This window comes from Gordionus sp. m RMFG-2023, chromosome 1 (assembly GCF_954871325.1).
Source record: "Gordionus sp. m RMFG-2023 chromosome 1, tfGorSpeb1-WG-v2, whole genome shotgun sequence".
Classification (NCBI taxonomy): Eukaryota; Metazoa; Nematomorpha; class Gordioida; order Chordodea; family Parachordodidae; genus Gordionus; species Gordionus sp. m RMFG-2023.
The window spans coordinates 24,812,610-24,934,505 of record NC_088775.1 but is presented as its reverse complement, the minus strand read 5'-3'; the positions used below and the strand labels follow the sequence as shown (position 1 = coordinate 24,934,505).

General features: G+C 27.5%; 2 protein-coding genes across 4 annotated transcripts; one reads left to right on the top strand and one right to left on the bottom strand.

The window, feature by feature from the left end:
- The first annotated feature begins 4,541 nt into the window (after window positions 1-4,541).
- On the top strand, window positions 4,542-91,169 carry LOC135924462 (short transient receptor potential channel 4-like). Of its 3 annotated transcripts, XM_065459542.1 has the most exons (20): window positions 4,542-4,657; window positions 18,863-19,447; window positions 46,249-46,366; window positions 50,565-50,829; window positions 55,637-55,924; window positions 59,228-59,448; window positions 60,823-61,018; window positions 62,892-63,287; window positions 70,394-70,628; window positions 70,739-70,873; window positions 75,247-75,386; window positions 75,463-75,578; window positions 77,843-77,957; window positions 82,017-82,138; window positions 82,414-82,609; window positions 83,632-83,829; window positions 84,593-84,634; window positions 85,415-85,640; window positions 86,866-87,042; window positions 90,347-91,169. In XM_065459542.1, exons 2-20 carry the CDS (start codon window positions 19,042-19,044, stop codon window positions 91,108-91,110), a joined length of 4,356 nt encoding a protein of 1,451 aa, XP_065315614.1. In that variant the 5' UTR covers window positions 4,542-4,657; window positions 18,863-19,041; the 3' UTR covers window positions 91,111-91,169. The 3 variants fall into 3 exon arrangements, with proteins under 3 accessions (XP_065315614.1, XP_065315717.1, XP_065315664.1); XM_065459645.1 differs by lacking the exon at window positions 18,863-19,447 and having other exon boundaries at window positions 4,640-4,657; XM_065459592.1 differs by lacking the exons at window positions 4,542-4,657; window positions 18,863-19,447 and adding an exon at window positions 39,827-39,957.
- A 5,113-nt stretch (window positions 91,170-96,282) lies between these two features.
- LOC135924799 (mitochondrial inner membrane protein OXA1L-like) lies at window positions 96,283-116,163 on the bottom strand. The gene is made up of 9 exons (XM_065459945.1): window positions 116,097-116,163; window positions 116,006-116,051; window positions 115,643-115,964; window positions 102,974-103,117; window positions 98,533-98,618; window positions 97,967-98,131; window positions 97,182-97,286; window positions 96,811-96,964; window positions 96,283-96,656 (listed from the first exon to the last, which is right to left on the bottom strand). The coding sequence occupies exons 1-9, from the start codon at window positions 116,159-116,161 to the stop codon at window positions 96,373-96,375; spliced, it is 1,371 nt and encodes a 456-aa protein (XP_065316017.1). The 5' UTR covers window positions 116,162-116,163; the 3' UTR covers window positions 96,283-96,372.
- Between the last annotated feature and the right edge of the window lie 5,733 nt (window positions 116,164-121,896).

Below are 121,896 nucleotides of genomic sequence, written 5' to 3'. Positions count from 1 at the left end.
CAATTGCTATCCCTATAAGACACGTGAGATCTCTATTTCATATATGCATGTTAATATTTTTATCTCTCTCCAACATATGTAATGTTAAATACAAATGGATATTATAAAGGTTCCTTTTGCTAGGACAGTTATAACATTTCCAAGGGTCTAAAGAGATTTGTTTATTTTCTTGACCCACGTACCTTTCTGCTCCGGGTTTACTAACCTAATTTCATTTCTAAAAGTAAATTATAAATGCATGTCGTGTGAGAGGAGGTGAGAAAGTGCTAATAATTATGACGATTTCATCGGTGTGTATATTAACAGCCCACATTGCTAGCAATAGCAAAACGTCAAATTATATTAAATTATAAACTGATTAAATGTTTTCCAAAATAAGATTTGTATTTTCTAGAATTTAATATTTTCTTAATGGTTTTATAAGGTTTTCATCATCATCAAACATAATTATTGTTAGTGTTGTTAAAAGTTGTACTAATTACAGTTATATTTTAAAATAACTAGTTACATTTTATAAATCATTTATAAAAAAATTTCCGGTCTACAAATTTTAATCAAAAAAGTTTAAAATAAAATATACAATTTATTTAGATAAAAAAATAATTACACTTAAAAAAGAACTGGAGGACAGAATATATAATCACAATATCATATATATTTTACCATGAATATTTTTTATAAAAAATCGGGCTAATAAATTTTCATTTGCCTTTAGATATAAATTATTTTTTAAATTTCTCTCTAAAAGACATGCTCTTTTCTCTCCAAAAATAAACTCCCTAGATTGAACAAACGTTCTACGGTAGCACTTGATATAAGGATAACATTATATTTATCAGAGCCCCTTGAGGCATTTAATGGTTTATTATTTGTAAAATTTCCATCTTCTTGCTAAATTTCTTTGCCTTATCCACGGCCAGTCATATCTAAATAATGGACGGGGATTCGCAGCAATAATGTTTGCGTCATCATAAAGATCACTAAACTTATAATAACATTTTATTTTTATATTATAAATTTATAAATAATTATATAATTTAACTTATACTACCCTTCCTAACATTACCAGATTCTTAACATAATTTTAATTTTTGCACATCTTCCAGGCATATAACTATATGTGTTATTAATGCGGGCATGTATAATATTTACCCCGAAGTCATTCAATAGCTTCAGCCATTGATTGCATAAATCTTTCTTAAATAATAACCTTTTTTTAAACATTTGTTTAAATACAATATTCTTTTGTAAAATCACGATCATGTATTATTTTATGCCAGAAAAAATAAGTGTTCAAATAAAATATTATTGTAGTACTAACATGTTTCATTTATTTGTTAAAAAAAAGGATAAAGTTGGGTACTTACTGAATGAAAAACACAAAAGATTCAAAAAGCTCCAAGATCTGCAAAAGTAGGCCCGGCTCATACCCGCCGAGCTCAGGCCTAATTTTTTTTATAAAAATCGGGTTTGGGCTAGGTCGGGCCTAATATTTTTTAAAAAAATTTGAGCCGGGTCTGGTGGGTCTTTGGAAATTTTTTTAAATATATCTAAATTTATCAATTTTACATTAAATTTTTTATTTAAAAAAAAATATTTGATTTTATTCATAGAAACTAGATGCCATATAACATATGCCTTTTATTTTGAGTAATTATAAAAATTAATTTCTATATTTAAATAAATTCGGGTCGGGTCAGGCCGGTAAATTTTTTTAAAAAAAATTTCGGGTTCGGACCGGGCCGGCAAAACTTTTAAAAAAATATCGGGTTTGGGCCGGGCCGGCAAAACTTTTGTAAAAAATTTCGGGCTGGGCTGGGTTTGAAAAATTAGGCCCGATGCAGATCACTACTCCATATGGTTTATCTCGCTATAAAGATTGCTTTCGATAGAATCCCAAGAAAGCATATTCGATAGTCGCTTACGCCACAAAAAGGTATCGGAAAAATATATAAGAATAATACAAGACATGTATATATGACAATGATCCAAAGTACAGCGGGCTCATAAATCGGTTTCCAAATAGTCAAGGGAGTTTATCAAAGGTCGGCTCTCAGTCCACTGCTGTTTATAACAGTAATGAATGCCCTATTACATAATAACTCGGGAAAACCCTATAGAATATGATATTCGCAGGTGATATTGCTATACTTGCTGAAACAAAGGCTGAAATGAAGGAAAGATTTTGGGTTCCACTTTACAAAGTAATGGCACAACAGAAAGAGAAATAAAAAATAAAATGAACCAAGGTGAGATGGAGAAATTTATCAAATAAGCTCTTTAACAAAAGTCTCCTAACAAATTGAAAGGGAAAATATGCGTTCTCGTAATACCAAATATCCTATATAGCTCTGAAACATGGCCAAGCAAGGAATCAGATGAACAGACAATGGAGATCAGATGCCGAGAATGATATCAGGATTATCTAAAAAGTATAAGATACGAAACATAAATATAGTGGGAAGTTTTTAAAATAACCCATTAAGACATAGATCATGGTCAACAGACTTAGATGGTATGGACTCTAAAAGTGATGGGTAAACGAAAGAGAGGAAGAATAAGACTCCAATGGGCCCACAAGTTAAAACCAATAACACTAAATATAAACTGAATAACATGGAAATGTAAAATCGAAAGAGATTTCGAAGAAGCTTACCCCGAAACATGAAAACCAAAAAGGAAAAAAATTATAATGCAAAAGTAATACAACAAATTAACAATTAAAATTTTATTTAAATTATTTTGATAGAAATGTTGAAGTGAAAATAATTTTCCTATGAAAAGTACTTATTATTATATATTAAAAAATTAATTTAGCATCAGAAAAAAATAGTTTAAATAAATTGTTCATACTAATGTAAATCTTCCCTTATTTCATATTTTAAATAATTTATTGATTTTTGTCAATAAATTGTGAATCAATTTGGATAATTTTTTTAAATAATATTATTACTATATCGTTGGGAGATTTCCCCTGAGAATAAATTTTTTCAAACTAAAAAAAAAAATTATATTAATGAAACTGTATAATATTTAAAATTAAAATGTGAATGCACATGTTATAATATGAGTGCCATATTCAAGGGGGGGGGGGGGGGGGTGTTAGGAAGTCTCCTTCGTAAAAATGCTTGTTTTCAAAAAATTTTCTAATAAAAAGTATTCCTATATTCCCTTATCCCCTTTTTCCAAAATTTATACAATATGGCAATAAAACCCCCAATAAAATTTACGGGCAGAAAGGCCACATAGAATTACCCTCCCTCTTAGTAAAGTCGTGGTTACGCCTATGACTAGGGGTCTAATAACTGCATTCCTATAGCTTTATATTTAAAATTAGTACCCCCCCCCCAATCGTAATGAATGTTAAACTAACACTCTACTACAATATTTTCCAGCCTAATTTAATTGATTACTAAACAATTATTTTAAATTGGCCTCGCCCGGGTTTTTTTAAAAATATTTTTACTGTAAACTTTTAGCTAGCCGGGTTAAAAAATATTATAAAAGGAGTATTTAATTAATTATTATGTATTTTTTTTTTGGGGTGGGGGGGGGGGCTTCTGTTTTTTATTTTACTTTTTTTTCACTTAGTTATTAATTTTTGTTTTTATAATTGAAATGAAAAATAAAATTAGATATGAATTAATTTTCACATTAAATACGCATCTAATATTTGTAATATTCGTATTCAATTTGTATTTCAGAACGGGATAATTTCTTATTTCCAATTGTTGTACAAATATTAAAATACATACGTTGGTCTAAATAACCGATTCGATAATTAAATTCTTTTAAAAATGAAAAAATGGATAATTAAAATTTAAATAATTTCATATATTTATAGATAATTTTGAATATTTACAAAAAATTTAGTATATACAAATAATTTTAAATTATATAATTCTATCTAATTGATAAAAAATAATCGATCGTATTAATCGAATAATTTTATTATTCATATTCAAACAATCGAATCGAATCACGAATAATTCTAATTATTAGTCTTGTAGTAATGATTGATAATTTGAACATTCTTGCTCTGCTGGAACAGTCTCATTTATTTTACTCCACCAGAGAGATATTTAATATAAATAGATAATAATTTATAATATAAGCACAAACAGATTAGTTTATATTTAGTTACATTATGTAGTACTACTTTAGAATCTTAATTTCATTTCATTATTTTGTTACAAAATATAGAAATATAATAATTTCAAATGATTTATTATCTAACTCAAAATAAAGAAATAATATTCACATTAATATATTTATTCAGATTTACTTTGCTCCTCCCCATGTAAGTAAATAATATTTAAAAATATTTTTATTGATTGAAATAAATAGGAATAAATAAAATGATATAATAGTTTTTGGTTTTAAATGATTAGAAAATAATAAACAGAAGTCGGAAAGAATTAAAATATTTTAACTTTTTTGGTCTTAGTGGTAATAACGTAATTTGAAGAATAATTTTGTATTTTTTATAAAGAAAAATGACCAACAATTAAATATTTATTTAAATCAAAAATTGTTTGTGACCTTTTCTCAAAATAAATAAATTCATTTTTTACCTGAGATGATTCAAAATTTATTAGATCTGAAAGATTTCAGGATGAATAAATGAAGATGGCATCTAGGACATTCAACCTGTAAGGTTACTTCATTTTATTGATTTATCATAATTATCTAATGTTAATATTACTAAAGAGAAGAGAAAAAAGTTTACATTGTTTGGATGATTTGCTAGACTTTTAATTCATGATTTTTATATTTTAATTTAAGAAAATTCATGTGCACTAATATATTATATTGTAATGGGCAGGCGCGTAACTAATTGAGAGGAGGGGAGTATTCACCCCCCCCCTATCGAAAATTTGCCTGTTCTCGTAAATATCATTTTAAGCTAATAAAAATTTTCCTCCTACACCCCTTTTTCCCCCAAAATTGCATTATAAGGAAGAATTTGAAAGGAAAATTAGTAAAAGTTAATAACTTTTTAAAATAACGAGTATAATTCAAAAAAAAATTTCAAAAATAAGTTTTAATATAAAAAAAGTGAAAACCAATATTATACATAAAAATCTAATATAGCCAAAGATCTACAATAAGTGAACCAAAAGATCTCCAGTAAAATTCATGGGGAAAAAATTTATCTAATAGTGCTTCCCCCCTTTCCTCTTACCAAATCCTGGATACGCCTATGGTTATGGTAATTGGATTTGGAATCCATGAGGATTCAATCCATTTTCAGCATGGTTAGAGTATTTGCAAAAATTTTATTATTAGTTTTATATGCTAAGCATTATTATACTCTTTCCTGTAAAAATAATATCATTTTTTGTAACCATATTATTTCATAATTATGCCTGAATGATTTGGTGATTAAGGGAAGAAAACGTAAATTAAAGGGTTAAGGAAGCGGGCAGAGAAATAGAAAGCTAGATGAAGGGAAACGTAATAAGAGGGAATAGGTTCGGGTAAAACGAGCTGGAAAAACGAAGCAACCGTATAAGTCCCAAAAATAATACATATCCTATAAATTTCAAACAATTTTTGCCATATATTTTTGTCTTTAATTTATATGAAATATATATGTATATATATAAACTGAAGTATTCAACAGTCCTAGACAAAAATGTTTGACATTCATAGTGCGCGTATTCTATATACATATTGGAAATTATTCCCATCCAATCATATTTTTCAAATTCAAAAATCAGTAAGATTCTGAAGTCCAATGAAATCTTAATATAGGATATATTACTTATTTTATTTATTATATCGTATAGAATTTTAACTAATGACTACGTTTCTTTATTAATATTTTTGAAGATATTCTTATTTATCAGTCATTAATTTGCATTGATTTTATATTTTAAAAAGTTTTAATTGTTTCCAATATTAAATTCTAGGGGTTACTGGACTTTTCAATTTACCTGGATACTTTAAATCTAACATTTCAATTCGTAATTTTGACTGGACTCAAACTGCCATTAATATACCCACCCTCCTTCTTTAATGAGACTACGGATTAAATTAGTCATATTTTGGCTAGTTTAGCTCAATATTTTAGAGAGTATAATTTATTTATTTTTATTTGTAAGTGCTTACAAATTAGCATTTAGTTTTGCGTTAGAACCAATTGAAGCATTTAGTTTTGCGTTAGATTTCAAATAATGATGATAGAAGTTTTATTTTGATTTAAAATTTACTAAAAATATATTTTGTTGTTTTGCCTTTTTATTAAAAATACCATGACAGTTTAGCTTCTGCTCAATTTGCATTTATTATTCTTCTTTACAGTGCCAATCCCCACCTTACCCCTTTTATTTCCTTCCATATTTCAACTCTTCGTTTAAATTTAAAAAAAGTAAATTTAATTTTGTTATACACCAGAGAATGGCTGATTCGGACCAAAACCTTAAGAAATGAGCATGTAATAATTCTTAGCCTACTTCTAATGTAATAAAATCTACTAACTTTTCCTATTCATTCTTAATTCATATAATTGTCTAAACAATGAGGTTCATTTATATTCATCCTGTGTTGTTTCCTTTAGTAATGGTAAAACGCTGTCATTTTGTTATCTTAGCCCAGAGAAAGTCAATTCCTTATCTCTTCGGTAAAGTGATGACGACTCGGGTTTTGATGAATCATTCCACTAAAGAGATGCAAAAAGCTACTTTTTTCGACCCGACCCGTTGGAATAAAAATTTTTTCCAAACCCAACTTAACCCGACAATTATTTTCAATAAATTCCCCACCAAATTCAATGGGAAAATTAAAATATATAAAAAAATTTACGTTAAAATTAATTTATTTTTAATGTATTATAACTTATTAAAAATCTGCAAAAAAATAATATACAATCAAACCATTGATCAAAGATTTAACAAAAACATTTCCAAGCTCACCAAGAAAAATTTCCGACTTGACATAAAATAATCACAGTTAACTGGCTAACGGGGTCGGTGAATTAGTTTTTTGGGTTATGCCGAGTTTTGCAGACATCCACACATTACCTATTCGGAAATAGTAATGTTGTAAACGAACGCGTTCATTGTGAACGAAGTTCGTTTTTTTGAGAAAAATGATGAACGGGTTCCTTTTATTTTTGACGAACTTTGAACGTGAACGCGTTCCTTTTTTATGACGAACGCGTTCGAATTTAACGTTAGTTCAATTTTAAAAATATTTTTATTTTTATTTATTTGAAAAATTAAATATTTCCGAATTTTTTTAAAAAATGTTTTATTTATATTTTTTCCTTTTCACATTTCAATTTTTTTAACACATAGTTTATTAATTTGAATATTATTGTTTATATTTTAATTTAATAGATTAGCATAAGCATGGATATTATTATTTAATCCTCATCATCTGATTCTGAAAATCCAAAATCAGATGAATAATCATTACTATGGCCAAATATGATAAATGTTTTACATTAACATCCTATGGAACTAATTCAATGCTTACCAAGTGTAAAATGTGGCCAAAAAGTAAAATCTTCAGGTTCTAATTTAAAACGACTTTTGATTTTAATATTAATTATTTGATTTTATATGATATAACTAAGTTAAAGCATTAAATTTGAAGAAATAATGCATTTGGGATATTTGACCCCAACAATAACGATAGTTATTTTAAAATTAAAAAAATTTATGGCCTCAAATATGGTCAACCATTGATAGAATAAAAGGTATTAAACCTATCACTCAATTAATTACATATATTTTATTTTTTTAAAGATTTGAACATATATATAAGGATCAATATGTTCTTTGTGCAATTATACATCCAGTCTTCAAACTTCAATGGCCATAGATAAAACTTCCACAGAACGAACCTATTATAAATAAATTTATAGCGTTATTATAAAAAATGCATTGAAAACCCTAGAGAACTGTTAATTTCGAGATATCCTTTTTTTTGTCGAGAGTAGAGAATGGATTGGAGGAGGATAACTTATCACAATTTTTTGCAAATAACAAAACAATAAGTTTTTAATTAATTCTCCACGTTAAAAGAGCTGTTTATTAAGTATAATACCGCAATCCCCTCATCTGCCCCTGTAGAGCGCGTTTTTAGGCTAATGCCGTACTATCAGATAAATATTTTGAAAACAATTGTTATTAAAATTTAAAGAAAAATTTTTTATAAATAAAAATATCTTTTTATTCGCTATATTATATTATATTTTATTTATAATTATATTATCAAAATAAAACTATATTATCAAAATATAACTATATTATCAAAATAAAACTATATTATTTTTTAACATGGCTAAAATATATTGTATTAAAAAATATAAGTTTATTTATATTAAATTAAACTTAAAAAAAATTTATCATAAAATTGAACGGTTTTATGAACGTGAACGCGTTCCTCTTTTTTGAACATGAACTTGAACGTGAACGCGTTCGATTTTTGTCCATGAACGTTGAACGCAAACGCGTTCGATTTTTTTAGAAATGTTTACAGCGAAATAGACATTTCTAATGATAAATTTCATTTATTTTATGATTGTTATACTTATGTTAGGTTATTCTAAGATAATGAAGGACTTGTTCTCTATAATCTACATTTTTGATCGTTTACCGTAATTTTATTTAATGATAATCTTTTCTTGTAATAATAAACTCATCAATTTATAAGGGACATATAACGAACGTTCTGGGCTAGTTCCGGGAAGAGGAACTTGGGGAAAATTATGGAACGAGGATCTTGTGATGAACAAATGATATAAAAATTTTAATTTATTACATAACCATAAATATTTGTAACTACGGCCTTGCGAAAACTTTAAGCGACCCAGGGCGAAAGTGAATGCTGCCAAACTAAACTTTAAAAAATAATAAATTAACGAAAATTATTAGCACCTGTTTTTAATTGGTATAGACGTTAATATTTAAAAAATACAACTTTAATCAGACGGAACATTTTAACCGTTTTATCCATAACAACTTTACCCTATTGCGTGACTTCTAGTTATGCTATAAACTTCCGATAAATTTTATTTATAACTATGACTTTAAGTAACATGTATACAAATTTTAAATTATGCGCCTTAATATATTTTGCTAAAAGCTTTATAATTTTTGTCAAAATATGTCAAATTGGGAAAGTTTTTTAAAAGATGAAAAGAGTAAGAAATTTGATATAAAAATACATCTTCACACTAAATTTAAAGTCTTCATGCTAAAGGGTTAAGAAGTTATTCGCGTTAACATTGATACTCTGTCAATCGCTTTACCCCGGCCTCCCCTATAAAGCCGTTCGATGTAAGGTAGTTTTAGCGAAAATTTTCCAGAAATCAGATGAGCAGAATGTATAAATATGTATTTAGGAGTAAATGTATTTCGTATATATTGATCATGTATTATCAATCACCCCCTACACTCGATTGTATTTAGAACTTTGTGCATTTTTTTATGTATACCGTATTTTGATGAAATAATTTAACTGTATTAATTTCGAAAGAACTGATTAATTATTCCTCTATAACTTTATATCTGTGTTACAAGGTTTGTTGGTATCCCTGAAAAAGTAATCGGCATAATTATATGGAAGGTCTTCTTAAAATTCACATTCGCTCATTTTGGGAAGGTCTGTGAGTAACGTGCTAGAAAAGATAAGATAAGATTATTACATTTAAAAATTGTAATGATTTTTTAATTTGTAAAGTTTTTTGTTTTACTTTTTTTTTATAGAATAAAAAGAATAGAAAAAGAATACATTGTCTTCATAGGACATCGCCATCAGTGGCGATACTTCTAAACAATTTCAATAATTTTTTATATATTTGGAATTCCTTACCATCCCAACTTTTGTTTCTTCGATAAAATTCCTTTTTTCTAAATTTTGAGAAACTAGGAAAATAGAATATAAGGAGGCATGGAAGATTATTCCATGGAAGAAATAAAACTTAGGTAGATTACGGTTAGCAAGGGTGATTTTCCGGGGTTTGCCAATGGCGAGAGCATCGACGTTGTAGTTGGTTGGTGCATTTCGATCAATGCAGGTGAAGTCCCAAACCAGAAGCTGACCCCTTTGACCAAGGAATTGAGGACATTCCATCTGGACGTTTCCCATTAATTCTAAAAATGCAGGTTAGTTCAAGACTAGAGGGAATGCCTGCGGATTTAAATGCTCGCAAAATAATGTCATTGCATTTGGTATGCAGTGGGAAACGGCTTTGACAAAAGCGGTAATAGAGGCAAATGTCTACCCTTGCTATCTATACTGGCTTCACAATGTTTACATTGGTAATATAGAACAATTTCGCAGTGGAGCCGTAATCCAATAATAGATCTTAGCTCATCTGCGGTAGTAAAATTCTAAAAATGAATTTAATAATTTTGTTTTCATAAAAAGCAGTTTTTTTTAATTTTCCTTAATCAAAAAAACTTTAAATAGATTGTGTGCATATATAACAATTTCAAATGGAATTAATAAGGATCTAATCCTCCTGCATACAGATTTGAATCATCTCATTTCAATCTTGATTAAAGAAATTAAATAAAAGTTCACTTCATGATAAAATTTAAAAATGATTAGATTTTGTTACGTTAGAGATTGATTAAAAGAAATATTCGATATTTTCCATGATAATTGGTTATTTTCAGATTTATAAAAAAAACATTAAATTACTAAAAGGCCACAAATGATAAATTTAAAAACATATTTTTTAGTGTGTATTATCTCCGATTTTTTTAAAACCAATATTTTTTCAACAAAAAAATAAATTGATTGATTAAATTTTTGCAAAGTTATAGAGCTCTTTTTATTTTAGAAATATTTTAATCCTAGGAATATTTACATTCATTTCATATGTTATAGCTACGGAGGTCAAATCTTATCTCTGACAGAATTCTTTTTGTTGTTACATGCTCTAATTAGATCCTTTATTTTTCAGTCGAGGTGAATCGATATCGGACCGAGCCGGTATCAGGTGTTACTTTCAATTTTTACCCTACTTTAAAAATAATACAAAATTGTCAATTTAAATACTTAAATTTATAAATCTCACTAGGTTATCAACTTTTATAAATTTCATAAATTAATTATATATATATATATATATATATATATATATGATAATATATTCGTTATTACTATCTTGGCTTTAATACATTCCATCATTTTTCTGGTATCAATAGTAAAGCATTTGATATTGTGTTTGGTAATGCTTTGGTGTCTCGGTATTTACCGATATTGGCTAGTATCGGTAATATCAGTTAGTATCGGTGATATCAGTTAGTATCGGCGATATATTGGTTTTGGCATTTTTATCGTCTAAAAATGGTGTTTCAGATCATCAATTTTTACCTTATTTTAGTTTTATTTTTAGTTAATAAGATGTGTAATAATTGTTTCACTTGGAAATAAATTAATTTTTTGTTAAATTTAATTTTTTCATATTAATGAATATTATTAATTTTGGTCTAATGGTGATAACAAATTGAAGCATTTTCATTCTTAGGAATTTTGCAAAAAATTCATTTTTGATGTTATCATCCATATTGGTAAACATTTTATTGTACATTAAAAAAACGCAAAATATATTTTGGAGAAATTGACTGCACTACTACAAATAACTTGGCTCAATTTGTAAACACTATATTAGATTAAAATATTGTGAAAAATAATTTTAGATGTAGTTTTTGACAAGTTGCGTAAACATAACTTAAAAAAAAACACTCTGATTGATTGATCTGAAAAAGATCCGATGAATAAATTCTTTATCGCTTATATATTATAAAAAAAATGGGGTGTGCAATGATTGTTACAGGTTTATATATTAAAATATTACTATAAAAAATATCCCATCAAAGGAGCGGGGTAAAGTTTCCCAAACAATTGGTTATGTATCAACATGCAATTTTAAATAAGCATTTGCCAAAGCTCTGGAATTTGTACTAGGAAATTAACCTCACAATGATAAAATTATGGAATTGGAAACAATAATATTAATTCTTGATATATTTTTTAAATTTGACATATCTATATAAGAGGCATCTTATTCCAATAAATTTATCCTCTGTCAGACATATGTTATTATTAATGTTATCGCTGGATTGTCATGTAAGTTTTGTATTAATATTGTATTAAATTTATTATCACAAAATAAAGTCCATATTTAGGTGAAAGAAGAAATCCTAATTCATATAGATTAAATTTCTGAGAGCATGAACCGGTTTGAACATAAGTGCAGCTAGTTTTAAAATTTTGTGTGATTCAATTTAAAGAGTCTATTTATAAATTTTTTCATTGCTTATTAATAAAGTTAGAAACCGTAACAATTGAAATGGATTGTGATCTAAAAATAGGACCACATCCTATTTTTTTAATTTGTAGGTATCTTAATTTACACCCAAAATCCTCTTATTAAAAAAATGATACCACTCGCCCAATTTATCATTATTTTCTTTGCCCCTTGAAGAATTTCTTAATATATTAGATAATTTGCGATAATCTATGTCCTACTTGACTATGAATGGGAAAAATAATTGACTCTTTTGCCATCATTTCACCAAATTATCTTTATTTTTTTTTAAAGTGGTCCTTTTTTCAGAGGAGGTGTTGCAGCACTTAAAACACTTATCTAACGACGCGTCTGATGTAATACGTTAAATTCAAAGTTCGTATCCACACCTTCGATTCGATATTATTGTTATAAAATCACTTCTTTTTATAATGTTGCTCGGAACTTGATTAATTTTTCCTTTAACAGCGGTCAGCTTAAATTAAAAGCATTCCCCTATCTGTATTATTTACCTAGGCCGGTGCGATCGTCATAAAAATGATTATATTTCAAGGGGTACCAATTTTTTTTAATACATTTAAATCGAATTGTAATTTTAAAAGAGTATAATATTAAATAAATTTTAATATTACCTAATTTAATTATTTATGACAAATTACATATATTTTATATAATATATTGCCCAAATATTGCCTATTTATATTCTAAGCTAGAGGTCGAATGCAACCCAGCCCAAAGTTTCAGAAGGTGGACCAGATCGGGCCGAGTTGTTACAACTTTTCGAGCCTGGCCAGAAATTATTCAAAATATTTTGACGGGTCGAACTGAAGTTTTGAAAATATTTAAAGTATTTATTTGGGCAAATTATTATTCTTTTTCATCATGAAAAACAATTAGAGGCGGGGCAGGATATTTTGCACAAAATACATTTCACTGGATAAGTGGAAAATAATTTCCCAGATTATTTTCGATAATTTTATAATAAAATTATTAGGAAAATTTTTTTCCTGGTAATTATTTTCCGCGATTCATTTTATTGGGTAATAATAATTGCTTGCCGAACCGTAAGATACGATGGAAAGTTTTCAGAAGGCTCCCGGGCTTTGCTGACCTCTGTTAATTATTCACGAATCCCATTTTAATGTAATTGTTTTTTTAATGCTTAGGCAAATAGAAATTCCCCCGCCCGCATAGGTTTTAGTATGGCGCCCTTTAATAAAATGTTAGCCACACTTATTATTACTCGAAATATATCATTAAAACGATAAATGTAAAATATACAAAATTATAAACCATTTTTTTAAAAAAATATGAATTCCCTAGATGTTTAAAGATTAGTAATCATATCGCCATGAAAAAGCTGCTTAATTAAATAAATATTTTTTTCATTTAAATTGACTATAATTTAATTACGACAAACAGAAACACGACGATCTTTCTTTCATACCATTATCGCTAATTGTAAACATTTTTATAATTTCGCACAATTCTTATTTATTCTTCAAATAGTTCAACAAAAGTTATTACAAATACTTATAAATTTCGATTTCATTTCATAATTTTCGCACAATTCTTAATCATCAAATAGCTCAAAAGAATAATTTTAATTAATAAATACATAGTTCTATTAGTTCTATGTAAATTTTCAAAATGTTTCCATAAATTCTCATTCATCAATCATCAAGCGCTAAATAGATTATTTTTAATCAAGTATTATAAATATATAAAAGTTGATATTACTTATAAATTTGGTTTTTTATGATTAATTGATAACAAAAGTCAAAATTTTCGATTTGCACAAATTTTTTTTTTTATCCCAACTCACATTCTTAACCTCGATTTAGCCGATTTAAAAAAAAAGGTCTATATTCCAAAAAATATTATCTTAGCCTCAAGATCACCAAAAGAGAGCTCATCTTTTGACGGAATTTTAAGACTTGGTAATATTTTTGGGCTAAAATTTTGATCTAGCTGTGTTTAAAATTGGGTCATAACCACATTTTGTGAGCTTTTAGAAAGCATATAAAAAAATTGTCTGAAAATTTTTCCAGAAATAGGGATTTTTTTTGAAGCTGGCTAAAAAATCTTTTATACTACCCTTCCTCGGCATTTATAGAAGTTTGAAGATTTGAGATTTTAGGTGAAAGGAAAGAACAAAATTAGTAAGATTTAAAAAAAATTTTCTAAAATTGAATAAAAAAAATTCATTAATTAGGATTCTAAATAGGCTCAATTTATTATCATTATGGGATATTAAATTTAACCTAGGAGGGGGTATGTTGAGATTTTTGAAAATATATACTGAGATATCGGAAACCTACAAGCCCTGAACAGGCTGTTTTAATGAAAAGAAAGAAAGTAAGAAAGAAATGTTTTATACATTTTTTCTTTTCTTCTGGTATATGTTTGTTTAATCTAAAAAACAAGCTATACAACTCTAATCATAGATGAATTTATTTATTTATATTAAGTATAAAAATTTTAAAAAACTAATGAGTTCTAAAAAGTGTCCGAAATAACGGCTTTATAAAATATTTTTAGGATTGTTTGTCCGATCCACCCGAAAATCAATTCCATAAAACAAATTTAAATTTAATCACAGTTAATTTGAGATCCGGTGAATTTGTCGATAGACCAAAAAACCACAATTTTTCTATAATATTTAAATAATGAACTAGGTTTGTCATTTTCAAAATGAGATTCATGAACAGGGTTGCCAGGTCAAAATTTTTAAATTGCGGGAGAAATTTGGTATTTTGCGGGTGAAATATGAAAATTGCGGTAGAAATACAAAAATTGCTGGCCTTCGGTCGGGAATGTGTAATTTAGTTATCCCCATAATTAGTTTATATGTATATTAACAAAGTCGGTAACGTTTTATAATTTCAAAATAGGTAATATTTTTCAACATAATATCAAAAATATTATTTAAATATTAAAGACGTTAATATGCTTAAAAAAAATTGTGCGGGAAATTGATGTTTGCGTGTAAACTAAAAAATTAAAGAGTCTCCCTCTGATGGGGACAGACCTAGCAACCCTGTGCATGAATAAGTAGCTTAGAAAAATGATTCAATATTTACGCAATATACTGACTAATATAAAAACTAGGCATTATTTAGGTAGTATTAATACTTTTAAAATTTTGAAATCACTTTTTAATTCATAAGAAAAAAAATTATGTGTGCCACCGCCTTGACCACAAATTTATTTGGTGTTGGGAGCTGTAAATGTGGCTCAGCAAGTAAGATATTGATTCTATAGAATTTCTTCTTTTAATTGGAGTTTATATGTTTTTTTAATATTTATTCTAGCATTTAAAAATAAAATATAAATGTTTATAAATAAATATCAAGCCAAAGCGTTTAATATTATGGGTTTAATGTTATTGATTTATTTTCACTCCTTAAAATTCATATATTATTTTTAAAATCAAAATAACTATTTTTAAACTTTGCCCGTAATTAAGTATCGGCTCGGTTGAAAATTTAATATCTCAATCGTTTTCCTAATTTTCTAATTACTATAATTATCGAACGCCCTACCCTAATTTATGTATTATTTATAAATATTTTAAAATATTTTTTATAAGTGAATAGAAAACATTTAAATCACTAGTAATAATTAAATAATCATGAATTTTTTTAAAAAATGTTAATATAGGCTTGCGCAGAAAATTTTTCCTATTTTTTGAACTAGAGTATTGCGAATTCGAAATTATATTTGTAAATTATTTTGATTTCTTATATCAGGGCAGAAAAGAACTCATGGTAAAATATTTTTCTTTTTATAATTTTTTTAATATCATTTTTATAAACAAAGATTTATATATCTAATTTGGTAATGATTGACTTGATTCACAATTCAGGTTAAAGCCTTAAAGTTGCTCCTAAGAGCGGTAGGTAAAAATTCGGGTCGGACCTAAAAAAAATAAGCATAAAAATTCATTGTAAAATTGTCAGAAATTTATGCTTTAAGTATTTTAAAATTGAAAAAATATGTAATATAGATTTAATTTTTGAAAATTTACCGTAAACCTGAGTTAAGCATTCTTATAAATTCTACTATGACATTGATCCCAATTCCAATAAAAAAATGACCCCCTTTCATTTCGTGATTTGCATCATTTTTTTAATTTAAATTACAGAGGGATTTTTTTTTAAATGGAAACTTTACATTTCACTTAACTATTGCATATATAAAAAACTTAAAATTAGAAATGTTAAAACTTTCACGTGATTTCTAATTTTATTAAGCCGCTGTTTATCTAAATAGGCGTCTTAGATATTCTTATCTGTTAACAATTCTGATTCCATGATATATCATATCTGTAAACAGCCTTTTTACAAAAGTAAAAGTATTCTTTTGTAACCTCACTCTTTTATTCTCCATATAGTTCCGATTCGAGACTTGAAAACTATATCAATTAGAAATATGAAAAACCCGGCCTAACTTAAGAGCCCACCCCCTCCCACCAACCAAACCTGTGGTTCGGGTTGAGAAATTATGATTATTATTTATTTCGATCTGAGTCGGGTTTAGAAATAATTTTGTTAAAATTTTGAATTTAATCAATGATATCATCAATAAATCATGGTTGAATATAAATTATAACATAATTTTCTACATTTTAATTTATTTTATTTTAATTATAATTTTTTATTATACACCTTCCTAGTTCACTGAGATTAGCTACGAATTTTCTAGCCGACTTGTGAATTAGTGTTATTTAAGTAAATTGGTTAATAATTTTAGTAATGTGCATTCGGCCAGAAAACTTGTTTGTACCTAATTTCATTTAACTTGATGGGGGATTTACTTCAAATATAAATAATAAGCTATTTTATGATTAAAATAAAATTGAATAGTGCCAAAAAGGCAATTTTATATATATTTAACAAAATTAATAGTAGTCATCCTCCTCAGATGATGGCCAGGAATATTTAAATAATTTAAAATTGTAGGGGAGACCGGGGATGGTTGGGACACTTTTCGTTCAAACATTAATAATTCTAATATTAATAGACTAATCTGAATAATTAAAACATCTTCTGAATCCCAGAAGTATAGGCTATTTGAAATAATTAATATCTATTTTATGAAGATTATATTTTTTTAGAAAATTTAATTTAAAAAAAAAATTTTTTTGTCCCAACTATGACAGACTCTGTGTACGTTGGGACACACATATGTGATAGTTGGGACACATGTGAAATAGAGGTCTAAATAAATTAAAAAACTTAAAATCAGTAATCCAGTAAGACTAGAGACTATGACACATATGATTTTATTGATAATATTGTAATTCATAATCAATAACTATAATTTAGCAAAATTTAGGAAATTTATTTTGGGGAAAATAAAATTGTAAAGAAAAAAATGTAAAAAAATTTTTTTTTAATCATAAACATAGTGAAAGATAAGTATTTAATTATTCATTATTCACAATACTAAATTAATAATAAAATTATGAAATTGTTTATAAAATGAGCTAAAATGGCGTGTCCCAACTATACTATGACCAACTATGACCGAGCCCACTAACTTTTAAATATCATCCAAAATCATATTAATTCATGTTTATTGATTTTGAAAGTTTGCCAGATTGGAAAATAGTTTAGGCTTTCCTAAAATCTATTTATTATGATTTTTGAAGCTTTATTTATAAATATAAACGATAAAGTTTGCAAATATTTTTTATTATTCATGGTATGCCAAAACACATTTTCTTCTGTAAAAATTAAAATACTAAATATTTTTCTTTAGCCAATCATGTATGACAAAATTATCTATGTTAGGCTCAAATTTCCAGTCTTATAAAATAATAGATCAAATTATAATTAGAATGTCCTAACGTTCCCCTGTACTCAATGTACCCCGGTCTCCCCTAGTGTATAAGCTATTTTTTTGATCAAAAATGCCATAGAAATTATTGTTTTAAGGCCCTTCTGGCTGATAAGTCTGATTAAGGATTTTTCCACTTTTCCTAATTATTAGAGAAGGTTACCTATAAAAATACAAATGGTCTATTTAAAATATGTTTATCAGGCTGCAAATTGTTCATAACTGAAGTGTCTCGTGGTTCTAGATGTGTGAAACATAAACTTTAAATATAAATTTTTAATGATTATAATCTTTTCGTGACTATATTTCTATCTATAGACAAAATATTGGACTGGCTAACCATAAATCCCCTTCTGATTATCCCAACCTCTACTAATAAGCAATAATTTAGAAAATAAACCTTCTGAAATAATTCACAATTACAAGATTCAGTTTTCTAGGAAAATTAGCTTGACCAATTAGGTGAAGTTCAGGTTCCTTGGATTTAAAGTTTTAGTTCTAAGAGAAGGTTTTGGTATCGGTTCTTAGTTTTGAACTAGTTCCTAGAGTTCTACCTAATAATCTGATTATAATATGATAGATATATATATATATATAGTAAATTTAAAATAACATCTTACAATGATAAATGCATATTGGAAATCTTAAAATAGCATATCATTAAATTAAATTTCCTAATGTAAATATTTATCATGATTTGTTTTATATTTATATTGAATTTTAAAAAAAATATCTATTATGCAGACGCCTGATCGACAACTTAAACAATACATCATCTTTTTATAGCCATCGCCTCATTACCGTTTCAACATTCGAGAAACACATTTTATAATGTTGGGAAGTTTACTAAACAATTTATCTAAAATATCCCAAGAAATATAGAAAGATTACAATTTTTTTGGTGGTATGAAAAATAAAATAGAATGAAATTTCGAAGATTTAAAGGTAGGCGGAGAGTGAGCGCCAGCAGCATCCAAATAGATGATCAGAATATGACCAATCTAATCGGCTCCCGCTTGTCTTCATGGAACATAGAGAACGACCTGTACTTTAATGACCCAGCTAACCGCGATATAGTTATAACTAACGCGGAAAGTTATAAAGGTGACGAAAAAGTCGAAAATGGGGAGGATAATATTACCAAAAAAGTGAAAGTAAAACTGAAAGAAAGAGGAAAAGATAAAAATTTTGAATTGAATTCCGCTAATGACCCAAATATAACATACAGGAGTGACAGATCTTCCAAAAATCACACTATGAGTGATTCCGATACGGACAAACACGTCGGTAGCATGGACGATGAGACTCACACGGCGACCTTCTCTTCGCGTAATTAAATTTCATTTCAGGAAGTAAGAAAGAGGTTTAGAAATAAAGGGATAGAAAGTGGGAAAATGGACATTTAAAAAAATGCATTACTTTATTTCATTACCAACATTTAGTGGTTACACATCATTTCGGAGCACGTCAATTCGGCATATTAATTTGGCCCATAGATTTTGACATATGCCAATTCTGCGCACCGACAATTTAATTTGGTTAATCGGTGCAACTCAGTTACGATTGGACCTATATCAATTCGGTGCAAATTAGGCGAAAGAAAGTATCCAAAATTTTCTTAATTGGATATCAAGGATAAAAGACGTAAGACCAAACTTTAGTGAATATATCTAGCAATTTACAGATTATATCTTTCTCAGTTATGTCAACTTATGACAAATCAGTGCAACAAAGCAATTTGTGCTATTCATTAAATTAATTATTTTTCATTATATTTAATTTTTTTAAAATAAGATTTTGATTATTTTGGTCAATATTCCTTACTTTTAAGGTTGTGACCATTTAAATTTTTTAGGTGTTTTGTAAGATTTAATTAAAAACTACTAATTTGCCTATTATTTTTATACCATATATATGCGCGCTGAATTATGTATTGTGCGCTCAATTCACCTACCCCAAATTTTCCGCATTTAATTGACTTGACACCGAATATCAGATTTAATACGCTGACTATTAGCATGTCAACCATTTTGCTGCTGCGCCGAATCCACACGGAATTATTGCAGCTAAGCCGAATTATATCTGCGCCCAAATAATCACTCCGAATTAGTGCCGAATTAACCTGCGCTGAATTGACACGCGCTGAATCCTATGCCAGATCATTTCTGAATCGAAATGAATGCATATAATTTTTCGCACCGAATTTACGTGATGGACATTTTCTTTTTACCATTACTATTACTAAATCTAGAGTGTTGCCAAGTCTTTTTATAGGTTTTTAAAAAAGCAAATTTTATTTGGTATAACTTACATTTAATAAATATAATTTTTATGTATTTGTTACTTTTTTTGGTAAAGCGTTACGTTACTACTTAGATTTAATCTAGCTATTTTATTAATATTGGAAGGCGCTACGTTATGTCAATTTAAAAAAAAATTAATTTCGCGTAAGGGGTCACGAATAAACAATTATACTAGAATTTCGATATAAGAAAAAGATCAATTTTATTCAAACACGTCATCTTCTGGTAAAAGTCTATAAACAGCTTCAGAAGATTATTTAAAAATTATTTATATATTAAATTACTTTTTCTTTCTTTTTATTAAAAAAATATCGCTTTCTCAAGATGTTGCCTTTATCCAGAACACTTATTAATTATTAGTGACAATGCATTCAATGCATTCAATGCATTATAAACTTTAAGAATAGTTTTATCAATCAATTTTTCGCAAAAGATTTGTAAGGAATTGTCTTGAATTTTAAGTAAAGGTTTCGTCCATACTTAATTTTTTTCTTTTTACTAACAATATAATAAAGCAACTAACTGAGATTTTTCAAATTTTTTAAGATAAAAATAAAAGAGCTATAGAAAGTTACATTACTTTATTATTACAAATATCCTATCCTCATTCTATTCGATTGATATTTTGCATAATTTATTAGCATTTTTTTTTATAAGGAATGAAGTTTGGGCGTAGTTTTAAAATCAAACACGTCACAAATATATTGTCATAAATTAGATTTTTTTGAATTCAATTCATATCTTATATAAAAATTTTTGTTGTTATGATGGTATATGGTACTAGCATAAATATGTAATATTTATATATTTATCCATTTTTAAATTTTAATTACTTTTAAATGCGAGAAAAAACAGCATTTGGCGGCCCCTAAAAATGTCTAATTAGCAGGCTAGACTCCTCCGTTAGCACAGGCCTGATCATTATCAATTATAATTTTGGATAAGAATAAGGTTAAGGTAATAATTTTTTAAATAATTACAAATTAACTATAAAAAAGCGGTGTAAAAATAAATAATTTTTTTTTAAAAAGTGGCCTTAGAGCTTTTTAACAAAATTTTTGGAAGAAATTCAGCCAAAATTTTTGGTCTATTAGAAAAATCGCTTCGCCTATGTTTGTTCATTGTTGAAATATTAAATATTTTTATAATTCTTTCCAGATGCTGAAATTGAAATGTGGAAGGGTAACTTGAAATTTTTGCCGTCTAAACTAATTTAACACTATACATATAAGAGACCTACAGGCCCAGTTTAGAACATGAATAAATTAGTATTATTTTAAAAAATCTAGGCATGCTGGGCCGGTTATGAAAAAAATTCAAACTGGGAATAGAAGGGCTGAGATTTATAGTTTATATAAATTAACTAACTGAAAAATCACACGAAGGGATCATTAAACTGTCATTCTCCTCTCGTATTTTAATAATTCACCCTTGAAACCATTTACAAAATGTAGCCCAAAATTATTTCTAACAAAACTGAGGTCGAGTCAGGTTGGAAAATTGAACATAAAGTTCGGGTAAGTTTTGCATAAATTTGTAGCACTGTAACTTTGATTAAATTGTTTGACTAGTTATTTAGATAGAAGGAATAAAAAATTTATAAGAAATAAATAAAGTTTTTTAATTCAATATTTTTTAACATTAATTTTCCCATATAATATCATAAACATAAATGGATAAAGAAATCGTAATTAAATTTTGCTTTTGTCACTAAGATAACATCTATATCAGATATTTTTTAAACTACATGGTTAATAACATTTATTTTCGTCCGAAATCTGTGCAAACTATGTGACTAGAATACTATTAAAATCTAATTACTTTTTTAAAACTAAAAACATATTATAATATTGTTAACTGTCGTATTTATATTTCAAAAATTATTTTAAAATCTAGCTTTATATAGTTTTTTGATCGATATATTCTTTGGGTCTCCTTTCTTCTCCATTTCCCTTTTTTTCCATCCCTTCCTTCTATTCCCATCTTTCCTTATAAAAACTTTTATCAAGAAATGCAGGTATAATTATTAACACTAGCATTATTAATTGAAGTATTATCCAATTTAACATAAGAATATGGATTACATATGCTTGATCTAACTGAGACATTATTTTCTTAATTTTTGGATGGGGATCCAAACCAAACCTGAACCGAACTATTAAACCACTAAAAACCGCTAAAAATGTTTTTAGCTGAACCTGAACCGAACCTCTATAGTGCCTCTGAACCGGTTGGAGACTCATGATCTTATGCTTATATAATAATTTGTAAGTTATTATTAGTATATTGCAAAAATTTTAATTATATTAGAATTGTTTTAAAGATTTTTATCAATTACATTAGATTGATAAATGTCATCATAATTTTTATAAACTTAAGTATATTGCCATTTAACAACATTTTTAAAATAATTTAAGCTTATAAATTATAAAGAAAGCCTAGAGAAAAATTAAATCCAATATATAAATTATTTACATATATAGTATTATAAATGACACATCAAAATGAATTACTGATTGTCGAATAAATATGAAAGGCCATCATGGAGCAAATCTTAGGCGTCACATAAAGAAACCACCCTCTAGAATTCGATAAAATTAACAAAATACCACAAAAAAGCCTAATATAATAAAAAAAGTTTAAGATGCCATCAAGCCAACAGACGATAGAAGATGCATTAAAAGAATAAACAATATCAGTAAAACTAAATAAAAAAATAATAATCGTTGCTTGTACTGAGTTGGCCACTTTTAATGACAGACCATTCAAATTAATCGATGATAGCTATTTTAAAAAAGTTAGAAGGCATGGGTAATATTAAAATTATTTCTCAAAATATTCAATCTAATGTTGCAGAATTAGCCTTAAGTATTCGACAAAATATAATCAAAGATATAAATGGTAAGTTATTATCTCTAAAAATTTACTGTGTTACTCGTCTAGACGGATCCATTATTGGGATTAATCTTCAGTATATTCAAAAAGCAAAAATTGTTTTGAGTACATTAGCAATGAAAGAAATTTTTGAACCGCAACTGCAGAAAATTTAAAACTCCTTTTAATAAAAGTACCCTGCATCCCAAGGTATATTTTGAGTTTCGGAAGTTTAGGGGGGTAGGTTTTATCCCCAATTATGTACGATAAAACTAACACAACTCGATTCCACAAAAACGTTCTTTTTTTCACTTTGCGCCAATTTAATTTTAATTTATAACTGTGCCTTTTATTTTCCCTATAAAAGGGACGAATTTTTTATAGTTTAGATATACTTTATTTTTTCCTGTAAAATAATTTTGAAAATCTTTGATTATGAAATCAAAATATCATAAATATACAGTATAACAACTACAATGGGGGCAAATTTAAGATGGTAAAAATATTTATGGAGGATAGTGATGATGACAATCAAATGTCTGAAAATGATGAAGAAGAAAAAATACAATATAGATAATTTGAATGATGTTTCTACTAGTTTCACAACCGTACCTCATGAATTAACAATTAATCTTAGTGATTCTCAATATAATATTATAAATATAAAATGTGCTTCTCATCCCTTACAACTTGTGGTAGATCATGCATTGAAAAATTGCTCAGTTTCATATTATTAAAGCTAGTAGTGCCTACAGGAGCTAAGGACAAAGTCGATATCATTAAAAAGACATATATTGGATTGTCACCGATGGTTATCAACCTATAATGCTAGAGAGATAAAATAAATTAAAAGATATGTGTGAGGAATTATCAGTATCATACAGTGAACTTTACAGCTTTGGAATGGCAAGCAATTATAGGGTTGATAAATATCCTAAAACCAATTAAAATAGCTATAGAACTTACAGCTTGTGCAGCTAATAGGGGATTTTTATGGCATATGGCTAAAACAAAATTAGAAATTTCTATTTTTACTTCACCCTTTTCTGGTTCAATAATAGATGCTATGAATTTTAGAATGAAACAACTTTTAAACAACAATGCCTTTTTGTCATGCCTATAACTAGATTTAAGGTATGTTTTAAAAATATTATATTATATATACTTATATAAATTTAATTAATAATTTTATTTTACTTTATATATTTTTATCTATTCATAAAAAATAATAAGATTTTTTTATAGATATCAAGTGCTTCCGACTGAAGGAAAAAACCAAGGCTAGAAAGCATATTATTAAAATATGGCATAACATGGAATTAAACCTTGTTATAAGAGTGGAGGATTCTAGTGAAGGTGAATCAACGCCGGTTAATGTATCTTAATCTGAAGAGGATTTAGTAGAAAGTCTTCTTAAAAGATGGTAACATACAAAATCTGTTACAGAAATCGAAGAATATTAGAAATATTTTAGTTAATTTTTCTAAAGAACCTAGGTTAAATAAAAATATGAATATTCTAGACTATTGGAGAAATCAGAGTAATCGATACCCAGTATTATGTAAATTGTCTTATATCATAATGGCAGTGACGGCTACCCAGTTTTTCAACAATTAAATTTATACTATCTCCATATAGCTGTAATTTGAGTGAGACGAATCTTAAAAATATATTAATTGTGCGGCTTAATAAAAAAATTTCAGTAATAAAGTTAAATATTGTTCATATTAAAATTAATCATTGTTATTTATTTGTTGTATTTATAAATTAAATATTATTTTATAATGTGCAATTAATAAAAATGAAGGTTTTATGTATGTATTTTTTATTTTAATGATGAAATAAATAAAAAATATTCTTCCCTAGACATAATTCGAATGTAGGTTTGATACAGAAGTGTTCAAACCGGTTTTTAGAGTTCAAACCGAACCAATGTTTTTATTATGTACGAACCGAACCTTAAACGGTTATTTATCCGAGCCTGAACCGAACCGATATTTGTTTCGGTTAGTCCCTGGTTTTGGACTTCCTACAAAAACATAATTGGAGATATTTCCTTTTTATGTCGCATTTTGTTCTATTCTTTTGTTAAAATGAGGATGAAACACTGAGTAAACTAAAATGGCCCATCTATATTCATAATCTCATCACATTCTTATATTGGACTTAGATCATTTATACATCGCAGTCTCAATAGCAAAACCCCATGACTTACAGTAATGTGAATCAGAAACCAATATTTTGATCATATTATTCTTTATGAGTGAACTAAAATTTCATTATAATAACAATTATTTTGACCTTGTAATTTGAGAGTTGCTATTGTCTAACGGATGCCTCACTTTATACTATACTTCGAAAATATATCTAATTATATTCTAATGTTGGAATATGCAATTTCTCCCATAAAAATTGGAATAAGGTATAAGCCAACATTTAACAGATATTCTAGACTATCTGTAAACTTTTTCATTTTGTTATACGTGAAAAAATAGTTAATCATTTGCTCTTTCAGCCATCTTAGGCTGTCCACAGACATTATACATTTTGTCATGGAATTATGCGCAATAACTGGTGTATCCCGGACGATTCGGTTAACATCAGATGTTGCTACAAATTTTATTTATTCCTAAGAGATTTTTATTCAAGGTTTAACCAAGTCCTGCCTTGTCCGGAATTTTTGATTAAAAAATATAAGTTTGATATATTTTTATAAAGCAAAATGAAGCAAGAAAAATAACATACATTGTTATTGTTTTGTGTAAATGTCGCAGATTCTAATTATCATTTATTTTGGTAAAATAAGAGAAAACATCATTTTTGATATTTATTTTTTTTAATTTACTCTATTTTAAAAATTTTTATACCTAACCTGGCTTTGGGGCCTACTTTCAGAGCCCTACCTCATGAGGCTTTCTGCATAAGTAATTGCGAGAGGGTTCTCGCCATTGCAGTACCCCAACAAAAAGATAAAAATATTAAGTCCTATTTAATAAGTAAACGAGACCAGGGTAGATCACTTTTTGTTCAAACCTCAATAAATTTAATAATATTTAGCTATATGAACAAATAAAACATATTTAGTCTATTCGAAATAAATAATATATTTTATTGAAACAAAACATTTTTAGAAAATTTAATTTATAAAATAAATTTTTTTTGCCCAACATTGCCTTACGGTAAGTGGTCCAATAATGTGTAATAGTTAGTCACCAAAGAATTGAGGATCTAAATATAATAATAAAATTTTCATATTGAGTATATTCAAAATATTGGTGCTGTAAACATTTCTAAAAAAATCGAACGCGTTCACGTTCGTTCAAAATTTTATGATAAATTTTTATTCAAATTTAATTTAATATAAATAAATGACATATTTAACACATTATATTATCCATGTCAAAAAATAATATAGTTTTATTTTGATAATATATTTATAAATACAATATAATATAGCGAATAAAAAGATATTTTTATTTATAAAAAAATTTTCTCTATGCACGTTTGAAAAACTTTGTATGTATCCCGATCTAACTAACCTTCAACTGCTCAGAAACGCAAAAAAACTCTAACGGCCATGAATGGCTAGACGCGATTCCGAGTGGTAAAAAGGAAACGTTATTCACAGACGATGAGTTTCAAACTGCCATAGGCTTGGTTGTCTTATCCCTTCTGTGGACACCTGTGCTGCCTGTCACAAACAGGTTGATCCCTTCTCTAGACATTGTTTTTCGTGTCTCAAAGTCAGTGGCCGTTTCCTGAGGCACGACAACCTTAATACTTTAATCGGCAAAGCCTTGATTTCGGCCGGTTTCCCCAATAGTTTGGAGCCATTAGGTCTCCTAAATGCGGACGGTAAGCGTCCCGACGGCATGTCTTTAACGTCTTGGCACAGCGGCAAGAGGAAGCTTGAATATTGGATGTATAATTGCAGAGAATAATTGATCTTCTTATATATGTTCAAATCTTTAAAAAAATATAATATATGTTATTAATTTGATATTGATAGGTTTAGTACTTACTTTTTTATTAATCCCATTTAATAATGCGTCTATCAGTAGTTGACCATAATTTAGGTCACTAATTTTTTTGAACTTTAAACTATCGTTATTGTTGGGGTCAAATAACCTAAATACATTTTTTCAAATTAATGATTTTACTCAGCTATAAAAATAATTAATATTACAATCAAATATCGTTTTAAATTAGAACTTGACAATTTTGAAACTGATATAATATTTTTTGGGCTATTTTCATTTGATAAGTATTGAATTAGTTCCTTCAATATAGGGTGTTACTGTAAAATATTTATCATATTTGGGCCATGGTGATGTTAATTCATGATTTTGAATTTTAATCATATAATGATGATGAAATAATAATATCCATGTTTATGCTAATCTATTAAATTAAAATATAAAAAAATATAAATTAATAAACTATAATAATTGTGTGTTAAAAAAATTGAAATGTGAAAAGGAAAAACAGTTGATTATAAAATATAAGACTTTTTCTTAAAAAATTCGAATTAATATTAAATTTTTCAAATAAATAAAAATAAAAGGTGTTTTTAAAATTGAAGGAACTTTAGTTTAGAACGCGTTCGTCATAAAAAAGGAACGCATTCAGGTTCAAAGATTTTTTCCAAAAAAACGAACTTCGTTCAAGAACGCGTTCATACACTACAAAATATTGATAATATCTTGATACACAATAATTAAGTAAAAAAAATTTAACTTATTTTTAGAAATTTTTGTTTAATTAGAATGAAATATAGTATATTATTATAGAAATTAATATTTTAGATTTATAAATATTCATTTTAAATTATTTACATTTGTTTTAATCAAAATAAAAAATAAATTTGTAATAATTTATAGGACCAATGTACTCTGACTAACCATCATCTAATTTTATGTGCCATTTAAAATTGTATTAATTTATTTTTACAATTCTGAAATATTGTCAGATTAAGCTCATTTTTTTCTTTGGGATTAATTCTTATACAAGATTGAGATTTATATTTAATCGCCTTGCTTGTAGATTGATTAGAAATAATGGAATCAAATTCTCATGAGTCACAAGACAAAATATTGTTCATAGGGTATAATCTCTTCTATAATCTATTTATTAATAATATTAAAGCTTTATTTATAAATCTAAACAGTAAAGTTTACAATTATATGATGTTGCTTTTGGTATACTAAAACACATTTTCATCTGTAAAATAAAAATATTAAATTAATTTCACATATTACCGGTCTTTAGTTATGTTACATTTTTAAAATAATTTTGGCTTTTCACTTTTTTTTATAAAATGATTTTTTCTTAAAAATAGACCCTGCCCACGGACTGGGCTAGCTCAGTATGACTACAATCCTTATTAATTAACATTTATATAATAAATTTTTTATCATTTAAAAAATATCGAACAATTTTCATATGAAATAATAAAATGACGATATTGATATTTTTTTAATAGTGTTTTAAAATTTCAATATTTTTTATAAGAAATAAATTTATTAAATATTTATTTTTAATTAAAAAAATAATAAATAAATCTCATTCGCTTTTTTGTTGCATGGAATTAAATCGTAAAGGTGAGAGAAGAAAAAATAATTTTATCATCTATTTAGATTAGAATAGGATTGAAAAAATCAGAGTAAATTTTTATAATCATCGCCATACCTTGTCCTACAACCTTCAATTTGATTTACTTTGTTCCGCTTGTATATTCAAAAAATTTTTTATGGCGAATTTTCAATAACTTGAGTTTTTTAGTAATTTTTGAAATTTTTAACATGCGTTATTTAATTAATTGTTATTTTAAAAGTTATTAACTTTTACTAGTGTTATTAAAAAACTCGATTAGGGTCGATTTTTTAAAAACCGCTCTATTAAGATTTTAGCCAAATTAATATTATGTAAGCCTTGAGATTTGGAAAATAGACGTCCAAACCTTTCTGCCTCTTATGGGCAAGATCTCCAGTCTTACATACTATTATTTTGAATAAAATCCAAATCGGGCAGTTTTTATAAATCGACACAAATAGGGCTTTTTAACTTTCAAAATTGTAAAAAAAAACAAACGAATATTTTATTTTAAACTTAGGAGTATCGCCGCTGATGGCAATAGCCCTAATTAATTTGCAACGATATTCTTTTTATTTTTTCAAATAAATTAAAACATAAAAAATCCATGAATATGAAAAAGTGATCTTTGCAATTTCTTTTAAATATAATCAATCGCTCTTGCCAAATTAATACATCTGTTAAAATAAATCTTTTATCAAATAAAATACTTTTAAAAAAGTGTAATAAACAAAATTAACAACGCTACTTATACTAATTTTTCTCAAAATTTTTTAATGATATATTGCATTTATATTTGGGGGAGAGGGGGGGGGGGTGTAGGGGGAAAATTTTTATTAGTTTAAAATTATATTAACGAGAACAGGCAAATTCAATCATTTGTAGAGTTAAACTACCCTGTAAATTTTAGAAAATTTAAAATTTATATGGAAAATCGAAAAAAAGGATGATAAATTGAGTGTAGTTCAAAGATTAATGGCGAGATTGTCAGAAATTCACAGTGTTAGTACTCTATATGTTCCGGAATACATTTCCGGTCATATCTGATTTTCGAAATTTAAAAATCTCTATCAGAAAGGGGAAAATTTCCCCTTTTCCCTCTCTACATGGCTACGCCTATGATGTGGATAATTGCGATATCATTTGTTGATGAAATATTATTTCCTTATTGGCATTATGATCTGGTATTGAAAAAAACACTTTATTATTTCGGTGGAATATCATCGAAATATTTACTACTGTTGTTGAAGTGGGTAGAGTTAGAGGTCAATGGGCGGTTTTTAGCGAAAAATCCTGCCCACTCGTTGTTTTGAAATTTATAACCAGCCCATCCGTTCACTTATAATTTTTTTAAAAAAATTTACCCGCCCGCCCATTTATCTATAAATTTTATTTAACCCGCCCACTTAATGTTTAAAAATTATTTTAATGGTTTGGCTCTTTATTTATTTATTTAAATGTAATTTTAATTAAACATACAAAAATAAAACTATTATTTTTAATAAAATGAAGTCGGTTCTGCTCATTTCGCCTGAAAAATATCAAAAATTTACCCGCCCTCGCCAGTCCATTACTTTAAAAAAAATTTCAGCCCGTCCGCCACCCGCCAAATGTTGAAAATATTTTTAAAAACTCGACCATGCCCATTCAAAGTATGGGCGGGCGAAAAACCCGCCCAATGCAGACCTCTAGATAGAGTCCTGCAAATTCAATTTTTTAGTTCCGAACCTGGTCCAGCACGAAATCTTAAAGGCCGAAAATTTTATTTTTTGGCCAAAATTCAGGGATCTTTACACACCACTTAAGCCAATGTTGATGACCCCCTTCAAAATTTAACTCCTTATCCTTCCTATCAAATCTAAACTAGAAAAAAGGGAAATTCATATCTAACGAAAGGAAATCAAAATCAGAAATAAGAAATCACTAACCCCCCCCCTCCTCTAAATTTATTCAACGATAGCGTCTTCATAACTATCTACCACCTTCAATAATGGGGCGATATTGAGTAATATCCACCCCCCCCCCCCACACTCCCACCCCAGATTAGAGGTAAAATTTTTATTTTAGACGCGAGCCTGGCCCGGTTCAAAATTAGTCCTTTAAAATATTAATTTTTAAAAGAACGCTAGAACTTTCGTGGAGTTAATATGGACCCAAAAAATTTAAACTGCTTTATCTCAGTCTTTAATATACCTACAAAAATACGAATCGAATCGAATAATTTATTATTCGTATAAGTATGAATAATAAAATGATTATTCGATTCGATTCGATAATTTTATTTACCATGAATTAAAAAAGATCTATTATAAAATTTATTTTGTAAAATTTAACTAAGGATAAAGACAAACAAATTTTATTAGACAAAATAGAAGCATACATATATAATATATTTATATACAATGTGGAAAAATCAATATAATATTCATATCTATAATGTAGAAGATAAATCTGACAACAGCCAATTTTTCAAATATAAAGTTTTTCGGATTTTTTCCTCCTTTAACGACATTCTATATTTTGTAACCATATGAGCTCCAACAGAAAAGAGTCGCTCACATGGGGTTGAAGATCCCTGTATCGACAATATGTCCCTCGCCATTTTAGATAACACGGGAAAACGGTCTCCATGTAGTTTCCACCATTCTAGTGGGTTTTTATTTGACGTTATTCTCACTTCTTTTAAATATGTGTCAATTTCAGAAATTGGCATAACATTCTGTTTAAAAATGACATCCATATTTTATTGTATTAAAGGTTTACTTTTTGATACATCATATTTAATTTTATATTCATCAAACATTTTCTCAAAATTATTAAATATAGTTGTAAAGTTTATATTATAAGATATAGGTAGGCACTCAAAAAATTCCAGTTTAAGTTTTGGATCTAATATTGCAGATATAATTGTTTGGAAATCTGTTAAAATATGATACTATTTTTTGTTGCGCATTAATTGCGTTTATAAGCGTATTATCAAAGAGACTTAGGTGCTCAATGATATATAAAAGGGGATGACCAGATTAAGTGTAGGATAAGTTTCTCCTGATATGGCAACAGTAAAATCATAAAATGTTTTTAAGTTTAATGTATTCTTTCTAAGGCGGTCCATTCATCCTATATTAAAAATAAAAATTAGATTTAAATATAAATAAATACTTCACATATATCATAACTATTAATAACGGCATGATCTATAGCTTTTCTCATTTGTATTGCTCGTTCTATCATGGAATATGAGCTGTTCCATCTGATAGGTGTATCTAATTTTAACTTCAAATATGTAATAGATGGAATTAGTGAATTACAAAATTCTTTCATCATAGTAGTTTTCTTATAAGAATTTCGAATTAGTGCCTCTTAATTTTATTAATTGCTCATCAATTTGTTTTATTATTTCTTGAACAACAAGATTTAAAACATGTGCAAAACAGCGAATATGTGGAATTTATGATCTTGGATTTTTAATTTTAAGGGTATTTATAAAGGTAGTGTTTGATGCGGCATTCGTATGTAAAAGCCGTTGACTTTATATCTATGCTATAATTGTTAATGATTCTATAAAATGTCTTATATATGTTTTCCCCAGAATGGGAATTTGTAAAAGGAACAATGTCTAATAATATAGATTTTAGTACCCATTCATCATCAATGTAATGGCAGGTTAATCCCAAGAATGGGACATTTGTTGGACTTGACCAAATATCTATTGTAAAATTTATTTGTGTATTAGATTTGTTTATTATCAATTTAATTTTTTGGAATTCATTATCAAAAGATTCATTAATGTATTGTTTTAATGTAGGAATTGAACATATTTTAATGCTTTAACAAAACCTTTAAATTCATTTGTTGCAAGAATTTTAAATGGGATATTAGATTTGATCAAAAATTTTAATAAATGGTGTTTGATATCATTATTGTTGTACAATGATTTTTATTTATATCATTATCAAAATATGATTCAATAAATTTATTATTATAAGTTTTTTGATAGAATCGTTTGTAATGATTAATCAAAGCTGAAGTAGTTTTTTTTTTACACTTAATTTCAACCCGACAAATCTTACATCTTGCAGTTTCTGTTGATGCTTGATAAATATAATGTTTCCAAATATCTGCATTTTTACGTCCTCCCGAGCCTGACTGTATTGAAATGGATGATGAATATTGGCTTTGTTCTCCAATGCTTTCTGATTCAGAAATATCTATTATACCAATAGGTTGAATATCTATTTAATAAATTAAATATTATTATAATATTTATAGCATAGCCAGCCAACCCAATATGGCAATCAATAAGTTAGTCAGTAATATATATATGTCAAAATCATCAGATCCTATAATCATCATATCAGAATTTTCTTATAAAATATTTTTTACAAACTGCTCATACAATTGATAAATTATCCAAAAATGTAGATGAGATGATAACTTATAAAAAATTTATCACAAAATTATTATATATTTTAGTGAATTTGGATATAAATGAAAAATAAAGTTTTAAGTTTAAAAATACTATTACATGTAAATTTTATATAGATTTACTTATAAAATATTTTTTACAAAAATGATTTGGATTTATAGGTTATAATTCCAAACACTGTTCATAAAATTTAATTATATTGGGAAAAGAATCAAGAATATAATTTTATAAAGATAATATAAATTTTTGTGAATTTTCCATCATCAAATGAAAGAGAAATATCAGGTTTGCCCATCATTCTTGATGTGATGGGATTAACAGTTTATTATAATTGTAAATGTTATGTGTTATATTAATTACCTTCTTCGTCCATCTCTATCATAAAAGAAATTTCTAAAGTAATGGTCTATTATGAGATAAATTAAAATGGAGTTTCAAAATTTGGCGCAATTTTCATTATTCCACTAGGAGATTTTATTAAATTGAAATAATTTCAAATAATTCCTAATAATAATATATGATTTATATATGATTATTTTCCAATATATATTAATACTATAAATTATTTTAGTCGAATAATCTCGTAATATATTTTCCTTATTCGAATTCGATTCGAATTTTCGAATCGAATAATTGTGTTATTCGTATTCGTAAAATATGAATCGAATCGAATAACATAATTCGTTTTAGGTATAGTCTTTAATTCATTTTTCTTTATTTTTTTAAATATATTTAAATTAAAACATTCATCAATCTATTTAACAATTGATCCAATAATAATAAATTATAAGAGTTATTATAAAATTTCAAGTTAAAATATTATTTTAACCTAAAATAAATATTAATCTTTATTTTAACCATAAATAACAAATTTAAAAGGATTTATAGGCTAAATATCATCTAATATAGCATGTTTAAAAATTTTGAGCTCATCAAAATTGATTAAAAATCTTTAATATCTCAAAAACATTGATCAAAAGGGATACTAAATTTTGCATACATGTATTCAGGGTTTGGTAAATTATCAGAAAATTGTATCCTGGTACAGACAGATACCATTAAAATTTTGATATTTGTATCTTATTATTTTTAAAGTATCTATTATAAGATACTTTTTTAAAAACTCAAAATTTATCAAGCTTTATTTATTAAGTAAAATATGCTATAATATAATTATAAAAAATATCGTAGTCCACTACAAGAGAATAGTTTCAATAAATTGACAAGTAGGAAGTTAAAGATAAGAGAAAACTATAAAATTAAATTTACCATCCATCCTTTTTACAAATTCTTTTTAATGGATGCATCCCTTTAACAACAACCAAAGTTAATAGATTATTAAATTTTTCCTGAGATGTTTTCTTTTTATTATTTGAAAACTAGGGTTTTTTGAGTTAATGTTTTTGTAGTTTTCACAATTTCTTTTTGTTTTTTCTGTTTGTATAAACTTTATGATGATTAATTTAATTTTTATATGTTTTTAGTTTAATAAAAAAAAAATATTCTTAATTAGAGTTTTTTTTAACTATTATTCTTTTATTTTTAATATATTTTGTCATTATTTTTTCCTTACTTTTTAATTCTTGATGATTTTTTATATATTATTTTCATTTCATTATCCATCTATAATAAATAAATTTAATTTAAAAAACTTCTAAATTTAGCTAATGAAAATCATATGATATTGAATATGAAATGAATATATTATAAATGCAGGGCAGTAGCCAGGAATTTTCACTTAGGGGGGCCAAGTGCTTACTTGGGGGGGGGGGCACTATTTTTTTAAAATCAAACAAATAATTACGCATTCATAGAAATTTTTTCCTATTTTTATTAAAAATTTAATAATAAAATAATACTATAATATGAATATACAAAACAAAATAATACTTTAATATGCATATACAAAACAAATTATTACTATAATAGAATACGGCGATTTTTATTTTTAAATTTTAATATAAATGAACTAAAAGATAAATTCTGCGTTATTCTTTTTTCATACGCCATTAATACTAAATTTTGTTTACGTTTATCCTTCATAGACTCTCTACTGCTCGATAAAACTCTCTTTAATGTAGAGAACGAGGCCTCACAAGAAGCCATTGATATCCCAATGATTATCGCTGCTGAGTAGCATTTATATAATTCTTTAAATGCATGATTATATTTTTTTTATACATAATATGTAAGATATTTTCAAAATTATGAATTTCTTTAGCTTCCGATCCTTTTGCTATCTTCATTTTATGATGCAGTGTTTCCATATTTAAGTTTAACAGGGATTTTAATAGGGCCATTTTATCTGATAAAAAAAATCAGGGTCAAGGGGAGACAATGTATTAAAAGATGAAAAAAGATTAAAAACATCTTCTGTAAATCGGTCTAAAAAACGATCCACAAAGTTATCTATAATTTCATAATATATCCTTTTTAAAGAACTCCAATTGGAGTCTTTTTCACAATCGAATTCTAGTTTGCTATCAACTAAAAAATCTTGGAAATTTTTAGGCGTTTTACGTACCCGTGATGATTTTTGGGGAGTAAGATTAAATTTTGATAAAAGTTTTTCAGCCTTAATCATAATCAAAGCAAAAGAATTATCACTTCTTTTATTTTTTAATATATTGATAGTAGAATCAATACAATTTTTAGCATCCACTAGATTAGTACCTACTGATTGTAGATACTTATTATTTTATTGGATCTATTGTAATTAATATCTCATAAATTATGATGGCTAATATAATGTAATTTATATTAATACATTGAGATAAAAGACCAGAGGCTTCGACTGAATCATGAATTGAAACCTCTGAATTAAGAGTTCTATTAGAAATGTAAAATAATACTTCACCAATAGCCTCAAAATTCTCATAAATAATGCGAGATGTTTCCAAATGACCAGTCCACCTCTGGTCTAAAAGTTTCTTAAGGGTGTGGCCTGTATATTAACAGGATACGTTAAAACACCTGAAAAAATTATACAATGCATTTGATAAATTAAAAAAATTGAAATAATAACAATATTATTATACCAATTTTGAACCACAAGATGCAACTTGTGGTTGTAGCAATGTATAAAAGGAACATTTTTATTAATTTATTTTTGAAGAAGTGTTTGCACTCCTCCATTTCGGCCAGACATAACGTTTGCACCATCATATGCCTGGCTTATTATATTAGCTGAATTAATATTTAGATCATTAAGTTGCTTTAAAATGCAATCTGTAATGCTTTCAGCAGAAAGACACTCTAAATTAATGATTCCTATTAAATTTTCTTGGATTTCTCCAGAAAAAATATAGCGAATTATTATGCTCAGGTTTTCAGAACCTGAAGCATCTTTTGTCTCATCAGCCTTAAGACAAAAAAAAGGCATCTCGGTTTTATTATATTTGTCTGAAATATGTTCAAGCACCATATCTGCCATAATGGATATTACTTCGTTTTGAATCTGTGGTGATGTCTGGGCATTTTGGGGTATAAATTTCATAATTTTATTTAATTCAGTGTCTTTTTGGATGGTGTAGGAAAACATTGCTATAAATAGCCCAGAAGAATAAATTATGTTTTCATCTTTTGCAGCATCCGTAATATTTGTTGAACCAGTCCCACGGAAAGGTAGCTCTTGTATCCTAAGAAATAGCATCAAATCAAATATTGATTTAATATAATATTGATTACGATTAATTTGATCACCTCCCAACATTTTAGTTATTTCTGTACCTTTGTTTATATTTTGATTTTTATCATGCCATATTGTAATTGTATTTAAATGAGCTTTTGAGCTCCCGTGTTTTAGCAGTCCCTTCTTGGCAGCTAACGCATTTTTACAATTTCTGAATCCCGTTTGTCCAAATTCATCACTTGGATTACACAAGTATTTTCTACATGGAAAACAAAAGGCAGCGTCAGCTTCTACACTATATTCCAACCTGTCTCGGCTTCTATACCATGATTTTTAATGATATTTGCCTTCCATGGATATCTTTTTCCGCGTAATTGTTTAATTTGATTTGATTTGGTTTATTCTGGCCAAGGTCTCCTGGGATTTGAATTGAACCATTAGAGGACTTTTTTGACACTAAAAATATTATAATTAATAAATTGTAATGAGGGAAAGGGTCATAAATAATAATGGTCATCAGGATGGGCGAAGGAAGGGCATGAAAATGAACAAACACAAAATTTATCTTGTATTTAAGATACAAGTATTTGCTATACTGTAGTGCCCAACCCTGATGAAGATTATCAGTAAAGTTGATCAGTAAAATTATAGATATTCAGTATTAAAAACTAGAAAAAGGTCATAAACATTATATCTTTAAAGATTAGCAAAAAAATATAATATTTTTATATTTATAAATCAATTACTAGTTGCCTCTTGACAATGAGAGACTGAGCGGCTAGATAAAGATGATTGAGTCTCTTCTTCGTCTATATTTGTTTTAAAATCAAAATGTAATAATGAAACACCATATTCTCCTACTTCTATTGATATTGTCAAAAATATATAAATAGAAAAATTTGGGTTAAATTTTAAACTATTTACCATCTTTCTCCTCCTGAGTGTAGTGAGGATCATTTTCTAAATTATTGGCTTCATTCATATCTTGAAATATGAGTGAATATATTTTAATAATTAAAATTATTATACAAAAATGATAATATTAATAATAAATGTCTATCTCTTATCTTATATAAAATAAATATATATGAAATAATAATATATAGGTATTGCCCTATATCAATATCATATAAGTCATGAAATAATAATATAAATTTATACTAACTATGAGAAGAATCAGTTTCTGAAATTTCTGATGTAGTATTACTAGTAGTTTGTAGAGGTGATGTTGCTTGACATTTGTTTAACTTTAACTTAAAATAAGAGTTAATAACTGATTGTTTCTTCATAATTTTAAAATAAACGCTGTAAAATAAAATAACTGGTTATATATTATAATATAAATGTGATACCTATAGAGAATGTTATACACAACAAAAACAATGAAAAAAAAATGAATGAATGATAATAATATTGGGTAAAAATAAAAATAAAACAGGATAGAAAAAAATTTACAAACTAGACATGTTTGTAGAATAAATATTCAAAATTTATTTTAAAAATATAAAAATAATCAATTCTAAATAGACATGTTTTTTGAATATTTTTGAATAAATATTCAAAATTTATATTATAATATAAAAATAATCAATTCTAAAAAAAAATTTCAAATTGGGGGGGGGGGGGGGCAGAAAAATTTTTGGGGGCCACTTTTGGGGGGCCAAAGATTTTTTCGGGAGTCAGGTTTGGGGGCCAAAAATTTTTTACGGCCCTGTATTAATGTGATTTTTAATATAATTATAAAATATGCTTTTAGATGCTTGACGAACTTAGATGACTAGCCTGCAGAGATTCTTTAAAATTTGGGCATTCTTTATTCACTGCAGCAATTTTATTATAGGTATTGGATTGTTTGTGATGGGTGGATTCAAAATATTTCCCATTTGATATGCTTATTTGTAATTGTATTCTCCCTGTGTAGCATCATGCTCTTATTTTCCGATTCTATAATTATATAATCAAAAACTTTTTCATAATTTTTGGACTAATGATGGGTGTATGGTGATTTTAATACAACCCCTTCTCTGTATATTTTTCAAAAAATTTAAAAAGGGGAAAGAAATTTTGTCAACACTTAATCAATGGAAGGATAGACAAATCACATATAATTTTATCACTTTAAATTATCTTCTAAAATTTTTCCCGAAATGGAAACTCTTCTCATTTTATTTTTAGAGATGGCGGGAGGGGGTTATTTTCGATATTTAAAAAAATAAAATTTTAGGAGAAGAATTAATTTCCAGTTCGGTTTGATGAGATCAGAGTTAATTTTTTTAGCCGCTTTTGCACACCTAATTTATTAATTTAATATCAATAGGAGAATCACTAGATTTTTAGCAAAAACACAACAAAAAATGTGTTATAAATTTATATTAAACGTCTACAATGGGTGGTCGCGGATTTTTATCTAACATCTAGACATGCAATATTTCATTTTTAGGTCGATCCGCCTAATCATATTTAATCGGAAAGGGTACGAAAAAGACTTATTGCAATTCAACCATACACAAAAGGATCTATATTTATTAAACATTATTTATTACCATTTGATATTTTTATTTTCTTAATCCAATCAATAGATAGATGATCAGTGAAAAAATCATTCATAAAAAAAGAAGTATATTATAAAATTTTAATATAAAAAAATGATTATATAACTTAATATAAAGAATTTATTGGAGAAAAGGAAAGCGGGGAAGGGGGGGGGAGGGTATATATAAAAATAAACAATATTTAAAAAATATTTAAAAAAATATTCGATCTATAAACATCTGTTATTAGCATAGCAATGTAAATATTAATATTAATAATATTTAAAAAAAAAATTTTTTCATTAATCATCGATCAGCCCTATTCCATACTTTTTTTAACTACTATAATAAATGTATTCTATGGATGTTCGATAAAATCTTTCTTTCTAAATAATAATAAATAAACTCGCACTGAGTATTCATATTTAAATATCAAGAAAATGTTTAAAATTCGAGGTTCTGTTATGCCAGGTTGTAAACAGGTATTTTTAGAGATTTAATATAGTTTTTTTCTTTTCAATTTTAATTTGCAATTTAAATACAATTATAAATTAGCATCTATATATTTCAGGCGCGTACGCAGGAATTTGGTCTGGGGGGGGGGGGGGGGATAATAAAATTTTTTAAGAAATATTGTTTTTTAAAAATATCAAGCATAAATTTATTAGGACTAATAAGTATTTCTAATACACAATTTTAAATTAATGTGAATTATAAAAAAATTATATGTAAAGAATCACTTAAATGACCCAAAATAGAAATTTGAATTTTTTGAGCTTTTAAATTTATATATAAAGTATAAAAAATTTAAATGTTAGAAATATAAATTAATACACAAAGCTTAGGGAATAATTGTATTTTGTATGTTATATATTTACAATGTAAAATCCAATCTTCGTTGGGATTGAGCTAATTTTTCAATTATCTCATCCTTGCTTGTTGTCAAATGCCTATGAATATTCAAAAGATCCAAACCTTTCAATCTACTTTCAAAAGTTGTACTTCTTGGTATGTTTTTCAGAGACCTGCAGGCCCGACCCCCGGGCCGAATTTTTTTAAAAAAACACCCGGACTGAGCCTGAATTTTTAAAAAAACATCTAGGCCGGGCCTGAAAATTTTTTTAAAAAAAATATCCGGGCCGGACTGTATATTTTAAAACAGCCTATATTTGAAATCGTTATTAGTAGCTATAAAAATCAAAAATAAATATAATTTATTTTAAAAAAATCCGGGTCGGGCCTGAAAATTTTATTTTAAAAAAGGCCGGGCCGGGCCTGAAAATTGAGCTTAGCCGTAAAAATCCGGGTCGTGCCCTGCAGGCTCTGTTATTCTTCTTAAAAAAGAGAATGTTCTCTCATTAGTTTACTATTGGGAAGAGTTGCTAATATATATAAACCCTTTTAATACATTGGGAATATAATCTAAAATGTGTTTGAAATAAGGAAGAGCATCCATAGAATTTTTTGGGACTGTATCAACCATAGTTAATCTTATAAACATAGTTATTCAGCTAATAAGGCATCATAAGATACTTTAACATCTTCATGATAAAAATCCAACAAATATTTTTTTTTCTATCACCATCTAAAAAAGGTTGGGAAGGCTTTTATGGAAATAATATTTGCAGATTGGTAAATGCTGGTTTATAAATGTATTTGTATCTAAGATATACTCTTCTACTGATCCTATATTAATGTTTTAACTATGAGCTTGCCTTGCTGCAAGTCGAGTGAGACAAATATTAAACACGTATAGCTCTGCTTTTGATTTAACAATAACATATAAAATATGAAATTCTTCATAAACATTAGCCCTAATTTCCCTGAATTCTAATAAAATGCTCTCCGCTATTCTCATCTTCTTAATCAAGTCATCATGTTTATGAAAAGTAATACATAAAATAGTTGTACATTCTAATGAGAAAAAAAATTTGGAATAAGCATTGAATCCAATAATTTTCTTGCTTCTAAGAAAAAATTTCTTCCAGGCCATTGTGATATGTCAGTAATATCAAATAATCGGCTCTTCTAACTCCATAAAAGCTGTTACTGCTTGATGGCGGAGACTCTATCTCGTAGGACAAGGTTGCAATTTCTTTCTCCCTGTTGGACAATTTCAGAATAATTATTATTTGACTAGAAATTTAAAAATGGTAGATAAATATTACGCCACTAAAAATTTGAAAATAATAAGATAATATTACGCCGGAAAACTTGAAATCGAAATTAATTGATAAACTTAGCGATGAATGTGATAATAAATGTAATTAAATATATATTTAATATGAGATAGGAATAAATATTAACAAATATAAATTAATATAGTACTGTGTAAATTTAATTCAAAACACTTTAATATTTATTAATTTATTTGAAAATAAAATTATTTGACTTGTAAAAAGTTGTTAAAATAACATATTTATATATTCTTATCAATTTTTACAAGTTAAAATTTTTATTTACAAACGAATTAAAAAATATGGATATGTTTTAAATTAAATCTTCACAACACTCTAAACAAAAATATTTTTGAAAAATATATCCGGCATCTGCATTTTTTGGCTTTGGGGGGGGGGGGGGGGGATTTGTCCCCCTGCCCCCCCCCCGCTGCGTACGCCAATGATATATTTTCATTAAGTGGTTTACTACAGAAATACGAATCAACCAATTTGGTATTCGTACAAATATACAAATATTTACTAATAAATTATGAATAATTTCGAATAAATAATAAAATTTCGAATAATGAATAAGTTATTTTATTAAAGGAATATTTTTTGCACTATTCATAGTCAATTTTCGAATTGGATAATTGTGCTATTCTATTCGTATTCGTATTCGTATTCGAAAATGAAAATACTATTCTTTTTCATTTATAAGTAAATTTGACAAGAGAATATTTTAATTGGTATATACGACTCGATATTATTTTTTAGAGAATAATGATAAATTTAAAAAATGGGCATTTCTTTATTTAATTATAATATGCTTATCAAACTAGAAACGGGGTTTAAAGGTTCAAACCTAATCTATATTATTATTTTTCACGAACCGAACCTGAACTATAAACCGCTATTTTTATCTAACCGAAAACCAACCGATATTCGGTACACTTTGGATCTCTGAATATACCATAACATAGAAACGGCCCGATTAAAATCTTCGCCAAAATATTATGTAAGCTTGTTTGCTTATAGATGGCAGAAGGGTTTGGACTTCTATTTGCCAAATTTCGAGGCTTACTTAATATAATTTTGGCTAAAATCTTGATCGGCCGTTTGTAAAAATTGATAACAAAACTAACATAGAGGTCAGCATCTAGCATGCTATTTTTTTCAGTAGCGGTAAAAAAATATCGGCTGCTTTGCGCCACTAATTTAGAGCGCTACCTCTGTACTTTTAATTTAATATAATAGATAATAAAATTATTAATAAAAAAATTTATAATTTTATAATCAATTCTAAAATCATAATCTTTTTTAATTTTGAAAGAAATTTATATTATAAATTATGCATTATAAATCTAGTTTTCAAAATAATTAAATTTTAAATGCCGAGAATTCAATGATATATTTTATAATTTATTATCTGTATGTTACATAGCTGCTATTGTTCACCCTGGTTTCGAATTGAATTGATTGTTTTTAAATAGCACCCGATTAAAATTTTAGTCAAAATAATATTATGCAAGCCTCGAGATGTGGCAAATAGGGATCCAAACTTTTCTGACATCTATTAGCAATCTCCAGTGTACATAATATTATTTTGGCTAAAATCTTGATCTAGCCGTTTTTAAAAATACACTGGATCTTGCTCACCAACGTTTTTGTACTTCCCATCAAAAGACGTCAATGATATTAATTTGACTCAAAGAAAATAAATTGTAATGTTAAATAATACTATACCAACCAGGATACCCTTTCCAGATCAAAAACACTACTTATTATCGATGATTTTTTTTGAAATAAATTTAAATGATAATGCTATTGAAAATCCTCTAGACGCATTTTATAATATAAAAATAAAATACTCAAATGAATATTTTTTATATAAAATTTTGTATTTATTTTATAATTTTAAAATTATAACTAATATACTAAATTTAATACTGTATACTCAAGTTCTAGTATTGAACGATTATTTAGTACGGTAAAGCTTATACTTTCCTAGACTTGAGGATGACAGTATAGAAATGTTATTATCCAATAAAAAATAAATAAATTATTAGTCAAATTTTTATATCAATATTTTTTAATTATGAGCGTGAAAAATATTTTTAAAAATTCCAAAATAGCTTAAAAAGTAACTAAAGCGCGCTACTTTTTTTTGTAAAATAGCAATAGCATGCTACTTTTAAAAGTAGCTTTTAACAACACTGGTCCAAACATGCTCATCAAATAATTTTAGAAAGTTTTTTAGCCCGGATCATAAAAATATTTTGCGCAAGTTTCCCTCCTCCATATTTTTTGAGGGCCTTTTACATCTCTGGATAATAATTATGGTCGCTTATGCCATAATGACAAAATTAATAATTTAAATTAAGAGGTATCTTCCCTTTCAAGGAGATTTTCACACCTACCATTTCTCTAACTTGTGATGTAAAATACGACATTCGCTGCCCTTTTATTTTTAAGAACGAATAAACGCGCACGCGTTGCAAAAAATATATAAATAAAAAAAAAATTCAATATAAATTTTTTATAAATTTTTTTTACTCATTAAACTTTTTTTTTAATTTCGCAATTGAATTGTCTTTTATAATATTCATTACTAAATCTCACTATTACAAAATCGGTTAAGTTCCACCTATTTTAGTTAAATTACAATTGGGTACAAGGTTTGTTGGTATCCTTGAGAAAAAAAATAGGCGATAAGAATTGTGGGTTAATGATATAAAGGATTATATATTTTTTCTGAAGGCAACTGGTAGTTCCGTCTCGATAAGAAGTCGTATCCGATGGTTTTGTTCGAATCCAGCAAGGACCATATCTTTTTATGAGGAAAACTTGGTAGTTCTGTCCTTAGGGGAATGATATATTGTATATATGACACGACCATGTTATTCCGTATATAAGTGGGTCTTATTGAAAAATATATAATTGGCAGTCCCTATCAACGCCTAAATTGTAAAATACCGATTCGCTAGATACTGCTTTTGAATTCGAATCAAGAGCCATAAGATTGGCAAGCAACGCTCTTATTGACTAAGCCACAGACACTTTACGAAAATTAAGATCCTTTAATATGTATTATAAACTAATTTGGCAGTCTCTATCTAAATGAAAAATAAAACCAAATACCAATTCACTCGGTACTGCCATTAAATATTGGTATGGTATACATATTTTTTTTAACTAAACGAAATTGAATAACTGCAAAATTTGAATACTAATTTAACCGTTGATAGCATTCGTTGAAAAATAAAGCGAGAATTTCTCTGGATCAATATATATAATGGCGTCTTTTATAACTTCAAGATGACTCATTTTTTTCAAAATTAGCAAAACAAGAAATAATAATATTTTAAATGGTGCTCTTAAGTTTGCTGGTGGCTTGTGCTGCTGTATTTCCCATACCCCGTAACACCCTCATTGATCAATACAGACCTAATTAGAAACTCCTAATATCACAGTCATTATATTTTTCGCCATGACATTAATAAAATATAATTACAAAACATTCAACGGTATGACGCAACACCATCGCGTAAATTGGAAAGGATTAAGTAGATATATGACAACGCTATTATCATTTGAATAAAATCGGAGAGCGGGGGGCAGTTTTGATTTGTATTTCCTTTTTTGCTAATTTGATTTGGTAATAGAGGGGAGTGGATAAAATATAGAACGAAGGGGGGGGGGGTTGTTAAATTGTCACCAGCTTAAGGAGGGTGTAAAAGTCCCTTTACTATTTTTAGTAAGTAAACCAAGTGTTAATGTAAAATATGGAATTATATGAGTCCAACATAATAAACTTGAAGAAAATTGTCATTAGAGATGTGCAACTGGCCCAAACCTGGCATACTTAGCCACGGGCCTGACATAAGATGTTAAAATATAATATGATATGATTTCATTTTATGTTTAAATTTTTGGCAAGAAGCAAGGAATTTTTTTTAGTTTTAAATATAAAAAACATAATCATTAAAAATTGATATTATGGATAAAAAATTTTTTAAAAACCATTTAAAGAGGGGGACATATAAAAGCGGAGGAGTAATAACTATTTTGAAAATATATTTGATGATTCTGTTAGATTCAGTGTTATATAAAACTATATTGATAAAAAATTAATTTCTATATTTAAATAAATTCTGACCGGGAGGACGGAGACAAATAAAAATTCTTCCGGTCCTGGCTTAAAATATAGGCCTACTGATACCGTTACCAAGGCTGATTGATTATTTACGTTAGTCTGCCTATGATGATAAGGCCTGTCAGATTTGACATATTATCAATAAAAATGATTATATTTTAACCACTGATTCATATTATCAAGGATGATCAAATTGGTCAACCTTCAATTACTCCCGTTTTAATAACATATCATTTACACTAAAATTTTAAAAGATTTTATACTTTCCTCTCACACGTGTACTTCGGTCATTTTAATTTAAAAATAAAAGATGTCTCAAAATAATACATTACCACCGCACCCCCACTCTAAAATAATATATATATTACAATTTCCTGATTCGAATGATCCAATCAACTATAGTTTTAATCATTGTGTAAAAAGCTCATTATTATTATTTTTTTAATCAACGAATTAAGTCGACAAAACTCCCTCTAATCGGCAGGACCCTTTCGAAAATCTCAATTCCAGCTACACTTACTACCATAAAAACAAGAGGAAAAAACTTTTTTTCGACATGATGAATCCCTCTAACAGGTAAACATGTTTTGTTTCAAATACAGTAAATCATAAATTAGAAAAGACAATTTAATAAAGTTTATGTAGTTTGAGATTAATTTATTATAAAAAACTTTTTAAGAAAAATATATAATTTAACAATTCTAGAAATTTTAAGAAATTTAACAACCAACGACTTCATTATACAAGGTATAATAATGGGAATATAATTAGTGCAAATGATAATACGAGGAGGAAGGGGGGGGGGGGGGTAATTTTTAAAAAAAAAAGGGAAGAAGAAAAAAATCTAGATTAATCGGGCTCCTCGGGGAATGATCCTATGAAGCATGTGAAATTAGATTTTATAATCTGAATTCCTATGCGTTGACGTAAGTAGACGCCTTCTTTTGGGTCTCCTGATTTTGTTCTTAAGGTTCTGCCAATCTTTTTAATTAGGCTAAGAGCCTGACTTCCAAGAGATGTTAAGGTTGTCGTGACAACTGGTACGAATTTATACTCATCTGGAATATCCACATATTTATTTGTTTTAAAATCTTCGGTGTATTTTAAAATGTCTTTATTGATGTTGGAGGGTGAGAGGGGGTCAACGCAGGAGAAATCCCAGGCTAGAAATCGGCCATTCTCCCAGGGAATTTGTGTAATTCCATCGGGTCGTCTCCCATCCGTAAAGAGACCTGAGGGTTCTAAAGTGGCAGGAAAGCCTGCTGACTGTAAAGCTCGTTTTATGAGAGCATTACACCTGTTATGCCGGATCGAGCGTCCACTGCTAAAAATGCATTGGAGGCAATGACGACCAGTTTGACTAACTGGCCTTTTGCACTTGGCGCACTTATATGAAACTGAGGTTGTTGTATTTAATCGAATGGCTACAGCAAAACTGAATTCTTGATTTGAAAGTTCGAGATCAAGATTTTTAGAGGGGATGGCATCCAAGTATTCATGTCCTGAACCTTGGTTGAGGGAAGCTAATAGGGCATGATCTTCAGATTGCAGTGTCGAAAAGAGGCATATTTAAAATACTAAATATTACCTAAAGCTGAAAGTCAATATACAATTCACTTGGAAAAATAGAACACTTTGTTTAATTTTGGTTGTCCACATTTTTGCAATTAAAATTTCTCCCTGCACCCCTCTCTCCCAAAAATGTTTATGCAAATGTAAAGCTTGCATCAATGTGTTTTTTCAGTCAATTTGTTATTTTTTCAACTTTAAATCATTTTTTGCGAGCGCTTTACTTAAAAGATATATGCTGGAAATATATTCCAGCATGTGAAAACCTGCTCTATGATTTTTGGAAATTTTTGCCATGAACCTTTGAATTTAATAAAATCTTTCCATATATTTTTTACAGGGGCGGGCTGGCGACGCTACGGCCTCGTGGGCATTTTTTATAGCGGCCTCATTTATATGGGGGCTTCGCACCCATACCCCCATTTTGCCAGGTCTTCGACCGGGTTCCTTTAAATGGCTTTTTTGATTTACATGATTTTTGTTACTTCTTATTTTTTGAAAATAAGTTCAAAAGTTTTACATTTTTAGTAAAAAAAGAATAGAATTATTATACGATAATCATAAATTTTATTTTAAAAAAATGCACATCTAAAATCATATTCATTACCTATATAAAATAATATCCATTGAAAAATATATTTTATATTAGATTTACAACGATATTGCACTATAGAATCAAATTATACATCACATGTTAAATATAAAAAAAATGCATACTCAATATATTAAATCAATTAATTATAAATATATATTGCAGTTATACATTATTACAGAGTATAAAATTGCTGCACTTTTATAAAATCAGGCACCGATCATATTGTAAATAATATTAATAAGATTCTAATATAATTTTTACGTTAATAAATCTCTCATTAACTTTGAACCTTTGCGCAAATATACAGGAATATCTTCTAGTTCAATCTACGCTAATAGTTCTAATTCAACTGACATTATTAAAAATGCTTCTAATTTTTCTTGCTCAATATTAGCTCTCAGCTTATTTATATAATTTTTAATTTACTATATGCTTTCTCGCAATTAACCTGCGTGAATGATAAAGTTAAAATGTATTCATATGCCAAAAATAAATTAGTCACTTGTATGTATACTGTATCTTTTAAGAATTTCATACACGCATATCAAACACTTGTTACATTTATTATTATCACACTCAGATTTATTATCATATTGTAATATTCCATCTTCTTCATTTGACTCCTCACTTGTACATGCGATATCATCGTCCGTTTTATTTAATTCTGTTACCAAATCTTTGAATACACGACAAATGAACATAATTCGTTATGAAATTTAACAGTCAATATATATGCCAATTGTGCCAGTTTTTCCAAGGCCTTTTCAGAAATATTTTTACTATTTATTTCATCAAAATGTCTTGGATGCAAATATTGCACATTCAAGATAAGCTCTCAATTCGCAGAAAGTAGTTCCTACAAGCTATTTATAATTTGATCAATTATAGGACGAAATAGTTCGAACCTATAGGTGTCAATCCATTCTTGAGGACGTTCATCTTGTCAGTATATATTCTCTTTGCTCTTCCTATTCGATCTTTTTACAGAGAATTTTGTACTCAGATGCTCTCCGGGAGCTATAAATATGAAAATATTTCATTTAAATTAGCTTTCTTTATTTTGAATCGATGTAATAATCGATGATACAGAAGATTTAGCATCTTCTTTTATTTTCCATGCTGACAAAGTACCTAATTTTTTAGTTTGAAGATATAGTGGCCCCATTATTTTAAAAATTTCCAAATATATTATAGCTGTACTTAGAATCTTAAATTTATATAAATTATCAAGTTTTTGTCTCAAATTATTTATTATCTATTATAAATTGAAGTGCCTTTATCGTTATTGGGAGCAAGCTCTCTTTACCATAAATCCATCTAAGGGCTTTTTCACGTGCCCACCACCTTATCTCACCTATTTTTTGCAGCCTTCTCAACTTACTTTGGCCAGATAAATTATTGTGTTTCACCCAAGCATCTATCCTTTGATCTGATTCACTAACCTGGATTTTATTTGATTTCATTGAATTAAGAAAAAGAAATGTTGGCTATATTATTTCTACAATAAATCAATGTATAAAAATATAATATAATATAATAAATTAATCAAAACTTAGACTCTACTCAAACGGAAGCATTTTCACTTCGTTTGAAAAAAAAAACAAAGAAAAGAACGTGATAATGATGTGTAGCATCAAGCGACGTTATTGATATATTATGCATTAAAATATAGTAAACTACATGACAATTCTCAAGGAATGTGATATTCGAATCATAGAGATATCATTAAAAATAAATAAATGATAAGAGAAAAAAAATGTGATCATAATAATAATTTTTTTCTAATCGGTTTCTATTTTGATATTTTATTTTCCTCTGATCGGCCTCAAAAATCGACATTTTCTCGCGGTTTCGTGGTCAAAATGCCCACCGATGGCCAGTCCGCCCCTGATTATATAAGTAAAATGATGATGGACAAAGGGGACAAAATATGACAAACAATATGGGGAGACTTTGAAAGAAGTATTATTACAAAGATTTTTAAGTGAAGAAAATTTCATAACAAGATGTTGCAAAGTGGTATATAAAAAAATAAAAGTATATATATATGTAATACGAAACTTCAAAATACAACTATTAATAAATTGGTTAAATCTCGATTACTTCCTAACAAATTCTAGTGCACATAAATTTTAAATGGCTTGAGTGAACGGAAAGGGCTAAAATTTTTAGGGTAGTTATGTTGAAAATGAGAGAATTCATTTTGGATAAAATTATATTAAACCCTCATAAAATGATTTAACGTTGAAAAAATAACCCATTGAACATTGAGGCTAACATTACTAAGACTTATATTGTGTGGACTTAAAGACCTTCAATAAAATTTATGGGGGAAAACCAAACTTCTTGTCCCCCTCCCCCTTAGCAAAATTTGGCAACTACGGAGCATTATTATAATTTTTATTCTTCATCCTTATATCTATTATTTTTAGAATTTTCCACCACAAGCTCTCCCTCATCGACCTATTTTATCATTTCCTAGTCATTTCCATTCCACTTTGTTCACATTTTTTTGTAATTAAATGTTAGTCAACAACTTCTCATAATTTGTCCGGTGATGTTTTTATAATTTTATTTATTTCCCAATCTATTAAAATGATTCCCACACAGGGTGAACACGACCAATACCATCCCGGCCACCTTAAGCAATCCTCCATCCTCCACGGGAGCCAGTCGGGGAATCGCACTCCGTAAAAATATAGACACGCCTCCAAATAAAGGAGGTCCCCCCGATAAAACCGGCTCTAGGGGCAGGCCTGATGCTGGCGGAATCAATATGGAGTACGTGGAGGGACTCATGCCCGAACCCAAACACGAGCTCACCTTCAAAGAAAAACAGTATCTCATAGCCGTTGAAAAAGGGGACGTTCCAACTGTGAGTAATTTTTTCCTTTATTATTTTTATAATAGTATGGGGTGAGAATCAGACCCGGTCCGGAAATTTTTTTGCCCGGTCAGGTTTTGTTTCAATTTTTCACTAAGATTGCCCGATAATCTCGGGGAGTGGTTAAATTAAAAACATTTTACTTTATGGACTATCACCTTTATGAAATATTAGAATTCATCAAATAAATATACAAAAAATATTGCCTGGCCACTTTAATTTTTTGCCTAGCCCAATGGGAATATAAAAATGGTAAACCAATATCAGCCGATATTTGAAAACTATTTTTTGGAATTTTAACTTGATATTTTTCTTTTTTTAAAATATTTTCCCTATTTTTTGGGTATTTTTAATTTAATTTTACTTTTGTATTTTTACCCATTAGTTTGTTTATAGCTAATAATAATTTTCATTTTATATACTTTATTCTATTTTTGATTTTCCTTTAATAATAAATTCAATTCTATGTTTTAAATAAAAGAGAGTAAAAGTTAACATGAAATTCTTGCATAATATTAATAGAACCATATAAAACAGCTGAATAAATTTTACAATTTTATTTATTTTATTTTTTCAACAAAAAATTTTTATTTGGTTGGTTTGGTTTATTAAATATTCATATTAATTGTATCTGTATGTATGGCATAAAAAATGTTAATGTTTTGTAATTGCAAAAGTGTTACATTATAAAAATATAAAAGTGACAATTGATATATGAAAAAAATTTCCTTACAATCCCAGAGGAGTGAAAAAATAAAAAAATATTTTAAAATTTTGAGAAACGGGAATATACAATTAATTTGTATAATAATTCCAATAAGCTAAAAAATAATTTAGGTAATTAATTTAGTGTCCTGCAAATTTTATTTTTTTAAGTTTGAGACAAGTCTAAAATTTTTGGTTATTTATTTGCTAGACTGAATTTTTAAAATGAGAGAGTATTCACATATTAAGGTATCCTTCCCGTGTAATCTTTTCGCATAATATATGAGAAAATAATATGGAGATAGCATGGGAAATTTACTCCCCCCCCCTCCCCCTTCAGAATAAAATAATAGCACCCTTCCCTTCTATTTAAGAGTGCTTTATTTAACAATCACAAGTTTTAGGTCACTACTACAGTACGAATACGATAGGGATGGTTGTTTTAAGTTAGACCCAAAAAATTATTTGTTAAAAATAGTGTTCATCACTTCCAGGATTTTCGTAAATATTTTTCTATAATCACTTAATCTATTCATTTTTGGAAGAGATAGGATAGGAGGGTAATATAGAGAGTGGGATTTTCTCCTAAAATTATACTCAAGTGAAAATCTTACTCTTGGTTTCACCTATAAGTATATTTTATTTTTGAATTATCGTGGAATCGATATTTATTTTATAAATAATAGTTTAAAAAAAGGGGTTGAGTGTGAAAAATTCAGGTTCGGGTTCAGGGTTCGGAAAAATGAGGACTTAAAAATTTAATAAAAATAACGGAAAAGTTTTTTTAAAATTTATTTTATTATTCTATTTAGTAACCAATTATAATTAGTACAATAAAATTTAGTAAAGAATATTCTTTTTTTAATTTTATTTAGGCAAATTATTGTATGATTAATTTTTTCTATTCTATGAATATTTTTTTAAACCTATATTTTTGATCATAGGCCTTCTTTCCTTCCTTATTTTATCGAATTCAAAGATTTTACCTATTAATTTTCTTCTCTTTTTCTCATAGAATGTGGGCAATTTTAAAAATTCTGGCTTGACTTAAAAATTTTAAAAATATGATTTGTCCGGTCATAATTTTTAAAATTAAAAATCCGGACATGGCTGATTTAAAAAAATTTATTTTAATTTTATCAATTAATCAGCTGGGAAATCTTATAATGAAGCGTTTTATATTAATTTACTGCTCATATTTTTAATTTCCCGTTGAAACAATTAGCATCAAAATAACAAAATTTAGAATATTTATGACTGGGCCATAAATAATCAAAGAAAATCCTGAACGGACCAAGAAAACTTGGAAAGGAAAACCTGGGTCGGCTTGAAAATATATATTTTTTTTCTTATTCGGGACCTAAAATTTGAATTTCTATTGGTTGCTTTATTCTATTAATAAAAAGTAAACCAATAAATATTATATTAAATATTAATTTTTAAAAAAAAACCTTACTGAATTTTTTTTTCAATATAAAAGAATAACTTATAAGAAATTCAGTGTTTTTTTGTGGCATTATCACAGAAATTTAATATAAATTAATTAGAAAATATAAAATATATTACTTTTTATTAAAAAATATTAGATATGAAAAGATAATTAATATGACAAGAAAGTATGGTTTAGAAAAGCTATAATTTTGTAGTATACTAATAAATAATAAGTTATTTATATTATATCTCCTTATCTTTTTTACGAAATAGATATAATCATATTAATATGTTTACCTCTCTATCTTGAAAGTTAAAATAATAATAGTTCCCCTTACATGGTCACTTTAAGAAGGTTTTATTTTTTCCCATTTTCTTTTATTAAAATTTTTTAAGTATGAAAAAAAAATTTTGACCATAAAAAATAAATCGTTTCTGGGAATTGAAAAGAGATAAGTGGAAATAATATATTTTTTGTGCGAAGCAGTAAATGTTTTTTTTTAAATGTTAAAGTACATTAATCGGATATGAAAATGGGGATATATGAATGCAGTAAGAGTGATCAATTATATTCTTTGTTTATTATAATTGACTTTCATGATCCTGAACAATATTATCTACATTTTTTTTTAATTCTTAAAATTCTGGCTAGGCTGGCATTTGTTTTTAAAATTATTAACTCACGTCTGGTTGGATTCATTTTTAAAATAAATTTTAATTTATATGGTTTTGATTCCATTCTCATGTGATTCCCCTTTGAAACCATTTACATAATAAAGCCAGAATTATTTAAAATAATAAATTTAAAAACCTGTCTAGGACGTAAATAAAAAACCGCGGAAAATTTTTCAATCGGATGAAGGATAAAAATTTTCGATTGAGCTAGACCAAAAATGGGTATTTTTTTATATGCAAGCTCAGAATACTCCTTTAGATTCCTTACCCCCCCTCCCCCTCCACTTAAAAAAAATTATATAGAGGCGAGTCGATGGTCCTTTTTATTTAGACATTGCACAAATTTAGCTAAATTTCTTCACATTTTATAAATATTGTCAAACCGATTCTTCAAATCTAATATTTCGGTATGTACCCATCTAACATAGTTTCATCAGAACATACAATATTATTAATTAAATTTTTTCTTAAAATAATATCTTTTTAGAGAAATTTTAATGTTTTTATTATTAGTAATAAAATGCGGTGGGGATTTGATTCCTTTGATTTTATCTTTTTCTTCTTTTTTTCAATCTTATCTTAATATACATTTTTTTTTATTTAATAAGTTGACTTTATGTCTTTTAAATCTTGGTTTAATATTTTTAATATTAACAGGTTATCTATTTTTTGTAAATTATTTTATATTTTCAATTGCTCATTTTTTGAATATTATTAAAAACTTAACCGCAAATGTCAAATGTCCGTTCAGATAAGAGCAAACGGTACAAGGTAATTTTCGGTTCGTAAAAAAACTACTAATTAGAATTATGTATTAAGAATCACATTTTAAAAAAAATTTATCGCCATAACCCACAAAAGCAATAAAAGTTTATTTTATTATTATTATTGCAACAAATATTAATTGTCAAATTGTATTCTCAAATGCAATTGAGTTATTGAATATTTCCAAGAGTCTTTGGGCAAATTATATCCATAAGGAAAAGGAATAAAGTTTATAGTTGAAAACACTTTTATATGTTAACTTGGTTAACTGGCATAGTCAGATAGCAATAAATGAAATTATATAAAAATAGTTAAAATAGTTAAGATCTAAAGGTTCAATATTCAAGACACTCGCAGGGATCGGGTAACAAATGTTTTGACGGTTCAGATTCGGGTTATCTGTAAATAATAACGAATCATACAAGTTTAACATGCCGACTTTGTTTGGATCCCTGTAGAGACTAGCCGTCTCAGAGTCTTTCCTCCGGTAGTAACTTAAACGATTCATTAGGTTTTAACGCCAATTTTGATAATTCAGACTGAAGTGGAGGCTAGTAGTGTTAATGTTGTAACTTTTAAAGTGTCGAAGACGACTTTTGGTAATAAGAAAGAAAAATTAAATGATTTATTACTCCATCTAGGGATTAGTGGTGAGCGTAAAATTTGACAAACCCTAAATTTTTCCCAATTATTTTACATAAGATTTTGATGGTGTGAAATTTCAAAATCTCACGGTTCTGTCTGGGCTTTCGAATGATCCGGAACTTTCCTAAAAAAATACATAATATTTAATTATTATTTTTTAATCAGCACGATTTTATTCATTAATCTATTTAACTATTAATATGAAACAATTATATCATCGACTCGTTTAAGATGTCTTAATAAATTGCCATTATTTTATAAGAAAAATTTCAAAAATGAATTTTTTCACGTTCCTCATTAAGAGAATTTTTTTTGGTATTAGTTCTGGTCAGAATAAATTTTGACTTCCAATCTTTGTTCGTAAGATTCTGGCTGACTCTCACAGAATTATAACGATTTGAGTTCTTTCAAACTTTAGCCGATCTTTGCATGGTTTGACTCAATTATAATAGTATAAAAAGGGCTTTTAAAATGTAGTAAATTCGCCTTGTCATCCATTTTTGACACGATAAACTACAAATCTGCCTACCCATTGTTATTTTTTAAAAATGTTTACAAATATTTTTTGGTTTAAAAGGTAGGTAAGATCCTAGAAGAAGCTCAACTTTACTTTCACATCAACATAAACTGCGTCGATCCGCTCAACCGTTCTGCCCTATTGATAGCCATAGAAAATGACAATTTGGAAATGTTAGAACTGCTACTCAAGTATCATGTGGACACTAAGGACGCCATCTTGTACGCCATTTCAGAGGAAATGGTCGAAGCCGTAGAGCACCTTCTCAACTATGAGGATGGGCAACGGGTCAAACAATATGAAGCGGCTAAGGGAGCTCTAGGAGGACAGGGGTCTATTAAGTACACGGTATATCTTTTTAGTTTTTTAAAAAAATCGTATTTTGTGTTTCCTTTCCATTTCCTTTCTTTTCCATGCTATGGTGCCAGGGTTGAGAAAATATTTATAAAATAATATTTTATTACTTAGAAATGGAGTCTGTGATTTACCGATTAAATATTGTCTAAATAAGGCTTGCTGCTGATGTGGGATTCGGAGTTAGACCTTACCTAAAACGAATTATCCATATTCGATTCTTGCTACGAATTAAAAAATTATATGATTCGAAATTATCATTCTATCGAATTATTCTTAAATATTCAAAATTATTGATAAATTTTGCTTTTTATTTTATTTTCACATTTATAGATCACTTTTTTAAATTTTAACATTTTATTTATTTCATTTTTGAAAATCTTTTTATAGAATTTATTATCGAATATAATTATTTTTATTATTCACATTAATACGAATATGAGCATATCTTATCTAGATATAAAAGTTCATAAAGATTTAAGTATTTAAAACAAGAGTATGTTGAAAAGTTTATTAAATATTTTTAGGCTTTAAATTTATGAAATTTATTTCGGAATTCAAAGGAATTTAAACATACTTTTGTACCTAACAACAAAGAGATTTATATTTTATTCCCCTTTATATCAAAGTTGTAAAGGGACAAAAATTTGATTAATTCAGACTAACGAACCACTTTTATTATAGAACAGTTATAGTCACGTGCCCTTACCCACCTTTACCGAACCATTAAGCTTCGTAATAATTCCCTATAGGTAGAATAATGATGAATTATAAAGGTGTACAGGGATGACCATGAGGAAGCTGGGGAATTTCATTTTAAAAATTTGCAAATTATAGGATTTTAATCCCCAAAGTTTGAATATTATGCCATTATTATGAACAGGTCCGAATCATAACTAATATATGTTCCGTTCAGACTTAGGCTCAGACAAAAGAAATGTTCATGGTTCAGGTTCGGTTCGTAAAAAATAATAATATCGGTGCCGTTTGAACCTTTAATTTATTTTTTCAGACAAAACCTTATTAGAATTACATCTTTTAAAATTTTGTCCCTATTCCCAAAAAAATTATATTGAGCCATATAAAATTAAAGCATTTTCAATATTTTTTTTCTTTCAAATTATCTTTATAAGGAGAAGGAATATATTATATGGCTGAGAACCAGGGTTAAACAATATAGTGGATATTTTTATCTAAGATATTGTATCATTTTTAAACTTTTTAAAAGGATCTGGGGTCTTGTATCCTAGCTACAAATTATTTAAAAATATCTGTATTTTAATTCAAAAAGTACAGACACTTTAAAAAATTATATATTAGTTAATTTAAATAGTATTAAAATTTTAAATAATGTAATTTTAAAATGAAAAATTTATTCCAAGTTTAGGTATTTTAAGATAGGTAATGATATATAATGTTAGTCATCATATATAAATTTGCTAATCAACTACCATATTTTATTAAAACCGTTATATCCATCATTATCCCCGACCCGGCCCGGCCCGAATTTATTTAAATATAGAAATTAATCTTTATAATTACTCAAAATAAAAGACATATGTTATATGTCGTTTAGTTTCAATAAATAAAATCAAATATTTTTATTTTACATAAAAGATTCAATATAAAATTGATAAATTTAGATATATTTAAAAAAAATTCCAAGGTCTGACCTGACCCGGCCCGATTTTTTTTAAAAATATTATGCCCGGCCCGAACCCGATTATTTTAAATAGAATTAGGCCAGAGTCTGGGCCTGGGCCCGAAGCCCGTTCTGGCAGGGCTGGACTCGTGTCGGGTACGGGCCGGGCCTAACTTTGCAGATCTCTAAAATACTGCAGTGTAAAAAATGCCACAAATTTATAAGTGGCTCTGCAAACTCGTCATCTAATTTCGTCTAGTATCTAAAAGTATATTATATAATTTTATTAAATATTATTAAATATCATGTCCTATTTATTTGCTAAATTTAGAAAGTTTTTTAAAATAAATTTTATATTAATGATTGATAATGATAAGAAAATGATATTTAAAATCATCTAAAAGAAAAAAATAAGAAAAAATATTGATAAAATATATTAAATAAAAATTAAAGAATACTTCTCAAGATAATGATTTTTCTAGGATGACGCCTCGTCATCTAAAATCATATAAAAATTAGATGAATCATCATAATATATTACACAAACAAAAAAAACATAAAGAAATTGTAAAAACTACAAAAACATTAACTCAAAAAGACCAAGAATTTTCAAATAATAAAATGAAAGAATATTTCAGGAAAATTTATTAATCAATTAACTTTGTTTGTTATTAAAGGAATGTATCCATCCACTTTCTATAGTTGAATCTTGATACATTTTGACTTTGACTATTTGAACTTTAAAAAAGTATCTTATATATCGACACTTTAAAAGATTAAAGATATTGAAATTTTTGCTAAATATCTTGAATCTTAAAAACAAAATTTTAAAAAAGATATCTGTATTCAGATACAATTTTCTAAAAATTTGCCCAACCTTGTTAATCTAGGTGGTTGGCATGGTCAAATAAATATACAAAAATATCTGAAAATACTTATATTCTATCAAACAAAATGATTATTTATATATTTTAAAAGAGTTGTATATCTAAAGGTTCTAACCGATTCTTTTTATAGGTTCGGTTTAGTTAGGTCAAAAATTTTTAACGGTTCAGGTTGGGTTTAATATCTGTAAATAATAACGCTTAATGCCGGTTTAAAGGTTCTGTTTGCATCCCTGATTAAAAACAATTTAAAAAAGAAAAAGTAAAAGTATATATTTTTTATTAAAAATGAAACTATAATTTTTTATAAAAAATGAAACTAATTTTTTACCAGAAAAAAATAACAACTTCTATAATTATTTAAGGCCTGCATTCACCCAATAAAATTAAAAATATGGGAAGAAGATCTACCAAACCCCTTCCCTTAGAAAAATTTTGGATACGCTTATGCATGGCGTGAGTAATGCATAAATGATTCACTTCAGAACCATTTATAATCCATTTGGTCTTGTAGTAGCGGTTTCATAAATAATCTCCCTTTTTTTAGTAACCTTAAAATTCTATTATTCATTTAACAATCTCGCTGACCAAGTTTCTTGTTTAATACTAAAAATAATAAAATAAGAAGAAGTAAAAAAGAAGCCTCGACTTTTATAAGTGAGCATTATTTAGAGTTTAGGAAAAAATCTATAATATTGATAACTGTTATAAAGGAACTTTTATTAAGCGATATCTTATTATCTAACTAATATAATGTGTTTTTTTGCGAAGGAAAAAATAGATAACAAAGAGTACGAAAGCGCTTTTACCTGTGATATAACTCCACTTATCCTGGCAGCCCACAAGGACAATTACGAGATTGTCAAATTACTGCTTGACCGAGGTGCAAAAATTTCGCGACCGCATGACGTTAGATGCGGCTGTCGCACATGCGTCATGCAAAGCGAGACTGACAGTCTTAGACACAGCTTGAGTCGCATACATGCCTACAGGTAACTAATTATATATAAGTAGAAAAGGACAAAGGAGGGAAGGGATGAAGATAGAAATAAAAGAATAGAAAAGGGAAAATAATTAATAATACTTGATATATATTCTAAAGCTATTTCTATGCTAAATCTTAGACCTTCTTTTGATTTATTATAGTTAATGATTTTTTAAAATATTTTTAGTTATTTAAATAATTTTGAATTCATTAGATTTAAAAAATATTTTTTATGTATTTTATTTTTAAATGTTTTTAATTATATCATGATATTATATTTTCATTTTTAAAAATTTTACTTTAAATTATCAAGATAAATATTTGGAATTTAATATTTTCCCTGTTTCAGGTTAAAGTAATCTGTTCTCTGCTTAATTTTATCGAAATCCGATCCTATAGTCATATTTTCCTTAATGTTCTTTTTTGTAAAATTATGCCCATTTAGTCTATAATCCAATTCTTTTATTTCATTCCCACATTTTCATTTTATTAATGTTAAGTAAAAATAGCAGTAATATAACTTATTTAAAATTAAAGTATATAGAATAAATAAATTTTTATTTCCTCGATTTCAATACTATCTTCAAACGATTTTTATATTCTTTATTATTAAATTAATTTTTAGTATCGTGAAACATTAGAAAAATTTTCTACTAGAAGAGATTAAGTCCTTCATGACCATTTGTAAAATTTGAAATTGATCCTAAAAAAATGTAGGCCTGGTCATGAAGGACTTAATCTCTTCTAGTAGAAAATGGGGATCTTTTATATTATTAAGCCACAAAATATTTTAAGTTGCAATAAAGCCTGGAGCAGGAAACAATAATGTATGATCATGTAAAAATGTCTACTTTCAGGATTGACCTTCTTTAGACTTTATAAAATAAAGGTTCGTTTTTTAAATCAACATAAACAACTTTTTAAATAAATTATATTACCTTTAACCTGCCTTTTATATCACCTAAAACCTGCAGATAAGTTTGTTATCGTTCACCTGTGATCGTACGATGGAATTATAATTTAGTACAGCAACCAGGCAATCTGACTCACACATTTGGGCTAACATATTTTAATCTCCTTTTACTAATTAACTCTTTTTTTTCAATAGGAGATTCTTGAATATATTATACACGATAACCTATTTTATTTTTACCACTTTAATCACCAGCTTATTGGCTCTAGGCCCTTTCAAATTTATTAAATTCTATTGCCAAGTTTCTTTCAATCATTATTATATATCATTTTCATAATATGGGTAGTGATCTCTAATTTTAACCCTAAGCCTTGGGAAAAGATCTGAATTTTGATAGTTTAAATTTACAGTTAGTTTAAATCGACATAAAACATATTCTATGATGCTTATTCGAAAAAATTTAATTAGGGCGCTCTCAAGTCCGTCTCTCATTTGCCTCACATCACGTGATCCTATCATGACAGCATTTACAATATCTTGGGAACTCTCCCAGCTCAGCAGTATGGAGTATGAATTCACGACCGAATATGACGAACTTTCCACTAAATGTCGAAGATTCGGAACCGATCTCTTAGACCAGACAAGAACTTCTACCGAGTTAAAGGTTTTTTTTTGAAAGGAGGGAAATGGGGATGGGAAATAAAAAGGGGAAGAAAAATGTAACAATCATATTCTTGTCCTATATTCGGATAAAAATCTATATTTAAAAAAAATGTTCGTTCATGGCATATTTAAGATAGGGGGGGGGGTGAAACTATTTATGAAAAATATTATAGAGATGACCTGTTTATATATCGTTAGTTACTGGAGCGTCTTGGAATATTTGTGTTATAATATTTTTCATTTCAATTTTTTTTTATATATTGCTTTTTATACTTTATTCTCCATCATACTTCAAACGGATTGAACACTAAAATTAATAATTAAGCATATTTAGCATATTTAGCATTAAAATAAGCTTTCTGAACTAAAAGTAATCGATTTAAAAACGTTTCTATATACTGAATTCTAAAGTGATAAAGCATTAAATATTAACGTTTTAGAATGAGTACTTTTAATCGCTAGGACATCTTCTCTGAATTGATGCTTGGTGGATTGGATATTTTTTTAAAGCAACACTCCCTCGTTTTCATAAACATTTTGTCCTATGCCGTTGAAAATATTATTTAATTTTGCAATTAATAAATTTATATTATTTATAACTCCCCACAAATGTTAATACACATTTACTCTGGCAAAAATAAAAAAATGAACAATATTGGTTAATCCATCTTTACTCCGAGAGCCACATCCACAAATTATTTGCCCTTAACATATTTATTTTTTGAAAGCCTTGGCTCACAAAATCCGAATCCAAGCATTGAACAAAGAATTTATTTTTTAAGGCAAAAAATACAAGTAGAAATTTTTAAATATAATTACTGCCTCTTTTTAGGGACTCAATTATGTTTTTATTAATTGAGCGCCTCCCCCACCCCTTTTTACCTTCATTTTGTATTTTAAATAATTTTAATACCGATTTTTTAAATATTTAAAATTTATTCCTATTAGGTTACCGGTATAAATGAATTCATTAAAATTTTACGCTTCTTCATATGATTTCTTTTTATATTAAAGTTTTAAATAATATTTGGTTCTATAGTTTATCATAGTCACTTGCAAGCCTGGGGTAATGTTACACGACGTCAGTAAACATATATAGCAATTCTTACAACTCCTAAATTCTATTTTTTACATTTATTAGATAAGAATTAACTCATTACACCTACTCATCTTATTTGCTATCACTCGGGGGGGGGGCGCCCAGGGGCTCGAGCCGCCTGAAAAATTTGAAGAGCTTCCTCAAAAAGTGAAGCCCCTATGCTATATTATTTCCTACAATCATGAGAAATATAGAAGAGAAAAGCATAAAGATTACATAGTGGCTTGCCACAAACACCACTCCAAAACAATAACTTTTCTTGTATATAAGGATAGTTTACGGCATTATAATATTTTTATCAAAACACAAACACCAATAGGTTCAACGTTTTATATCAGTTTTCGCAGATGGATAATTGTTTTTTTAACCATATATTGCTCTCATATTTTCAATTTCTCTTTAAAACATTTTTCAAAATAAAGTCAAAGTGATATTAAACGACAAAATGTAGGACTTAAAGATAAAAAAATTGAACTCCAAAATAATATGTTTTATAAAAAATCTGGTCTCTAATATTTTATCATTCTAAATAATCTGATTTTCAAATATCTAAGATGATTTGGTAGAGAAATATGAGAGGCAATTTATACAGATTGATTAAATGGTAAATGGAAGTGAGGAATACTCAGACTAAAATGGGAAACATATAGATGAAAGAAATTAAATGATAGAAAATGAAATTTAACGATTTGAAGTGGCATTTTTATTTTGCCACTAAAGACAAAAGCAACAATGAATAATAAGAATCATTTGTCCCATTTACATTCCCTAATAGGTTATCCTTAATCACGTGGAAACGGAGAAATTCATAGACATGTACTACAACTCATCGGTATCGGCGGCCAAAATAAGTTCTGCTTTTGCCGCCGTCTTCTCCTCGTCTATGTCCAGGTCAGGCACTTTCCTGGGAGGCGGTAGAGCCAGCCTAGGTGGAAACGACGACTCTATACTGTGGTTTTTCCGCGGGCCTCCCCGCTTGGCCCGCTCGATTTGGCGGTTTATCAAAAATCTTAAAAAAATCAAGCATATAAAGACTGCTAGAGAAAAGGAAGAGGAGGAAGCAGAGGCAAGGCGGCGCCAAGAGACAACTAAGGCACTCATACCCGCTTGGGGCAAGGAACGCATGCATCTCTCTCGCCTCAAATCGGCCATTAAATACGGGCAGAAAGAGGTTCGGATATTTAAAAAAAAGAATAATAACTCTTTTTTGCTTACCTATTACCAGAAACCTGCAAAGGTTTTGTTTTTAAAAAATTTTTGGCTCGGCCCGGATTTTTTTATAAAAAATTTTCGGCCTGTCCCGGCTGAGCCTTATATTTTCAGGTCCTGCTCGTCCCGGATTTTTTTTAAACTGCCCGGCCCCGATTTTTTTAAAATATATGGCCCTTCCCCGACTCGGGTATTTTTTAAAAAATTAAAATACGACCTGGCCGTGTAGACGGACCGTATTATATTACTGAGTTTGGAATATGAACAGAACCAGGTCATAGCTAAGTACTGATACTAGAATTAGAATCTCCTTTTAAGTTTTCTAGAAAGCGAGATTGGAACAGATTTTTTAAAATAAATATTTAAAGAATCAAAATAGGTGTAATCAAAAATTTATAGTATATTGTTCAAAATTCATCTTTATATATTGTATTTAGTGAACAAATTATCTAAAAAAAATTACATTTCTTCTAAACTGAGTTTGGACCGGGATCAGGACCCCTAAATTTTTGAAAGCTTACCTCTTTATGAATTTTTACCTAACACTTTGATTACCATAGAAGGATACCTATCCTTCTAGTTAAATCCGCATCATTTTTTTTCCCAACAATATTATTATATACATTTTTAGTTTAATATAGATATTTATAACTTAATTTTTGGGCTATTTTAAGTAGAATTTAAATCTCATTTAATCGGTTCCCTATTGCGTTGAAATAAAAATATTTAACTAGTTTATATAGGGAAGACTGGGCATCATGCGAGCCCTTCATATTTATTAAATAACTAGATAATAACACGTCAAGAATGACGGGGTTGAGGGGTAATTAGTTTGTGTATATGGTACTAAATATACTTTATTAATATATTTTATAAAAATATTAAAATTTAGGAGAAGAGGTAAATTTGTGAATCATACCTCATAAGATATTCTTAATTTGTAGTCGTCTTTCTTGATGGGCAAAATGAAAAATATATAACTAAGAGTACCTCCCATTAGTCAGCATTGCTGAGTCCTTTAAAAATGACGGGGAATGAGAATTTTCTCCTTACTCTTATAATAGTTGTTACATGTTATTTGAAAATAAAATCCAATTTTTATTCTTTATAACCCCCCCCCCCTTTCAGGCCAAGTCCAATCCATTAAAACTAAGTGTAAATACTATGTTTTGAGTCAAAATATATTTAAAGCTTTTACTTGATACCCATATCAATATTATTTGTTAAAATATTACTGATCACCTATGCCTAATATTTAATATTGGAAAAATCCCAAGCGAGGTTTAAGGCCATAATAATTTTGAAAAGTTTTTTCCAACACTAACCAAAGATCATAATAATTTTGGTGGTTGAGAACTGGAATAAAATAAGTGTAAATACTATGTTTTGAGTCAAAATATATTTAAAGCTTTTACTTGATACCCATATCAATATTATATGTTAAAATATTACTGATCACCTATGCCTAATATTTAATATTGGAAAAATCCCAAGCGAGGTTTAAGGCCATAATAATTTTGAAAAGTTTTTTCCAACACCAACCAAAGATCATAATAATTTTGGTGGTTGAGAACTGGAATAAAATATGACCTTGGTTTTTTGATCAGGCCAAGCCCAGGCCTACAAAAAAATTTGTTTTAGATCAATGCCTGATCCATAGTTAATAAAAAAAATTCCTTAGCGTCCAAGCATAATAATTTGAAAAATTTTTCCCTAGCCCAGCCCAATATAATTTATAAAAGTATTTTCTAAGCTCAGCCCATTATAATTTTAAAATTTTTTCTCAAACCTGGCCAACCGATAATAATTTTGAATTTTTTTTCCCAAGCCTGGAGCAATAAAAAAAAATTAATATTGATACTTTATCAAAATATAGTTTCATATATAAGAAGAATTATATTACAAAATTTAAGATAGAAGAGGGCTGAGTTGGAAAGAACGTTTGCCTATGGAACGTTAAGTTTGGGGATCGAATCTCGTTGATGTATAAAACTATTTTTAAAAAAATTTCTTTTTTAAAAAAAATTAATTTAACATTAGAGGTAAATAGTCTCCATCTATTTATTAACATTAAGATGATAGGAAAGTTGATAGAAAAATAAAATTAACATTAAAATGTATGAAAGTTGATAGAAAGAATAAAATTAACATTAAGATGATAGGAAAGTTAATAGAAAAAATTAAACAACATTAAGATTATGCGAAAACGTTCATTTCTTGATTACGGATGTTATATATGGGTCATTCCATGTCAAATGAGCAAAAAAAATGAGATTTTCGGCCGACCCCATTCGATTTTTTTAAAATTTAGTAAGCAAAGAAAGGTTAGTGTAGTTAAGAAATAGCCAAAATTTTAGCCTTGTAACATTTATATTTTTGGAGATATTAGGGTTCAAAGTGACAAAAATGACGTATTTTTACCATTATCTGCCTTCATTCAATTAAGCATATCTTAAAAACTATCTAATTGTAAATAACAAATTTAATATCAAAATTACGTACAAAGATTCTACTTTTCGATAAAAAAAAAAAAATTTTTTTTCAATTTCCGGCCATTTTATTAAATATATAAGGACTAAAAACTATTTTTTGAAAATAATACGACCTTCAATTTTTTAAAAAAATTTAGTAGACAACACTGAACTCTTCCTTTATATTTATAAAAAAAAATTGGTCTGGGATGAGGCCATCTTCATTCTCAAAATCGATAAAAATGTTTAGAAAAGTGTATAAATATTTTCCCGAAAGGGGGCGTCTTTGCATAAATTTATATTTAAATCAGTTTTTAATGGTTTTTCTTAGACTATTTGATATAGTTTAAAGGAGTATTTATCTTGTAAGTGAAAATAACAATAAATGGGGCTTTCATTCAATTATAGAAATTGCCTATCGATAAAAGAAATTCAATTTATTACTTTATTTATAATTTTAATATAACATATATTAATATTAATAAAATATATTCAACCAAATTTATACTTCTTGAATATATGAATAAGAATCTTTAGCATTTCATATATGGCGCCCTAAATATTAAAAATAATTGATATAATATAAATTTTAAAATCTAATATATAACTCACTTTTAAAAGATTCTAATTTTTCGGTAGCGCATTTACTTTCTTGTGACGACAATGTGTAACTACGGCCAGTAGCAGTTAACGGTGAAACTAATGTTAAGATATGACATTTTGGCAAGTATAGAGTGTCGTCTATACTTGTAAATGTAAAGGAATTAGAAGGTCCGGATGGGAGTAAAAACTTTATATATATTTCTTCCTCCTTTTGATTTTTCCCTAAAACTAAGGCTAACCACCAATTAGAATCATAAACACATGTTATATACCCTGATATCTCTCCAAAAATGATACTTTCATCATTATATGATAAATATTCTATATTACTTTCTATTGAATTGGAATACATTTTACTCTTAAATTGATGTAGACCTATCACCGTGTGAATTTTCTGTGTTCCAGGTATAGGTCTCGTTTTTGAAAACCTTTCCCTGAGTAATATTTCTTCGTGATCATAATTTTCTTGGGTCATATATTCAAAATATATGCCATTAATATTTTCTTTAGCGAACTCCATCAATTCATATGATGTGGTTATTTGCTTTGAGTAAGGTCTTTGTAAACTAGCTCTAGCGGCTAATCTTTTAACAGTGCCACCAATCCCATCACAAACACTTTTCCCATGTGCTGTAGCAGAAAAATGCCATTCCGCCTGTATCCCGAAATCCATCTCATGATGGCAAATATTAATAAAATTTTTACGATTTTTATACTGTGCAGCAGATCCATCGGAAAAATAAAAAATTTTATTTGGCATACAAATTTTATTAATTAAAAAATTTACCAATGTTTTTTGGAAATAATGTACTGCTATTGTATTGTGTTGCAAAGATTCGGATATCATTACATAATTTAGGCAACAAATATTGGCTAAATTATCTTTATAATATATAACAAAAGGGTGAACAGTGGATTGAGCTCTATTCCAATGATAACTTTGTACTTCATCAGTATAAAGCTATAGTTTTCTGAAAAATCACATAAAATTAAATATTGGCCTTTGTCTAAGTTCAATTTTAGATTTTTTTGATACAATGATTGTTGCGTTGAAATAAAAGAATGGGGTAATAAAGATTCCATTTTTTCAAAAAAGGCATTGATAAATTCATCTACTGGCTTGGTTATTGTTTCAAGAGTGGTTCTATCTACGGATAGCCATTGTTTGTATGTTATAAATTCGATGTCCTTAGAACGAAACAATATTTCTATTTGGTGGCGTAAATTTGTTGACCCTGGACAATTATCACATTTGCCCAAATAACAGGATGGTTGAGGCGGATTACAAATTATTAAGGGTAAAATATGTTTATATGTTTTAATGGGCAACATATCATCTTTGGTTAAATTGGGTAAATTTGATCCAATGATCATTAATTTAAAATTTTGGTGGTAGCTGCAAACACAAACATTATGTGTACCACTACCTCCTACGAGCATACAATTTTTTGGGCGAATGCTTGCAAATTTCGAAAAACCGATTTTAACATCAGGCCTTATTTCTTTAAAAAATATCAATTTATTTCAAATTATCTAAAATTAATCTCTTTTGTATTAGATATCACATAATGTTGTTCTCCTTTCTTACTTTTATTTTACATTATATAAAATGGTTATAATTTTACCACTAATTAATTTTTCGGAAAAAATATTCCGGGGAATGATGAGCCATACTTAGGAAAGATTGCATATATGCATTGGGCTGTTAGAACTAAATATTTTTTTTTCATCCAAAGATTGTATATTATTTATTAGATTTATTTAAGTAAAAATATTTAATAAAAATATATTTGATAATTTAAACAGATAATTTGATACTGTGAAAATCTAATTATTAACCCTTTGATGAAATGGCTAGGCTATATTTTTTAATTTTGATAGATTTTCACATATTAATAATTTATCTAAATCTGAAGCATCTTGACCTTGAGTATATAATGTGAAATATTTATTAAAATAAAATCATATATATAACATAAATTACCAAAATCTTTAACGTCTTCTGGTGAGGTATCTTGGGTATTATATAAAATTATCATTATAAATATTAAAAATAAAATATATAATCACATGATAGAAATTGCAATTGGCTTATTGCATAATGATTTTTATTGGACGAATATTTCTTAAAAGAATACTATTGCCTAAATTTGTTGTGACATACTGCATTTATATATATATATTATAGATATCACCCATACCCTCACTATCTTTAAAATTTTATCTATGGTATTGAATATATTTTTTTTATTTAAATTAAGTATAATTTTATATACAATAGGTTATATAAAAATAGTTATAGATCCTGTATTATTTCCGAAAAATATATAAGAGTAATACAGGATATGCATATGGACCATACAACAATGGTCCGTAGCACAACAGGTACTTCAGCAGATTTCACAATAGCCGAAGGAGTTCATCAAGGGTCGGCTCTCAGCCCACTTCTCTTCATTACAGTAATAGATGTATTAGCACAGTCTATACCTCAAACAGTCCCGTGGAATATGGTATTTGCAGATGATATTGTGATACTTGCCAAATCTAAGGATGAAATGAAAGAAAGATTAGTGAGTTGGATAAATATCCTAGAAAAGCACGGACTAAAAGTAAATAGAGAAAAGACGGAGTATATGATGATAGGAGGAGATGAAACAGAGAGTATTGATATAAATGAATGGCAGATATCGGCAATTGAAAGCTGCAAATATTTGGGCTCCACTATACAAACAAACGGCACAATAGAAAAATAGATAAAGAGTAAAATTAATCAAGGGTGGTTAAAGCAGAGATCTAATCTGGAGTGCTATTTGACAAAAGAATCCCACACAAAAGGGAAAAATTTACAGTTCCATAGTACAACCAACTATTCTATATAGTTCGGAAACATGGCCAACCAAGGAATTAGACGAGAGAAGTCTACAAACTATGGAGATGAGAATCTGAGGATTGCTGGGGTAACAGGAAAGGATAAAGTGCGCAGTATAAGAATACTAAGTAGTTTAAAGGTAGTGCCCATTAAGACTAAGTTAATGGTAAACAGACTTAGGTGGTATGGGTACACAATGAGAAGGCCTATGAACTACATAGGAAATAAGGTTGAGAGTTTGGAAGTGATGGGCAAACGTAAAAGAGGAAGGCCAAAACTTCAATGGGGCCATAAAGTTAGAGCCAATATAAAGAAGTATAAATTAGATAAAAGAGATTGTATGAATAACATAGAGTGGAGAGATAGGTTGAAGGAGCTTACCACCAGAAAAGGTGAAAGCTAAAGAGAAAAAAAATAAAAAAATAAAATAAAATAAAAAAAAATAAAATTAAATAAAATAAATAAAATTAAAAAAAAAATAAATAAAAATAGTTATAGATAATTAAAATTTATTATGTATTTATAAAAATGGCAACATTCGAAAAGTTATTTTTTGAGCAGATGCATGGGGTTCTGTAATTATCTATTAAGGCGAACCGAACCTATATAACTTTTTTTTCGGGTTCAGATTCTTTTATATATACAATATGTAATATAGGATCATATATGTGATGAGTAGCACTTTTCTTAGGGTGAACTTATCTTTAGTTATTTCACAATCAAAACATTAAAAAAACACTAGAACGGTTGCAAGAATTTGCGAATTTTTGTGAAAATCTAAATATTATTCTCCAGACATAACAATTAACAATGATTGATTTTATTAAAGCCTTTTTAAAACGGAAATCTGATCAGAACATGTCATATTAAATGGAAAAATTGGTACTTATAAAAGAGATTACATATAAATAACCATAGAATTAACTTCCGGACACGAGAATAAATTGACAGGATATATTTATGATTTTTAAAATTAAAAAATGCTTTCGATATAATGCATTATTTAATAAACTTATGATGATCTTTTAATCAATATGATCCTCTCTTTTAATCTATAATATTATAAAAGTGCGTATAACTAACTGTATTTATAATATTTATACAATTCGATTTTTCACATAATAGTTTGTATCTCATCCCAATTGTCAACAGCTCCTAGGAGCAATATGGGCTGAGGGGTTACCCGGTTACAGAAGGCGCAACTTATTATCTCGAACCCTTATAGTGCTTTCCATAGCCGCCGTTTTCCCCATCCTTTCTATATGCTACATATTGGCTCCTCACAATATGCCCGGGCGCGTCATGAAAAAACCTTTTATCAAATTCATATGCAACAGCGCTTCTTATATCACCTTTTTGGGTTTGAACTTATCAATTATTTATAAATAATATATACTTTTAGGCTACTCTCGCTTTCTCTTTTTAAAATTTATAGATATAATTTAATTTATTAATCGTACGAATAATAAGTGTTGTTGATTTTGGCATCTCAGCGGATTGAAAATATAACTATGATAGTTCAGGGTGAACAGCAGCACATCAAAAACGAACGCAGGGGTTCTCCGCCTACCAATTTTGAGTGGATGATATTGGCTTGGATAGCAGGTTTAAAAAAATTTATTTCCTAAAAAAGAATTTAATTTACTGTTTTTAGTCAGAAATTGCTACTTTTATAAATTTAAGCTTAATATATATCAGAGACCTGCAGAGGCACCATTTGCACGGCCCGGCCCGGTTTTCAATTTTTTAGGCCCGGCCCGGATTTAAAAATTTAAGGCCCGGCCCGGCCCGGATATTTTTTAAAAAAATTTTTATAGCCCGGCCCTGCCAGGATTTAAAAATTTCAGGCCCGGCTCGGAATTTTTTAAAATTATATTCGACCTGGTATATACAAAAATTCACCTATGAGGTATTTTACCATATTTTTCAGCGAGTATTATCGCTTATTATTTAAAAAATACATGTAAAAAGCTAATATTTTGAGAATATTATATTGAATTTATAAAAATTATAAAACTGTTATTTATAAAAATGGATATTTTGAGCATATACTATATTTTATATTGCATTTATAAAAATAAAACTAATATTCATAAAAATGGTAATAATATTTTGAGCATATACTATATTTTATATTGCATTTAAAAATAATAAAACTAATATTTAACTTATAAAAATGGAAAATATTTTGAGAATATAATATATTGTATTTAATTTATAAAATAAAAATAAATCGCTATTTAAAAAAATGCATGTATAATAAATAGTATTTTGAAAATATAATCTAATTGCACAATATTAATATAATTTATTTTATAATATAAATTTTTAACAAAAAAAGATAATTGTATTATTGTAAAAAAAAATAATGAAAAATGTTGGATTAAAAACTTTCATGACTCAAGATAAAATATAATAAATGCAATAAATATTTGACAGTTTGCAAAGTAAAAAACCAGCATGATTGAAGAAACCCTATACTCAAGAAAGATATTAAAAATTCACAAATTATCATGAAGATAGAGAAGCATATCTACCTTTTCAGGTTGAAGATTACTTCTTCTTTCTTCAAGAATTCTCCCAGTAGTGGAAAAATTCCGCTCACAGCTTGCACTTGAAGCAGGAATTGCTAATACCCGTTTTGCCAATTTAGCTAAAATTGGAAATTCGCTTTGATGAGCCGCCCACCACTCTAACAAATTATCCACCTTAAATGTTTCATCTATTTTTTTATTTATGTAATTATAATATTCATCATCGGGTATTGACATATTACCAGAATTACCATTGCCCCATTTGTCATAAAACGATTCAGTTTGTTTGACAACAGTCGTAATTTGACTGGTCGATGGTATTTCATTTACTTCCTGAGCCTCTTGTAATTTAATACAATCTTTTATATAGTTTTCCGTCATCTTGCGATCTGTCCCTGACAACATACGTAATTGCTTGAATTTGGGACAGAGAAAAAGAGAAATAAAATGATACTTGTGTAAAACAAATTTTTCAATTAAAAATGCTTTATATTAAGTAAAATCAATTTTATTTCTCCTTTTTCGCTTTGAAAGGTATTACAAACTTCAAGAAGTTCATAATACCAAATTACCACTTTAAAAAGAGTACAAGAGTCCGACTGTAACTCAACAATAGCTCTGTTAAAATTCTCAAGAATTTTGACTAGATCCTGAAGGATCGGAAAGTCTATAATATAATACTTTTCCGATCCCCCATGTTCTTGAAGAACTTTTATAATTTCTTCATTTTGAGAATAAACAGAATTGAGCATATTGTATTTAGAGTTCCAGTGGACTTCTATATCTTGATAAAGGGCCTTCAAATGCTCACATTTATTACTTTGTTTTAAATGCCCCACTAATATTTTAGTATTATCTATTGTTGATTTTATTAATGGGGCATTACTTTCCAAATATGAATTTCTTAAAATTGTATTTAATATATGACAAGAACAATTTAATCGTTCATTTAACTCCAATGCTTTTATAATATTTTTACCTTGGTCTGTAACAAATATTATATTAATAAAATCGTTAGTGTTAAAATTAAAATTATGAAAATTTTTTAATAGTTCATCCTTAACTACTTTGCTAGTCTTTGACACTTAATTTAGCGGTAAATAGGTTTCTCTTCACTAACTTCCAGTCATCTGATATATAGTGCATGTTAACTGTTATAAACGAGTTCTTTTTATGGTCATCGCACCATATATCAGTGGAAGCAGCCATAAATAGATTCTTGATTACTGGGGCAATAGTATCAACCAAAATGTTTCTTATTTTATTACATTTTTCTTTAAGGGGGCGTGATAGAGTGGTAGGATGTGAAATCAATGAGTTGATATCTATTTTACCATACTTTGCCCCAACATCGACTAGAGCCTGGCTGAATTCAAGAAACCCATTCCCAGCTATCATTTCGAAAGGTCTAATATCTTTTGCGCAAAGTGTTAAGGAATGATCTATAAATTTTTCTTTTAAATATTTTATATTACATTTATAGGTTGGTTTTTCAGGTGTAAAAAAAAATTTATTAATTTTCATGGATTTACCAATGTTTATAATTATAAGATAATATACTTGAACAATTCTTACATTGTGCGTAGCCAATGTTTTTTTTATTTTCATCTATGATGATGTTAAATTTAGCCCATATTTTAGATTTTAAAATATTATTTGTATTTCTAAATGAATAAATATTATTTTTAATTTTATTAATTATATCATTAGTATTTGGTGCCATGATATTCCTTTATTTGATTGTTTTGGTAAATATTCTAAAAATTTAGATATGAATTATAAAAAAATATATTAATAATACTTGAATATTGGGGCTTATTTAAGATATTCCTTTATTTGATTGTTTTGGTAAAATATGTTGTAATAATTTAGATATGAATTATAAAAAAATATATTAATACTTTGAATAAATTTGCAGGAAATTAATAATTAGATCGATCTGTGGGTGTTAGGTAGTGTTAACCATCACCCAATATTATATTAATCATAACTATAATATAAAATAATCTTATAACCATTAACTCATAATGTAAAAATTTTTATAAAAAATATTAAGGCCCGGCCCGAGTTTAACAATCGGATATATTTTAAAAAAAATTTTTTAGGCCCGGCCCGGGTATATTTAAAATATTTAAAATATTTAAAATAGGTCTCTGATATATATTTTAATGTATTCCTGTTCCTTTCTATCGATTCTATAATTTTTTATAATGAAATTGGATATTATCCGTCGCAAAAATCATATTCATCATATTATTTTCTTCAAAAAATTTAGTATTTTATCTACAAAGTTTCTAAGTCTTGCAGGGGCCATCAAGAACATCGAGTCTGAATATTTCCGCATGAGAGCAGTATATTGATATTATAATTTATTGTATTTATCCCTTGGACATTTTTAATAGCCATTTTATTTACTTGTGAGAATCCTTATAACCTTCTCATTAATATTGAAAACCCGCTCACATTGGTAAAAATAAATTTTCTTTCGTATAAGCTACATCCAAAACCAATTCATATATTCCTCTCGATATTTATTCGGATATTTCTCTAATTGAATGTAGTGATTGATACCCTTATAAAACTAAACCTAAATCCAAATAGTCACCTTTTGATTTGATATGTCTACTTCATATCTCTCTTTAATCATTTCACATAACTTTTTTAAGGATGAGGTGCAATCTAAGATTTAGTTTTTTGCATGCACTTGAGGGTAAGATATATTTTATTCCATTTTTAAGCTAAAAGTATTTTATATTTGTCACAGCTTTATAGCTTACTTTAAAACATGATGCTATATTTTTAATATTATCCTCGCGTCAATTATTAGAACTTTTGCAGCACTATCAATGTTTTTTTTCCTTGTTACTACCATATCTTCAAGACATTTTAAAAGATATACTTGTATCAATGACAAAAAGGACTGAAACCTTTAAATTATATATCGTTTGGTAATTCTATTTAATTTAAATTAATTCGGCAATTGTAATGAAATAAACTAATTAAAAAATAGGCGAAACAATTATAAAAAGTCAAAAAATTGTTTTGTAGTGTAGCATAATGAAAAAGAGAAAACGAATAATTAAAAAATGACATAAAAATAGAGATGAAGAAAATTGACAGGGAAAATAAAATTATTAAAAATCATATTTCAGGGTTATAAAATGGTCAACAATTTTTTTTTATTAAATAATTAAAAATATAACGCTTTTCCTTTTTTGATTGACACTTTTCTATTTTGATCGGCACTTTTTCTTTTATGATTGCCAATTTTTTTTTGATTGAGATTTTGGATGGGAAACCCTGTAAGGCATCTATTTATTTGTCAACAGTTTTTCAACCAACATTTTTTTAAAAAATATAATTATACAAATGATTCTTTTTAAAAAATGAGGAGTTTTACAATAATTTATTATCTCTGATCTTTATCTCTTAAATGCCGAAAAGGTTTAGTTTGGGGTGAAATAAAGCAACTTTGGGTGGAAGGATTTCAGGAGTACCTAGAAGATATGTGGAACGTCATTGATTTTATTACTAACGCCCTGTATATCGCTACCATAACTCTAAGAGTTCTTGCTTATTTGCAGGTATAGTCTTTCTTTCTTTTTATTTAATAATTTCGGAAACCAAAATATAATAAAATTTAAAATATATGACATACAGGTTCAAAAGGAAATATCGGAACATAACGAAGCCGCCTTCGCTCCTAGGAAAGATTGGGTGGCTAATGACCCGACTCTAATAAGCGAGGGTTTGTTCGCTGCTGCCAATATCTTCAGGTTTTAGTTTACATTTCAAAATAAAAGTATACAATTTGAATTTTAAAAAAATAGATATTTTCTTATCAATACGTTACCATTTCCTAATTATCAATCAAATCAAAATGATGCATAAAACTAGTCAATATAGCTTAACTTTATTTGCGAACCATTTTTTCGCTAATTATTCATTTACTGCGAATGTCATTTATCGTGAAGGGCTTTAGAGCAAGGTAATATTGCAAAGCTAATTCAGCGAAATTTTTGCCAAAACTTTTATAATGAAGGTAGAATCGTGAACCTATTAGCGGGAATTTATTAGCAAAACCTTTATAGCGATTCCATTGTTGCAATGCTTTACGCTGACATATGTTTTTTTTTACCTTGAATCAAAATTAATATCAATTTTCTTATGTTATGATTAAATAGAATTTTGAAATTTTTCTCTGTACGTTCTCTCTGGGCCATAATTGCAGAGTAAACATTTTGAGATCAGAGATATATTTATCGAGAAATTGAATCAAAATCTTAATAACTCTTAGAACGGTTCAAAGAATTGATCCTATTTGGAAATTTGGAAATTTTCTAATTAGCTTTGCAACATTCTACTGTCCTTCTTCAAATAATAGTTCACGTAATTATAAAATAAACCCTATGCTTAGCCAAGAGAATTCATCTTAAAAGCATTATTTCTTTTGGCCTATTTTATATGCGGAATAAACCTTAAGAAATTTCCCTTGTAGAGTTTATTTGTTTGTTATAAAATTCATTAAAATCGTTTTCCATTCGCTGCACCACTTTAAAAAGCGCTATTTTTTTAGACTTTATATATTATATCAGAAGACCTGCAGGCCTCAAGTTAAAATACACCCAGGCCGGGCCGAATATTTTAAATCGCGATTATTATATATAAAATAATAAAATAAAATATATTTAAAAATTGTTGTATAATTGAATAATATATCACATTCAATCACTTCTAGTATTTCCTATCATTTAAAAACTATTTTATCTAAATTAAAATAAATCTGAAAATTAAAAAATACTGGCTGGGCCAAAAAAATGTTTACACATCCCGGGCCTTTGCAATTGATATATCTTCAGGTTCGTCATTTGCAAGGCCCGGCCCGGATTTTTTTCTAAAAAGTTTTTTTGACCTTGCCCGGCCCAGATAATTTATTTTTAATTTTTATAGCTAATAGCGATCTGAAATATTTGGTTTTAAAATATACGGCCCTGCCCGCTTATTAATTTTAAAAAATTCAGGTCTCTGATATATACAAGTTAAAAAAAAATAATTTAAAAGAGGTTGCAAAGAAGATTAACCTAATTAAAATTCTTTGGTTATTGCCCTGTCTTTAATTAATTACTCTATATTTATAAATATTCCAGAGAAAAAGATTTTAAAATTTAATCTAAAATTAAATTATTTTAAAATATTTCTTATAGCAACCTGGTGAATTTATTAATATAATCACCAGCGCAAGATGCAAAAATTTTATACTTTAATTCTAAAGATACCAGTTATAATTTGGTATAAATAATTAACGCTCTACGTAAAATAATTAAGTTAAGAAATAATTTGATAAATATATATTGACGAAAATGGGAAATAATTCATGCCAGAATTACTAAAAATCACCCATTTAAGAATTTCTATATTTAATTTAACACGTCCTATTTAATTGCGAAGAAGCCTTAAATTCTGAATGTGGGTCAAAATATTTTTTCTTCAGTTTTAAGCTTGATATTTTAAATTAAAAAAAATTAAGAGTTTTATTTATTATTGTTTTAATTTTTCAATCTATTTTTTAAATCTATTAATCTGGCCTTTAAAGTAATTTATAGATAATATATTTGAACACTGCGATATTGTCTTCGCGATTGTGTCCTTCTCCATATTATTTTCATTATAGTTTTGCGATAATGACGTCGTTGCTAAGTCTTTACAATTTTTGATTCGTGATAATGGTTTTACTTTAAATATATTACTATAATGTTTAGATATACTATATTTGCCCAATAATTTTCTCAAATGTAGTTTTGCGATAAAACGTTCACTATAAAATTTTATCCAATAAAATTTATTCACTAAAATTAACATTCGCGATAAATGGGAAAAATGTTTCGCGGTAAATATCTGGCCCTATTGACATAGAACTGTTATATTTAAAGTATCTCATATTCAAAACACCATTTTAGGCCATGCATCTTTTCTAGATACATTTGACAGTATGCTTTAAAAACTCTGATAATATATGATTTATTTTCATTTACATAAAAAGCTCTTTAAAACTCGTTTATATCTTCACTGTGAATCCTTACCTGGGACCATTGCAAATCACCTTGGGTAGAATGACATTTGACGTCTTAAGATTTTCCATTATCATTCTATTAGTCGTAAGTATTTTTATCTGCAACTTTTCTTCTTTTTTTAATATATAAATTAAATTATTATATGGAATAGTAGGATCATTTCGTTATTTAATATTTTACTATAATTTTTTTATTCTGCAGTAAGAAGATTGGGGGGGGGGGCTCAATGACAAATCAAAGATATTTTATAACACTAATAATAATTTCGAATTATTATAAAATACTTTGATATTTTATATAAATCTATATTTTTCTTTGTGATATATTTCTTAAATTTTTTTTTTTAAACTTTATTATTTATTCATAATCATTAAATTACAGAGGATTAAAAAATATATATTAAAATGGATATATTAAAAATTAAATATAAAAAAAATAAATATATAATATATATATAATCTATGAAGACATTAAAAAGGACTATAAAAAAAAATATATATTTAAAAAAAGGGGGATATATATCATCCAAGAGAAGAGTGAATACTTAAAAAATTAGACCGGCAAATTTCCAGGGAAATCTGCTGGCGAAGGTAAAATCCTTCATTGGGGTCCCCTGAGATCTGTCTCATTTTTTTTCCTATGATTTTAATGAAATTGAGGGCCTCGTTTCCAAACATGCCTAGGGTATTGGTAACGATAGGAATGAACATAGTGTTGGCGAGGCCAGCGTATTTATTTTTTTTAAGGATTTCTGCCTTTTCGATAGCAGAAAATGAGAGGTTAGACTTGGCTGCAAAATCAACGCAAGTGTAATCCCATGTTAGCGGAAGACCATTAGAACAGGGTATGAGAGAAATACCATCCGGGCGTATGGCGTATTCGTTTGAAAGACCTACTGGTTCGAGGGTAGATGGGATATTAACTTTTTTGAGGGCGGCTAGTAAAATGTTATTGATAGATTTATGACGAGGTTGTCGTCCACGGGAGAACTTGCAGTGCTAGGGATGGTAAGCCTTCGATTCAATGGGCTGACCACAGTCGATGCAGATGGAGGGAACTACGACATTACAGCCGAGGCGGAGGGCTATAGATATACGTCACTGTTCGCCAGTCATGAGGAGGCCAAGATTGGCGCTGGGGATGGCTTCCAACCATTCGTAGCCAGAGTTTGCATTTAGTACCAAATTATTGGGATTTTCCTCAAAGGTCCTGTTCGAAATATGATATTCATCGGAACGGGCGATCAGAGGAGCATCCCAGTCTTTTTGGGTACTGGAAGCGGGACGGCTAAGGGTGGGGGAGCAGTTGTTGTCCCAAAAGGTGAGGGCCTGTGAGAGGTCAGTATCTGAAGGAGATTGAGCAGCAAGACGAGATGAGATAAAGGCTGAGAGGGAAAGTTGTAAGGGGGATCGGATACCAATACCACCGACTTGCATGGAAGGGTGGCCTGGAGCCAAGATGAATTGGAGAATTTAAGGTTTAATATGTTTTCTAGGAGATCCTTAATTTGGGTTTCGTGGGAAACTAGCAAATGGCTGCATTTGAAGATTGGTGAAGATCTCAGGGCATAGAGGATTTTAGGTATATTAAAATAGTTTTTGATTAAAAAAAAGGATTGATGGATGAGCGGGTAGGTAATTAAAAAGTGAGTTTAAATTAGATAAATTGTCGAGGGATTTGTTTAAAAAAATTGCTTTTTCACCCCCTATCGGTGATCCAAGATGTGTCATCTCTTCTCTGTTGATGGCTAGGAATGTGGTTTCTGAAGGGATGGATGTTGTAGCGTTTAAGAAACAAATCTCACATTTGGAGAGGTTGAGAGATAGTCCTGTTATATAAGAGATATTTTCGATGATGGAGGGAATGGACATGACTGTGGAGAGGTTGCCTGAGACTATACCGTCATCGAGGTACCAGGAATTTAAAGTGAGGTTAGATATAGATTGAATATCCAGGATTATCTTGTGTATCCCGATGCAAAAAAGGGCTGGGCCTAAGGGGTCACCTTGTTGGATTCCCTCCTGAGATTTTATTATGTTGTTATTGTACTTTAAAAAAGTAGGGCTAGAGTAACTGTTGAGAATGTATGTAGAATATTGAGGATATTTGTGGCAAAACAAGGGAACGAAATATTGACGTTTGATTGTATTGAAAGCATTTTTGAAATCAAGTTTTAAAACGACATTGTCTGGAATATTATTTGAGAGGGTAATGCGAGCAAGATGGGCCGAAATTTCAGAGCCTCCAGGTACACCAAACCCTAGCTGAAGTGGCGACAGGAATGAAGAAAGAGATTCCTTTATTCGTGAGGCAATGATCTTAGAGATAGCCCTTCTGAAGAACGACCCAACAGCAATTGGGCGGATACCTCCATCCTTTTTTTTGAGGGCTATAAGGCGGGCACCAAAGAGAATAGGAATGATAGGTGGTGGGAGGGGCCCATTAAGAATTAAATTTAATAACCTGGTAAGGTTCTGCAAAAGGGCTTTGCATGATATGTTAGGTTTTAAAATGTCTTGGATGAAAGGGTGTTTTAGAAGCAAGGCTTCTAGAGTGGACTCATTGTTTGGAGCTAAGGAATCTTCAGAGGTCATGACCCGAAGGGCTGAATTGATATTAAGGCTGTTTATTTTATTTGAAACTATTTTAGCCTTAGGGGCAATAGGGAGTGGATTGGATTGGTGGGTCTGAGGTGTAGGGGTTGGAATAGAGTCAGGGTTGAAAAGAGATATGAAGTTTTAATGTGTTTAGATAATTGGATATTTTTATTATCGGGAATTTTAAGGGTAGGTTTGCAGGATTGTTTACTGTTAATAGGATTAACTTGTTAAAGGATTCTGCAAAAGAATTGCGAGCACCACGCGGAATACGGGATATGGCGGAAACATTGGGTACTGATAAAAAATCATTGGCCCATGGCTGTAAGTTGGGAGTTTGCTGACTAGGGGGCAAGTTGGTAGCAACAATAGGCGGGGGATGGCTTGCTAAATTTAATAGGCAGAATGGAGGAGGATCTGTAGGTGTTATGCATGTTAACCCTGAACCTAGGCATCTAGAGGATGGGGGGCCATGAACTTGAAACTTTCTGGCTTTGGTAATTTTAGTATATTTATGGCAAGAGGGGCATAAATTATGCATTTGGATTATAGTTGCCAATATAATTGTTGTATTCTTACTTCACATAGCTATTTAGGCATGTATTATCCATTAATTTTGGAATATATGTAGGAATAGCTATCAAAATTTTGCTTGACAAATATTAGGACAACAAGGACCACATGAACCATTTGTTTGTATTTTTGAGATTCTATTATAAGAGTTGTATTGCAATGGAATGAGTTGTTACTTTGATAACTGAACTTATGTAATTATATAACATTTGTTTTTACACTAATAAATTTTAAATGAAGGATTGGATAAAGTCATCAGCTAAGTTTAGGATTCATTTGATTAATTCCTTAGTTATTATTAATTTATAGAATGGATATGTGGTAAATTGATCATCTTCTTGGCACCACAATACTTAAATTAATGATTTAAAATGGGAATAATTTAGTTATATCAGGGATCAATTTATGCATGAATATATTTGATGAAACATGTGGAAGTAACCTTTCTGAGCAAGGAAGGGCTGGAGGGCCATGTTTGTATTGATGGTCATTTTTTTAAATATGAATAACTTTGTGACAGGCAGGACAGATTTCTTTCATTCTGATGATGATAATAAAGTTTGATACTTAAGAAGTTTGTCAGTTTGAGTCTATAACTAAAACATTGGTATATGGTTATTTACTGGATTGTTAGATTATATGGCTTTTGTTGTAGATGAGTGCAGAATAATCAATTATTTATTGTACCAGTGAGTGTTTATTTTTATTTCATTGAAAATGTTTTGTGAGAAGTTTCAATTGAGAGAAATCATGTTTTAAGCTCTGAAAATATTGATGTTGGTGGTAGGGGAAAATTAGAAGGTTTTTTGTAGAAGGGGTCAGAATAATTAAATATGTATAGTTCATGTAAGTGTTGTATTTTTATTTCCTTGATAATGTGTTGAAAATAGTTTCAATAAGAATAAGCTTGTTATAAACATTTATTTACCGTTTATTTTGATATTTTGATAAACTATGATTTTTTTTGGAAAAGGTATTTTCGTTTTCTTGCGGCTTAACTCAGTTATATTGGTATTATGGTGAAATGAGGGCTGAAGAATGCAATAAGGATAAAAATAGCGATTCATGTCAGAAAAGATATCAACGCTTTTCTAAGTTAATTTTTTTTTTGAAAAGTTTAAACATTAAACAAACAAAAGTATTTTATAGAAATTTTTTCAATTTCTTAATAGGAATAAGTAACATCTGAGAAAAAGCTCTAGGAAAAACAAATATTTTTAGAAAAATATAATTAAAAGAGAATTCAAGACTAATAAATAATTCCTTATGGATTAATAGTTTGTTAATGTTTGAATATGAATTATTATACATTGTATATTATAAATAAGATATGTTATATGTAACCATCCATTTTTTAATATGCAATTTAGCTTATTTGAAACGGTCCAAACTCTATATTGGGCTATATTCGGCCTCGTGGACCTCGATAACACCGAACTCAAAGAACCCCATGTTTACACAGAATTCATAGGTCTTCTTATGTTTGGGGTTTACAGCGCTATAGCTATTGTCGTTCTACTTAACATGCTGATTGCCATGATGTCCAATTCCTATCAAATTATTTCCGTAAAATATATAATGACTTTAATATTTTGTAAATGCATATATATGAAGATGGGTTTTGTGGATCTGTTCCCGGTCTATTCCATGTCAAATCGATCAATAAAGGCACATTTTCGGTCGACCCCTTTTAAAATTGTTAAAAATTTATAGAATTGTTTAGAAGATAAGGAAATGAGAAGCCACTTATTTTAGCTCTCCGGCACACCTAATTCCCGAGATACATGGTCTCATTGCGAAAAATAGTGATCTTCGCAGCTGTAAAATTTTTAAAATGCTTATTTCAAAAACTATTTATAGTAAAAATAAATATTATAAATCAAATTGTAGGTAAAAATAAATGCTAAAGGTCTATCATAAGAAAAAAATAATTAGGGGCCAATTTTAGTCTTTAACTTCCAGTTTTCTATATTGCTTTACCCGTGTTTTAAAGCAATAAAGGGAATTGGTTTTCGAAAATATTTTTTTGCCTTTTATTTAGACAACTTTTATAAAAATGTATACTCTGTGAAAACTTTGGCGACGCAGGCCATATGGTAGAATTATTTATATTACGTTATCGCTTGATAAAAAAAACTTAAGCTATATGCGTTGAAATTATTTCATCATTATCAATCACTTGTTTTTTTTTAATGGTAATTTAATCAAAATATGTCGATTCCATTGTGTTTATGGATCTTGTGTAATATAAGGTATAATATATGTGTCGTAGTAGTAGAAAATTATGACTTATGCTTCATGGACTCAGCTTTTTCGCAAATTCAAAAAACGTAAATCTTTCATAACACGCTTTATTTTTTATGATAAACATGATTTAGTCTATACGCGCACTATAATGATTTTTAAGGATTTTCTAAAAATCCGGATTTGATAGACTCTTACGACATTATATAATATAATGAAGAAACGTATTAGATTGATTTAATTCAATATATATTATAAAATTAACACGCACTGATAAAAACATTTATAGTGTTAAAAACTTTATAACAAAATATTATTTTTTAAAATTTTCGATTTTTGTAAAGAATTCCGCCGATACTGAATGGAAATTCGCAAGATCCAAGTTATGGATTAGTTATTTCGATGAAGGGGCGACGGTTCCGCCTCCTTTCAACATTATTCCTTCCCCCAAATCAATATATTACTTGTGCATATGGATCGCCGATAAACTTTATTGTGTGCTCTCTATCGATCGTAAACTAAATCAAGAGAGATCTATCAAGGTTTTATTTTTACTATTCCATATCGCTCCATACAATATTCTTTCCATAAGCATATTCATTTTATTAAGAATAGGAAGACTTTTGGTTGACGCTTCACCTTCCTATCTTTTCTTTCTTTCTTTTCTTTACCTTCCTAAAGCGTTATATTGCTTTTTCTATAAAGCAACGTCGTTTATTTTCAAAATTTTCAAAATAAATCGTCCTCCATATTTAATTCTTGATTCCAAATAAAATTTGTATATTTTTATACTAAGTAAGATTCTTTTTCTTTTTAGTTTTCACTTTTTCGGGTGGTAAGCTCATTCAATATCTCTTTCAATTTTATATTATTCATGCAATCTATTTTATTTAATGTATATTTTGTAATATTGGCTTTATATTTATGGCACCTTTGGAGTTTTGTTTACCCATCACATCGAGGCTCACATTGGGGATAGGTAGCTATGGTTTTCGAGATGATTTTCATTATTTATAAAATTATATTTAATAGGCTTGCAAATTTTTCTTGGGGTGAGGAAATACCCCCCCCCCCCTCTTCCCTTTCCCTGTTTCATTTGAACCCACGAGGAGGAAAAAAATATCTTGTAAAAATATAAAATCCTTTAAACACTTATTTTTTGTTGAATTTGAAATCTCATAAATAATTTTAATAATATTTTTTTCCTTATAAATTTTCTTTCGGCAAAATATTATTTATTGATGGTAACAAATCGTCTATTTCAAAAATATTAAAAAAATTATAGAATAATAATATATTTTTCAGAAAATTTTTCAGAAAGCAAATGAAAAGGAGGCAAGATACCAAGTAAAGTTATTATATTTTTAAAACTTTACAAAGAAAGCATATTCATATACTTAAATTTCAAATTGAATACGGATAAAATTCGATATAAATGAATAATTTTTATTAAGCTTTATATTTTAAATATGTAAATAATTGATAGTTTGTCACTTGCAACAGAAATTAAATTAAAATTATCCCTTTTTAAACCATATTAGTGCTTGGACTAGGCATTCGATCATAAATTTCAAATTTTCAAATATATAAATAATTTGATTATTTTAATATTTTATTATTTTTTCTGATATTTTAATAGTATAAATTTTTTTATAATATCTAAATTGTGTCTTCTTTTAGATTGCATGCGATATTTATACTTATGTGTCTATAAAAAGTATACGCTATCAAGACTAATATTTCATCCCCTCTCTTTCTTACCATGCATTCATAGTTAGCGCGATTTCTTGGCCGAGATAAAAATATTATTTTGTATAATTCCCTGCGAATTCGCGCTAACTATGAATGAGGAATTATGCGCAATCTGTCAATTTATATTTGCTTTAACTTGGTTTTAAGATATTTTAAACAAAGAGGTTGCTATAAAAAATTAATATTAAAAGTGCCAGAAAAAAAATAATATTTGATTAGTAGCTTTAATTTAAAAAAACTAAAAAATATTTTTTGAATCGAATGTCGAAAAATTTCGATAGGTCTAGTTCGAACTAAGAATAAAATTTAAATTCAAAATTTTCGCTTTATTTTGAATTGGAGAATATATATTTATCCTATCATTCATTTTCCAAGATGGTTATAAGATCCTTAGTGAAACGTTACATCACTAATATGCAGCGGAAAAAACAGCAGTATTCGGGCGTTACAGAAGATGACATAAACGAAATAAAACAGGAAATATCTTCTTTTCGGTTCGAGATGCTCGAAATATTTAAGAAGACTGTCGATATGTTGAAGAGTTCAAGCGAATTCGCCGAAGACGCTGAGGAAAGCAATATTTTGAATTTACAGGCTAGCCGTAAGTATTTATATCGATACCTTCGGTCCAAATGTTTATATTAGAGTCTTAACCGGGTCAGGCATATCCCAAAAAATAATTTTTATTTCATCCCTGTCCTTTCTTCTCATATTAGGACCTCGCTTATAGTAAGCGAAATGCGATTTTGCCCAAGCGTTGCGAGTCCTAAATATCACGAATAAAATAATAAAAAAAGGGTAAAGTTTCTTAAAAAATTAGGTGAGAAATATTTCACATTTATATCATATTTTGTAATTAATTATAATATAATAAGCAAACAAAAAATTATTTGAGCTCTATTTCAGAATATATAAAACATAATGAATAATTTCTTTATTCCATTTATAAATCGGACCTCGACTAGCCTCTAAAGATTTGTTTTTGCTTCATTTTATTTTGTAAATCTCTCGTATATATATTAATGCTACTGAACATTAGAGGGAAGAGTTGATTAAAATAGTAAGGGAACGATAGATCTATTAGAATTGAAGAATTTTTAAATAAGTTAAATAAGCATCTTATTATTTTTTTATTATAAGCTTTTTACACATTGTTAAATTTATTGGTCTTATATTTATCATATTTTTAAATGCTCTTTACTAATTTATTATTCAATTTTTCTATATGATTTCTCTTCCTATTCGCTTCCTTTTTGAATTGGATCGATACTAATTAACCTTTATATTTACAGTAAATTTTTTTTATACGCTTAAAATATTTTATTGCATACCTCTAGTTCACATTCAGTTTAAGTAAAATCAGAGATCCAATAGCCTGGACAGCATAATTTAAAATATTGATGCGGGTTATAGAATAAATTGTAAAACCTGGCCAGGTTTAAAAATATCGATTATTTTAAAATCCAGGACAGGTATATTTAAAAATTAATAAATTTCGATTATGTCAATTAATTAATTGGGAAATTATTTTGGGACATTCGATAACTCAGATTTTCCTTTGGAGCAATTTATTAAAAGGACAAAATTAATAATCAATTTTAAAAATCGGACATGATCCAAAAATAATCAAATTAGGAAATCAGAGCTGGGCTTGAATTTTTTCAAATTCTATCAGTTTCTAAAAATTTGGCCCATGCAAATGTTTAAAATAGACCATTAGGGTAACATTCCTCCTACTTATCTCAATGAGAAAATATGTAATATAGATGGGTTTAATATTCAAGCGATGGTTTAATATCCTTATTTTTCACTTGAAAAAATCAAAGGTACCATCAAACCCAACAAAAAGATCCTTCAAAAAGAACGTCGGCTTATGAAAGGGAGCCTGGACGTGAATCCCGTCCAACAAAGCCAATCCATAATAACTGATACCGCCAAGGCCGGATTTGTAGGGGGACTTATCTCGGAAGCTAATGGCGGATCCAGTAACGGAACAGCTAAGGGTTTAGTATATTGCCACTTAAATTTTTATTTCTGAATGAGGAACTTACATTCGTCCATATAATTTGTTATTATTTATCATTGCAAAAAGTTTATTATTTTTTTCTAATGTAGGTACCATTATATTAATTAATCTACAATTAATTATCAAGCCTTAAAATCACAGTTAGCTTGTAGCTGTGTAATATTGTTGGATTGAAAAGAAGATTTTTATAAAATCAATTTTATATACTATCTTTATCTGTATTTAATAGAGCTGCCTACATTATTTAAAAAAAGTAACGCCGTTACATTCCATTAAAATACATCGTTACATTTAGGTTATTTCTAAAAAAAGTATGATATTTACGTTACCTTAAAAATAATATTCAAAAATATATGAAAAAATATTGCATAGATTGATTTTTTTTTATTTCATCTTCTATAGTATAAATTATTGTTTTGCAAATTCCTCAGTGGAAGGCTTATTTCGTAATATTTGAACCTATATTCCATAACATCATGAAGTCAATATGTCATACATGCTTAGAGATTCTAGGTGATAAATTAAATCGTAAATTAAGAAAACACGCAATCCCACATATACTTTTTCTAACGAAATTTAAGAAAAATCGCTATACTGCAGCTTATATTTTCCAGCATTTTAAAAATATGAAGAATTAAATCCTAAAAGGTGTAATCTTTAGATACGAATAATGCGAATAAATATGAAAGCTGCTTGAAGAATTTTGAAATCCAAATCGTCTCTTAACCATATTTAATTTTATGGATCATGCGTCGCACAGGCATTACAATTATTTTTTCGGGAATTTGAACGAATAGAGATATTTAATTCACATATATCCTATTAAAAAAATGTTAAATTTTTTAGGATAAAAATATACCAAGTATAGTATTTTGCCGCTATAGAAATCAACATGCCATATCATCTATTTTAAGTTGGATTAGTTTTTAATAAGGCGGGCTTCTATCAAATACATTTGCAAAAGAGCTTTAGTCGATTATAATTGTGATATATGATCAAAAGGATCATACCTTAGGATCATACCTTAAATAAAGAACAATTTTGGAGGAAAAATTTTAAGATTTTAGATTTTTAAACCACTAGCCAAGTCATTGTTGAAATGTCCTAAGAAAAAAAAGAGTTTTTATCTTAGAACAACATATTATTCAATTGTTCTTAGTTGTCTAATATTTTCTCTAATATAAAAAGATATAAATGTGTTTTAAATAAGAAATAATGATCTATCATAATACTGCCTACTTTTTAGATCCTAAATATTAAGGACAACAATTCACTAATAATGAATTCGACGAAGTATACGAAGTAAGAGGTATCTTTGGTAAACAAAATATTTGGATTGCTGTAGAATCCATAACAATTAATCAGATATCGGTATGGTGGAAGGGACTTTGCCACCTTGCATTTTAAGAGGAGTGGCAAATATCTTTCTAACCCTTCCCTATTCAACTTCTTCAGAAAGAAATTGATCCGATTGAAAGCTTTGACTACGGGAAAATTATTTAGCTTTGTTATGTTTATTTAATGGAACCAGAAAACGACTCGGCCAGAGAAAGTGAATATCAAGAATGATTTAAAATATTACCAAATTGTGCATTTATTTATGAATATATTTTGTATATTTGTTATTATAACTAATAAAGTGAATACTGCATATAAACATATAATTAAATTTGACCATCTTTACCGGTCAATTAACTAAATTGTATTTGACCGGCTAAATACCTATAATCATTGATAAAAAAATTTAATAATTTTTGATAATAATTATTTTTCATATCTGCACCTGTTCAGTATAGATGCCAAGGATGGCATGGGTATACTGTATTTTATTAACAAGTCTTTTATGTTTGGAAATTGTTGATTTTTCAATGATATATCTTCTCACTCAAATAACTTAGATAATTAATCATCAATGATTCTTGGTACCAATTTCCTCATAGATGTCAGATTTACTCACAAAAAAAAGAAACCAAATATTGTTTTTTTTCTTCATTTCACTTCAAAAGTAGTGATTAAAATAATTCACTATTAATATCCTCACTATCACTACTATCTAATATAATTGATGATATTTAGACGAATAAGAATAAAAGATGAAAGAATAATGATTAAGTATATAATTTGTTTCAAAAACTGGTTTATATATATTTTTTATTAATATTAAAAAATATTAGACAATAAATAAAAAACGGTTAAAATATAAAGTATCAAGTAACTCGGAAAAAGGGCTTTACTTTTTTGTGATAATAACGCCTTTACATATTTTTTGGGGAGAAAAATTTAAAAAAGTGTTTTATAGATGTGGAAAAAAGTAAAATTATAAATGTTCCTCATGTTAATTAATCGATAAATTCGTTTTATTAGGTATAATTAGATTTGTGCGCCGACGAAACTATCGGCGGCCGACACGAAGATTATTTTTGAAATAAAAAGTTAATTAAATCAATGAACATACTCATATTATTACTTGCAGATCAAAAACTAGAAATCGTAACGTTTCGCATATTTTCCTTTAGGAAATGATTTCCGAGCTATCATTATCATTTACTATTGAATTTGTTTCACTTCTAAAAAGTGATGCCAAGTTTAAGGTAGGCCTTTGCCTATGCGGGATTCGGCTGGCCGGGCAAATAGAGGCATGAGAGTGCTTTCAGGCATAATTAATATACTATGCCACCTGGTTAGGACATTTATTTTGTTTTCATATCTGTGCCATTATTATTATTTCCATTGGAATCGCCAATTTAAAAGTCGGTATCAGGGTATAGATTGAGTGCTATTAATATATCTAGCATATCTGATGTTAGATCTATTGTACTTAGGAATTTTTTTTGATCTGATTTGAACTCAAATCCAATCCTTGCAGATTTTAGAACAATAATAATTTCTCTCTTTTGATAGAATCTTCAACAAAAAATATTTCATAATCAGATTATGTAAACCATGACCCAATCATAAGTGGTTCAAACACCCTTTCTAACATTGGATCTCCATTTTAAAAATATGTAAAATTATGATATCAGCGCAACCAAAAATATCGGCCGGGCGTCGCACAGGTCTAACAAAATGATTTTCTCCTTTCCCTTCAATAAATTGATATACTTTCATATGTGACTATGCTAACCATTGCATTATATTTTTAAATAGAATTAATATTAAAATAAAGCTAAGAAATTTTTAAAAATATTTAATTATTGGTTTAAAATCTAAGATCAATTACTAAAAAAATGCCCTAATAAAAGTTACATTATATTTTATCACAAATATAATATTAATATTAGGCAATAATATTAAGAGGCTCAACAGCATACGTAAAAGTCACAAACATCGACCCCAGAATTATAGGGGATGGGACAAACTTCTCCGTGTGCTCAAATCTAAGACTATCCCCACTGCCATGTCTTCTGGGAAATCCGCTGAAGTAACTACATCTAGCCCACTTCCCGCTTCTTCCTCCCCCACCTCTACTATGCCTCCGGTGACTATTATTTCTGGAACGCCCTCTATAATATCCACCGATAAAAAACACCGCCCCACTTTGGGTTCTGGGACCAAAAGAGGATTTCTACATCATCGACACCGGGTAGACGAAGATGATCACGATGGCGATGAAGAAAGGAAGCGACTTCTCGGGTCCCGCCGTGGGGGTATTAGGGAACTTTCTGAAGACAAAGATGCCGCCGCTTCTTTCGAAATGACCAACCTGGCCACAAGTGGCGAATCGCTCAGTCCCCCTTCACCTGTTGTACGTCCACCATCTGCCATCCTAACTACTCCCACTAGGACAGAAACTGTAATTGTAGACATGTCTATGCCAGCGGCTATGCCCGCCCCGTTGAAGCCAGAACCTGTGACTGGACTGCCCCCGGTATCATCCAGTATTCCTACTAGCCTTAACCCGTTCTTAGCAGGAGCTACTGCCGATTCTGCCACTTCACAAGAGGAACACCTACCCAGACCGCCTTTATCTGCTGCCGCTAAAGGGAGTGAAGAACATCTGCCCCCTTCCAAACATTTAAAAACTACCAATTTCTTGGACATTTAATTATACTTTTAAAACAATCGATAGGACATAATTTAATTTTTATTTCCATGTTAGATATTTTAGGAACGTGTGGTGTAAAAATCGCAATATTTTAAGAAGATGTGCCAAATAAAACTCATACATTTATTTTATTTTTTATTAATACTGTTTTTTTTATTAGAAAAGAAAATATTAATTTTAAAACGCAAATTTTTTTATTTTTGGAAAAAACAGATGATATTATAATAAAATTTTATTCAGGGTGCTTTAAAAAAATCCATTTCAATCCACACAATAAATACCCCCCCCCCCCCCACCCTTCCCTCTCATATAAAATAAAAAAAATATAGCAATTAGTAGCAATTTTAACCATATAATGATAATACAAATCGAATCGCAAAATGCTTTGGCGTAAGTGCACACACGCCCTTTTTTAATAATAAATACTCAAAATAATACTCCGCGCGCGACTTGATTTTTTTTTTCATAAAAAAGGAAATATTTTTATAACTTATATATTTTTTAAAAAAATTGCCATAAACATTTGTTCTTTCAAAAATAATTTTGTTTTTTTGGATAAAGGGTAGCATTAGCTCCAAGTATTTTTCTATTTATTTTATTTAAATAGTCAAATCGGGTGGGCGATTTTTATACCTCTAACTTGATGTTTTTTACAAAGTTAGTTAGTGTCTTCCTTCCTTCATTTATTAATTATTATAAACTTTAAATGGCAATAATTAATAAGACACATGCTAATTAAGCTGAACTATAAATTATCACCTAATATTTTTTGTCTATCAAATTATAAATGGCGTTAAGAAACAATGATTTCATATAAACTTAGAAAATTAATCTAATTGTATTTTTTTATTCCATATTGTTTTTATATTATTATTATACGAAAGATATATATTTAAGTAATCAAATAAATATGTTAATTGTTAATTTGTCATAAATGCCGTTGTAAATCGATCTTTTGGAAAGCAGGATTAGATTATTTTGCAATTAATCTCTTTAAATCGGTATACCAACCAGGAACATAAAACCCCTCATTTTCAAACGTTATAACTTAACCAAATATAATTGAGCTTTAATTTATTTATTATGTTACTTTATCATCTAATCAGTGCTATAGTCCTAAAATTTGCGGCGGGGCGTGCTATTACTCTAAAATAATATTAGGGCACGCTAAATTTGGCAAAAAATTTGAGCGATTTTTTTTAACAAGAATTAGAGACAAAAATTTTTTATAAAGCATTTTATATAAAACAGTATATATATTATATAAAATGGCTATTTAGAAAGTTATATAAAAATTAAAATATATTGCATAAAAAATGACCTAATTTTTTAGAATTTCATAATAATATATAAGTAATTTATTATCATATGCATAAATAGGAATACCCTGAATGGTTATCGTAAGCTATCTCTGTGACTTGTTCAGGGCACCCACCCCCCCTACCTCAAAAAAATTTTTTTTTTAGGCCTCAAAACCTGGCCCTTTAAAAAATCTTTGGGTACGAAATTTAAAAAAAATTATTTAGTTAATAAATTTTAATTCATCATTAACGTATAACTAAATGAAAATACAAAAAAAAATTTAGAAAAATATTATTTCTTTAATTTATACAATTAATACAAAGTTGAGAAAACCTGAGCATTATTATTCGTTATATTTCCTAGATAATGTAAGCAACTTAATGAATTAAATAGTTATCGATTATATTAAGATAGGCATATGATATGCAAACATCGTGTCTAGCCGAGGATTACAAACCCTGTTTCAAAAAAAATTAGTAAAAAATGCCTTATATACATTGCTACAACCACAAGTTGAACCTTGTGGTTCAAAATTGGTATAACAATATTGTTATCATTTCTTATTTTTTAATTTATCTAATCGCTTTAACGTATCCTATATATATACAGGCATACTCTTAATAAACCTTTAGACCAGAAGTGGACTGGCCATTTAGAAACATCTCGTATCATTTATAAGAATTTTGAAGCTATTGGTGAAGTATTATTATACTTTTCTAATAGAATTCGAAACTCAGAGATTTTCACTCATGATTCAGCCGAAACCTCTAGTCTTTTATCTCATGCATTAATATAAATTACATTATATTGGCCATTTTAATTTATGAGATATTAATATAGATCCATTAAATAAGTATCTATAGTCAGTTGGTACTAATATTATGAATGCCAGTAGAGCCACTAGGTGGGGTGAGGAATGCAGGAAAAAACTTGTAATTTTAGATGTTAGCTAAAAAATAAGGTAATTTTGAAAATAATTTAAAATTTTTTTTAAGCCTTCTGAGATTGTAAAGGCTAATGACGCCCCTGGTGGATGCTAAAAATGGTATTAAACACTTAATGTACTAAAAAATATAATAAATGATAATTCTTCTGATTTGATAAGAATTAAGGCTGAGAAACTTATATAAAATATAATCTCATCCCTCAAAAATCATCAAGGGTACATAAAAACTCTACAAATCTTCAAGATTTTTTAATCGATATCAAACTGCAATTTAGGTGAAAAGGACTTCAATTGGAGTTCTTTAGAATTATTATAAAATTTTGGATTACTTTGTAGATCGTTTTAGGTAGATTTACAGAAGATGATTATAATCTTCTTTCATGTTTTGTCCCCCCTTGGCCCTGATTATTTTTATCAGATAAAATGAGCCCATTAGAATCATTAACATTAAATATGGAAATGTTACTTTACATCATGAAATGAAAATAGCATAAGGATTATTAGCTGCAGAAGTTATAGAAACATCGTAAATATTATGTATAAAAAAAATATCAACTTTCATTTAAATAATTGTATAAATGTTATTTCAGCATCATCATGCATCAATGGCTATTTTTAGATCTCATTCTCTATACTAGAAAGAGTTCTATCGATCACTAGAGAATTGATGAAAGATTGATGTAAACAAAATTTAATATTAATGGGTTATGGGAAAAAAAATATTACAGAATTTAGTTTTTAATTAATTTATGTTTAAATATAAAAATCATCGCTTACAAATTTTTAATCGGAATTGTGTTAATACCAGGGTTGGCAAGTGGGTCAATTGACCATTCAAATTCAGTCAATTAACCGGTGAGTATTTGATACGGTCAAATACTCTAAAAAACTTAAAGGAAAAATAAATTAGTTTAAAAAAGGGAAAAACGATGTAAATACATGTGATCACAATGTTTGCTTATTTTTTGTGTCCACAATATCAAGAGGAGAACTCACTAATAGTGAAATTAATGTATGTGATATAATTCAAGAATTAGCTATTTTACAAGGTAGTGATGACCAAAATATTTTAAGTGTTATAATTAATTTCAGAAGCAAAAACAGCATGTTTAATATAGCAAATTATGTGGAAAGTAGTAATTTCCAGAAACAATTAATTCCGACCTCTAGTTAATAGATTAAACTTTGTCCACCCTGCCCATTAAGAGACTAACAATTCCTAGTTCTACTTCTTTAGAAAGAAATAGGTCGATTTGGGTTAATATTCTTATAAAATAGAAATTGATTGAAGATCTAAGACATCAGGAAAATTGATAAAAAAATATTAAAGAAAATGATAATATTGAATATGAATCAGAACAAAACTCTGCTACAGATAGCTACACGTTAGTTACTGAATGACAATGAATTTAAAAAATTAATAATATAGATTCATTTTACTATTATATTCAAAATAAAGTTAATATTAACTTAAAAAAAGATATATTTGAATTTGACCACATTTGACCGGTAAAATATCGGTCAATTGACCGAAACGTATTTGACCGGTCAAATGCACAACCCTGGTTAATACAATTTTGAAACTCTTTGAAATCCTGGGGAATTTAAATTTCATTAATCTATTCCCTCATTTCATTTATTTTGAGATCCACATCGAGATAAAGTCGGAATTGTTTAATTCCCCCCCTCCCTTAATGGATGTGAGGTCTGCTAGCCAGGTATCTTTTTTAAATATTCCACATCAGATAAGATAGTTAAAATTGTATTATATAATATACTATCTTAATACTAAAATTATCAAAATTAGCATCCATTAACCAATTTTTGTATATTGGGCAGTAAAGAATTGATTTTCGTTGATATCAGAGTACCTTCTATTTCCCTATAACTTCTTGAGATATTTTTATATGTTCTTTAAAAATTGTCGACTGAAAATTAGATTATTCTATCCACTTTTTTTGCAATTTTACAGGAGTGCAATTTTTAAAATTAAGTTTCTATTGTTTTCAATATGATGGTAAAACTTATATTGGCTCATTTGTAATAAATTAGTATTTTATTTATATTTTAAAAAAAACACGATGAATAATTTATTTTATGTGATTTTAAAATATACAATAAAATATGGTATTCTTATAGTTTAATCTATGGTATTGTTAATTTTTCAAGTAACGAGTAATGCGTTACTTTCTGAATAACCAGTAACGCGCGTTCCTTCTTTCACAAGATAACGAGTTCCTTTTTTTGATGCAACGAGTAACACAGTTCTTTTTTGAAATAACGTTTGCAGCATTATAAAAAAACTAGTTGAATTACAATTGGTACTATGTAATAATACTACAATTAAATTTATTGAAGTTGATCATCAATAGCACCACTTTTGGTGGCATAAAAAACTATTTATTGCACCAGAACGAAAAATCAAAAACAGTCTATGCGAAATCAAAAACTGCTGAAATTTTTAAAGTTATACATTTTAAAATTTTTATTTGCATAATCTTCTTCTTACCACCCATTTTATCAAATAAAAATAATATTTTTCAAAAAATTACATATTTGGCATCATAAAAATATATTTCTCAGAATGTAGTAAATTATTTTTTAAAATTTAGCCAAAATGAGACAACTATAAGGAATATCAGCTTGATAGAAAAATAGCATCAAAATGATTAAAACAAAATACAACATAATACCGCTGAAAAGTTAATATGGCTAAGCTATTTGGGGTGTTTTTCTAATTCATATGGTTTTGCTAAACTTAAATTTTTAAAATAAATCTTATTTATTAATAATACCTGATATCATTCTTGGATTTCTAACCAGAAGAATGATTCAAATGTTCAAAAAATGTATAAATAGATTTTGGCAACAAATTTTTTAAAATAATATATTTTAAACCGAATAAGAGTATACTTTGACTTTATTTAACATTTTGTTGTCAAATAAACGATGATATCATTTTATGCAAACAGAAAATACAAATATACAACCATTAAAGAATTTAAATCAGTGTCTCAATTTCTTTTCCTGATTCTTTCCTTTATTTCTTCGATCATTTTTGCATCTTTATCATGATCCCTCTCTATATTCGACCTAATATCTGTAGTTCGATAATTAGTTTCTTTTTCTTGATTGACGCGATGCAAATCTCCATAATCGATTTTGGAAGAGGGGAGAATTTGGGTGGGGTCAGTTACGAATGTTTTTGGCACCGGACCTAACCCAGCTTGTTTAAACTTGAATGCGTCCATTTTTATCCGGTCCTCGATTTCGCTCAATATTTTGTTGTTTTCCATGGCTTTTTTTGTATTTTTTTGAGAAAATATTATTTTAAATAAAATAACTCGTATTATAATGTATAAAATTGGTTTGAATAATAAAATAAAATATTCATTTCTCTTTACTACCATACTCCTAAAAAATAAACGTGTTTTAGTTTAAAAAAAACTTACAGTCTTTAAATTTCATTTTCAACGTTTTATTGTCAGGAGCTGGAGGAGGCTTAGCCCTTTCTATGCCAAAGTAAGGCCTAACACCTGGCAATCTGAGGAAGCCCACCTGGAGCAAACTCAAAAAATTGTTGGTACACCAATAGCATAGGATAGCCTAATTAATATATAAATAATTCCAAATTTAACTTAAATTAAATATAATAAGAAAAATTTCCATTTTATTAGGTGGGCTAGTGGGGTCGGGTCAATATATAAAATATGAGCGGAGGCCCGGTGACGGATTAATATTTAAAAAACTTGTAAAACTATCATTATTAATTTTATAAAAATGATATATTTTTGAAATTATATAAAAAATAAAGTAAATATACCGCTGGAAAATTGAGAGTGAAGAAAAAAACCACAACAGGCATTCCCCTCATAACGTATTTCATGACAGGCATCATATTTGCTCTCATTCCACTTTCAACTCCGAACTGAATGTATTAAATAAATGGAAGTAGATACTTTTGTGCGATAAAATTATGAATTATCTATCTATTTAAATGTTTAGAAATTTCTTTGAAAAGCCAAAATTAACTAATTATAAATTAAATAATCTAAAAATTTTAATTAATTATTTGTATAATAGTAAAAATTCATTAATGTTTAATTTTGTTTCTTAAGATTTACAAAAAATTTGAATGTTATATTTCAGGAAAACGACATTATTTGATAGGTCGGTTGATCAATCGAGCTCAAAAAAAATTATATAAACTTTATCTCCTCTAATTTTTTTGTAAAAAAATTTTGTAGGTAAATTTTTGACTTTTTATCATAAAAATTTTTCGGTATGAAATCATAAATTTTTGTAAAAAATTCTTTAATCTTCTTTAAAAAATCTTCAATTATTATAGACTTTGCCCAAAATTTTGATGAAGGAAGGAAGAAATCTCCAAATGCTCATGGTTCCAACTTGTACATCTATTCAGCTAAGACGTTTATAATAAAGGTTTTATATTTAAGAGCTAATTGCTTGCGAACTTTGATTTCTAATTATTAATAATATATTTTGCAATTTTTTTAATGAAAATTTTGATGTAACTTTATTCTTTTTTAATCGTATTCTTAGAGGATAATAAATTATAAGGTAAACACAAAAAATATTGAATAAAACCTCGAGGGTGAGAAATAAAGTGGAACATGTGATGATAGGAAGCAAGTAATAAGGATCCGCGAGCGTCAAATCAGTGAACCAAAAAAGACCGCCGGTTTGCATACTTTCAATAGGCGCGTTGGCCATACTTCTTAGACCCCAAAAGAAAGATAAAAATATGGGTGCCTTTTGAGAATTTTTTTCAAATATTTAATTCAAAATTTAAGACTAATACCACCTTATTATTCAAAATATGTTTATAAAATAGCTAAATGTAAGCATAGTCGACTCACCTCACCGCGGCAGATAAATTTGAAACCAGCTACAAAGCCATCGATTTTTCTTATAATGGTCGCACGGCTTAAAATTTACATCTATCATTCATTCACATATTATTAATATTTAATATAAACATATTCATTCGCTTCAGAATTTTAAATGCATACAGATACATGCCCTAATAAGATATCTAGATATTAATACTAATTTTTTAGAATACATTTGAAATACAATTTTTTTATAATCACGTAAGGTGTGCATTATATAAAAATAATCTAACAAGATAAATAAAGAAATCTAGTGTTTACTTGGAACAGAGGCATCATAAACGTTTTCAACGGTTTCACATCGTTATCTTTCAGCGTTTTCCTAAGCAAAAGGCTCATCCGTAATACTTCGGGAAAAAAGGGAAGATAAAATAAATGTGATTTAGGTTGCAATCATAGTTTGAAACTGAAACCTTCTAAACAGCATCAAATTTAGGACCAATCTTATTTTCAAAATCTTAAGAATCAGAACCGAACCGAAAGTACTCTTTAAAAATTTTAAGAATCGTAATGAGAGCCTCTTAAGGTTTTAATTCTCAAAAAGAGGTTGATTGATTATGACAATAATAAACGGGGTTAGAGGTTGATTGGGTTTTGAAAAAAAAGTTAGTGTTAAATAATATAGCCTTCAATAACTCTCCAAGGAATGTCTCAATTTTCAAAAATAATTCAAGTTTTTATTTCAAAAACGGGTTTACACCGTTTCAAAAAGGTAAAGTTTTAACTAGCCATAAACGGATTTATTGGAGTGATCTCTAGAATTCAGTTGGATTGAAACTTAATATAGGGCCAGATCTCGACAAAATTATAAAATATTTTGCTTTTTTAATGTTTATAATAATTATAAATTACCCCCCAAAAAACAAAATTATTTATTTTTTTTCAACGCTCATAAGTTTTCAAATATCATACTTTTTCAACAGTCTAATAAAAAAAATCGGATAGGATATTTAAAAAATTATTGGAGCCGGTATTAAATATCGGATCGACACCGATATTTAACGTTTTCAATAAATATCGGATCGGTCGATATTTAAAACCCGATTCGATTCGATCCGATAATTTAATTGTTTTTTTGGTTATTTTATGATTGTTATAATTTTTAAAATAATTTCATAATAATAAATTAATAAAAGGAACTAAATGTTTACTGTAAAGGTTTAAAATACTTTTAAAATAACTAACGAGTCACTTTCGGCTAGTTTTGTTGAAAGGCTCGATTTAGCCAATTTTTAAAAACGGTTAACTCAAGATTTTGTCCTAAAGTAAATTATTCAAGCTTATTGGCCCTATTGATATATGATAAATGAGGTTTTGATTCAATATAGTGTCAATTATGAACCAAACCTTGTAAATTCATTATTACTATTTATTATTCTGATGTTATATTAATTTGATATTATATAAAGTAATTAAAAATAACATGTAAACTATGTAAAAATTAAAAACTATATTTAAACTATTTCAAAAAAATGATACACAAATATAAAAAAAACAAGATAAAAATAGCCATTCTCCTCTGGTGACGGCCATGAATCTTTAAATAATATAAAATTTCAAAACTAATTTTTTGTTTGATCAAAAGGGCTCTCGAGATTGTTGCTTTAGGGCTCTTATGGGCTGATTAGTTTGATTAGGGATTTTGCCTCTTTCCCAACTGATAAGTTTGTACCACGATGGATATAAATATATTGTTGTCGGCTAGATGTGAATATTTTTGGGTTCCGTTATGCATAATTGATGAATTATTAGATGAGGCGAAAATGTCTATATATGTAAAGCCCCCATACATGTTTTCCCCATATTCCATGGGGGGGGGGGCTAACGTGTGCCCATCAGGCAGCGAATTACGATGTGAAGGAACATCGGATTTGAATAATGAATTTTTGATTCTTTTATTAATTCTTTCGTGCCTTACATATATGTATCTGTTCAACGAGACAATGGAGTGGGTGTCTAGGTTAGAAATCAACCATTAATCTGCATCTTTTACAGTTGCAAGGTAGAAAAGCATTTCTTATTTAACAAAAGATATTTATTCAACATGCTTAGATAATCTTCTAATTATTCGTGGCCTGATTTATCCATTACCTATGAACGAAGGTTAGTATACTGCTGTGTGTCATTGCTCGAAAGTAGATAATCGATGAAGCATGACATGAGAGCAGCATTCCAATAATCCTTTTGTAAATGAAAAGGGTATACAATTAAACAAAACATTCAAAATTCATTGATATAATACATACTTAGTGTGAAAGTCGGGTATAGCATTGAACAGTTTCATGAATTTATGTATAAGCAACCTTACGATTTCAATAAATTAAAATGGCGAAATTTGTTCATTTCATGTCAAATTAAACACCATTCGACCGACCTCTTTCAATCATGATTTTCTTTATTTAACTTTATAAAAATGCGTCTAATTCATATTTTTATAATTTCGGGACGGGCTTGGGCCTAAATACAAATAAACACCACAAGATTTTAAAATAAATAAAATTTTCGGACCCCACTTGGACCGAAAAAATAATTTGCATGGCTCTAGTCCTGGTTCTAAAATCTGTGATTGCCACTCATGATCAAGAAAATCCATATTTTCTGCCGACCCCTTCGATAAAAATTTGTAGGCACGTTATATATATCCTAGTAATATCAAACAAGATTTTAGCTCATTAGCAATTATATTACCTGTGATAATGAAGATTAAAGGTACAAAAATCGGCTTTTTAGACCTTTACTGATTAAATAATTAGTTTTAAATTAATAGCTAAATTAGTTCAAATATTAATAACTGAAGGAATAATTGAAAATTATGGGGAAATAATCAAAATATTTTTTTTATAATATTGATAATCTTATGTCCATTTGAAAATTAAAATTTCGTATATCATGATGAGCTTAAATTTTTTTTATTCTTTCACTATCTTCTAATAATTTCTTCAATAGTTAGCACAGCTCTATAATTATTTTTAAAATGAAATATCTCGAATAATATATAAAAAACATATAGATTATGCTATATATGAACAGTTTAATGCAATAAAGGCTTTTTCTATCGCCAAAAATCATCATTTTAAGGCATAATTGATTGTAATATTATGGGTATTGAAATATTTTTTTTTAAAAAAAATCATTTGTGCTTACAATATGGCAAAAAAACCATATAAAAATTTTATAATTATTTTTTAAATATTCATGATATTACTCGTAAATTTTAATTCCTGAAATTATTTTAAACGATAAAAAAAGCCTAACGCCATCTATACATTTTTAATACATCATTGCCGATATTTTTTAAAATAATTACCTAGCCGCGCTAATTATTGAAATTAGAAAAATAGTAATTTAATAATTAAAAAAATAAAGCTCAATTATTTCTAAATACTAATTTTAAATTTTCAACTGGACATAAGGTGACCAATATTTAAAAAAATTTAATTCTGAGGTTTCACTCTTAATTATTTATTTATTAACATTAGAACTAATTTAGTATTTAATTAAAAACTAATTATTTATCATCAGTAAAAGGTTTAAAATCCGATTTTTGTACCTCTAATTCCCATTATCTCAGGTAATGTAATTGCTAATAAGCTAAAATTTTGTTTCAGATGATTTATTTAAAAAATCAACCGGCCTGATTTTGAGCGCCGACTTGAATGCTCTGCCAGGGTGTCTAATCAATAGGTATAATGGTTCATATACATGCAATAAAATTAAGCAACAACATCATTAATCACATATATATTAATGATATTATATATAATTTCAAAAACCGCTAGAATCGGTACTATAATTGTTAGGTTGTCATTCTTTTTAAAAAAGGTTAATCGTGGTTAGGTTCGATACCCTGCTTAGTAAGGCTCCGCCGATAATAAATATCGAATCGGGTCCGATATTTAATTTTAAAAAAGCAGAAATTCTATTTGGTTTTTATGATTAAAATTTTTATTTTATATTTTTAATTTCATAACAATAAATTAAGGAACCAAAAATCAATTTATTTGTCATGTTTAAAACATTAATTATTTTTAAAGATAGAGTAGCTAAAAATTGGATATTTTTTTAAAAAATATTATCTGCAACAAGAAAGTTTTTATATATCTAACGAGCCACATTAAGCTAATTTTGTTGAATGGCTAATTCAAGATTTTAGCCAAAAATAAATCTTAGAAACTTTCCCTTGACAAAAAAATTTGAAGTTCTATTGGCAAAATTTCTATGATTAAGAAATAATACTTTTTTGCGAAAATCTTGAGCCGTTAATATCACCCATATTTTAAATACATTTGGTGAATAAAAAACAAAATAAGCTTAATCATTCGTGAATTTCAATTGAGAATATTAATTTTTTTAAGATATTGATTCAAAGAGAGATGGTAAATAAAAACAATATAACAATCGGTTATCGTATTGGTGAAAAATTATGAATCGATACAGCACTAATCCTTATGGCTTTTCTATTGCAATTGAATTTAATATTTAGCATATAAAGTTTTTTTTATCAAGTTACACAGGTAGAAAAAGATCAACTATTATATTTTTTAAATAATAAAACCTTGTGATTTAGCCCGATATCATATTAGGGACATTTAAGCTTTCATATTAGTCGAAACAAAATAGCATATGTTTTTGTTCATCCGTGATGAAAGTCTCGGATCAAATTGACCCAGATAAGCAAGCGAGATATAAAAAACTTTCTGACCTTCGCCTTGATCCCCGTTCCTTCTGGCTTCGAAAATCTGAGTCTGATACTTTTGTATGGAAGGCATGGCATTGCTCATTCTAGTGGTGTATCTCTGAGATTTGATAACGATGGGGAACAACAAGAACCTAATTATGCAAGTGGCTTTTGTAAAAAATATTTTAATTTTATATAATTATAAGATAGTTTTTTGAGTAAAATAAATATATTTATAATACATTGCCATTTCAGTATACTGAATTCAATAAGAGATTTTGGGGTGATTTAGATTTAATTGTAGTTTTTGTTTCAAAAAATAATTTATTATAATGATGTCTATTTTGGTTAATATTTAGTTAAGCAAATAATCAAATAATTGGCAAAATTTCTCCAGATGACATATTTTTTTTTAAATCTTAAATTGATGAATAGTATTTCTATTTATAATATATTTTTAAAATTATATAATGTATATTAATATAACTTTATTAGTAATTTAATTAAAAAATTTAGAAATAATATTAAGTTTAGGTTGCAGAGATTATTTTTATTATTCCTATTTTTTTAGTATATTTTATTCATCATTTAATGATTGTATTGTATAATTAAATAAAATATGCTAATATAAAATAAATTATGTAAAATAAGCTAAATAAAAATATATATAACTAACTCTCAAAACTTAATTTTTTATCCAAAATTTTGCAAAAAAAGATTGATTATTATAGTGATGATGTTAGTGTCTTAACTCTTAAGTAAAAAATATATAAATATACGATTCAAAAAATAAGGGTTGTGATATCAAAATTTTGTCAACCATGGTTTCAAGACCTTACTTTGGCTTACTCGTCTACTTTATATCCTATTGTGCAGATAGAACGTATAATTATATACAATATAATTTATAGTGTGCAAATTATTTTAAAGCTTACAATTAGGATATGTCAATTTCCTAGATGAAAAAGGCCGGACAACTTGTACAATGTTATTTTACTGGTCAGATCGGACAAAATAAAATCCATGCTCTAATAATTGTATTTTATGTCATGAATATTGAATTCTCTAACTTATTTATTCTCAAAATTATGAAAAGGATAGATCGTATATATTTTATATAAACCTAAAATAACTTAATCTTAGTATTAAAATATTCCCTTAATAAATAATTAATTACCCAATTCAAATAATAGATATCATTGTTCAATTTGAAGGTTTATTTTCGAATTATAATTTTTTTATAAAAAAAACCTTGTGATTTATTAAAAAATTTTAGAGTTGTTAAAAGATACTTTGTAAATGAACTAGGTAGAGATAGATCGCCTAAAAATGGATCTAGATAGATACATGGTCTGAAAACGTATCTAGATACATATATAATTTTTAACATACTTATATACAGTGTTAATGTTTATTATGAGAGCATAAAATATGTAAACAACATTTTTATATTTTGTTCTCATTTAATTCAAACTCCATATAAAAAAATGTCAATATACCCCAATTTTTATCGTTCTTTCGGACAAATTCTTATAATAAAGTTATTAAAAAAAAATGAGGATTTATTTTAAAAAATTTACATTAAGCTTATAATTTATTTTTTAAAAGTTGCTTGAAATAATTGTGTGCATCAATGCTATTGTTTATAATAATTAATGGGCGTCATGGTTAAGCAAGGATTTATATATTCTTTTACATGATAAAAAATATCCTTCATAATCTTGTCTATAGATTTAAATGGGAAAAAATAATATTTTAATGAATATATATATATTTTTTTATTATATATTTATTTAAATTATATGGTCATACAAAATAAAATGAATTTTTCATTCAAATATTTTTATTTTAAGATAAAAAGCATTAAATTATACTATATCAAAATGTTTCTTAAAATAGATACACATATTTCTAAGATAGGAAGATACATATATTTATAAAAGTGTATTTAGATATTTTAACAACTCAAATTTGAAGTAGTTTTAACTAAGGTTGAAAATAAAAAAACAGAACAAATATTACAAAAAACATAAAATTTGGTAAAAAAAAATTTTTTAAAAACGAGAAAAAAATAAACAAACTAGAGGTCTGCGATGGGAGGGTTTTTGATGGGCGAGCAGGCTAAAAAAATTAAAGAACGAGCGGGAGGGTTAAAAAAATTTAAATAATAAGCGGACGGGTTAAAAAATATTCAACTTTTATTTGTTATTTAAAAATTTTGAGTACTTTTTATAAACAAATTTTAAATAAACTTTTGGATTTAAAGATTAGTTTTATAAAACTTTTTTCTTAAAAATTACTTTCTTGTAAATGTTGAATTTACTTTTTTAATAATAATGCATATACATAGCATAATTAATATTTATACCAGGGATGTGAACCCTTAGACAAAAAAAAGGGTCCAAGTCCGGGTATAGGAATAAATTTGAAAATGACCTGTGTTTGGGGTTTGGGTTCAGGGAACATAAATAAGATTTTTTTTTCATTAATTTATTATTATACTTCAATATATACATATTCATAATTTACAACAGAGTTGTTAAAGTAGCGAGCTACTGAACGCGCTAACTTTTTTGGTAGCTATAGCTAATAGCGGCTACTTTTTTTGTAATTATTTAATTTTTTAGCGCGCTACATTTTTTGTTTTTGAAAGTAGCTAAGTAGCCCGCTAGCTACTTTTAAAAAATATAATGAAGGTAAGTATAAACATGAAAATTTAAATATATCATAATTAATTATAATTTTTAGGATTTATTATTTAATTTTGAAATGGAAATATATTTTCAATTTGTAATTTGTATTTTCATTTGTATTATAAACCTAAATCACGGGTTAATAATTTAAAATGTCATCGCCTATGGATATCCAAATCGTTGAAAGTGATTCAGACAATGATATTAATAAAATGGAAAATACCAGGGAAATAAATGTTCTTAATAGCTATAATACAAATTTCCCATTCCCTAGATTTGATTCTAAATAAATATAAAACCAAAACTGGTTTCAAATTTATTTGTTTAAAATGTAAAAAAAAATATTTCCTCAAATCAATCCAGTTATAACCTCAAGAAACACCAAAAGGTAAATTTTCATTATTACGTGTTTATTTTATAAGACTGATCATACCAATTAGTGTTGTTAAACGGCTCGTTTTGAGCCGATTTTTAAAAACGGCTAACTCAATATTTTATCCAGAAAAATATTACGTAAGCCTGAATATTTTGCTTAAAGAAGGAACAAAGGTCTTTACATATATAATCGAAATCTTGAGGCTTAGGCAATATTTTTCTGGCTAAAATATTGAGTTAGCCGTTTTAAAAAATCGGCTCAAAACGAGCCGTTTAACAACACTAATACCAATAGCTTTAAGGAAATGGGGAAACATTAAAATAATTTTGGTATAGGCGATTCTACATCCAAAAAGACTAATTCAAATCAAACCAAATAAATTAATAATCCGAATGCCAATATTTCTCAGAAATTGGCTGATAAAGTTATTGTTGATTTTATAATTGATACAGCTCAGCCAATGTCCTTGGTTAATAATCCATCATTTACCATGATGATTAAAACTCTATCCTCTGGTATAACAATTTTATGTCGACAGACACTAATGAATAAAATGGCCGATAACTTCAAAGTAAGACGCTCTAATAGTAGAGTTATCAAAGACATATATATGCACCACGACAGATCGTTGGACACATAACACTAGGTAAAAACTTATAAAATGCAACAAATTACCATAAATATTTATTTTTATTACATAAATTTTTTTATAATCAAAACTAACTATATTTTAATATTTATAAATGTTGATTTTTATATATTTACTATATAATAACATTATAAGCAAAATAATTTGTTTCTAAATTTTTTTTTATAAAAAGTAGCTAAAGCTACTTTTGAAAAATAATAGCTAATAGCGAGCTACTTTTTTGACAAATTGCAATATCGGTAGCGCGCTAATTTTTTTGACAAATAGCGATAGCGCGTTACTTATAAAAGTAGCGATTAACAACTCTGATTTACAAATGAAAAATTTAAAAATGAAATAATTTATATTTTTAATCGCACAATCATAATATCTTTTCAAATATCATCCTTGATATTTCCACGTAAAGTAGACAATATATATTTCAAAGATAAAAATTTACGTTCTACCCTTACTTAAAATAGATAGTTATCTTTACAAAATTATTGTAATTATGTCGCCGGTACAGTCATGAAAATTCTAGATAAGATATATAATTTTGGATATATTGAAGAATTTTCTTTCCAGAATTTTAAAATATTTATATCCTAATTTATTCTCTTAACTTCTGAGAACTTTACTATTAAAGATGCAAAAGGCATTTTTTGATCTGATGATAATTTGATATTTTTTTCAACAAGATCATCAATGTTGCTATCATTATTATTATTATCACTACAACCAGTAAGTATTGTCGTAGCCTCCAATATATTGTAAATAATAGAGTTGCGTATGCCATAAATCCTTAAGATGGTCTTTAGCCATTTGTTTTTGCTCAATACTCAATAAAACTATCAAGGGTCTAAATATATAGAAGGGTATAACAACACTATTTATTTTGTTGCCTGAAATTTTCATGTTTTCTAATATTTCGTATAAAAAGGAATGTAAATTTTTCTAAATCTAATCCATATATGCCATAAAAATCAAATAAATATAATTGTTCGATTGTAATCTTAATATTTAAAGGAACTAATATACTAGTAAGATCCTTTATTTGGCACCAATCATCTTCCGACAAAATGACTTCACATGCTCCTATAATAAAATCATTACCAATCTTTCAAACTTAATAATCGCTTCAGCATCATACAAATTGAGGACCAAAGTGTTGTGCAAAAATATTATTATACAATTCACTTTAAAAATAATCAAAGTATTTCTTTAACGTAGCCTATTAAAAAATTTACATAATAAAATATTATTACCTACACTAATGATATCAATCTCTAAATAAAATGGAAGTCCAGGAAGAAAATTGAAAGAAAAACGCGAAGAATCAATGATTCCATAAAAAAAAGTTAAAAATTTATATTATTTTTTAAAAAAATATTTTTATATTAAAAATTTTTATGACACCTATAACCCTTGGACCCTCCACTTTTAAAAAGGGTCTGGGTTCAGCCAAAATATGAGGGTTCAGGATGATTCAGGGTCCGGGTTCATAATTATTGTTTATCTTTATTTACCTCCATTATTTTTTTCTTATACAATAACAAAACTGGCACATTGTTTTTCTTCGCCATCAGTGCTCGTTTGCAAATTATCAAGATTTGATGGTGTTGTAGTTTTGTAATATATATTTATAATGATATATGAAATGTCAATCAAAAGAGATCTTTTGAGTTTTGCGTTTTTTGTGAGGATTAATGTAAAGAAGATCACATGTTCTGTTGTTAATAGGGCATGCCATTTTGTTGATGGATTTCTGAAGGGTGGTTTGTTTGTATATGTATGTTAATTAGACCTGTGCGCCGATGTCTCAATCAACGGCGGCGGTTTTTTTAAATTTTTTATCGGCGTTCGGCGGCGCAATATTTATTTTAAAATTTTTTTTAATTAATTTAATTTATTAATCAATATATTTTTTAATGAATTTAATTCATAAATTAATGTATTACATTTTTTATAATTTATGTAGTCGATCTTTTCTAACACATTGCTAACATAGTTTAATTGATCTTAAATTATTTCCTGTCTCACTCCAATTTAAATTTATGTATTCTCTCATTCTCAGAAATAGACTAAGGAAATGTATTTTTATTTTTACTCAATCAGAGTCATATCAAGAACACATATAAGAAATATTCCATTGATTTTTATTATATTTAAAATAAATTTGGAATGCAGGCAAAATATGAAGTAATGAAATATAATAAGTCAGAATTCAGATTTAGCAAAATTATAATTGTCACGAATAAACAGTATTTTATCAAGATTTGTGGGACATAAAGAACTCCTTTTAGCATTGAGTATTAATTCAGTAATGGAAAAAAATTCGCTGAGTGTACTGGTTGCAGGTACGCAAAGAACCTTCCTAGCTAAATTAGCAAGCATAGGAAGTTCCAGTCGCTTTTTCTTCCAAAAGAGCAATGCATCCTCTTCTGGAATAATATTTTGGCTGAGCAAAATATGGCATTCTTGTTGAAGATTAGTAATATTGTTATAATCGTTAATAGGAAGGGAATGTTTTCGAGCTAATTTCGCTATATAAGAGCATGATGTACCATCCTCGACTTGAATTTTAGGTGAGCATTTCTATCATGCTCTAAAAGTTTTAAATGTCGTATTAGAAATTGCAATGATGTCATAAAATTTAAATAAATTTAAATATTGTGAAACAATATTGAGATTTTGAAATCTTAGATCAAGTAGTTGCTAATATCTAATGTTTAGAATATAATTTTATTAATAAAAATATAAAATAACTTGAAGTTCAGTGATCAGAAACCTAACAAGCTTTTTTTTAATATTTTCTTTTAAGCATATTATATCTGAGCAATCAAATTTATTGATTAGTATATGACCTTCTATTTCACTGAGAAATAATAACCCTAAGTTTATTGTAGATCCTTTTTGGGAGTAAAGAAATTCCATCGACTCTCGGAATGGATTTAATACTGCGTAAAGCTCATCTATCATAATCCTATTCATTATTAAAGAGTTTTAAAGATTGTTTTCCTATTTTATTTAGAACATTATTTATAGGAATTTTGTTTACACTGCGTACATTTACTAGCATAATTAGTATGATATGCCAGCGGGTAGGGCAATTAAATTTTAAAGTTTTTGCAATAGTTAGATTAGTTGGTGCAATGCCATTTCTATTATCCGACATATCAAAATGGTCATCAAGGTATGGATCAGAATCATCAATATCCAAGATATTACCTGTCTCATAAATTGACTGCAGACATTTACCATGTTCAGCCTCAATTTCACATTCCAAATCAGCTACTCGATATCCGAGGGCTGAAATAATTTCTCTAATTTTTTTTAATGAGAATATCAATCTTGGTAACTTTTTTTATGCCATCAACTGTAACCAAATTATGAAGTCCATGCCCTAAGCATAAATGATGCTCATAATCCCCTAATCTGACGCTTCTTTTGACATTGGCCCCAGCACCAGTTACCATTTGTATTATTTTGGCTTTTAAATGGAACTCCTCTTCAATACTATCAATCTCAGATAATATTGTTTCCCCAGTATGCTTCTGAGTCACATTTCTAGTTGAGGGTAAAATATTTTAAATCAAAATTTTCATCTAAATGTGATATAATTTCGACGCTTGAAATGATCGGTCCACAAATCAAAAGTGATAGAACAAAATTTTGGTCCAGAGTCAATCAAATTTAAAACATGCGCCTTTATAGATAAATAAACATCGTCTAGTGCACCCCGACTAATGGTTGTCCTATTTGGCAATTCTGACGAGGAATCAATTATCTTATATTTCTAATTGAACAATTTATTTTTTAATAATCATTTTATATAATTTTAAACCTTTAGAAAGTCTGTCCTTCCTTTATTGTTTATAGAATCAAATGGCATTAAATCTAAGCAGACATCAAAACATAATTTCGCCCTATTAGATTTCATATTTATTTTAAACATTAAAAAGATATTTAAAAACATTAAAATAGTTAGGGCTGGAATGAAACAAATTTTAAATTAGATATAGTTTTAACTTTCAAAATAAAGCTTTACATAATTAATTTAATAAATTGTATATTAAGTTTATAAATTAAAAGATATTTAAAACAAAATAATTAGAGCTGAAATGAAACAAATTATAAATTTGATTTAGTTTTAACTTTCTAAAATAAAGATTTAAAAAATTATATATTAAATAATACTTTAAAAAGAAATTTAAAAAACATCAAAATAATAAGGGCTGGAATGAAACAAATTATAAATTAGATTTAATGTTAGTATTGAAATTAAAATAATAATAATTTAATATATAAATATAATTAATATGCTTTCTAAAAATTACACACGCCGCGCCGCCGCCATAATAAAAATTGGCGGCGAGCTGGCTCGCGCCGCTGATCTCAATCGGCGGCTTTTCCGGCGTGAATAAAAAATACCAGCGGCGCACAGGTCTAATGTTAATACGTAAATATGAGTAAATATATTATACTTTTTTTAAAATTATGATTGTATAAATATGAACCAATGATAATAAACTGATTTTGGAATCTTTAATGTTAATATTATTAAATATGAGTGAACGTAAATAGATGGATAATAATTAAAAAAAGAACCTATTTTAAAAAGGAAAATTCTCAATTAAACAAAACTATAAAATCGGGTCTAATCTCCAATTTTGTTCAATATTGGGAGAAGAGAGACATTAGACATTTTAATTTATATTATATTATTATTCTTTAATCTTTTTTAGGCCATTTCAAGCCAGGATCTGGGTTTATAAACCTTTTAAAAAAAAATTGTGGACATAGGTACCACATATGGAAAATTGGATGTTGAAAAATATATTTCATGTTCCACAACAATTAGCAGACTTGTATGATCTTAAAAAAATAATTATTTCAGAAACTTGGTGAAATGATTAAAAATTCTATTTGCTCATGTAATACTGATATGTGGTGTGAGGATTTTACCAAAACCGATTACATCATAAATATTAGAAAAAAAGTTATCCATATTTCATAATTTCAAGAGGAAAAAAATTTTCGAGCCATAAAGAATTGTTAAAAAAAAATTTTTATATGTTTTTCAAGAATATTTTTCCAAGCGTATCTTTGTAATGGACTAAGGAGCAAATATTAAAAAAGAGCTGGAAGGGTAAATTTTTTATTAAATTTTATAAAATACATCAATTAGGAAGATGTATTAGATATTTATTTTTGAGAGATTCTGAATCGATATACTGTTAAATAAAAAATATTCATATTTAGAGATATATAATTTCTTTATATTTTTTTCAAATATTAGATTTAATAGGATAAATTATTCAGCATATATGTTGAACATAATACTTCGAAATGCATTCCAGCCAACTTTTATTTTGGAAAATGACCCTGAGTAATAATATTTTGGCAACTGCAAAATCGTTGGCAACTTATTTTAAACAAAGTGGCAATGTAAAACATCTTAGCAAGATGCCATAACAAAATATCGATATAAGATGGAATACAAAGCATTTATATAATGTATGATGAGATTATTTTGTTAACAATCTCATGAAAGATTGAAAAAATGGAATCAATGGAAAAGGAAGGTTTAAAAACACTAATGATTATATGGAGTCATATAAAGATGCAACTAATGCTCTTGAGGATGATTACAGGTCTACACTACATAACGTTCTTTAATGGTATAAAAATTAATATTTTTATGCATGTTTTTTTCTTTATTTATAAAAAAATTAGGTAATATAATCATATTCTCCATAGGCACAATCAAACAAATACGGATATAATGAAGAGAAAAACAAACTGCGAAAAAAAATAGATTTAATAAAGAGCTAAAAATTTTATAATTAAAAAATTTTAAATTCATATGCTCCTTAAAATTTTAACATTTTTAATACAAAAGTTCCGACAACTGAGGATATTGTCATTTAATGAAATAAAAAAACATTGAAAATATGTTGAAATGGATGAAAATCTGATTGAACAGTTTCCCCAAAAGCAAAGAGAAGACAATTAAATGGTATTAAATTATAAATGTAATGATAATTATTTGTTACTTACTAAATGCAATGTTTAAAATAAATTTCTTGTAAAAATTAAACCACAACAGATGGGAGGATGGGGTGTTACATAGGAGAGCAACTTACCTAATGACATATCAATATTTCAATTTTAATGTAAAGAGTTTGATTTGTATAATTTAACAAGATTTTAGGCTTACTGTTTAGTTTACAATTAATAAACAATTATTTAAATTTTAAATTTATTATTAATGGCTTCATATACTTAAAGAGCTCACTTGAGGAAGAGAATATCTTCAACGGATATCCTACTTTGGTGGAAACGACAGATAATTTTTTACCAAGATATGGTGGCCCAATATAAAAATGATATTTTAGAATATAGTCGTAATTATACCGTGTCAACAAAATACAAAATTACTTCCAACCAGCCTTTTGTCAGGGTATATATCAATTTCGCGGGACCAATAAAGGAACAATTTTGGTTACTCCTTACAGACAGTTTCTCTCAATGGGCAGAAATAGAACCAATTTCGGCTTAAAATGCTAATGGAGTTGCAAATATCTTAAAAAAATATTTGCTGGTTTTGGCTATCCTCGTAATATGGTCACAGATAACGGGCCTCCTTTTCAAGAAATGGAATTTTTGGTAACAGATTAAATCATGGGGAAATTTTCATATATTATTTTTTTTTAATATTTTTTTTTTATTTATTTTTTTTTAAATTTTTTATTGATTTTTTTTAGATTGTCTGGATTTTGGTAGAAATTTTTGAATGTTACCTTTTTCTTTCAATTGGCGTATTTTTAGATTTTTTTTTTGATAAATAAATATCGTGTGGATTTTGAAGGAAATTTTTTGATACAATTTTTAAATGATATAAATTTATATAGAACTATTTTTGTTTTTCCTTAAAAATATATATATATCTATATTATCATTGTATATATGTTATGTTTATTCAAATAAATTGATTAATTATTTAGTATACCTATTTTTATTAAATTCTTAAATATACTCTGTTTTTCTAAATTCTTAAATATACTTTTTTTTCTAAATTCTTAAATATACTCTTTTTTCCTAAATTCTTAAATATACTCTTTTTTCTAAATTATTAAATATACTCTTTTTTTCTAAATTCTTAAATATACTTAAGATTTTTTTTTGTTTTTCCTTAAAAATATATATATCTATATTATCATTGTATATATGTTATGTTTATTCACACAAATTGATTAATTATTTAGTATACCTATTTTTATTAAATTCTTAAATATACTCTGTTTTTCTAAATTCTTAAATATACTTTTTTTTCTAAATTCTTAAATATACTCTTTTTTTCTAAATTCTTAAATATACTCTTTTTTTCTAAATTCTTAAATATACTTAAGATTTTTTTTAAATTTAAAAAAAAATAATAAATAAAAAATTTTTAAAAAAATAAATAAAAAAAAAATATTAAAAAAAAATAAATAAAATATAATATATGAAAATTTCCCCATGATTTAATCTGTTACCGAATTTTTAAATTGGTGCAAAAGTTACAACATAATACACGTTCCAATGGGGAAGTTGGGAGATTAATATAAACGTTTAAAAATGATATGCAAAAGAATTCAAAAACAATATAAAAGAATTTCTATCCGTGTATCACTATGTTCTACACGCAGCAATTAAAATGGAAGTTTTTAGGACCAACACTTGAAGTGTTTAAAAATAACTTAGAATTGAGGAACTAAAAACGTTTCAAGATAATGATAATGTATGGATAAAGAATTTTTGAGACCAAAGAAACAACATAGTTGGATATTTTGAAAAATTATAGAACATGTGAGTCCAACAAAATAACTTGTATAATGGTTTTGAGGGATAGAAAAAATATTAAATCACTTACAATTAAACTAACCAGGAAAAAATAAGGGAAAAGTGTGTTGAGCTTCCTACAGAAAATCAATTGCCTACAATTGATGAACATCATTCTGAACTAAAAGAAAATTCTTCATGTTACCCGGTGAGAATCTGAAGACCATCAGAAAGATTTTCTGCAGGAGAAGGATGTTATATCTGAAAATGTATAGATTATTTTAATATTCGTTTTTCATGTTTGAATCATAAATGAACATTATCAATTGAACAATTTTTTATCATTTTGAATAAAAAAATTAACATTACAATAGTTATTTTCTTAATTCAAAATAATAATGATTTAATTTATATTATTTTTAAGTCATAATTTAACACCCCCCCCCCCATTTATCAACAAGTTAAATAACTTGGACATATAATTTGGCAAACTCAAAGGAATTCAATAATTCATGTTAAATTACAAACATATATCAGATAATAGAAGAAATAAGAAATATCTATGTTCAATACATAAACAGCTGGCATGGAAGGAACATTAAATTATTAGCAGATATAGAAATAATCTGGAAAATATCTCAATTGTGAAAAATCAGAAAGATTTCATTAATTTCTTAGAAATTTATGACCATCTCACCAATATCTGCTAATGCATATCTACGAGGAAATTAATCTTTGATTAACATTCAAACCAAAGCTTTTAACTTAATAATAATATTATGTAATTAAACCATTTATGAAATAACTTAAAACATAAATCTAGTGAGAGTAAAGTGTATCTGTTTATTTAATTATCCTTATTTTTTCTTGTACCTTGCATTTATTTTTTACAAATTTATACCGTCACATGAGCAGGTTCTAGTTTAACCCTTTATATAATATACCAGTTATAAGGTTTGTTGTCATCCTTGAGAAAAAAAGTAGCATAGGAATGAGTCTTGCATATTTGGCATTTGTTACCACAAGGGCAGGTCATGAACCATTTCATAATTTGGTAAAAATATAATTTTATGCCCAACCCCCTCCAAATTTAAGTAATAGATATTTATAATGTTGAGAATTATAGAACAAAGCAGATAAATAGAAATACAAAAATATTTAAGTTAAATTACTTGTTACAATAGCAGCCCACCATGGAAGTTCCAAATTGGCATGCAAATATTCCAATGCTTGCTGTAATAATCCTGGTGGGTACATACTCCCTAAACCATAACTCTGTAAAGAGGGTTCCCCTAGAGCATTTAGAGAAGGCTCTAAATTAATATAATCAATTATATTATGATTATTAGCATCAATTAATCCCGGCTGTTCAGCCTCAAATTCTGAAACAATTTTATGATTGATAGATTCCGCCTCATCTTTCAATATAACATGATTTTTATAGAATTCTGTATTCTCAATATTAGATTTGGGTATAAATGATTGTTGAGCACTCTAACACAATTGATAATTTTAAATAAGATATATAATGATACCGCCAAAATATCATTAGATTCAAATCTTTGAAATAAAACGAATGGTCTAAAAAATAGTGATAAATGACAAGTTCTACTATATATAATAAACTTATATAAGTGTTGCGAATTAAGTAAAGCATGTTTACTTGCAATAATATGCCATGCTTTAAGCATCGTATTAGTAACAATAATTTCGAATTGATTAGTAAAGGGAAAATTGACGTGTAAAGTGGGTCTTGACAGGGGGATAATTTATTAGGAGAAAAATCTAAATTGATTTATTGGCTATCGATAACTTATAAAAGTAAATTATTTTGCATCATTTTTAAATAAATTAAATTTATCTTATTAATAACCTAAATAAAAATAATAAACCTTTAAATATTTTGTCTTATTTATTAAATTTGTTGGTTAAATTATTAAATCTTTTAATATTTTGGGTGTTATTTATTAAATTTATTGGTAAGTTAATAAATATTGTTAATAAACGTTTATCAGATTAGATGTGCGTACATATTTATTGGGGTTAAAAATTGTTATTTGAAAAATGCTTTTTTTAATAAATCAATTTTTCAGTATTATAATCTTATTCATCCAGAATGAAAATGTTAAAATAAAATTGCTAATCCTATTTGCATTATTTCATTGTGATCTCTTATTTGAAATGCAATAAATATATATTTTTGGAAATGCTCACCTGAACATTTTAAAAAATGGAAATAGAATACAATAATACTTAGTTAAAATAACAATATATTTTATATGATTATTTTTTATTTAAAAACTTAAAAATTTATGCTTAAAATAAAATATTTATAAATAATATTATGTCACAACGAGGAGATTTGTCATTGTGAATCAAAACTTAAATATAAAAAGAAATATATATAAAAAAGAAATTAATAATAATTAGGAATCACGAAATCATGAAATCAATTTACCTCTTTATTCAAAATTATAACATTATCAAATTAACAAAATTATAAAAGTAAAAGTAAAAATAATAAAAAATAAAAATACAAAATACAAAAAAGTTAATAATTATAAAAGATTCTTTTGTATGGGAAAAATTGGCCTTTTTATACTTTTTTCAATCTTCTTTATAACTAATATTCATAACTATTCAAATATAATATTTTTATCACGCGTTATAATAATAAATCCAAAAGAATTCTTTATGCAAATTAAATATAAAGTACAAATTTAACTAATCTAAAATTTACATATTACAACACCTCCCCACTTAAATCCAACATTCTGCGAATAATCAATCTTCTTTCGATTTCGACTACTGACCTCGTATATACACCATATCTATTTTTCTTAATCTTTGCTGTCTTCTAAGTTCTAACGAAGGCTGACTTTTGTCTAGTATTCTTGGTTTCGAACGACCGTCTGTATTCGATCATCGCTTGAAATTTTTGAATTTTCTGTCGCTTGTCACCCTGGGAAACGATCAGCTTTTTATCTCTGTAGACGACTAACGAACTTGATAAACGCCTGTTTTCCACGATCCATACTTGATGAACGATTATCGATGACATCCAGTTTCTTATTCCACTTTTGTTTTTTATAGTCTGTCTTAATTTTTTTTACAATTTATCGTAGCTTGTTTTCTATCATTCTCTTGTAATCCACGTTTAGCTCTTTATCTCGATAAACAATTGATTGGTCTGCGATAACCGATGGTTTTCACGAATTCTTGTTCCTATGATTGTCGATTTCCGTATCTTAGAATAAAGTCTCGGTAATAATTGGCTATTATTTGTCAGCGATTAACGATTGAAGCATTACGTCTTGACCATACTTTTTATCAATTCGCTTGTTTTCTACTTTTTATATTCGATTGGTTGTTGCCTCTAATTCTTGTAATCGTATCTATCTTTTAAACTTCCGGGTCTTCTACGACAGTCTGCCCTTGCTGAGATATCGACTTTATCTTAAGGTTTCAGGTAATCACATCTAATCTACTTCTACCTAAAATAATCTATTTAAATAACTTCTGAAATATTTTATCACTTTTTATATTTATTCTCCAAAATAAACTATCTAATTCAAATATACTAATAAAATATATAAATATACCAACTTTATCCTAATGTCTACATTTATCTCCTCTAAACTAATTCTGCCTTTAATAAATGGCGTAAATTATACTAAATCTTAAATTTATAATACGTAGCAAAAATATCTATAATAAATTATATAAATATATCAAATTCTATCACCCCTCTCCCCTTAAGAAGCCTAGACTCATATTTTCATTGAAAAATTTACTTGTACTCATCCTTTAGCTATTGATCCTCATCTTCTTTTCAGCCATGTCTATACTAAATTTATATCTAAAAATCCTATTCTAAAATATATATCAAAATCCTTTTTTTTTTTAAATTATCATTGTGTATTTATTTCCTCAAGTACACTTTGACACTCAAGTCTTTAAAAAAACTGCTGAAATATATAAATCTCTTTCCATACATACGTTGTTGAGAAATCAATGACATCTAATCATAAAAGTTTTCATACTAACGTTTATAAACAACCCTTTAACTCTAATCACTATGGTTTTCATCCCATGTCTTTGAAGAACTTATGAAATCTAATCATTAAAGTTTACAACACACGTTGTTGAAAAACAAGGACATATATTTCTAAAGCATGTTTTTCTTTCTACTATTATTAGAATAATGTTGCATAATTGATCTCAAATCTTTTTTATGATTCAAAAAAATAAAAATCCGATCTCTAATTGAGCTCGATTGCGGCATAAATTTTCTAATGACGAAAGCCGTTTCTCTTTATGAAGATTTTTGGTTAATCTACAACCTGATATACTACATTCACATTAATCCTTAAGGCTGTTTTATCTCTCGCAGCCCTTAAAATAAAAGTTAAACGTAAATCTTCAATAAGAATTTAATCAACTATTTTCTAACAATAAAGTTATATTCTAATCTTATTCACGGAATTTTTTAATTATTATATCTTAGCAAACTCTTAGTTTAATATTAACTTTCGCAATTTATGTTTCTTTTTCTTTGTCATAATTATTTCTAGTGATCAATTAATAATAATTCTAAAATCTAAAATATCATAGTCTCTATTAGTTTCAAAATTCTAATGGTTTTTAGTTTACCAGTAACTTCTAAATATAACATTCCTAATTATCACCTTTAAATAACTAAACACAATTATATCTTATCTACTATGAATGTTACCTTTGTCTTTAATTTTAGACTTTATATTTTACATAAACATAATCTTATCAAAATAATTTTTCTTTTTCACTTTTATTTATATATTTTTCTTACGTTCTTCTGAAATTTTTTTTTTGTTATAATACAGTTTGACACATCTCCTTGTCCCACCGTATTTATTGATTTGCATTAGACTGAAAGTTGTAATGGCCCTGTCGCCTCCTTTCTCCAACACCATTGTCACAAGAGGTGATTTGTCGTTGTGAATCAAAACCTAAATATAAAAAGAAATATATATATAAAAAAGAAATTAATAATAATTAGGAATCACGAAATCATGAAATCAATTTATCTCTTTATTCAAAATTATAACATTATCAAATTAACAAAATTATAAAAGTAAAAATAATAAAAAATAAAAAAAATATAAAATACAAAAAAGTTAATAATTATAAAAGATTCTTTTGTATGGTAAAAATTGGCCTTTTTATACTTTTTTTAATCTTCTTTATAACTAATATTAATAACTATTCAAATATAATATTTTTATCACGCGTTATAATAATAAATCCAAAAGAATTCTTTATGCAAATTAAATATAAAGTACAAATTTAACTAATCTAAAATTTACATATTACAACATATTATTTTCACAAAATTATGCTAAAGGAAAATCAATCTGGCACCCCATTTTTGGTATCAATTTTTGGGTGGCTTGTTGAGTAGCATATTCTATGATTTGAATAAATCTATGTCTTCAACTTTTATACCAATAATTGGAATTAATTAGAAATCTGATAAATAATTACAAAATTAAATAAAATTGTTTATAGTTCGTTGGACAATAAATTTATTATTTATTTTCCTGTTGAAAAGATATAGAGTATATGAATTTAATATATAATTTCATTACAATTTATCTGAATGCGTATTCGAAATATATTTCGAAATACACGAAGGAAGTCAAGAATTCCTGAAAAATATGATATTACTTTTTTAAATATTTTAAAATTATCAATTTTCACAAATCCATTAGAAATTGCCAAAAATCATAAATGAATTTTAAGAATTGATTGATTTTATTATAAAAATTAATCAAATATCAAAAAGAAAACGCTACGATCTTTACAAAAAAATAATATATAATATAAGAAAATTTTTATATTATTTCTTTATCAAAAAAAACGATGGTCTGCGCCAAGAAAGATTCTGAACTTTAACCTAACAAATAAAACTCCTTTCTTTCTTCAGAAGTTTGAGAGTGTTTGAGATGTAATTTTCTATAAATAAATTCATTGGAACATAGGCGTAACCAGGATTTTTCTAAGGGGGGGGGGGGAATAAAAAAATTACTGGGGGCTTCGCCCCCAGACCCCATTTTATAAAATATTTTTACAAGATAGGAGGTTAATTTTAATAAAAAAAAATAAACCTGTAACAAATATGAAATATATTTTTATTAGTTTATATAAAATATTATAAATATATACATTAATATAAAAGCATGGTATTAATTTATTCCAAACAATTATAAAAAATTTATTTATAAAAAGTATAGACATATAGTTGATATTCCTCTATTATATAGAATTCGTTACAAAATACTAGATAAAATTCCACTTGACATATTTGACAGTTAGAGAATATATTACAGTTAACATTTTAACAAATTTTACTAATCATTGCTCTTGATAATAACTATAGCAACAATTTACATTTAATTATTTAACGCCATCTATTTATTTTAAATAAAAAATTATATTAAAAATTAATCTTCATATTATCCATCCCACAATGTCTTTAAAAGATATTTTCTGATGTCCTTATCAATATTTTATAATTTTCTGTAAAATATATAATTCGCTATATTGTTAAAAATTACTTGATTGTCATATGATAATTGATAAAATTTGATATACTGTAAATCTACGACATATAATATTCCACTGTTTGTATTGTGCTATAATTTTTTTATTAAATTTATGATATAATTTTATCAATAGTTTTATAATTATGTTTTACTTTTATTAAGATAAATAAATTAAAATTACTCACTTTATAAAAAAATATATTATATTATTTAGAATTTTATGGATCTATTATTAATAATTATAATATATTTCACTTTTCTCTTAAGACTTATCTTTGGCTTATATTCCATTTCTTAAAAACATTTTTGGTTAACTTTTTTTTATATAAATGCTTTTTTCCAAAAATGTATAAATTATGATGAATAATTTTATAGAAAAATATCAACTTTTACATTCTTTCTTTCAAATTATTGTTTAAGATATATGCATACATTTGGGGGGGGGGGGGGGGGTCAGGGAATAGGGGGAGGACTAAGGAGGATATTTTTTATCAGCTTAAAATGATATTCACAAAAACTGATAAATTTCTGAAGGGGGAGGAAAATTTCCTCTGCCCCCCCCCTGGCTACGCCTATGCATTGGAAACTAGTTGTTTCATAATGTACACGTAATTTTTACGCAATATTTACAGGCCATTGTTTATAGGAATTCAAAAATTACCTTTGTGGACACATAAGTTTAGAAATATTTATACTTTTGGAATATTATATAATTAATTTATTGTGTTACTTAGAATATTATTAAAATATATAATTCACGATTATTAGAAATAAATGAAATATCTTTGTATTATTTTTTTAAATCTAAAATAATTAGTATTACAAGCCATCCTTTCATAATA

Coding starts and splice junctions, on each gene's coding strand:
- LOC135924462 (XM_065459542.1), top strand. CDS start 19,042: ATGAAATTTCGAAGATTTAAAGGTAGGCGGAGAGTGAGCGCCAGCAGC. Junction 55,925..59,227: donor AGGGGTCTATTAAGTACACG/GTATATCTTTTT, acceptor TTTTTTGCGAAG/GAAAAAATAGATAACAAAGA. Junction 82,139..82,413: donor AGATATCAACGCTTTTCTAA/GTTAATTTTTTT, acceptor TATGCAATTTAG/CTTATTTGAAACGGTCCAAA.
- LOC135924799 (XM_065459945.1), bottom strand. CDS start 116,161: ATGCTTAAAGCATGGCATATTATTGCAAGTAAACATGCTTTACTTAAT. Junction 116,052..116,096: donor AATTCGCAACACTTATATAA/GTTTATTATATA, acceptor ACTATTTTTTAG/ACCATTCGTTTTATTTCAAA. Junction 98,619..102,973: donor GAACGGGGATCAAGGCGAAG/GTCAGAAAGTTT, acceptor TTTTTCCCGAAG/TATTACGGATGAGCCTTTTG.